This window comes from Argentina silus (genome assembly GCF_951799395.1).
Source record: "Argentina silus genome assembly, chromosome: Y".
NCBI lineage: Eukaryota > Metazoa > Chordata > Actinopteri > Argentiniformes > Argentinidae > Argentina > Argentina silus.
The window spans coordinates 52,460,344-52,604,522 of NC_139654.1; the positions used below are offsets into that span (position 1 = coordinate 52,460,344).

Consider the following 144,179-nt stretch of genomic DNA (forward strand, 5'->3'; position numbering starts at 1 on the left):
CACTGTAAAATGCACTCAGTCCATGTAACACAGGATCCTTTTCCTCATTGTTCACTGTTACGTGGTAATGTTTGGGGTACAGTCACATGCCTTTGTGACAGTATAAGGTTATAGTAAGCTTTAAATATGTTTTGCTGTCTGTAAACATTTCCCTGTGTGATATCAAGCTCACGACCACAAAGATTACCCTAATTATCCGTAGATCGTGTAAAGATTTTCCTGGACCTGTTCTATCAGTCACTGTGTAACAAAGAAGAAATATAGTCTGTAAATATTACCTTATTAAAATACCCAAGTACTTTATCAGGTCATTGAACAGCCCACATCACTTCTGTGTCAAATAATTATGTCTGTGTAGCCATAGGGTTTATGTGTGTCTGTTTAACAATGTCTGGTCATGTCACAATTAGAATAGGGATAGAACTTTAGCCCATCATATACAAATAAATTAGGCCTAAAATAGGCCTATGTCCAACATACATATACCTACATCAGTGTTTCCTCAGCTTTTGGTCTTAAGCAGGGGCACAGAAGCCCCCAAATCAGCATCCAGTTTGCATGTGAGCTTGACTTAACTACATAATGAACCTAGCTAATACGTCAGCGGCATTGTCATTGGAGGACGTATATTATGCCATTGACATTGTATGGATTATTTACATGACTGACGCAGAGGAGCATCAAAGTTTGGACGGAACAGTCGTAAGCTCGGCCACATAGCTAGCCATTCTTAAAACACCACACCTCCTATGTGCTAGGCTGGAGGGGCTCCTCCTCCAGAGCTTGGAGCCTGGCCCGATACAAATGATCTCCAGTTATACACTAGTACCATGGATAGCAAGCAAATGTTCTGGTTTATCAGGCATAAATTAACCTTATGGCATACATCTGTTATACTAACAAGAGCACCCCTTTCAATGTCATTATGATTATCTGCTTAGCTTTCACATAACGTAGCTAGCTATAGCTAGTCCTAGACGTCTCGACTAAAGCTACTGTGCATGGTGCTAGCTGTGATAACATTGTCACACCCAAACCACATAATGTTTACTAAACATTTTCGTTTATTGATTTGATCTCAGCGAATATCGTAGCTAAGCTCTGATCCAGCCACCCATTCACATCTTACTACGTGTGGTCCACACCTGTCTGTCAAGTCTCCCATCCTCCTAAATTATTCACCAGACCAGATAAGTCACCAGCCTCCAGTGGTGTGTGTGTGTGTGTGTGTGTGTGTGTGTTCTGTATACCATATGTGTGTGTATTCGAGAGAGTGTTATTTTGTACACAAGTGGGTTTAAAAGAGCCTGTTAAGGTATGTTTGTCTGACAGCCTCCTCTCTCCTCTCACACCTTCCACCCCTTTCTTTCTGAAAATACTGATCCTCGTGTCTCGATCATAGTCATCTCTGTGAAAGGAAGGACCCTCTCTCTCTTAAAAACCTCTTCCTCCAATATAATAATAATAACTTTATTTGTATAGTGCTTTTCTAAACAAGATTAGAAAGTGATAACATAAACACAGTCTCTCTTTCATACCTCCTCTAAATTGCCTTTCATATGAATTACAATAACAAATCGAAATGCGTATCGCTTCGTATGTGAGGGTTTTTCATAAAGCACCTCTGCTTAGCATATAAATGTTGTCACACAAAAGAGGGGACTATTTGTCAATATGTCTCTGACAGACGGATTACCATATTACCGGTGGATATGGTTTATTGTGGTCTCTCTCTGTAGTGTCCCCACTGTCCTCTTATTGTAACCCTGCACCCAAGGGCATTTCAATCACTGAGCACACCATTCCCAAGTTGACGTTGCACCAAGTTGTGACGCTCACGGAGATCCCAGGTGTTGCCTGAAGGACCCAACAGACCTCTCCCTCTCGAATCCTTAATTAGTCAGGTTAATCGCTAATTGTTTTAGCTCATGATAAACAAGTGGCTCCATGTCCTTTAGAGTGATAGTACTCCCTTGAGGGTCGGTGTGAAGCTTAGCATAAACAGACGCAAATTGCCTCAGATTTGACAACACAAAGTATAGCCTTAGGATCTAGGATCAAGGTTGCTTTCATCTTAAAACGTAGGGTGTGCTTGGGCAATGTTTTGGTTGAAGGGGAAAAACCTACAGTTTTATCTTTCTGACTGTCTCAGTCTGATTATACGATTGAATACAAAGAAAAAGGAAAGGCGATGCAACGGAGCATTGATTCATCTTTAGTATAAGTGAGGCTGCCCCGTCTCTCTGTTTGCTGTAGATTAGTCTCACGTAGCCATATAGTAGGCCAGAGTTTAGTTGAACATATTTCACATGATTGATTCATGAAAGCTCTCATTTCAATCAAAAATGTTACATGCCATGTGCAATGATGAGAATAAACCAAATTATAATTTCACTGTATGACTGCTCGTATCCAAGGAGTCATGGTACACTTTTATTTAATATGCCACAAATATGAGATCATGTTGCCAGTTATGATATAAATATATACTTTTAATTCTGTAGTTGTATTTACATGTGTGGACTGGGGTGGTCCAGTGGTCTAGCACTGTGGCCTACAATGCATACACAGGCCCATGTCAGTATGGGTTCGAAACTGGCCCATGCTCTGACATGCCCTCTCCTCCTTACTTTCCTGTCTCTCTCCACTGTCTCTATCCAATACAAATATAAGAGTGGGACTGCCCCCCTCAAAAAAATAATCTTTAAAAAAAAAAAAAAGTATTTACATATGTCGATGATTAAGTGGGACAGGAGTAGTAACAGGAGTTTCTATGGACCATTATCAGAACAGGTCATTGTAGTGGGGGAAGGTGAGTGAATTGTAGCGTATTTGGGAGGAATGAGAATGATGGTAAGAGAGTAAATACAGATATTTGAAAAAAACGAGTTGTTGGTCCTTGCTTGGTCCTCGTTAAAATAACCTGATATTTAAACCATTTCCACTCTTCATCTCTATAATTCACTATAATAAACTCAATTTTGCCAGAAATTTGTTTTGCTTGGATCTCTGATGTAATGACACAGGTCTGTTTGTTACAGTTGTCATAGTAGGTTGAAATGTAGATTTTTCGCTTTTTTTTTTCTTTCTTTTTTTTTTAGGGTTATTCTGTTTATTATTGTTACATTGTGTAAATGAGAAGGCTGCCCTTGCTGAAAATGTGGACGTTCGCACCCTATTTTGATGGTTTTAATGAAAGAAAGTGTAGGCTACTTTTCTATCCTATCACCCTGTAACACACACACACACACACACATTTATATTGTACATGCCCCATACCCATTTCACAGCCTCATTGCCTCTTAGTCTTGCACAGCCTACATAATTTATTGTTTTATTGTTCTATTTTGTACTTTTTTTTTGCTATTTTGTTAATGTTTTGCTTATATATATATATATATATATATATATATATATATATATATATATATATATATATATAAAACAACAGTATATATATATATATATATATATATATATACTGTTGTTTTTTATGTCCCATGCACCAACCTCACCAAGTCAATTTCCTGTATGTGCAAATATACTTTGCCAAATAAAAGAATTCTGATTCTGATTTGAAATGCACTGCAGGGCACAATTTTTTTTACAAAGCAACACCATTGTTACGTAAATGCATGGGTGTTGGCAAGTTCAGCTTGTAAAACTTGGTGCTATAGTATTTCCAAATGTATTCATCTAACATTACATCAGCTCGCTTGTATTGCGGTGAAAGTTATTTGAGGTATGTCCTTAAAAACATGCCAGTTTAAGGCAGTGCAATTGTGGATTCAAGAAATGATTATGCTGTTTGTTTGAAGTACTTCCTAAAGCCTACTTTATTCAGTTTTTCTCAATCGATTATACCATAATTATGAAACTACAGTTTGTATGCCCACCAGAATAAGATACGCTCACCGGCCACTTTATTAGGTACACCTGTTCAACTGCTTGTTAACACAAATATCTAATCAGCCAATCACCTGGCAGCAACTCATTGCATTTAGGCATGTAGACATGGTCAAGACGACCTGCTGAAGTTCAAACCAAGCATCAGAATGGGGAAGAAAGGTGATTTAAGTGACTTTGAACGTGGCATGGTTGTTGGTGCCAGGCGGGCTGGTCTGAGTATTTCAGAAACTGCTGATCTATTGGGATTTTCCGAAAAAGAGAAAATATCCAGTGAGCGGCAGTTCTCTGGGCAAAAATGCCTTGTTGATTCCAGAGGTCAGAGGAGAATGGCCAGACTGGTTCGAGATGATAGAAAGGAACAGTAACTCAAATAACCACTCGTTACAACCAAGGTATGCAGAAGACCATCTCTGAACGCACAACACTTGAAGCAGATGGGCTAGAGCAGCAGAAGACCACACCGGGTGCCACTCCTGTCAAGAACAGGAAACTGAGGCTACAATTCACACGGGCTCACCAAAATTGGACAATAGAAGAATGGAAAAACGTCGCCTGGTCTGATGAGTCTCGATTTCTGCTGCAACATTCAGATGGTAGGTTCAGAATTTGGCGTAAACAACATGAAAGCATGGATCCATCCTGCCTTGTATCAACAGTTCAGGCTGGTGGTGGTGGTGTAATGGTGTGGGGCTATTTTTTTGGCACACTTTGCCCCCTAGTACCAATTGAGCATTGTTTAAACGCCACAGCCTACCTGAGTATTGTTGCTGACTATGTCCATCCCTTTATGACCACAGTGTACCCATCTTCTGATGGCACGTTATCCTGCTGGAAGTACCCATGTCACAAAGCTCAAATCATCTCAAATTGGTTTCTTTCATTGGAGTACATCACTGTACTCCAATGGCCTCCACAGTCACCAGATCTCAATCCAATAGAGCACCTTTGGGATGTGGTGGCACGGGAGATTCGCATCATGGATGTGCAGCCGACAAATCTGCAGCAACTGCATGATGCTATCATGTCAATATGGACCAAAATCTCAGTTCTGAAGGCAAAAGGGGGTCCAACCCGGTACTAGCAAGGTATACCTAATAAAGTGGCCGGTGAGTGTACATGAGCACAACAGTAACATTTTCAGCAAAACAATTAGTAATTTCTCAGTGCTTTCACACAAAATGCAAATGTTAAACACCTTTTTGCTAAATAGATAACATCAATTGAGTAAGTGTTGACAAACAAAACTGAGGTATTTATGGCAATAAAGTGAATATACTGTTCTCCATACATGTAAACTCTATTTGCTGAACTGACAATCAGTCTGTAATCACAAATGAAATAGGTCATCAGTAACATTGTTGGTGTTGGTGTTGTGGCCTGGCAGACAGGATAGAATAGGAAGTGCGTAAATTCTGAATTGGTTGGGTGGATGTAAAGCCCCTGCCGGAAATGAGTGCCTAGATCCCACCTTGGTTCTTAATATTTGAGATTAATTGTATTTATAGTAACCATTCATGTCTCTGTAACAGGAGCAGTACTAGAATAACATATATACTGTTTAGTAGGTTATAAAGCTTTTCTGCAGAGTGACATTTTTATTTAGATTTTTTCACCATTGTTTTCAATTAAAAGTTGCCCAACCTGCACAATGCATATTAATGGTTATAGTTACTATTTCATGTGTCATCATGAAATTAATGGTGGAATACATTTTTCATTACATGACATATTATACTGTGTTGATGCACTTGCATTGTGACATGTATTCTAGGTTTTGAGAGTTGTAATGCATTTAGGAAAAGATATGTGGTGCTTTGGCAAACTTGTTAACTGTTTTGAAAAGCATAATAATCTTTCAAGAAATGTGCTTGAAGCAGTCGAGAAAACTGTATTTAAATGCTCTACCACAACATAGTGCTTAGATCAACAATTGCGTTTGGGTTGTTAAAATAGAGCCTGTGTGCTGTGATGTCCCCCATTTATTGTCACCCATTGTCTTTCTCTCTCTCTATGAAAAAGACTGATTTCACTGAATAAACTGTTATTTAGTTTGGAAAGGCTTACAGAAACATGAACATGGAAATGAGCCAGCCAGAGGAGACACTGACATTCAAACCTGAAGTTTCAAACAAATCCCCTCATTCCCTAAACAAAAATCAGACAAGGCTATAATGTCAAACAGGACGTTTATGTTCAGGAAAAATCATCAGAATCAGCTAATGTTACAAAGATATTTGCACACAAAGGCTTCCGTTGCTTAGTCAGCTTCCAGCACTGAAAAATGCTTGCAGCTCCTAGGCAGTACAGTAGGTAGCCAATGAGCCACACACACCCACAAGTTGGAAAAGCTAATTCAGGCAAAAGGGCAGGGTTGTGACAGGTGCACCCACTGTCAGACTGCCAATGCATCATAAGTAATGATTCACCATGGTAATTTAGTGACATTTTCAAGGGAAAAAACTACCTTTAACTCCCCTTTGATCTACACTCACTTAACACTTTATTAGGAACACCTGTACACCTTCTCATTCAAGAGGTGGTGTAATGGTGTGGGGAATGTTTTCTTGGCACACTTTGGGCCCGTTAACACCAATCAATTATCGCTTGAATGCCACAGCCTATTTGAGTATTGTTGCTGACCATGTGCATCCCTTCATGGCCACAATTTACCCATCTTGTAATGGCTACTTCCAGCATGATAATGCACCATGTCACAAAGCAAAACTCGTCTCAAACTGGTTTCATGAACATGAAAATGAGTTCAGTGTTCTTCAGTGGCCTTCCCAGTCACCGGATCTGAACACCTTTGGGACGTGGTAGAACAAGAGATTCACAGCTTGAAAGCGCACCTGAAAAATCTGCAGGAATTGCGTGATGTAATCATGTCATCATGGACCAGAATCTCAAAGGAATGTTGTGGAATCTTGTGGAATCAATGCTAAGAAGAACTGAGGCTGTTTTGAGAAGAAAGGGAGGCCCTACCCAGTATTAGCATAGTGTTCCTAATAAAGTGTTCGGTGAGTGTATATGTCATGAATTTGGAGACACTTGAGAGGGAGAGAAAGAAGAGGGAGGGAGGGAGGGAAAGAGAGAGACAAACACACACCCCTCTCCTCTCCCCCTCAACCAGGTTCACCCCAGGTTGTGTCTCATTATCCATCCCCTCAATTAACAATGTAATGAAAGTCTCAGATTGCCCCCCTCTGTTAACCCTCTGTTAATTGTCGAATTCCTCTATGTGCCTTCACCCCAGACGTCATGGCCCAGCTGCGTTTGCATGCAGAAACTTGCTGTTGACCTCTGACCCCTGGCCATCCTCCCCAGACACCAGAACGTCTCACCACCCCCCCACCCCCAAGATCAGGGTCAAGTAATGTCATCATCGAGGAGAGGTGAAGGCTATCAGCGACCACTTTTAATTTAAAAGGCAAATTTGTCCTTTCACGAGTTGAAAGGGAGAGATGGTGATATTAGGCTTTGTGATGATATGATGAAAGAAAGAACAAAAGAAATGCAGGGTGAAAGACAGAAAGAGAGAAAGGAAGGAAGGGAGAAAGATGGAAAGAAAATGTGGGATTCAGTCATTGGAGGTGGAAAATTCTTCAAATTCACGGTATCATTGGAAATCCTAAAACGACCACTGTCTCCTCATGTCTGCGAATTAAGGAAAGACTTTTTTTTCTTTGGAATCAATCAATATCATCTTTTATTTGCTTTTCAATCATTCTCTTTGTCTCATTTTAGTGTGTCTGTGTCAATTTCCCTCTGAGATTGAAAGAGAGGGGTCCGTTTGAGAAAATAAATTGCAACAACCTCTCTCTCTCTCCCTTTCTCCCTCCCTCTCTCTCACCTTCACTTTCGCCCACTCATGACTCCCTCCCTCTCCCACTCTCATATATGCGATCGAAGCGCAACATTAAATAGATGGAGACTGAAGTGGAAGTGATGAAATCTCTAGTTTAGAAAAGGTGAAATGGAGAGTAAGAAAGCTTTTTTTTCTCTTTCTGAGAGCTGACCTTTCTAAGCTCTCAGCGGTGCCATGTCGAGTAGGTCTCCAGATGATCTTTGGGGAAATTGAAATAGAGGATGGCGTCCCCCCAACCCCATCTGGTTCACCCTGTTGAGTGGTGTGTGTGTGTGTGTGTGTGTGTGTTTGTGTGTTTGTGTGTGTGTGTGTGTTGTGATGTGTTACGTTTTCTGTCAATAAAAGGTTCTCCAGTGAAACCCTTTGTTGACATGATTGACTTTGATTGACATGTCCTCTGACAGGTTTCAATTTCCACTCGTCAGCTGTGCGTACATGACCCTCCATGCTGATCTGGTGTCATGGGGGCAAAACACAAATAAACAATTGTATTTCTGTTGACCAGGGCCCATAACAGGGTGCAGAACAGGGCCCATCTTCACATACATTCCCCCAATATGTGACACAGTACACATACACAAACTCTCACTTACACACAGACCCATGCACATACACTGTAGAAACAATCATACCATCATACTTTCACAGACAGACACACACACACACACACACACACACTAAATAGCAACAGGTGGTCAGCCTGCTGTGTTCCCTTCATCAACTCGTTCCAGGGACTTTTAGTTGTACTGTTAACCACCAACTACTGTGTTAGCTGTTGTTAGCATCTGTGTCTAAAACACTCTGGCCCAGCCTCACTAACCACGTTTCTACCAGTGTGGTTGTTTTGCGTTTGGCCGTCTGTTTGTTCTGTTCCACATGTGCATGCAATAGTATTTATTATGTTTTATTTGATGTGACCTTTATTTATCCAAGTCAGTCTCATAAATAAAGGTTTAATTAAATAATTGAAATACTATTTATCATCTTACTCTTGTAATTGTGCTAATATACAGTAATGCACAGATTGGAAAATGCTGGGGGACAACAACAAGTAGACATAAGCCTCCTGTCATGTTAACTAATTAATGAGTGAGTTTCCTGAAAGCTTTGGCCCATTGTAGTCTCTGGATCAAAAGACCATATTAGTGCTCTGAAGTTCTCTGGAAACTCCTCACTCTAACTCGTGATGACTTACCTGTCTAAGTAAAGGTTAGAGGGATAAAATACTTACTCTTTACTTCGCTTTCTCCATCACTATCCACCTCTCTCCCTCTGCCTTTCTCTCTACCTCACTCTTTCACTCTCCATCTCTGCCTCAATCTTTCGTTCCCTGTATGTTTCTTCTCCCCCCCCCCCCCCCCCCCTCCACACACACACATATGTAGGATGTATGATGTGGGCGGTCAGAGGACCGAGAGGAGGAAGTGGATTGGCTGTTTTGAGGACGTCAGGGCAGTGCTGTTTGTGGTGTCGCTCAGTGGCTACGACATGACTCTGGTCGAGGACCCCTCCATGGTGAGATCAACCAATCACATCATCAGTTGGTAGAATGCACCAATCAGAGCAAACTAAACCTCTCCACAGCTTGGACCTCCACCAATCAGAGTATTCTGTATCTGTTAGGAACTTTGCCAAACAATAATATAGTATTGTAGCAGCAAGTTCACCATACAGTACCACACCATGCAAAAGCTGTAACTACTGAAAGTGAAATGTTTTCGAAATATGCTATGAAGCTCTCTTTTGACCCTCTAAGTGATTTTCTTAAAGCTACAGATTAATGTTTATATCTGATGTCACAGACATTACATTCAACTGCTATTTTCTCTTTCCCCTTCTCAGAACCGCCTTCAGGAGAGCCTAAAGCTATTCTCCTCCATCTGCAATAACATCTTCTTCAGGAGTACCTCAATGGTAAGACATGAGTAATCTAACCAGGAGTACTTCAATAGTGCAGCCGGTCTAACAAGGGTTGAATTACAGAGGTCTCCTCAATTCATTGCATCCTCTCTCCTCGTCTCCTTCTCTAGATGTATTGGAGGAGAATGTGAGGAGAGGGTAAGCAAGTAATCAAGAAAAGATTTGGTGAGACATCAATAATCTAATCAGTCGTAGGCTTACCTCAGTGGTCAGCAGCAGCACCTCAAAATAGCTCCACAATCACAGTCAAGGATATGATGTCATGAAGACTCAAAACCAGACAGACACAAGTTAAATAAAGGGAGACGGATGGTGAATCAATGAATAGATAATGTGAATATTTCATGAATCTTTCATGAGGTTCATCGTGGAGTCTTAGAAATCGGATGTGAAAAGACTTCTTGAGTTTGTGTGTGTATGTCTGTGAATCTTTCTCTCTGTCTTTATCTATGTCACCTCTGGTTGACCAAACCGGGGGGTTGAAGGGGTGGGTACTGTGTTCGTAGTTTTTGTTTTGTGGAATTCCCCTGTAAGGATGGATTTTTTCAATAATTGAAATATAAAGGAAAACAAGTGTACAGTAAACCTGTTTCCACCATGAGTGATGTAGCACCCCTCTATAAAAGGAGAGTGATGGAGAAACCTGTGAATTAAGCAAGTATTCATTGACTTTTAGTATTCACTATGACACTCTGGTTGTCTCTGTTTTACAGTGCTGTGTCCCCATTGTGCACAGGGAGGGCTTTTTTCTTGGAGCGATCACGTTCTGTGACCAAAGAGGAAAATAATGTGTGTGCCATTAGGCTACTATCATACTAACTCTGTATTGATATAAGATGCCTTTACTTCAAACAGAAATATTACAAATAGGCGAAGACAAAATATTTGCACAGCCAACATTTCCATCAGCCTTGCTTCTTACAGCTTTGCATGATTTCTCAAAATATAAACCAAGGTTACACAACTCAGGTTTCCATATTGATATTGGCTTGTTTGGGTATTAAGTTATGCTGCAAAACAGATTTCACTCACAAAATATTATTCCCAAATTAGTTAGGCTATAGGCCTACAGCTGCATTATTAGTGAGACTGAAAAGTTACCTGTAGTGCTTATTTGATTCATTGCATCAGTCTTGCTTCTTACATAAGTCTTGCTTCTTCTTGCATTGTGTAGATTTCTCAAAATATTATTCGTAAATTAGTTAGGCTATATGCCTACTACATTAGGCTACAGTCCTAGCTCTCCACTTTGCACCCTATTATGACATGTTTAATTATGTCACCTCGAAACAATCTCTATGGCAAGACGCATCTTTTACTGTAGTTTCGTCAAAATTGTCCCAGTGGTGTCGGAGAAAAAGCTTGTGACATACAAACAGACAGAGACCGAATCATAGTCCCCTCTCCGTTTTCATAGGTGGGCGGCAACAATTCAACAACAAAAAAACATTGAAAGAGAAGATCCCACTGTATTACTCTTTGAAAGAGTAGACCTTTATCAAGGTTAGCCAGTTTTAGTTCTTAAGACTTTACGTAGTAAAGTTTATCCAGAGTTTAGACATAGTAAGGCTGTCGTTCAGCTGTCCTTTTGAAAATGGACTAGAGGGAGAAGCCAGTATGTCAGTATGGCCCATTTAGAGGTCCATAGGGACACACAGATGGACAGAGTGGCTATGGATGAGTGAAGCAGATATGGATAAAGGCCATTTTCTGTCATCCTTCCCTTCTCTCTCTCTTTCTTTTCTCTCTGTTGTTCTCTCTTTCTCTTTCTATGTTTTTCTCTCATAATTTTATGCAAATTGTTTACCCCCCCCCCCCACGGACACACACATGCACACACACAGTCTTTGTTCTAATTTCCTCTGTCACTCGTAATTAAACAGTCAGCAGCAATTTGGGCAAAGCAACATTTAGCCCTGTGTCGTTGCTCACCTCCACCCTCACACACAGCCACATTAAAGAACTGTATAACAAGCTTGTTTAATTGGTTTCATTTAACTCAGTTTATATAGCCCACTTAGTCATTGTCTGTCTCAGTGCGTGCGTGCGTGCGTGGTAATCAGCTGAGGGATGGATCTGGAGAAATGTACTGTAACCACTCTCAAATTCATAGATGGAGCTATGGATGCAATGACTGACCATCCATGAGATCCAAATGATGGCTCAATTGCAACCAAAATGATGACAAGATAACCATGAGAGACTTATTAGTTAGTATACACTTTATATATGGCTTGAAATATCCTCTGGTGTTGATTGGCCAACACAGAGGATCTGTGAACATCATCTCATCTTGCACAATTTGCAAGAAAGCAGGAAACTAGACTATGCACACCATTCTCTCCAGCCAACAAGCTGCAATGGCCATTTCATAAATGCACAATTTGACATTTATATAGATTATATATTTTAAACATAAATAAATCTGTCCCTGATCCAGTCCGGTGTCATGTCAGTATGTGTTCCCTTGTCAGATAGTGGCTAACGATGGTGGCTAACTTACATGTCACCATTGCATTCCAAGTGTTTTCATGCATTTTGAAGAAGAATATGTTAACATTAATTGATCAATTTATTAATTTAAAACCAAGATGAATCCTAATTTTTGACTTATATAAGATTACATTTTATTATCTGAGATAATAGCGTTCATCAACTTCATTCATCTAGGCAGGTGTACTGTTTGTGGTTTCTGATAGGTTGATAATTCTGATCGGCAGGTTACAGAACTTCAGACAGGGCATGTTCCGCTGTCTGCTATCAAAGCAAACTTACGTGCAAATATCTACCAGACCAGTTGATCCCCAGCAACATTTTAACTATGTTTTGAAACTACACAGTGTTGGTTTAAAAAAATGGAGTAAAACAAGCTTATATTTTGGGTTCTGATGGGTCAAGACAGTTGAACTAAGCTCATGAGACATTTACAAGTTACTGCATATTCTTCAGGAATCAATGGCTATATATCATTAATTTAAAAGTAAAACAAAATGTATGGAACAATCCCAGATTGCCCCTTTAAGTCTTTGTACGTGCGTGCGTGATGACTGTCAGGAATATTAAACAAAGCAGTGTTTAATGAAGCTATTAGAGTATGTCTTTTGGACTTGCCTACAGACCTCCACCTCCTTACCAGCGCTGGTCTGTGTTAATTACACACAGGAGAAGGCCTTGTTGTTTATCCTCCTCACTGATATTAGTTGTACCTCATTATATACAGATTTGTTGTCTTTTGACCAAATAGAGTTGGGAAGATTTTAATTGGTCATCTACAATGACACACAAAGAGTGTGGTTTCCTGTATTTCAACGACTCTGGTTTCCTTTCGTGTGTGTGTGTGTGTGTGTGTGTGTGTGTGTGTGTGTGTGTGTGTGTCCGCGCACACACGACAGAGAGCGAAAGAAAGAGATTGATTTCACTGTGACATGGGTAAAGTTAATTGATCCAATTTCACCAGTTGATGTTCTCTCAAACAGAGAATTGATTCCCAATGTATCTAATGACAGAATCATTATTAGGACATCAAATCATAATACTCTTACAGTAGGTCAGAGTTTAAAAGATTGATACTGGTGCGACTATGTCGCTGGGATGCCGCGGCGGCAGTTGGGAATCAGCTCGACTATTTGCCCAGCCTTTGAATTGTATCTCTAAAAGACTTGCGTGGCGGTTAGGCAGTATTAGCCATTAACTTCAAGTGGTTAAGGTTAGGGTAAGTTGTCAGGGGATGGCATTAGTAAATATTAGCATAAGCAACTACAATTAGATCGTATTTTTTGGTCTCCAGAAACAATCCCCCCGAACGTAATAATTTGGAGACTGGGTTAGTTTAGACATGCCTGTATTGATTCAGTGGTATTGTCTAGTAGTTGTTTTGTCATTTGTAATGACATCATTGTTTTTGTTGTTGCAGATCTTATTCATGAACAAGATTGATCTTTTTCAAGAGAAGATATTACACTCTGGTCGACATCTAAGAATTTATGTACCACGGTTTAAAGGTAAGCCACAATAGGAAAAAATTGGGTAGTATGTAATGACATTTTGTATGATATTCATCTATAACTGAAAAAGGGTGAGAAAATATTGTGTGAAATGTTGTTTCACACAATAATGAATATCAAATTCAACCAACTCTGAAGTTGTGGTTTTATAACAGAATACACTCAATAATTGAAGATGATTGGATTGAAGATCAATCAATCAGTCTGACGCTCTATAAAGTAATTGATTAATCTGGCTGTAAAAGCCTTTCTCTGTATCTCACTTCACAAATCCCTCCAACATGCACACACACACACACACACACACACACACACACACACACACACACACACACACACACACACACACACACACAGGGCATTTCTCTTTAATGCTTTGATACATCAAGAGTTTTGTCATCTTCTAAATTTGGCAACACACCCCATCTCTCCCATCGGCCACTACTGGCTCTCAGTTTGGACCTCTCTCATCCTAATTCCAATATAAATGCCATCACTTCAGACAGACTCAGTCAGAGATAGATGTGTCCATGTTGGACCCCCTGTCCCTCATGATACCCAGATAGGTGGATCATCACAAATACAATCATTAGCCAGTGTGAATTAAGTACATTAAGTGTTATTTTATTTTCATGTCCTCCATTTTAGGGGAGGGTTGGGGAAGAAAAAAAAACTGAAAACAAAAGTAACTAGAAATGATGCAATAGAATTTTAATTATATTTACAAATGTTCAAATCTGATCTACCCCTAAAGGAAAAAAACACAATAATTAACTTTCTCCATTTCCTTTTTGTTCTATATATTGTGTTTTCTATCCATGTGTTCCTTTTCATACAGATGATTTTTTTTTAATTTATTTATGATGGTGTAAAGATGTCTTAGTAGAAAATTAATTGAATAAATTCAAATCATTCAAAGGGGCAATCTGGGATTAAAACAATAACAAAGCATTCTCCCCAGAGGGATGGGTTGGATAATAGTAACCACTCTCAAATACATAGACTGAGCTATGGACGAAAGGACTGATCATCCATGAGAATAAAACAAGTTTATATTTTTTTCTGATGGGGTAAAACAGTTGAACTAAGATTCTGAGCATTTGTAAATTATATTTTCAAAGAATGAATCAATATATATATCAATAGTCCAAAATGTACCAATCCCAGATTGCCCCTTTAATCAATCATCTCTGCTTGGAGGATATGGGGTGCAGGTGGAGAGGGAACTGTATGAGTTGAGCTTTGGTATTAATTCAGTCTGCAGTAGTTTGTTGTTTTCCCCCCCATCCTCACCAAATCTTACTAAATCTTTTGTCTTTTTCCCTCTCTTACCCTTTCTCTCCATCCCCCTCTCTCTCTCTCTCTCTCTCCATCTCTCAGGGGCAGACTGCGATGTGGATGCGGCAGCGCGGTTCATCGCTAGCATGTTTGTGGCCCTTAACACAATGCAAAACAAACTGATCTACCATCACTTCACTACAGCAACGGACACCTCCAACGTGCAGATAGTCTTCCAGGTCGTCATGGACACCATTATCAAAGAGAACCTGGAGGCGGTCTCTCTTCTTTGAATAGTGGTCGGGGAACAAGAACCAGAGCACGGTGGGACTTGCCATTCCACTGGCTCCATTTGGATCCCAAAACCTTATTGACATGACTTTGAAACAAGGAGCCTCATTGGAGAACGTTCCACTTGCCACCTTTGTTGTTTTTATTCTCACAATCATTGATTTTTGATGCACATTTATTTGTGTATACCGCTACCCAATCAGAATATGAATAAACCAACATTTCAATCATGTTAGCGGTTGGTTCACTCCAGTCCTGGAAAGCTACAATGAGTGCAACTTTTTGTTCCAGCACAGCTTCAGCACACTAATCATGGTTTTCATGGTTACCATTTGATGACTTGATTCATGTGTGATTTAGTGCTGTGCTGTATGAAGAAAAGCTTTTACAGGAGTCACTCACCTCTGATTTACAAAGTCTTTGTTATTCACACAGTGCTGCCTCTTTAGCCCGATGATGACTAGATAACTCTCATCTCTGTTGGCCCAGTTCCAGACTTATTGCTGTAACGGTCAGTTAGTTTAGGGTTCTCATCCACACAAGGACAGCCGGGACTGGCAGCATGGACCGTGACCTTGTGTGAGAGTGTTTCAGAATTGGGTGTGAGTGTTAGGGTTAGTATGTATGAGAGTATGAAATTAGTATGTATGAGAGTATGAAAGTATGTGTGGATTTTTAAGGATTGAATGAGAATAAGTGCCAAATTTAGAAGATAACAAAGCTCTTGACGTATCAACACATTCAAGAGAAATGCCCTGTGTGGGGGGGTGTGTTTGTGTGTGTTTGTGTGTGTGTGTGTGTGTGTGTGTGTGTGTGTGTGTGTGTGTGTGTGTGTGTGTGTGTGTGTGTGTGTGTGTGTGTGTGTGTGTGTGGGTGGGTGGGTGGGTGTGGGTGGGTGTGGGTGGGTGGGTGGGTGGGTGTGGGCAGTGCATGATGGTGATTTACCGTTCATCCGTTGGGTTGGCGGCGTGGGGTTCACCCATGCATACAGCAGTGTATTTTCCCCCTATCCATCACTGCCCAGCCTTGCCAAGGAGCTTTCCCTGTGCGTCACACACTCTTAATGGGACTGTGATCGCAGAGAAAACACCCCGCTGTGTTTACCAACTGTAATTATAATCACCTAACCAACCTCTCCTCCATCTCACCATTTTTCTGTTCCCACACTCTGTGATCCTTACCCTCTCCCCTGTCTCTCTCTGTCTCTCTCTCACACACACACACACAACAATTTCCAGCTCCCCTACCTGCTTTCTAATAATCTTGGCGCACACACAAACTTATTATGAACCTTTTTTTATTAAGGAGAAACAGCGTCTGTCTTTGTCATTGGTATTGTTTCAAATGTTTGTGTCAAAGACATTGACTTAAATGCTGATTAGGAGAGACTTCCCAATCCTGTAAATTCTAATCACTTTCAGCTATCTTTCTGTGAGGCTCTGTTATTGAAGGTTTTGTTATGTAAGGTTTTCAGTAGGTTAGTCCTGTGACCTGAATGTGTTATGTGAGATTGTTTGTGAAGATAAGATGTTGGGCGTAGCCTTGAAAAAAGAAAAAACCTCCTAAGTGCCTTTTCCCATTTTAAGAAATGTAACATAATTTTGTTTTAATTCATGTTTTATTTGAATGTGGTTTATGTACACAATTTATGTAAAATTTACATTTCGTTTAACTGGAGTTTTGTCATTTAAGTCCCTGTGAATTGGATTACATTTCAGTCGTTCAACCTGTTGAGGTAAATGTAAAGGCTATGCACTATTATAGTACTATATTACTATAGTATTATAGTCCTTGTGTGATATGTTTTGTGACACAATAGGCTGTCACTGTAGGCTAATGTGATTGAATGTATTTGCAAGAGCTGCAAGTGTCGGCAAGGGGTGAGGTCTCAAGCTGGTTTGAATAATTAAAGCCTATGAGGGGCATAGGTTTCATTAAGCATGTCCCACTTTTTGAAAACAGCATTTTTGTAATTGTCTTCGTCGTCATCCCCCACCACTTTGTATCCAAGAGATTACATTTAAAAGCCAAATTATAGGGTATAGCCTATAGACCTTGCTTATAAAAGGACCAGCATCATATATTAGAAGAAACACTTTACTGAATATGTTCAAATTATAATTACACCTTACTGATATTTGACTTATCTCTGCTTTAGGGCTATCTTTTATCAATGTTATTGTATATAACTCTGACCTTTCATGTCTGATAAAAATTACTGACCAATTCTTTTTTTTACCATATATCTTGTTAAATAGTGTAGCAATGCAGGAAATGAGCTTTAAATTGCTAAATAATTTCGGGGGGAGGACTGCCACACCCCCGCGAGAAGTGTCCCCCCCACATTAAAAACCAAACCTACTCCCATGTAGCCTATAATAATATCATCCATATTGCGCTTGATCAAAATTTACCACAAACACAAATATACAGTGACAGTATTTGTTCATTTTTAATAGATAAAATAAATAAAAGTACTTTGAGAAGTTCTGTTCAGCATTCAACAATTGATGCACATTTAATAGCCTGTATTTTGCAACGCGGGTACAAGGGAGTTGTCGGGTGGGAGTGATAGGGGTGGGGTTGTCAAACTAAACATGGAACAACTCTCACACACCGCACTTTGGATTTTTTTTGTTTTGTTGTTTTCTCTTTTTTGTTTTACGCAGCTAACAAACATCTTCACATTGTTTTAGAAATGGGAAAACATTCAACGTCATCAACGGTCCATCGCCGCTCGCGCTGCCTGCATGCCTCTAACCGTAACTGTTCCTGTTGGCGGGAGTCGGTGCACCGGGGCTCACCGGTGCTCACGCGGCCAGGCAGGCCAGAGAGTCGAGCGTCAGGAAGACGTCCGCCTGGCACCGGAACGTCCCCGCGCCGTCCCGGAGCAGCTCGCAGCTCTTCAGGTCCGGGGAGATGTCCTTCACGCAGATAGCCTGCGTGGAAAAACAAACAGACCATGCGTTAAATAATTTGTAGGCCTTCAATAATAATACAGTCATTTACTGGATGCCTAGGCTAATACGACATTGTCACCGTGAATTTCTGAGATGCCCCCAAACAGGTTGCTTGCCTGTTTGTGGTGGCAAATGTGTTTAGTTTATCTCTACTGTATGTTGTATTATTTCACTTTTTCATAGGATATTGTTCATTATAGCCTACTCTATAGGCGTACGTCTATCTGACTCTTTTATTTACTTTGTGAAAATAATGTGAGCCTGTTTTGTGCGCTGTTCATGGCGCGCGTCTCGCGGAGTTGCTGAAAGGGCAGCGCCTTTTACGCACGAATATCAGACGCCGACTTCCTCCTTGATCTCCTCATATGTCCTTACTTTAAGACAGCTGTTTAAATGCTTTACATACATACAACTACAGCGCTTTTGATTGTTAGAATTGAATACTGTTACTGTCAAAAAGGGTTAGGTTAAGTGAGCCTACTTTACTTGCAGTAACTAGTGTTCTCTTGGTCACTCTACACACTCTAAGACCTTAATTTCCGACTTCATTATTTCTAATAACTCTTACCATGTTTTTGAGAACGGGAGTCTGTCGGCTACCATCGGGCACCACGTTGTTCCCGGCTGTCTCTCCGCTGTCAATCACCGCTTCCTCGGACTCGGACCTCCGGACGTATGGTGACCTCCGAATACCGGACAGCAGCCCCGAGGCTCTCCCCACGGAGTAGTAGCTCGGACCGGTAGACTGCTTGTACCATGCTTCGATGGGATGGCACGAGATGAGCATGGAGATGCTGACGCACACCACGGCGAATCTGACGGACCTCTCCATCGCGGAACTTCTGTTTGGCGCTTTTATGCAGCAGAGTGGAATAGGTTGTTTTTGTTGTGCGTTGTTTTATTTCTTCCCCTCTCTACTCGCGAATGGATCGACGTCTTGGTGACTTCTGTTGTGTTGGGTGTTCCCGAATGTTTCCACGGTTTATAGGCGCGCCGCGCCGCGCCATCGTGACCCACGTCCGTCAATCAGATGGAAGGATGATTCACCGACACGCAGAGGAAAATTCCAATCCGGATTGATCCGTTTTCTGTGTCTCGTATGTTTGACGGGGTGGTGGGGGGGAAGAGACGAGGGGATGTGAGACTGACGCTCATCTGATGCTTGTGGAAAAAAGTGAAGTGATAGACCATTAATTGACTGGGACAAACCTCATGCAGCACAACTCAACATTGCCTAAAATGAACAAAAGTTGGAGATTTTACATGCAAAGAGAGGATCATTGCATGGAGTAGGGCACTTTAAATCGACTTGTTTGACTGACTGATACAAGCAAATTTATTGAAAACATTTGTTTCAAAAACGAAATAACTTGACACATTTCACATGCAGCTCTGAAATGTTAAAATAAACACACGAATAAATCGTGCTAGAATAAACGAATGATATAATGCGGAAGATACAATCCGGGCAACACAATTTATGAACTAAACATACTTAAATTCACAGTATTTCCACATTACAGGCAACAGCATGTATGTGCCTACAGTCGGCCTAGGTCTGCAGAGCACTTTAAAATGAGAGGTCGATGAGCGAATTACAAGGCGCTATGATTTATCGACTCGTTTTAAATGAGTTGTTGAAAACAAAGAGCCCGTGATTAGATGACGATTTGGTATCGACTTTTAATACTGCTTTTGAATGGCACTATAAACTCTGACACCAGGCCCAATTCCTTTAATTTAGGACCCGTTCTGACTGGAATTTTGTATCCTCAAAAACGGATGGAGCTAATTATTTTCCTATGGGTCTCACAGTGATGGGAGTAGTTCCACTACATGTAGTTCAACTATTAGAGTAACTACACTTTGCAGTAGTGTGGTGATAGTTAGACAGCATTCAAATCCTATGAGTGTTTTCAGTTGTATTGTAAAATACCATTTGGCCATGTAGCAGTGAGCTGCTGTCACTAATCTTCAAAAAAAGACATAGGAATTTAACTATTATTCTGACGCTTGAACTTAAAATTTCCCTACTATTTCTTCTCTCACTGCTTCACGTTTTTTCTCTCAGTGATCTAAGTATGTTTCAGTTGCGCCCTTTCTGTCATGGACTGGTCACCTGTCAGTGTCACCTGACTGTTGTATAAGTAGTTTCAAAGTACAGTGCCCTACGTAATGGAACAGTGAAGCATTTTTCTTCTTTTAGCTCTATACTACAATGCGTTAAAGTATAGATTCTAAAAGTATAGATTCGTTTTTGTTTGAGGTTATTTCTGTACATATTGGTTTCACCATTCAGAAATTACAAACGTTTTTATACATAATCCCCCAATTTCAGGGTGCCCAAAAGTGATGGGACAGGTGTATAAAATGTCTAAATTAAGCACTCATGTTAAGTATGTGGTTGACAATAATATTTTTCATTTTTGTATGTAATAATGAATGTATGAAGTATGAAGTCTGCTACCCATTGACCCCACCAGAAGCTCTGGTTATCTTCTCTGGTGATGCTCTGCCAGGTCTGTACATACTACAGCCATCTTCAGTTGTGATTTGTTTTGAGGGCATTTTGCCTCAAGGCAATAGGATTTAAATCTGGAGATTGACTTGGCCAGTCAACAACTTTCCACTTTTTGCCCTGAAAAACTCCCTAGTTGCTATGGCAGTATGTTTTGGATCATTGTCCTGCTGTATGATGAAGTGCCGTCCAATGAGTTTTGAGGTGTTTGCTTGTACTTGGGCTGACAAGGTCTTTCTGTACACTTCAAAATGGATCCTGCTGCTGCCATCAGCAGTTACATCATTAATGACGAAAAGTGAGCCAGTTCCAGTAGAAGCCATAACACCCCCTCCACCATATTTCACAGATGAGGTGGTATGCTGTGGCTATCGGGCAGTTCCTTTTTTTTCTCCAAACTTTACTCTTGCCATCACTCTGGTACAAGTTCATCTCTGTCCACAAGACCTTTTTTTCAGACTGTAACGGAGGGGCTCTGAGGTAGAGCACTGTTGTGAACCTATTGTATGATTGCCACAATCAGTAGTCTACAACATGAAATTATAAGAATAGACACAAATAAATAGATTACGACGAACTCAGTCGTGATACTACATTTAAATCACAAATTGACATCTACTCGGTCACAGCTTTTCACTGTCCTGGCGCCCCGCTGGTGGAATGAGCTTCTCACAACGGTCAGGACTGCAGAGTCACTTCCGATCTTCCGCCGTAGATTGAAAACCCATCTCTTCAAGCTACATCTTAATAGTCCCACCTAAAGACTGCTTCACCCTCACTACCCCCGCTATACTAACCCTAACCCCGAGACCTCTTCTCCCCTGCTACACCCCTGTACAATTTTTCTCAAGAGAGAGTGTGTGGTCTTAACTCTACTTACAGTAGTGTCCATCCAGTGACTAGGCCTACTACCACCTGCACTGACAACACTGAGCAAGCATCTCTTTGTATTATGTATTTCACTCCTATCCCAGTCCCTCTGTTTAAAACAGTATTTAATCATTTCTCTGCAGTTGGGTGTTTATATTTTCCCTCTGTCTCTTTTTGTCAGTTTGGGTTTTCTTTTGTCCAATAATATTTATCCCATGATTCTCAGATTTTTCTGATTATTACTCTGTATTCCAACATGCTACATGTGTCTGACTTAAGGAAATGTGTTGTTGTTACCAATACAATGAGAATTTAAATAACATTCTCCTTTTCTTGTCTCTTCCCAAAGATTAGGATACCTCCTGGGGCTTGTTTTTCATATTTATTTATCTTTTGACAGCAGAAGAACAGGGCAGTATCAGGGCAGTTTAGATTGGATCTCATACAGAGTGATTAACAAAGCACATTGATATAACATTTAACAAGTTGTCACAAATGTAATGGTCTACAACATGTCAAACGGAACCATTGTTTGGGGTAATAGTTTCAAGCAATATCTTAAACAGAAAAATCATTCAGATTGTTATCTCTCTGTCTGATATCTGCAGTGTTTATGACCTCTATGTCTTCTTGGTAAGTCTGGTACCAAAACCAGCAGTGCAATAGGGCCACACCCCTAAACGCATTCATCTGTGATTCATCTACAGTTAAGATGAGCAGCCTCTCTAATGTCAGTATGTTCTAGAAGATATAGAAACAACGTTTATAATCAACAATTATTCAATCATCTTCATCTGTGACAAGGTGGAGTGGTGTGGATGCAAGTGCAGCAGTAACGCAGGAGTCAAGGTTTGCAATAATCCAAAACGTAGGTACTTTACTAGGAAACTGAGGTAATACAGATACATACGACAGTGAAGGCTCAGGACTGAACACAGAGTGACAATTGAGCCAGGTTTATATGCTGGCACAGAACAAGGCACAGGTGTAGCCAATTAACTAAATAAGGTGAACACAGGAAAACAATGAGGAGTCTCTGGCGGCCACTAGTGGCCAGTGGAGGAAGCAGCAGGACTGAGGAGGATTCCTCATTATTATCAAAGTGATGAACATTCATCAGACGAAAACACTTATCTCCCTTGCATGGGTCTAATGTAATGTATTTTGTTTAGAAACTCAAGCCACGTAAAACCAGACAATGATGCAATCTTTTTGTTGTATGAGTATTTATTCATAATTTGTCTCCATTCTAGCGACGGTTTACATGGTAGAACATGTTTGAACGGATACTGTCAATGAAGTGTGACGGTTGACAAAATACAACAACTCTTAATTCAGAATACAGAATATCAATACATTTCAGCCTTCACACTTCCATTGTGTGAAAACGTGTTCGTTTATTTGAAGGAGAAGACAAACTACTTCTTACTTTTAGCTATTTATTTATATGTCAGAATTCCAAGCTTATACAAGGACCATTTTTGGCGAAGAAAATCACAATCAGCAAGCTGTTAATCTGTAACCAACCTTCCAAAAATGGATACATTCAAAAAGTCACACAAAGCATTTACAGTAAACAAAGTGATTGTGATTGGCTATTTGGTTGGGGAGGGGCCGTGGTTTAGACTTGGCTCTCCCTCGTTGGTTCACAGGCTGGTCACACCCCCTTGACACACGATCCGTTCCAGGTGGAGATATCGCCCTGCTACTCTGATTGGGCTGGTCCCAGCTCCTTGACACCCGATCCGTTCCACCTAGAGATATCCCCTGCTGGAGAAAACACACCTACTCTGATTTGTCCTTCCTTATTCTAGTATTTTTCCACTCAACTTTTTGTGTATGCGTGTGTTGCATCATCCTTCTTGATGACCTGACTTAACCTCTCCATGTATTAATCCAACGTACCACGGGACTAATGCTTGATCCATCTCTCATTTATCAACAGGCCATCATATTAGTAAATTTAGCACACTGCAGTAATGTATTTTTCTTATAGCAATAATAAACTGTTTTTAGAAAAATAATTTCTCAACAAACCCTCCTTTCACACCTTTTAAGGTGTGAACCAAAAATAAACAGTTTTTTATAAAAAAAGATTCTCAACAATTGACAAAAATACATTTATTCCAGAGGAAGAGGCGTGAGAACAACACGATTTGGAGGTATAGCTACGTGAGACTACTCAGGGCCATATGGTTTACTTGTACCTACCGGCAAACTCCAAACTCATGTCCTGACGTTAATGCTAGCTGTATTATTAGTTATCCTAAAGTAACATTAACAATCAGTATTATTATGTCTATGAGGCTGTCCATATCAGGGGCTAGCTCACTAACGTGAATTGCTAGGTAAGCAATGTTACGTTAGCTAACTCGCTTATAATTGAATGCTAACTAGCTAACAACATGGTCCAAATCTTTCCGAAGTTTGCCGATGTGGTGCTAGTAGAAGGCCCAGTGGAGCTAACTTTATCAGGCTTCTTTCAATTTACGTATGTGCGTGCGTGTCTATGCACCTTCACAGTACTGTGTCAGAGAACAGGTGTCTACAAGAGATATTGAGTTGGCGTTACTCCTCAAAAATGTCAGCCCGCGGTAAAAAAAAAAAAAAAAAAAAAGATTGTTCCAGAATGTAGAGTTTTTAACAAGGCATGGACTTCTAAGTATTTATTTACTGAAGTCAAAGGTAAAGACGTGTGCTTAGTTTGTGGAGTACAGGTCACTGTGTTTAAGGATTACAATTTCAATCGCCACTACGTGACCCAACACACAGAGAAATACAATAAATTGACTGATGCAGAGCGGGCACGGGCATCTGATGCTTTGCTAGCTAAGACCAGTTATGTGATATCCCACAAAATCGCAAAAAGCGGTAAGCCATTTTCTAATGGGGAGTTTATCAAAGAGTGTTTGGTGGACTCTGCAGCGCTAATATGCCCCGAGAAAAAATAGGCATTTGAGAATGTGCCCCTCTCCAGACAAACCGTAACAAGAAGGATCGAGGACACCACAAGAAATCTGGAGCTTCAGCTGCAATACAAAGCGGACAATTTTGACTTTTTCTCCTTAGCTTTGGATGAGAGCCGCGATGTCCGCGACACAGCCCAGTTACTCGTCTTTGTACGTGGGACTTTAAGATTACGGAGGAGCTGGTAGCAATGCGGTCAATAAAAGGGACGACAACAGGGAGTGATTTGTTCACTGAGGTAAATGCATGCTTGGACAAGCTGGGACTGAAATGGGACAAACTGGCAGGTGTTACAACGGATGGTTGTCGAAATCTGACGGGGAAAAATGTCGGACTTTTGAAATGGATGCACGCAGTTCCCCAGATCACTGTTACAGCACCATAAGCAGAGCTTATCACGCAGTTCCCCGCGCCATCTGGGACTATCTGACCACGCTCTTATTCATCTGATCCCGGCATACAGGCAGAAACTAAAACTTTCTAAACCTGCTGTGCGGACATCTAAGAATTGGAGGAGCAGAGAAGCAGTGGAGGAGCTGTGTGACTGCCTAGACACCACAGACTGGGACATTTTTAAGACTGCTTCCAACAGCCTGGATGAATACACAGTCTGTGACATCATACATCAGCTTCTGTGATGACAGATGTATTCCAACACGCACCAGGGTGAGTTACAACAATGACAAGCCATGGTTCACAGCAAGACTCAAACAGCTTCGTTTGGAGAAGGAGAAGGCTTTCAGGAGTGGAGACAAGGAAAGGTTTAGACTGGCTAAGTACACGTTTGGCAAGGAGATTAAGGAGGCCAGACGACAGTACTCAAAGAAGCTGGAACAATTTGCAGCCAACGACTCCTCGTCAGTCTCGAAAGGCCTTTGAGTGATCACTGACTGCAAAACCAAATCCCCCCACTCTATGGATGACTTCAGACAGACCTGAATGAGTTCTACTGTAGATTTGACAGACAATGGAGCAGTCTTAACTCTGACCCACACAACCAACCCTCCTCCATAGCTATCACACCTCTTCTTCCCAGCCTAGACAGAGACACTACCCCCCCCCCCCACACACACACACACACACAATGGACCCAGACAGCCCCCCCCCACCCCCCCATCGCACCTCTCTCCAGGAGACATCAACAAACTGTTCAAGAAACATAACCCCCGTAAGGCAGCTTGACCAGACGCTGTCTCCCCCTCCACACTGAAGCACTGTGCAGACCAGCTGTCCCCAGTGTTTACAGACATCTTTAACACTTCACTGGTTGAATGCATGGTACCTGCCTGCTTCAAAACATCCACCATCATCCCAGTTCCCAAAAAGCAGAGGATCACAGGCCTTAATGACTACAGACCAGTCGCCCTGACCTCTGTGGTAATGAAGACCTTTGAGCGCCTCGTGCTCACCCACCTCAAGGCCATCACCAACCCCCTCCTTGACCCATTGCAGTTTGCCTACCGAGCCAACAGATCTGTCGACGATGCAGTCAACATGGGACTTCACTTCATCCTCCAGCACCTAGACTCCCCCCGCACCTACGCCAGGATCTTGTTTGTGGACTTCAGCTCTGCATTCAACACAATTGTCCCAGCTCTCCTCCAGGACAAGCTATCCCAGCTGAGCGTGCCTGAGTCCACCTGCAGATGGATCACTGACTTCCTGACAGACATGAAGCAGCAGGTACGGCTGGGCTCGCAGCCCCGGATGACACAACCCTCATTGGATTAATCTCCAATGCCGATGAGGCCGCCTACAGAGAGGAAGTTGACAGCCTGGCTTCCTGGTGCAGCCTGAACTACTTGGAGCTGAACGCCCTAAAAACTGTTGCGATGGTAGTAGACTTCAGGAGAAGCCCAGCCCCAACCGCCCCCCTCAACATGTGTGACTCCCCAGTCATTCAGATTCCTGGGGACAATAATTTCAAAGGACCTCAGGTGGGCGGAGAACATCACCTCCACCATCAACAAGGCCCAGCAGAGGATGTTCTTCCTGCGACAGTTGAAGAAATTCAACATGCCGCAGAAAGTGATGGTCGAGTTCTACACAAGTTCTACATTTCCTGTATGTGCAAATATACTTGGCCAAATAAAATAATTCTGATTCTGATTCTGATTTTACATTGTATTTATACATCAGGAGGTGTTGTGTAAGTCAGTGCTAAAAATTAACCATGTTATTGATGAATAGTTAATTTCATCAGGGCAAGAGTATTGAATCACAGACAGTTTGTTGTACATTTCGAGGAGCATGAGACTGAACATCGTGACATAGGCTACCACACAGCTGTCAGACAGATAAGCCTGGGCAAAGTGCTAAGTATGGGACCTAAGAGCAGAGATTCAAGAGTTCTGTGAGAAGAAAGGGAATGACATCCCAGAGCTCTCAGGTACAGACTGGAGAACAGATTTTGGATTTGCTGTTGATGTGACTACACTAATGAATGAACTTAATACCAAACTGCAATGCAAGGGCCTTTTTGTATATGAAATGTACAGCTTAGTGAAGGCTTTCATGAGAAAGTTGCAGTTTCTATCAAGCCAAATGGAGGACAACATTCTCACCCACCTTAATTCAGTAGGCCCAATTCAGTAGGTCTATTTTAAGAGAATCTAGTTGTGAGGTTTTTGCATATACACACTTCCAAGCATTCGCACAGAGCTGGATTTTATTTTTCAATGATGGCAGTCAGTTTAGTAGAGAGTATTCTTAATGAAAGGTGCTTTTGCAGTTAAAGAAAAGCAGAAATTTTGCAGGTGAAAACCCAGTTGGAATGAAATCTAAAAACGGGGGCAAATTAACATGTTTTACTCGTTCCTCCCACAAACCAAGATAACTCGTGTGTGTAACATTGTCATAGTAATACTCCAACAGACCGGACACAGGACTCTCCACCATAGAGCATAATTTTGAGAAGGATCTACGGGACATGCAAAATTCTCTCTCCATTCTGTCACCAAATAATAATGTGAGAACCACTTTAACCAATCCTTGCTGCATGTGCATTTGCCTACGTTTTGTGGCATGAAAGGTAGTCTGCATCACTGCTGACCATCATTATAAATGTATAGCATTGCAGTCTGTTTTCAAGCATAATTTGTGAATAAAAATAACTTGTGAATTATTCACAATAGCAAAACCAGTGTGCAGCCTACCACGGGAGCAACATGGTTACATTAACAATAGCCTTGATGAAAAGTAGCCGAAATCTACAGGGGAGATGTAGCTGATTTTACTTCTTCACCCACTAATCGGTGTATGCACCATTTGTTAACAGAAATCATGTAAATCAGATAATGTAAACAGCTTTCATAAAAAATATTGTCTTATTCAGAGTAATGGTAATAGTGAGACTATTGTTTTCTTGTAAATATAGTCAATGTTACACAAATAGACCTACCTCTGTTCATAATAGCTGTTTTGGGTCTTTTCTCACAGGTGACAAGCTGTATGCCTTGTGCCTTGAGAATTCAACTATGTGAATCCTTGTAAAATATTTATAATCACCACAATTCTCACAGCGTCTGTCATGTAGCCTAGTAGTGAAATAATTAAGATTTTAGAGAATCAACAATCACAGACTCTTATCAGCACAACCTATATTAATTGTGTGTAAAAAAAAAATCATAATCAATAACAATGAAAATATCAATAGCAACCATAAATAGCAACGCCTGTTGCCCAATATCTAGTCCTATTAAGTCAGGGTCTATTGTGATCATAGTCATTGTTGTCCACTTGCGTTCAAAGCCCTTGATACGGTCAGAGCCCATTGTGTGGACAGAATCATTGCATTTTCCAAGCAGTCCACTTTGTGGTCATAATCATTATGGTTCTCGTGGTCAAGGAGTGGTCAGAGCCCATTGTAAAGCGGTCTACATTTCGGCTCCATCTTGTCCTCCAGCACTGCATCCGGCCCACACACCCACGGATCCCCGGTCTCCCACTGCCACTTGACCATCGCCTGCCTCAAACTCTCCAGAATCGGGCCGTGATCCGGGTCAGATGCTAGGTTCCTGGTCTCCTTCTGGTCAGACTGTAAATCAAACAGCTCCCATCGCTCCCGATAATAGTACTGCTCTAGGGTCTTGAACCAGCCTGTGGGTCGACTGGACTGGGTCCGGTTCAGCAGATCCTGGAAGGTTGGGGAGACGTAAAGGTCCTGATCCACTGGGAAAGGCATGCGGTAGTGGAGGTTGTGGAGGAGGTGGTACGCCCCCTGGTGGACAGAGCGGATGGGGTAGTACATGGTGACCTCGTGGAGAGACTGGCTGGAGTAGACAGTGTGCCAGGTGGAGGGTTCAGTGGTGAGGGCCGGGAGTAAAGAGCGGCCGGTGAGGTGGACCGTGGTGGTGGGGGCGGTGGGGAGGTGGTAGGATGGATAGGGCACAGAGAGCCAGTCTAGGATGGTGGGGGTGATGTCTAGATGAAAGAGACACAGTGGCCACATTTAAATACTTTGAAATGCATTACTCCTTCCTTCAATCCCTCCCTTCTTCCCTTCCTTGAGATCTGAGTCTGTGTCTCAAGTACGTGCGTGTCCCACCTGGAAGTGTGCACTTGTTCACTCGACCAAATAGTATATAAAAGGATAGGATTGGTGTAAACATGGGCTTGAGGGAGTTTCCACCAGTCTTACACCAGTATATTCCTTCACCTGTAAATCCATTTGGGGGAGTGCACAAGTTGCACACTTCAGGAAAAGGGTGGAGAAAGGGGGTGCAGAAATATTCACTGATCTTACCATACAGACCATCTTACCATGTGGTCCTCTATGGCTCAGTCGGTAGAGCATGGCGCTAACAACGCTTAGGTTGTGGGTTTGATTCCCACTGGGACAATATATACTGAAAAATGTATGCACTCACTACAATGTAAGTCGCTTTGGATAAAAGCGTCAGCTAAATGGCATATATATACAGAGGCAGCTGTACTAGATTAGAAATAGCAGCATTATTGTCTTCATCTAGTGGCACCAAAATACTAGAATACACACTGGTAGCCAGATATGCAACAAAGTGTGAAGCTTCTATACTTCTCTCTCATTGTCTCTCTCTCTCTCTCTCTCTCTCTCACACACTCTTTTTGTCTGTCTGCCAGTGCTCGGTGTGCTGTGATGACACCAGCAAGGGTTCCGCTGTACTCTTCTATCTCGAATCAACCCATCCCATCCTCCTTCATTCCATCCCTCTCATACCCAGGAGGCTGACGTAGGACTGGCTGTTCTCCCCCCAGCGTTGGCGGTGCTCGGGTGATGACACCAGCATGGGTTCTGCCGTGCCGGAGACGTACAGGTTGGTGCGCCCGTTGGGGAAGGGGATCCCGTTGTCCGAGCTGTAAATCACCAGAGTGTCGTTCTCGAAGCCAGCCTCTCTCAACTCCTGCAGAACCAGACCAATACCTGTGGGAGAGAGATACATAGAACGTACACATGAATTGCAAGGTGATAGGTTTCAGAATACAACAGGGACTGGAGTGCCCTCTGGTGTCTGTTTTGCCTCACTCAGCTTGGTCCAGTCTGCTAACTGCAGTGTACTGTGTGTGTGTGTGCGGTGGTGTTAGTTAGAGAGATATGCAAATATAAGTTGTTAAATGTTTTAAATGAAAGTAAAGTAGTGAATATCCACAACATTGGTACTGTTCCCACTGAGATTTATCGATACACAGAAGCAAACCCTTGTCAGAATCCAAACAAAAACCCATCTAGGGTCTCAAACCATTGTCTGTTTCTATGTGTAAATAAATGTTCATGGGACCAGTACCCAGGTGTTCCCTCCTTTACTTTGTGTGTGTCATACACGCACCCTGGTCCAGTCTGCTGACAGTGGTGTACTGGGCAGCCAGGTCAGCACGTGCCATGGGGGTGTCAGGTACGAAGTAGGGGACCTGGGGAAGAAGAGGAACAGGAGAGGAGACAGATAACATTGTTTATTTGCATACCTCTGTGTAATGATAAAATGTATTCTTTCTCTCTCAAATACCAGCTGGAAACTGATTCAGTGACAGATATAACTGATGTACTATAAGGATATATTTAAAATGTTACATAAAAATACATTATATTTTTCCATAACTTGTAACCTATTTTGTCACGACTGATAAGAATCAAGTTGTTGTTCAACTCACCTTGACCTGGTCTGGGGTATAGTACTCTGGCTTCCAATCTGGAATTCTCCCCATCCCGCTCTCCCCATTCCCAAACTTTTCACAGAAGGCTCCGTACTGGGGCTGGGAATGTCCGCAGCGATGGGTATCATGGAATGCCACATACAGGAAGAAAGGTCTATCCTCCCCCCTTGTGTCTTCCTCCTCTCTCTGGGTCTGGAAAAACTTTCGGACCAACAGTTTGATCCGGGTGATATTCCGACCCACCTGGAGTACAGAATTGTTTTCCTCTGTGTAGGCGAAGTCAAAGGGGTAGACAGGACCTGGACCAACGTGCTTCTTCCCGATTATCCCTGTGTAGAGATAAAAGAGAGAGAACATTATCCCTGTGTAGAGGTAAAAGAGAGAACATTATCCCTGTGTGGGGGTAAAAGAGAGAACATTATCCCTGTGTGGGGGTAAAAGAGAGAATATTATCCCTGTGTGGGGGTAAAAGAGAGAACAGTGAATAATCACTATGAGTCTGAGGTGTCAGAGACCCATTTACACCTTGCATTAAAAAAATCATCCAACTATGTTGAAGAAGAGAGTTGGTTTCTACCTGTGCGTATGTTAGCCTGGCCCAAGAGAAGAGGCAGGCTCCGGACTCCCTCAAACGAGTTGAAGTGATGGACTCCTTGATGCAGGCCATACATGCCATTTTGATGCTAATAACAAAAGACACATATATAAGAATTTCAATTTCATTGATACTTTGTGTCATCAAGGAAAAATGAGAAGTCTGGATGACACGTGTGTGTGTGGTGGGGCGGCAACACTGTAAGGCTTGATACTACTGCATGTTCTGATGTCTTCTACTCTGTAGGCTATAGGTCGATGACTGGGAAGGAGGGCTATACTGTAGGTAGATGACTGGTAGGGGGGGCCATGGCTGGTAGGGGCTGAGGCACTTACCTGAGGCAGGCCGGTGAGGATGGTAGAGCGGCTGGGGGAACAGCTACTGACGGAGGTGAAGGCGTTCTGGAACACCAGGCTACGCCTGGCCAGGGCACGGAGGTGCGGAGTACGGACTACCGAGTTATTGTACACCTCTGTCTCGAAACCTGCATCGTCGGCTGAGAGAGACAAGTGACTTATGTAAACGAGTTGAGATGGTAAACTCACTCCTCAAGGTCAAATACCCCCATCCGCGCTGTTGAATTGCTAGCTTTTCGATAGCATAGCTGGTTTACATTGGGTATTTGAGGAGACGGTCATGTGTGTTGACAAGTCAGAGGTTGCAAGTACGAGGCTCGGTTGGAGCAAGTCGAATTGCGGGGTGACTGTTTGCAACAAATTGTTTTACGTACTCTTGATGGCTATCTGAGCGAACACATTTGATTAGTGCAAATGATAACTAATATTTGTTTTAAATGAGTTTAACTCCTGAAACCGGCACCCATTTTGCCTTGCATGAAAATTAGGCAGACTATAAAACAGACCCAAATAACACATTTCAATTTCAACCTTCCAATCAAAAGTTTAGAAATTTGACATCGTCACATTGGGCATTACTGTGTACAAACACAAAATTAGCTTGAAATGTGATTTACCCAAAGTCAAAACAATCCATAGACAACCATGGTGTCTGTCACACTTATTCTAAACATTATTATTTATATATGTTTTTATTTTATTGGATGGAAGTATCAAATATAATTTTTTTAAAAGATAGAAATGTATCTGAGCCGACACTATTCTGCAAAAGGTGACATATAACGCAATGTGACACTGCAACATCACATGAATTACATTTAAATTACTGACATTTTGTCAATATTTTATATATATTTCGAAAATGTACATGGACACCCTGGAATATCATATCTAAATGTTTTGTGCGCTCTGTATCGCCAACGAAAATTCAAAAAATCACTAAAAGAAGATTCTAGAAATGATCTTTGAGGTGTGTTCTTTGAGATTAGGCCTATGCAGTAAAAACATGATAATGGGAAATTGGACCAAGCATTTGAAGTGAAGTGACCGGGAGCAATACACTTACCGATTATGAGGAGGACATTTCTCCTCTTTGCCTCTCCGATGCAGAATATTACGATTAACAACACAACCAACACGTGATAATGCGCAATGGCCATTCTCATACTTCCTATAAACACAAACTTTTCAGCTCCTGTACCTTTAGGGCAAATAAGACCTAAAACAATAATCCAAATATCAACAACTCCAGCCAAAGCATTTGTTGGCTTTATTTTCTACACTTAGGTGCCCTCTATAAATTGGTTGGTCATTTTTAAAACATTGATAAGAACATTTACAACCTCTTCATACTTCTTCCTGAAACGCAAGACAGCTGCTTTGTAAATCCCGCCTACTTTGGTCACACGATCAGGGTCACATGACGCGTAGTGTTTTCACAGTGGGACTAGACGCAGCAAAATGTTTTTTTTTCTAAAACTCAGTTGATCTGACAGTTTCAGAGGAAGTGGTTTTGGCGAGATGCAGTGATTTTGCCTACGTTTACACATTGTAGGCAACTTGCGGGGAACAAACAGAACAGCTTTTGAGTTTGAGAAGAGAAAGCCAGGAGAATAAGGTTTGTTCTATTCATTCTGTCTGCTGCATGTTGTATTGTCTGTCAGTTAGTATGTAAACATATATACTATATGGCTATTTACACGCAGGGGATATTGCTTGATGATATAGAAGTATATGGACCTTTAACCCCCCAAAATAAAACGACTGAATTTGTCAAGAAATATGAGAGAATAATACACAGCGCTGAGATTTTAAGACTAATATAAACCAGCAGCAGCGACCCAGTAGCGTAGTGGTCATAGACAATAGGGTTTCTGTCTCCCCGAGAGCTCCGAACATCTGAAAGGTTAAATGCAAAAGTTACAACAGCTGGTGCATTATTCAGTAGCAACATTACAACATGAAGCCATGGTAGACAAAATAAGACAGTCGTCAAGAGAGCTATATCCAGCATCTTGTCTTCCTTCACCTCTGCGACTGGTGCAAGTCGTTACAGTATAACTTTTCATTTTACCAGCAAGGAATAATTTGTAATCTTATTAGCTTCCTGACACGAGCTCCAGGTAGTGATGGGCAAATGAAGCTTTTGTGAAGCACTGAACCACTTGTGCCAATTGTTTCGAAAATGGGTTCATTACTCGAAGCTTCAGTTACAGTGACCTCTCCTGGCGAAGTGCAAGGCTGCAGTCAAATTAGGCAGGCTAGTTGGTGGACAGGAGGCTTTTAATTACACGCACGCACGCACGCACGAACACACACACCTCAATGAGCAGTGTTGGAGAAACTACTTTACTTTTGTAGAAAAGATCTTTTGTTCTGAAGCATCTTTGCTTTGATCAACCTTGGATTTAAAGTATTGTAACGACCCTGTGAAAGGCCCGTTAGCAATTCCGCCAAGGGAGTTACCGCTCTTGGTGTTGTGGCTAGCGCGGCCGGTTTGTAAGCGAAAGATTGCGAGTTCGATACCCGCTTAAGGCAAGCTGCTCTACCACGCCGTTCGCTACAGCATCTTTGCTTTGATGAAATTCTTTGATGCACACACACACTAAGACTGAGTATCATGTTCTATTTACAAATAAAGATTGATGAATGTGTGTATTGTGTTATTGAGGAGAGAGTGCTGGGGAAAATATGGCATAGGTTGGGTGTGTTTGTGTAAGTATGGCAGGGGGTGATTATGTGGGATGGGGAACACTCAAAGATTACAAGAAGAACACTCAGAGAATACAAACGCAATACCAACAACTCAACAGCAACAACGCACCTACTACGACAATCCACAAATTGTGCATTGTTTAGAGCGGTTATAAAGTGTTGAGGCACTCAAATTCAAAACTGTCGCAACCTTTCACCTGTCAGAATCGAGACGAGGCAGTGCCAGTGAATCACCTGATTGGACCGCGAACCAGTCAGGTGATTCATTCAGGCAACGAAGCAGTTGCTGCTTCGGACGTCATATGTCACGTGATATATGACGTCCGAAGCAAGCTTCGAAGCAGTGCTTCGATAAAAATTGTTGGTCAGTGTTTGAAGCACGTATCGAAGCTTCAGTATCAAACTGCCATCACTAGCTCCAGGTGATTGATTAATTTCCTTATTACACGCACCTCTCTAGCGAGAAGCCAATGAGAATAAATAAATCAGGGGCGTTCCTTGACGACAGGGAACGCCCCTTGACACTTGCCGCAGAGAGAAGAGGAGACGTACAGCCAGAGATTTTAGAATACAGCGATGTGTGATTATGAAGGGGCAATGTCTAAATTCACATTGAAAGTCACATGATAGTATGGTAAATTTAAAGACAATATAAGGGTTTGTAATACCACACCTAGGGAAGAGATCACAAGAAAACAGATGGTCCTAGAACATTTGGAGAATGCAGTCAAGAGGGGTGAGGTCAGATTGAGGGGTTTGCTATAGGTGAAGAGAACAAAGGATCAAAGCTGGAGAAACCAGGATAGAGTAATTAAAAGTTAGGGTAATTAAGTAATAAACAAAGTTATAAACAGCCAGAACAAGGCGTCGGCAAGGTCTGACCAGACTAAATGGCGCCAGCCAGGTGGGCGGCGCACACCTTGATGACGAAATATAGATCTTGAATGTTATTGGTGCATGTAGACAGGAAACAGAAATACGTTCAATAGAAGGCGTTAACCTGTGCGAAGTCTATAAAGGCAGGTGACTGAAGAGATAACGGGGTCAACTTTGCAAACCTGAACGGCTAAATATTCTCTGTAAATAAAGTCTTTGAATTAATCAACAGCTCTGGTTAACGGTATTTTATTTCAAAGTATTATAACTTAAATTCTACGACAATAGGAGGTAGTTCCTTTACTTTCCTGTGAATGAACAACTGCTGTCAAGAATGTATAGACCCTCCTACTTTAACTTCTATGTCTAAGATGACAATAGTCATGCCCAGATGTGTGGAGGAAACGGGGGGGCATCCAGGCAGGAGAGATCCATTAGCTTTTAGACTGCTCAATCTGTGCAATGTGGTAGTGTTGATCAATTAATGTAACAGCTGAGATGGCAAGGTTTGATTTTAAAGAGTAACTAGTAGCAAAAACATGACTGGGTTGATTGCACCGGCTTTGAACGGGCTGCTAGCGAAAATAGAGTTGTTGCTCCGAGTGTTGTGTTTCCTCACAGTTTTATGTGCACAGGTTAAATCATGTTGAGTCAAGGGGCAACGTGCAGTAAAAGCATGATCTCCCCAAATCCCCTAGTAAGATTTTGTTCTCAATATGTGCCTCCTCAAATCCTAGAGGCAGGAAACGCCACTACATCTGAGTTACAGTTAAAGAACTCATATCAGTATGATAACCCATTTTTCCTTTTCTTTTTATGTGGTAAACAGATATGCCGACATGGAATTGGAATACAGTATGGCTGAATATTGCTTTGGATCTTGATTCAATCTCATAATACTGGTTTTAGGACTCCTCTTGGTTGGTTTTGTCACTTTAGCCTCTCTGGCGAGAGCGTGAAGAAGTGGATGACATGTCTGTCCACGACCAACACAAACAACCTTCCCGGCCTGATTCAAGCTGAGATGAGGGAAAAAGTCCTCTAAAAGAAAAGGGTGTGTGTGTGTGTGTGTGTGTGTGTGTGTGTGTGTGTCCTCTAGACTCTCCCATTATGGAGCCCCTGTTGGACCGGTCCCTGCTCGGGGGAGCCTCGGCGAGGGAGAGATTGGGCTCCTGTTGCTCCTACCGTACCTTACGCTCCTGGCTGCCTATCCTCACCTGGCTCCCCAGGTACAGGCACCTCTGGCTCCAGATGGACCTGATCGCTGGGCTCACTGTGGGGCTGACTACTGTACCACAAGCCCTGGCTTACGCTGAAGTGGCCGGCTTACCTGTACAGGTGAGTTCTTGTGGTTGGTGTCGTTAAGGGTTGGGCAATTTCAAAATGTTCTTATTCATGATATTACTTTAGACAATTGCACAAACAAAATTCACAATATACGATAATATCGTTAACATAGGTATGCTGGAGACATACCAGTGTGAGCAAAAATGATTGTTCTATGGCTGGTGTTATAAAGAGTCTGGTGAAACAAAGAGACATGTTCTAACCCCCAGATGTGCATTGCCTTATAAAAAGCAGGACACTGCACATTTATGTTTTATGCACTTTTATTTTTTTCTGTAAGAGAACAATAACATCGATATGCTCCAATTATCGACCCAACCTTAGCGGAGTTGATGTGTGAGTGAGTGGGCTTGGTGAGGTTAGGTATTTAGTGAATTCATGGGCTTGATGGGGTTTCAGACTATAGGCCGTACCAACCATACTGTGCTGGCACAGATTTTTTGCATTGCATTTTTTTCAGCACAGTTCTGGTTGTTAAATAGGGAGCCAACTCAAGTCATCATGTCTCAGTCAAGGTTATTCGTTGTATTGTTAACAAATCCTGAACGGGGAATCTTTTATAATAAATAGGGTTAGGGTTTAGCGCATATAGCGGCTTCAGTAGCCTATCACAAGTTGCTGGCTAGTTCCACATAGGCTATAGCCTACACAGTGAATCTATGCACGCTTTATTGGAAAGCTGACTACTGATTATCGACAAAGACATTACCGTATCTTATCAGTGACAAATGAGGCTAAATCAGCTGGAAGTTTATGCAATCGATCTGTCGGAAAATTCATACATTCGCAACAAGCCAATCTCTTCTAGTTAAGGGAGCCTGCTCAGCCAACTCACATGTTTCTTTCCATGTCATGTCATGTTGGTAGGTAGGCTACGATAGACAGATAGTTACAGATACTGATAAACTTCATCTCATGTTTAATGCAAACCCTTACTGCTGGTTTAGGCATCTAGCGGTGGTGCATCTCTCAAAAGTCAAAAAGTATAAAAAATGTACTTCAATTGTCAATAGTGGATTTGTCAGTCATCATTGGCTAGTGCACTTTTATTTAATATCCCCCAAATATTACATAATAATATTCTCGCATGAATCCCTATCTTTATTCTGTAATCAATACATTGCACTATCAAAAGCCGACTCACACTTATTCATGCCAGATTGCACAAAAAAGTTTCCCCTGCTTCTTTGCGCTGTGAGGGAATGCGTGATGGCGGTATGATTGTAGATAGGAGTTGGTCCCATTACTTCGTCCTACTTAAAATAACCTGGTATTTAGACCATTTTCACTCTTCATCTCTGTAATTCATGAGCTGCTATAATAAACTTGATTTTGCCAATCTATCTGATAAGGCAAACCATTCTCTTTTCAAACATCCTTTACAGCTCTTGCCACCACAAGGCTTTCGGCAGCACAACTCATGTTCTGTCAGAGCAGTGGCACTGAGGTAGATGCCCAGAAATGTCCCGAACATTTTGGAAAAGCAAATTCAGGCAGAAGGGCACACACTGTCACAGACTGCCAATGCATCATAACTAATGATTCGGCATGGTTATTTAGGGGAACATGCTACATATGGTACCTTTAAAAGTCCAGTATGTAACATTCAGGCTTTCTAAAGGCTTCCAAATAGTTGCAATGACTGTTTAATCAGTATGAGAATGAGATCCCTTGAATGAAATATTTTATTTATGAACACTGTTTTGGTTCCGCAAACGCGCTTTCTAAAATGGACTGTCCTACCCAACATTTGGTTCTCCCTCTCTCTCCTTTTTTCCCTTCTACACCACACCCCTACTCTTTTCCACCTTCACCCCATCTACCCCCTCTCTCCCTCCACACAGTACGGCCTGTACTCTGCCTTCATGGGGGGCTTCATCTACACCCTCCTTGGGACCTCCAAGGATGTGACCCTGGGCCCCACGGCCATCATGTCCCTGCTGTGTGCTTCCTACGTGAGGCACGACCCAGTACGAGCTGTCATCCTCAGCCTGCTCTGCGGAGCCATCCAGACCGCCATGGCCCTACTACGACTGGGTGAGAGGGGGATGGAGGGAAGGTGTGTGTAGGGGAGGGGGTGATATGAGAGAGAGAGAGAGAACAAATTTGATTGTGCAAAAACTAAAAGTAGTCAGAAAGTCTGTGGTGGAGATAGGTTGATGTATTCAGGGTTTGCTGGCTAGTTACTGGCTGCATTTAGCTATTTGAACTCCAAAGGCAAACGCAAAGCCTAGAATCAGTACAATGATGTGATGGAACACACCTGACTAATCAGAAACACACCAAGCCAATTGTCCCATTACTTTTGGGTGCCCTGAAATAGGGGGTCTATGCATAAAAAGTGTTGTAATTTCTGAATTGTGAAACCAATATGTACACAAATACCATCAAATAAAAGCTCATTTAAAGTCCAAACTTTTGGAGTGTAGAGCCAAATAAAGAAAAAATGCTTCACTGTCCCATTACTTGCGCAGGGAACTGTATATGTTCTAAAATTAGAGACAATTGAGTCACCTCAAGTCTTGAGTCACCTAAATTGTTTAAGTTATTGCGCTAGTAATGGTTATCCGTGATAGATTTTTGTGAAGAACTATTTTACCGTGTCAGTTTTAAATTCCACAACTGTACCCAAGCAGTTTGAATACTTTGCATTAACTATGACTAACTAACTATGTATTCCCTTTGCTGAGTCATGTGTTGTGGATAGACTGGCTGAGCTGTTTTCCTCCTGTGGAGTATCAGTATTGTTACTTATGGGGGATCTGAACATGGATTGGTTGACACACTTTTCTGATCAACTTAAAGATGTATACAGTGATCTAAATTTTACACAGTTTATATCTAATCCCAGTGAAATCTACCCTGATTGACATTATATTGACAAACAGACCCCATACGTACATATCCAGTGGTGTTTTTGCAAATGATATCAGTGAACATTGCCCTATTGTCTGTGTCAGAGATACTAGGGAGCATGTTTATTTCGTTAAATGCAGCAGAAAAATAGAAGTTTAATAGCACAAACTGGTGACTGTACCGTCTGTTGGGTATCAGTGTTCATCTAAATGTAAACCCAGATTTATCTCTAAGAGGAATTTTAGAAACCTTAATGACCAAGGTTTTTTTGTGAGTGATATAGAAAAATGTGTCCGACATACCTGACCCTGAATTAGCCATTGCCTATTTTTCTGCTGCATTTAACAAAATAAACATGCTCCCATTAAAAACCTAAGGCTAAAGGATAGACATAATCCATAGTTTACGGATGAACTGTCAGAGGCAGTACTCCATATTCCATACAAGGAATACTGTCTGGGCCAAAGCTAGACATACTGTACTGACTCTGCTGTGGAATGCAGCCAATTGAGGAATATGCATTGTTATGACCAGGAAAGTAAAATCTGCTTATTACCTGGATGCTCTGTATAGTAGTGGTGGAAACCCAGCTAAATTCTGGAAAACGGTTAAATCCCTGAAACATAGTTCCACTACTGCACTGCCCCAACAAATCATGTCAGATTCTGTCCCCATAAATGACAACAGGTAAATTAGTAATGGTTTTAATCAACACTTTGTGTCCTCAGGACACTTGTTTGATAAGCTAGGTTAATCAGGTGTCCCTAAAATTGTGGGGAATGAGGATACAGTTGTCTGCCAGCCTGAGCTTTACAGTGACATTAAACCCATATTCTCCTTTAGATAGCTCTCAGATTTAGAAGTGCTTGATGCTCTATTAAATATAAATGTAAAGAAGTCAACAGGGGCTGACCTACTGGACCCTGGTCTGCTGAAGCTTGCGGCGCCTCTTATAGCTAGGCTCCTAGCTCATATCTCTCGCTTAGCTCTGGGACTATCCACAAGATGTGCAAAGCAGCCCATGTGCAACCACTACATAAGGGTGGGGACTGCAGCGACCTAAATCATTATCCTCTAATCTCCATCTTTCATCTGTAGCTAACTGTAACAAGGTCCGTTTGTACACAGAGGCAGACGCAGCGTTACGGTAAGGGAAAAACTCTCCCGTTTATTCATCAAGTTCAATGTCACACTCTCTGGGCTTTCCAGCCTCGTCAGCATGTCTCTCTCTCACGACTCGCCGTTCCCAGCTCTCCTCGCCTACTGAAATGGCAGAAGCACACACATCTTAAACCTTCGCCAACGAGACTTCATTTGCAGCAGGTGTGCAACAAAGTCTCGCCGACACAACCCCGGCCACGGTCCTGTAGCTCCCTCTACAGGCCGAACGCTGCATGTCCCCCCACATACCCCCACCGCCCGTCACAGGCCGGGGACCCGACGGCCGACGACCTACTCCCCCCCCCCCTGCACGGGAGAGGAAGTCTGCCACGACCATCTGCGCCCCCGGTCTGTGCACGACGGAAAAGTTGAAGGGCTGCAACGCGAGGTACCACCGGGTGATCCTCGCGTTCACATCCTTCATGCGGTGGAGCCACTGGAGGGGGGCATGGTCGGAGTAGAGGGTGAAAGCGCGACCCAGCAGGTAGTAGCGGAGGGTGCCGACCGCCCACTTGATGGCCAGGCACTCCTTCTCCACGGTGCTGTACCGGCCCTCCCTCTCCGACAGCTTGCGGCTCAGGTACAGCACCGGTCGGTCGGCCCCCTCCACGCGCTGGGTCAGCACTGCTCCCAGCCCTCTATCCGACGCGTCCGTCTGTAGGGAGAAAGGGAGGTTAAAATCAGGCGCATACAGGACCGTTTCTCCACAAAGAGCTCCCTTAAGGGCCTCGAACGACCCCTGGCACTGGCCCGACCATTGGACCGGATCCGGGGCACCCTTCCGGGTGAGGTCCGTCAAGGGACTGGCCAGCTCTGAAAACCCTGGTACGAACTGCCGGTAATATCCAGCCAGCCCCAGGAAGGCCCTCACCTCCTTCTTCGTCTTGGGCCGGGGAGAGGCGGCGATGGCCGCAGTCTTTTCAATCTGCGGTCGCACCTCCCCCCGTCCCAAGTGGTACCCCAGATACCGGATCTTCCTCCGCCCGAACTTTTTCGGGTTGGCCGTCAGCCCCGCCTGCCTCAGGGACCGCAGAACAGCAGCCACACTCCGCACATGCTGGCAGAGTGCAGAGGCAGAGTGCGGCCGCAGAATACGGTCCATGAGGCGCTGAAAAGTGGCTGGGGCTCCGAACAACCCGAAAGGGAGCACGGTGAACTGGAATAACCCGAGCGGAGTGGAGAATGCCGTTTTCTCCCGGGACACCGGCGAGAGTGGAATCTGCCAGTATCCCTTCGTGCAATCCAATGTCGTGAAGTACCTGGCCGTACCAAGCCGGTCCAAGAGCTCGTCCACCCGGGGCATCGGATACGCATCGAACTTGGAGACCGCATTAACCCGTCTATAATCCACACAGAACCGTATAGCCCCATCTGGCTTGTTGACAAGCACGATGGGGCTACACCAATCACTGCGGGACTCCTCGACCACCCCCAGCTCCAGCATGGCTTCCAACTCCCTGCACACAACGTCTCGTTTGTGCACCGGCAACCTATAGGGACGCGTGCGCACCGTTAAACCCGGCTGCGTTTCTATATGGTGGTCGATGAGCGTAGTCCGACCGGGCAGGGGAGAGAACACGTCGGCGAACTTGACCTGCAAATCTGCAACGTCCGCGGCTAGCAGAGAGATGGTTATCAATATCGACCGGAGTGCTAACCTTCGATTTTGGGACTTCCGGACCGAACTCCTCTCTCTCTGGAATTACCGTAGCCAGAGCAACAGTGACCACGTCGTTCCATTTTTTTAGGAGATTGACGTGATACACCTGTAAGCTATCCCCCCGGTCCGCGCGTACAACCTCATAATCCACGTCCCCCATGCGACGTGTGAACACAAACGGCCCTTGCCACTTCGCGAGTAATTTCGTGCTGGAGGTGGGTAACAGTACGAGCACCTTGTCTCCCGGTGTAAACTCTCGTAGGGTAGTCCCCCTGTCATACAGGCGTTTCTGACGCTCCTGGGCTTGCAGCAAATGCTCACGTGAGATAGCCACTAGGGCGTGGAGCTTTGTGCGCAAGTCGAGGACGTACTGGATCTCACTTTTACTGTCGCTAGACCCTTCCTTCCAATTTTCTTTAAGCAGGTCTAGGACACCCCGGGGCTTCCGCCCGTAGAGTAATTCAAACGGGGAAAACCCGGTGGAAGCTTGGGGAACTTCCCGCACCGCAAACAACAGGGGATCTAGCCATTTATGCCAATTCCGACTATCCTCGTGTACAAACTTCCGGATCATTGACTTCAAGGTCCGATTGAACCGTTCACAAAGGCCATCAGTGGCCGGGTGGTAAACGCTGGTTCGAATCGCCTTGATGTTCAACAAGCCATACAGTTCCTTGAGGGTGCGTGACATAAAATTAGTGCCCTGATCGGTGAGAATCTCTTTCGGGATTCCCACGCGGGAGATGACTTGAAACAATGCCTGCGCTACACACCTGGCAGAGATATTGCGCAGAGGTATTGCCTCGGGGTATCGGGTGGCGTAATCTATCAAGACCAACACAAATCGATAACCCTGTGTACTCCGGTCAAATGGCCCGATAATATCCATCGCAATGCGGTCGAACGGGTTCTCGACCACTGGTAAGGGCCGCAAGGGGGCCCGTGGAATGGCCGGGGAATTTACCAACTGACATTCCCGGCAGGAAGCGCACCACCTACGCACCTCTGCCCGAATCCCCGGACAATAAAATCGAGTCATTATACGGTTCAGTGTTTTGTCATACCCTAAATGGCCCGCCATGGGGTTGAAATGAGCCGCCTGGAAGACCATTTCGCGGCGGCTGCGGGGAACCAACAACTGGGTTATTTCCTCCTGACTATGTGAGTCACGACTTACTCTATATAACCTGTCGCTGATAATCGCAAAATAGGGGTGGGCGCGCACTGTGTCTGGCCGTATCAAAGTACCATCAATTGCTATCACTTGGTCAAAGGCTGATCTTAGGGTCTCGTCACGAGACTGCTCGAGGGGGAAGTCGCCTAGCAGCGGATAGTTCGGCGGGGAAATCTCAGGGTGAGGCGCCCCCGCCGGCTCCGGCTCCCCGGCAGTGTCGCGAGGCGCCGCCTCGGCACAGAGCACATTACACGCCTCACACCTCCCTAGCTGTCGTGCACGCATCCCGGTAGCCCTCTTTACCGCTTGAGGAAACCCCTCCCAATCCACACCTAGAATCAGGGGATGCGTGAGGCGTGGGCTAACCGCCGCCTGTACACAATGTTTTTTCCCCTCAAAATGGATTTCGATAGCGACCACCGGATATTCGTGAATGTCCCCATGCACACACCTCACCCGCACCCTCGATGCCTTCAACAATGCCCCCGGCCGAACCAGGATCATGGACTGCATGCAGCCCGAATCCAAGAATGCCTGGTGCGTATCATGCTGTATCCTTACCGGAACACGATACGCCGCTCCTGGTCCGGGGGGAGGGCCCGGTATGTCGCCGATGCGGACGACCTGTCCCACCTCCATCGCCTGGCACTCGGCCTGCACGTGGCCCGGCCGTCCGCACCGCCAACACACCCCCCCTGTCGCTCGAGGTGCTACCTGTGGGGCCGGGGTCGGCTCTGGATGGGTGCGCCCCTGCCATCTCGACCTTGGGGCGGGCGCCGGCCTCTCTCCTTCTGGTCCCTCGGGTCCTCCTGGGCGTTGCCCCCCCCCCCCCCCCCCCCCCCCCCCCCCCCCCCCCCCCCCCCCTGCCACAGGGCCGGGGTTGGTCGTTGTGGCCCCCGCGGTGGGAGGGAGAGATGGTCCCCCACCAGCCCCACGGCGGTCTTGAGGTCCTGGGGGCGGTGGTACGGGCCGGGAGCCCCGCGAGGAACTGTTCCATGACCACCCGGTACCCGACCTCCACCGCCGAGTTGATCTCGGGGTCCAGCCACCGCCATGCGCTGTCCTGCAGCTGCTGGGCGTAGGCGAAGGGCCGGCACCCCTCCTCCATTGCCAGGGCCCGAAACCGGCGCCGGTGTTCCTCCGGTGTAAGGCCCAGGCGGTCCCGAATCGCCCGGGCCAGGGACATGTAATCCCGTTGGGCGGCCGCCGGCAAACTGTGGGCCGCGAGCTGCGCCTCCCCTGACAGGAGGAGTAGCAGATGGTAGGCCCACTCTCGGTCCGGCCAGCCCGAGATCCTTGCCGTCCCCTCGAACACTGCGAGGAACGCCTCTGGGTCGTCCAGGTCCCCCATCTTCTGTAGCTGGACCTTGGGGGGACCTGGTGCCGCCCCGGTCCCCGGCGCCGGCCCGATGACCCTGGTGAGGTCCTGGAGGAGGGCACGGTCCGCGGTCCTCGCCGCCGTCAGCTCTCCCAGCGCCGCCTGCTGGGTCTGCTGCAGGATCGTCTGCTGCTCGAGATGAGCGATATCCTCGAGACCGCTGCTGCTAGCGTCTCCATTCTCCGCCTTCACTCTGTGCCCCACGTTGGGCGCCAATGTAACAAAGTCCGTTTATACACAGAGGCAGACGCAGTGTTACGGTAAGGGAAAAACTCTCCCGTTTATTCATCAAGTTCAATGTCACACTCTCTGGGCTTTCCAGCCTCGTCAGCACGTCTCTCTCTCACGACTCGCCGTTCCCAGCTCTCCTCGCCTACTGAAATGGCAGAAGCACACACATCTTAAACCTTCGCCAACGAGACTTCATTTGCAGCAGGTGTGCAACAAAGTCTCGCCGACACAACCCCAGCCACGGTCCTGTAGCTCCCTCTTGGTAAATTCTAGAATTCTTGGTAAACTGCATCTCAAATGGTTCCCAACTTGAGAGAGTCCCCTCATAAAAGGGTCTTGGTATCTGGATTGATCATAACTTCATAACTTGCTTTTATTCATATGCATAAAACTAGGACCAAATGTGTGTCACTCTCTGAATTTTCGAGCACTTATGAGCTGTTTCCTTCTCTTGAGAGGCTTGATAACTACCGGCCCTGGTTCTTACAGTTCTCCCTCCTAGAGTGCAGCTGTTTTGGTTCTCACAGCTCTGGCTCTCAAGATTCAAGTTTCAAGATTCAAAGTGTTTATTATCATATGCACAGTAGAAAACATGTTTCCCTGTACAACGAAATTCTTGCTTTGCTGTCCGCAGAATGCCAACCAATGTAAAATATACAATACTAAAGAATATACAATATATACTAAACAAAATGTATAAGACAGCAAAATTTAAGGCATAAAATAAAATAGCAGCAATAATAATAATAAAACAGTGCAAATGTAGCAGTGCAATTATGCATGTGCAAACTGGAAAATTCATAGGTCTGGTTTTAAAACAACAGTATGGTTCTCAAAGTTCTGTTTCTAGAACACAGATCTGGTTCTTATAGTTTTGTTTCTAGATACTGTACCAGCTGTGGTTCTCATAGTTTTGATTCTAGATCACAGCTCTGGTTCTCATAGTTCTGATTCTAGATCACCTTCTGGTTGTCATAAGTCTGGTGATGATTCTAGAACACAGCTCTGGTTCTCATAAGTTGGTGCTGGTTTTACAGGATTTCTATTGGACTTTATCTCCTTTCCTGTTATCAAGGGCTTCACCTGTGCTGCAGCGGTAACCATAGGTTTTGGCCAGATTAAGGTGAGAGTGACACACCACACACACACACACACACACCACACACACACACACACACACACACACACACACACACACACACAGAGGTATACAGTTACTGCTGTGCTGTTTCTCCCTCACTAGAATATGCTGGGGCTGAAGGGTGTTCCTCAGGGGTTTTTCTTGGAGGTCTACTACACTTTCTACAAGATCCCAGAGGCAAGGTACAGTAAGCTGTTGTGAAACATATCTGTGTCTGGGTGTGGGTGGTGGGGAGGGATTTTATAAAGTGTATTTGTGCGGGGTGTGTTGTGTGTGTGTGTGTGTGGGGAGGGATTTAATAAAGTGTGTGTGTGTGTGTGTGTGTGCGTGCGTGCGTGTCCAGGATAGGAGACGTGGTGCTGGGCCTGCTCTGCCTCGCTCTGCTGGTGATGTTGACGTGGATGAAGAACACCCTGGGCCCCCCCTTAGTGGACTCTCCCACCTATGTCAGGGTTGCTAGGAGACTGGTGTGGGGGGTCGCCACTGGTCAGTACCAGCAAAGACCATTAATAACTGACAAGATGCACGTGCGATCATTCTCAATGGGAATTCGCCAACACGGAAAGTTAGGCTAATGAATATTGATTGTATTCATTAGCAAAAGCCAATCAGTGAGCACCACGCTGAGAGCGATATGAATATTCATGAATGGTTGACACAGTGCGTATGTGCACACAGGCTCAACTCCAAAAAACATTGTTTTTCTCAAAACTAGCGACATGGCATACTTGCTAACTAGTAACTACTAGTACCTGAACAACTTAGGCATCTAAAGTGGAGGTCTCTTAGTTAAGCCCAAAAAACTCCCTAGCTATGGCACTATGTTTTAGGTCATTGTCTTACTGTATAATGAAGCACCTTCCAATGAATTTGGAGGCATTTGCTTGTACTCAAGCAGACAAGATGTTTCTGCACACTTCAGAATACTGCTGTCATCAATTAAGACAAGTTAACCGGTTCTTCTGGCAGCTATACATGCCTAAACCATAGTACCACCCCTACTATGTTTCATTGATGAGGTGGCATGCTGTAAATCTTGGGCAGATCGTTTTTTTTCCAAACTTTCCTCTTGCAATCACTCTGGTACATGATCATATTCGTCTTATCTGTCCACAAAGACTCTTTTCTAGACCTCTGTCGGCTTTTTAGGTACTTTTTAGCAAACTGTAACCTGACCATCCTTTTTGATGATAACTAGTGGTTTGCACTTTGCAGTGAAGCCTCTGTAGTTCAGCTGGTGAGATATTCTGCGGATGGTAGTCTCTGACACATTCCTACCTCCTAGAGAGTGTTCCTGATCTGTGAGACAATTGTTTTGAGGATGTTCTTAATTATGGTGAACCTTCTTCGGTCATCCACTGTAGAAGTCTTCCACCTCTGCTTTCTTTCTTTTTGAATGATGTTACAAACTGTTGATTTTGGTAAGTCTAAGGTTTTGGCTATGCTTCTGATAGATTTTTCTGATATTTCAGCCTCAGAATGGCTTCCTTGACTTTTATTGATGTCTCTTTGGTCCTCATGTTGGCAGACACCAATGGTTGACTCCATAGGCAAATACAAAGCCTAGAATCAATACTAGACATTGACAGCTCTCTTATGCCTGCACAAATGACGTGACGGAACACACCTGACTAACCAGAAACACCTGTCAAGCCAATTTTCCAATACTTTTGGTGCCATGAAATAGAGGGACTGTATAAACTGTATGTATAAAAAGGGTTGTAATTTATAAATGGTGAAACTGAAAATCTGAAAAAATTAAATATTGGATAAATCCTGAGAATCTCTACTTTAACATCATAGTAACTGTTGATTTCAAATCCAAACTGTTGGAGCTAAAAGAAGACAATCCTCTTTCCAATACTTTATAGACAGTACTGGCTATGTCTAGTCTCTAAATTACCTAATTGATTTTCAAGTTTTGACTTGGACCAATAATTGAGAGAGTTACTTGAACCAAAAGCTAGTTAATCCAAAACAAAATCTATAAGAAACTGTACCCATATATGTTACACTAGTTTAATTTACCCATTTGGACTACAAACATATACTTGTTTTTTATTTTCCATTTTCACACAATCATTTATATCTTGACCTTGACAGATATCTCTCCGCACAACTAGATAAGAAAATAATAACTGACAGATATGGGACCCATAATAAATGACATAAATAATAATAATAATAATAATAATAATAATAATAATAATGAAACAAAACACAACAAAGGAATCCAAAAACTGAATATACATACAGTATTGTGGTACTGTGAAAGGGTTATCCACATGTCAGTCATGCCATTAATTTTCTCATTGCCTGGCTCCTTTTAAAAAATGTACTTCTTTGTAATCGTAAAATGTGTTTAATCTCCTCCATTCCATATACACTCACCGGCCACTTTATTAGGTACACCTGTTCAACTGCTCAATAACGCAAATATCTAATCAGCCAATCACATGGCAGCAACTCAATGCATTTAGGCATGTAGACATGGTCAAGACGACCTGCTGAAGTTCAAACCGAGCATCAGAATGTGGAAGAAAGGTGATTTCAGTGACTTTGAACGTGACATGGTTGTTGGTGCCAGACGGGCTCTGAGTATTTCAGAAACTGCTGATCTACTGGGATTTTCATGCACAACCATCTCTAGGGTTTACAGAGAATGGTCCGAAAAAGAGAAAATATCCAGTGAGCGGCAGTTCTCTGGGCGAAAATGCCTTGTTGATGCCAGAGATCAGAGGAAAATGGCCAGACTGGTTCGAGATGATAGAAAGGCAACAGTAACTGAAATAACCACTCGTTACAACCAAGGTATGCAGAAGACCATCTCTGAACACACAACATGTGGAACCTTGAAGCAGATGGGCTACAGCAGCAGAAGACCACACCGGGTGCCACTCCTGTCAGCTAAGAACAGGAAACTGAGGCTACAATTCACACAGGCTCACCAAAATTGGACAATAGAAGATTGGAAAAATATTGCCTGGTCTGATGAGTCTCAATTTCTGCTGCGACATTCAGATGGTAGGGTCAGAATTTGACCCTTGTATCAACGGTTCAGGCTGGTGGTGGTGGTGTAATGGTGTGGGGGATATTTTTTTGGCACACTTTGGGTCCCTTAGTACCAATTGAGCATCGTTTAAACGCCACAGCCTACCTGAGTATTGATGCTGACCATGTCCATCCCTTTATGACCACAGTGTACCCATCTTCTGATGGCTACTTCCAGCAGGATAACGCGCCATGTCACAAAGCTCACATCATCTCAAACTGGTTTCTTGAACATGACAATGAGTGACTCCAATGGCCTCCACAGTCACCAGATCTCAATCCAGTAGAGCACCTTTGGGATGTGGTGGAACGGGAGATTCGCATCATGGATGTGCAGCCGACAAATCTGCAGCAACTGCGTGATGCTATCATGTCAATATGGACCAAAATCTCTGAGGAATGTTTCCAGCACCTTGTTGAATCTATGCCACAAAGAATTAAGGCAGTTCTGAAGGCAAAAGGGGGTCCAACCCGGTACTAGCAAGGTGTACCTAATAAAGTGGCCAGTGAGTGTAGTTCCCCAACTGCAAGAGGTATTTCTGAGTCCTTCCTTGTCTCTCTTGTTTCCCACTAGGATGTCCAGAGGGACCTCTACACCAAACACCTCATGAATGTTGGTTTTAACGCTCCTGGATGTAGTTTTGTGGGAGGGTATGTGGCCCATTTTAGGAAAACATTAATGGGAAAGAGGTTTAAGTGTCTCATGTTCATAAAAACAGATGATAAACATGAATTTAGTGTTTGAACAAAAAGGCGGGTAAATAGAACAGTGCTAGACACCTGAGAAAAAGAGGAAAAATAGGAAAAACAGGAACAGCATTTACATTGGTTTACCATCCACTATGTCCTTGGTGATAGAATTTAGTTCCATCTTGTTCCAATTTAGTTCCATCTTGAGTTTCATGACACCATTCCTCTTTGTGACGTTCCAGTGCGTAATGCTCTGGTGGTGGTGGCAGCGTCTTGTGTGGCATTCTCGTGGGATGAGTTTGGTTCCCACGTCTTTACCATCACTGGAAAGACGTCACAGGGTCTCCCCCCCTTCAGACCCCCACCCCTGTCCGAGACCACGCCCAACGGTACCATCGTGTCCTTTGGAGAAATTGTAGAGGTGAGTGTCTGAGTGCCGGACCAATCATGCATTGAGAATCTACTGAACAAATACACTGGTAAAGCGCTTTAAAACCAAAGAATACCATGACAATGAAAATATTAACAAACTGTCTGGGGACAAACATAGCAAGCTTGTATTGGAATCTCCATAAGAGACTAGTAAAGATAGCTATTTTAGCTAAAACATTTTTATTTGGTATTCAAGACATACAGTCTTGGCCAAAAATATTGGCACCCTTGCACTTCTTTCAGATAATGCACCACTTCTCCCAGAAAATTGTTGCAATTACAAATAATTTGGTATTCACTTGTTTATTTATTTTGCTTGCATTAGACCAACACAAAAAAAACTGAGAAAAGCCAAAAAGCCAAATCTGATGTCATTGCACATGGAACTCCAAAAAATGGACAGGACAAAATGATTGACACCCTCAACTTAATATTTGGTAGCACACGCTTTGGAAAAAATAACTGAAATCAATCGCTTTTTGTAACCATGAATGAGTTTCTTACACCTCTCTACTGGAATTTTGGACCACTCTTCTTTTGCCAACTGCTCCAGGTCTCTCAGTTTTGAAAGGTACCTTCTCCCAACTGTTTTGAGGTCTTGCCACAGGTTTTCTATGGGATTTAGATCTGGACTCATTACTGGCCACTTCAGAACTCTCCAGCGCTTTGTCCTAAATTTCCAAATTGTCCTAATTTCTGGGTGCTTTTTGAAGTATGTTTTGGGTTATTGTCCTGCTGGAAGACCCATGACCTCTGACGGAGACCCAGATTTCTGACACTGGGCCCTACATTGCGCTCCAAAATTCTTTGGTTGTCTTCAGATTACATGATGCCATGCACACAGTCAAGGCATCTGGTACCAGAAACAGCAAAGCAACCCCAAAACATCTGTGAACCTCCACCATGTTTGACCATAGGGACCGTGTTCTTTTCTTTGAAGGCCTCATTTCGTTTTCTGTAAACGGTACAATGATGTGCTTTACCGAAAAGCTCTATTTTCGTCTCATCTGTCCACAGGACCTTCTCCCAGAGGGATTTTGGCTTCCTCAGGTAAGTTTTAGCAAACTCCAGTCTGGCTTTTTTATGTCTCTCTGTCAGCAGTGGGGTCCTCCTCGGTCCCCTGCCATAGTGTCCCATTTCATTCAGATGGTGACGGATAGTGCGAGCTGACACTGTTGAACCCTGTGTCGGCAGATCAGCATGAATTTGTTTGGAAGTTGATCGAGGTTCTTTATCCACCATTTAAACAATCCTTTGTTGCAATCGTTCATACTTTTTTCTCTTCCATCCATGTCCAAGGAGGTTAGCTACAGTACCATGGGCTGTGAACTTCTTGATGATGTTGCGCACAGGCGACACAGGAACATTAAAATCTCTGGAGATGGATTTTTAGCCTTGAGATGGACATGCTGATCCACAATTTTGTTTCTCAAATCTTCTGACGATTCTTTGCTCTTCTTTCTTTTCTCCATGCTCAGTGTGGTACACACAGACACACAACACAAAGGTTGAGTCAAATTTTCTCCATTTAAACTGGTTGCAAGTGTGATTTCTATATTGCCAGCATCTGTTACTTGCCACAAGTGAGTTATTAATTTTTAAAAGGTGTCAATAATTTTGTCCAGTCCATTTGGAGCTCCATGTGGAATGATATCAGATTTGTTTTCTTCTCTGATTTTTTGTGTTGTTCTAATGCAAACAAAATAAATAAACATGTGAATACCAAAGCATTTGTAATTGCAACAATTTCTGGGAGAAGTGGTGCATTATCTGAAAGAAGTGCAGGGGTGCCAATATTTTTGGCCATGACCATTTACTAATATAGCTGAAAACCGATTTAGAATCTTCTAACCTGTGCAATTTCACACTGTCTCAGTTTCTGGGATAATGGGGAAAGTGAAATAATCAACACTAGTATTTTTTTTTTACATTTGGAGCAAGTATGGCAGCGAAATATCAGTGTTATCATGTCAGTGTTACAGCGCTACTTAGCCAATCTGGTATAATTGACTAATTGACAATTAATTGACAATTTCTGTCCAATCATGTCACAGTGATAAGTGAGTGGCAACCAGTTAATCCTGTGTCTCTGTTTGGCAGGATTTTGGAGGAGGGTTGGCTGTCATTCCATTCATGGGTCTCCTGGAGAGCATTGCCATAGCTAAAGCCTTCGGTAAGATCCCTCTATTCTTGGAATCTCTTTTTCAAGTTAGCCATGATCACAAAACATACAATGCCCTGCGTATTTGTATAGTATTTGGACATCTAAGTATTTTGTATCTATACTTGTTTGTGGTCGCATATCTTTTGCATGCAATAACTGCCTGAAGTCTGCAACACCCACCAGAGGCAAAGTGACATCCAGGTGGTAAAACCTCACAAATGTGGGGAGGGGAGGTCCAACTAGCGGTAGCACAGATCTCTGAGATGTAGATGCCCCTAAACAGAGCCCACGTAACAATTCCTCTGGTGGAATGCCCCGACCCTCCAAGGGAGACTGCAATCCCTGCCAACTGTACCGCTCGGCAATTGCCTCCGTCCATCCTTTGTCCTCTGAGTACAGTGGTTCTCAACCTTTTTGCCTCTAAGGCCCCCCTGTGTCCAAGAAAGTATTTCATGGCCCCCTTACTGTACATGCTACATTAACCTAGTCCCGCCACAATAATGACACAAGTGCATATTTTCCTTGTGTATTAAAAATCTGTGTGTTGTCAGTGCCATCAGCCTATATTATTTGATTATTACTTTTTCAACAAAACATAAAATTAATTAGAATTACTTAAAAATAAAGTAAAAATATAAATTAATTTCTCAAATAAATACAGACTTTTGGCACTGTGGACATTTTTTGTAGCTTAACTGCACAAGCTTGTCGGTGTGAAGCCTTCTGCAGGCTTCTGGCAATAATATGGTAAATGCGTGGAGAGATCTTGGACAGGGCAACATGCATGTCATCCTCAAGGGTCAATCTGGCCCTGTATTTAGTTTTCAGGGCTGTCACGGCTAAAAAGCCAGCCTCACACAAGTAGGAGGTGCTGAATGGTCTCAACACATTCATTGCTGCATCATGACATGTTTGGTACTCAGTACTGCACTCTGACCAGAATGTTTCCAGTGGAACAAGCTCTCAAAGGGTGCCATTTGACCTCAGAAAATCATCCACTGCTTAAAAAAACATCTTTTGCCGTTGTAGTCCTTCTTAGCTCTTTACAAAACAAAAAATCCTCCTTTTTCATCATTTTCCCATTCATAGCGAACATATGCAAGTAGATGTGACATTTTTTAGACGTCTGATGGCAAAGTCATGAAGGGGCGCAGCACACTGTACCATTATATCCTCAGGCATAGATGAGATGCAACGTTTGACAGTATAATTTGCTATCGGTATTTTCGCTCATTGCTTGGATTTCTTCTCTCCAAACAAATACCTCATTATCTCAGTTGCACAAGGCATAATTAAGGTTTCCCCAATAGTATGAGGCTTTTTCTGTTGTGCTATTTTCCTGGCCACCGTGTAGGATATTTTAAGCAGTTTGTTATCCACAGCTGTAGTCGTCTTCATCTCCACTTTGTCGCCGAGGGCGAGTTTAATATGGCCTTTCCCCGGCCTGAACATCACTCCCAGAGTTACCCAGGTTATAGCGGGCTAGGCCCAAAGCCTGAGAAGGGTCCTAGCACAACGGGTAAGGCTACAGGTCACGCTGAGTATGTGCTGTGGGTGTGCACTCCGGAGGAAAAGCCGAAGGATGAGGAGGCAGGGAACTCCTTCGTTATTAGAAAGGGGCCACCCGGGATGGAGACGGAGGCACAGGCCGGGCCTAGTGAAAGGAGGGCATCCACCAAGAAGGAGAAATTACCCTTGAACACCCAGGAGATGGAGCCAAAAACTATGAAGGACAAGGCTACGGATACCGCACCGGTAAGCATTAAACGTGAGTTAAGGCCACGACGACACAGTGGGCTGGTCTATACAACTGATTCTGACACCGAGTCGGCCGATATACATCCGAATATAGGCCGGAGGCTAAGCCCAGCAGGCACACCTACTATCGGCCGAGAGCTGTGATAGACAAACGTATGGGTCGCAAAACTCCCGGAAGGACCACTAAACGCCAGGGGGTGCGAGAAAAGAAGGTGGTTACACCACCACCCCCGCCAATATCACCAGCCCCGTCGGGACAGACGGAGGATCCCTCCTCGGATACATCGGAGGATCCCTCCTCGGATACGTCGGAAAGCATTCAGCCAACAGCATCCACTACTACCCAGCAGAAGGTGAGGCAATGGAGTATATAGAACTACCACCCGGCTGGGTGGTGGTGGACGAAGTAACCTCCCTTCCCGGCTCACCTGTCCAAAGCTGTTGGCCCCCCTGTCTCGACTGACTCCCCTGGTTTGCCTCTTGCCCCTCTCCTCTCGCCTGTCTTCCCCTATTCGCCTCCCACAACCACAGATGTTATTCAGGAGCCAGGGACCGATCCGGTCCCGCTTGAACAGATGGAGGAAGAAACGTCTGAAGGTAAAACTGAATATGTGACAGCAGTTGTTGTGCCAGAGGATGACCCAATACAGGACCCCACTTTAGAAGCGGGGACCTTACAGGAGGCTATGCTACAGACCCCCCCTCCAGAAATGTCTTGCGAGATCGATCTCACTGATCTCTACAAGTTTTTCCTGCCACAGCTGGAGATGCCAGTCCTGGCCATGGAAAAGAAGATGGAGCCGTTCATCAGCCCTACCTTCCCGGATCAGTAAAATGATAAGTTGATGCAAAACATATGTAACCACATAATTGCTTATAGATGATAAAATAATTCACAAACTGTGTAACTGCATAATTGCATACAGATAATGAGTAGAAATCAAAGATAATGTGATTGAAGTGATAAGTTGATTCAAACATATGTAACAGCCTACACTGCTTAGACATAACTAGAATGTGAGTGTATGACCCCGTGTCACTATATCTGCTTAGGCCTCGTTGTAATGACGGCCCGCTATCAAAGAAAGTGCTAAAAATGTAAGAATAATCATGTTTGATTGTGTGATCTTGCTCAGAAATAATCACTGAAGTAAGATACTATATTACTGAAAAGTTGTAGTCATGGGTGCAAAGTGTAACCACTGTAGGAAAGGAGATATGGAGTGAGGCCCGCCGGGAGGGGCAGGTCAGGTGGTGGAAAGTCCCCAACAGGAAAGTACCATGGCGTCCAAAATCAAGTGTGAACTTGTGTGCCACTCAGTTCTTTGGTAAAAAACCCAAAAAAACTCTGGGCCTGTCCTTGTATTTGTCATGTTTTGTCTGTAAATGTGTAATCAACTTGGAGGGTCTCATACACTCGTTAGACAGCACTTGAGAGCAAACTACGCATTGTGGGTGAGGCAAGCCTCTGCTCCCCGGGAACACTACGATGCCATAGTTAACGTAGCTATCTTCATCTTTTCGAAATATTTTAGTTATAGCATTAGCTGAGTATTTATGCCTTTTGCTCGCTGTGGCCTCACTGTCTGTTGGGTCTGGGTTTACTCTCATCAGAAATCGAATCGGTTATTGTTGGTTGATTGCTCTGTGAAATGAATTGGTCGGGTGACAGTTGCGAAGCATGTAGCTAATATTTCTACTTTTTGGCACAGAGCAAGACATTTCATCTAATTTTTATTTAATATTTATTCTTTATTTATCCAGGGAATAGTAGATGGAGTTATCTGTAATATTATTTGATTTTGCAATTATTTTATTGATATGAAGTGCTATGTGGATTATACCTATCGTATAATGTATAAGTCATCTCACGGCATCCTGGCAGCTCTCCTTGTTGAGAAACACTGTCTTTGTAGATAGGAGATGCCTAGGATATTTTACCATGAGTTTCTTGGTAGCATGCCTGATTGCCTTGATGAAGGTAAGATCAGACATTGACCCCCTGTCCATCCTCCTCAGTCTGGCTGGAAAGCCAGGGCTGAGGAGAGATGAGAGACTCCTCTTCAGGGGAATAATCCATCTCCTGGTCAGAGATGGCACTGCCCGAAGCACATTGAGACATGCAGTTGAAGTGAGGTTGTGTATCTTGGATTTAGGGAGTGGAAAATAGTTAGTGAAACAACAAGTTTTACCTTCTCCATCAAGGAGAATAAACGTTCCCTCCTTGTAAGCTAAATAATCACATGAATTCCATTTGATAGTCTATCACAAAAATCATTTGGTTGTGTTGATTTTGGCATTTTCCTATTGGACGAAGTCATATATAATCGTAAAAATACATAGCATAAAATAATCAACTGTTCCGCTTATGATCATATGAGATTCTATGAGTCCTTCAGCTGCTGATGCATTAAACCAAGAGGCAAAGACCCCTAACACGCATAACTGACATTTTTTTCTAGATATGCTTTGCAGCTCTATGCTGCATTATAGCGGCAGAGAGCCCAAATGATTTTATCTGATTATTTAAATTAAACAATTACCAAATATTTCATTTGTGAGTTATACTTCCTGCAAACCCATTTATATACGCGACAGCCAAACCAAAGTCGTGACCTACTCTTTGAAGGATGGAACCAGAGGACAGGATAAACAAAAACCTTTTCTGTGTTGGAAGCTCTTTTTGCAGCATGCTTTAATTCAGGAGCTAATTATATGCAAAGAATGTCAAGCTTTTTGTCTCCCCAAAAAGTCCCCAAACCCCTGCTCGATCACTCTGCTCTTCCACCTCGGCTGGTCGCCTGGCACCGCCGCCTCTACGTGGATGCAGCAGCCGCACTACTCGGTTACGGCTTTTCACTATCCTGGCACCACGCTGGTGGAACGAACTTCTCACTGCTGTCATGACTGCAATCTTCCGCCGTAGATTTAAAAAAAAAAAAAAAAAAAAATTCCTTATTCTTCCTGTGACTGCCAATGGCCCCTGGCCCCTGGTCCGAGCATAGATGATTCACTTACTTAAACAAATATATTTGTTGTAAGTCGCTCTGGATAAAGGCGTCTGCTAAATGCCATAAATGTAAAATGTAAATGTAAATCTTTCTGCCGCATCCATATCAACAACTGCGCATCTCATAATCTGCTCTCACGCTACCGTCCAAAATCCAAAACAATAAAATCTCACTCTCTCTGAATCCTTTCTCTGTTTTATATATACTCACCCCGCACGTTATTAGGAACACTATACTAATACTGGGTAGGGCTTCCCTTTGCTCTCAAAACAGCTTCAATTCTTTGTGGCATTGATTCCACAAGATGTTGGAAACATTCCTTTGAGATTCTGGTCCATGATGACATGATTGCATCGCACACTTCCTGCAGACATTTACAAGGGAGCCCTACATACACATAATTTACAATCGTACATCATACAAAACTACAACAGTTTAAAACACAATCAGGAAAAACAATCATATTTTTCAACAAAGGTGTCCTCGATCAAAAAAATGAGGTCTCATGCTGGGTAGGCAGTCACAAATCAAAAAGCTCTTTTGACGCACGCAGCAACTACGTGTGTGTGTTATCTGTGGCAAGTGAGCGCACTACACACCTCGTCAAAAGCCACATCAATGTCTCAAAATAGCACGCGCAAACCAATAATATTGAATTTATTACACCACAACAGCCCCCATTTGCCCAGTCATGAAGAATGATAACTACAGTGTGTTATAAGAAAGGAGGAGAGAGAGAACTGCACATCAAATAGCATATAGGCCTAAATCTATTGTCTACCCACTGCAGCAATACACTGTTATTAACTCTTTAGAATAAAAAGGGACACAGTCTCTGCCTACAATCAGCCAGCAATTCAAGGTAATGCACAGACTCCACTCATCAGGCTATAAGTAAAGTCTTGTGTCATATTAGTTTCATGATGAATGCTGACATCGGCCACCAATAACAATCAAACTTAAGTAGCACAACAATGCAAACTTCACTCATAAGGCTGTGAGTAGGCCAACAACACAACATATATGACAAACAGCCAACAAGACAAACAAGACAAAACAGCCAACAACCAATAAAGTGTTTTACTTATTTCATTTGAAGACGACGTCCTGTCTCCCGGGAATTCAGGCTCTGTACAGAAGCCCCCGACCAACCCTCTTGTAACAGGTGTGTATCCTCAGCCTGCAGGGTCTTACCCACCTCAGCTGCTGACCGGTCCCATGTAGGTTGGTGTCGATTGGACTCACTCCGCTGTTAACAGTCTATGTCCCATAGTTCCTCCCAAATCTTCCTCTACCCACCTCAGATGCACTGAAAAGTCACCCCAATAAAACCGTACACCGAAGTGGGTAATCTCTATGGTTAACGACTGCTCCAATCTTATAAGAGTGCCCGATGGTGTGGTTGCGGATAAAATGTTTATCGGTAAGGATAACTTACCCAAAGGAAGTAATAAGGGGCCAGATATAACCCTTCAGATCCTAAGATGTAATATGCACAGTAGTCTATAATGTTTTATGTCACCAGGAAGAGGTAAAATTGCTTATGATGGATGGAATGACTAAAAAAAAATATATATTTAAGAATTAAAATTGAGAAAACCGTTCCTTTAAATGCAGGTTAAATTCTTTAATGATGGCTTAAAGCATTGCAGCGTTACAGGCAGAGTGATTAAATGGTAAAATGCTAGTATTCAAAAAACGATAAAAATTTGAAAAAAGTCTGTCCCTACTCTGCCTGTGAAATTTAGACAAGTCCCAGTTTCACTCCGTCGAGCGTAGCCGGTTCCTCTATCCGCCATGGCCGTTGTTGTACAAAGAAAGGTCCGCCAAGGTCCTCCGTTGTGTTTGAGTGGCGAGGCCGTCAGTCAGAATTCAATCAGAGTGTGAGCTCCGGTCACGGAGAATCTGCTCGGGTGCTAGAGTATGGAAGCTCCCGTTTCCACTCCGGGGTAGTCTTCAACACACTCAGTCCTGCTCCGGTCCTTCAGGTGTTACGCTCCGCAGCGGGGAATGACCGTTGTACTGCTCCGGGGAGCTCTTTTTATATTCTCAATAATACCTTCAATGGGGCTTCTCTTTACCCCCACCCTCTCTTATGGGGCTTCCTGTTCGTCTAACACCAGAGTGCAGGTGCTTTGTGTGTTTGTCCCTAAATATTTGTTACACACAGTGTGTTTTTTATTCATGCTTGTATTTCTGTGTTAGACATAGTGTCTGTGTTTGTCAGGTCATATTAAGTGTTTTTAGGGAAGTTCTTTTTAGGAAGTGTCTCTGTCCCTCAACTCTCAGGGTCACAAGACATATAATCATACACTTTAACTTTTATACTCACTTAGTCAGGCATAGAATTCGATCTAGCAACTCAGTCAGGCATAGAATTCGATCTAGCAACTCAGTCAGGCATAGAATTCGATCTAGCAACTCAGTTAGGCATAGAATTCGATCTAGTTCATTCAGTCAGGCATAGAATTCGATCTAGCAACTAGTACATCACCCTGAGTTCGCACCCATGCTTAATCATGGGCATAAGGGCACCTGTTGTTATGTCTACTAGACATAATTATCACACTCATGCTTAACCATGGACTCAAGGACATTTTTTGCTACGTCTGCTAAACCCTTCTTTTCACACTCCTGCTTGATCATAGATACAAGGGCACTTTTTGTTGTGGACTTCTGCAACCTGACCCACTACATCCCGCAGATCCTACACTATTAACCCTTCTTGTGCCATACTAATCTAGGCATTTCTCAAAGTTAACATTTAGTACATATGGTATACAATCAAACATTAGCACACATGATTAGCCTACTTCAGTAATCATCCCTGAGTAAGATTACACAATCAAACAGTTCTATATTTCTATATTCTTAGTACCTTTCGTGTTAGTAAGCTGTCATCCCAATGAGGCCCAAGCAGATATGTTGACCCAGGGTCATACACTTCTAATTCCTCTTATTTAGTTATTCAGTTACACATATTCGAACCAACTTATCATTTATAAGCAGTAATGTAGTTTACACCTATTTTAATCAACTTATCATTCATAAGCAGTTATGCAGTTGCACCTATTTGAAGGATAGATCAAAGATAAAATGTGTTTCAGGAACATCCGCAGCCGCGGTGTCCCTCGTCAGGTTGGGCCCCCAGCTGCTAAGCTTTTTCTCTTTCTTGCAGTGTCGTGGTGATTCACCAAGGTTGCTCTCAAACCTCGGGCCAATCCTGCTGTGCTTAACTGAGTAACGTTGGGAATGGTGTTTAGGCCGGGGGAAGGCCATACTAGACTCGCCCTTGGCGACAGTCTATGTGCATATATTCTTTATGAAGATATCGATGACAGCATTGTAGAACTCCTCTTTCTTGGCCTTCAGTTTCTTGAGTCTCTTTTTCAATTGATATTAAGGCCAAAGATGAAAGTCTTCCTTGCTCCATCCTGTTGCAACAGTACATCTTGATGTGTTTTAAGGCAGAAAAAGACGTCTCCATCAACGCTGTGGTGGCTGGAATGGTCAACACTAATTTCAGCCGTGTTGTTGCCTCTGGAACAGTATGTTTGAGGTCATTTTCAGTGAGGACAGTGGGAAGCTGAACGGGCGATTTGACCTGGACCAAAACCGGAGGCCATGGCCAGTGTCTCCCCATCCCAGTCACCGGGATCTCCTGCATAAGCCGGAAAACCTTCCTTGCGAAGCCCTGACTGGTAGAGGGTGATGGTCTGTACAAGCCTAGAGTTCGAGTTCCATCTTGTGGGTGCTGCCCTCGGTGTGTGCCGTTTCACCACTCCATCCAGTAGATGGGTGTTTTTGTTCGATTTGTTAAAAAATTATGCACTATCCACTGTCTTCAAGAAAATCTTACACTCAAGAATTGATTTTCGCTGACTGAGAGAGCACCAGGTTCAATTTGTGGCCATAGCAGTGAGTAAAAAGAGCTTCGGGGACTGTTTCTTTTATTTTCACCTGTACTCCATTGAGGTGTGATGCCATCACAGATGCGCTTTAACTTTTCATTATGCACAGTGATGTTCAGCTACTCATTCAATACGAGGTTGATTCTCGTATTCCCAAAGGTTTTCTGAGATATCTGGTTCTGAATATGGACAGCTGATTTCTCATGCTTGGCGATTGCTTTTGCTAAATTGTTGAGCTCACAGTAGCCAGCATTGGTCCACACATTGTCGCTGGCACTGAACAGCAAGCAGGGGAAGCAGAAAAGCCTGCTCCGATCAGCACAGCCACATAGCCAGTCCTTTCTTGCTGCTGAAGATGTGCAAGTTCGGGTGTTGGTTTCCCATCACATATTACTGTACGCCTTTCCTTAAAGGAAAGCCTTGCAAATTGTTTTAGACGCAGTACCATAGACATCTTCTTGTTACACTAATGTGGTTAAGCACGGCAAGTTTTGAATAGTGACATAAAGTGAAGGGGGAGGTGTGAGGGTGTGAGTGCGATTCACAAAGCACATTACTTAACAAATGATATGTGCTCTCCATCATAATGTGCATTTACGCTCAAAAGCAGTGCAGGTACCTGCTTTCAGATGTAGATATTAAATGATACACATACGGACTGTGCGTACGCAAATTTGTTAGAATGCTTGCATTGGTTTTCATGGCAAGTGAGAGCAATGCTGCACTGTATTGTTGTATTGTTTTTATGTGTTGTTTTGTAATTGTATTGACGTTGTGGACAGGGCACCTGCAAAAGAGGCCTTGGTCTCCCTGTATAAATAAAGGTTAAATACAATTTTAAAAAACTGTCGGTAAGAGCTGTAATGAAAAATCTCTGACCAGTTTGTGGAGAAAAAAAAAACTGTTAAAAGTCGGTGTAGGAATAAAACGGTTATATCACACCAACATAACAAGGTCAGTTATTCAGTGCCAATGTTTTAGCCTACTCCACGAGCATCAGTAGGATTATGCATGTGTCTCCCACAACCATTGTGCGCATCGCCAATTTTCGCAGTAAGCCTGTCCAAATTTCCTTGGTCCAAGTGTACAAATGACTGCATCAATAGCCTACATCCAGCCAGAACCAGTCCCTCATTTGGCATGCAGTAGTAGACTATACAATAGTGCTGTCATCATGTTTGCTTTTGTGTTAGCCATTTGAAATGTTATTCTTTTCAAATATTGCATTGCATTCGGAAACAAGATTAGCTATGGCTTCTAATTCTTGGCTTATGATATTCTGTTAATTTGTCATTGCAGCTCTCCAAGTGAAATTGATTTGGGATAGTGGCTCCCTAATACAAATGTGTGGCTAAACTGATGGTTAAATTGCCAATACCTCTGTAGCCAACAGAAATAGTGTCTATACGCTATCAAGTTCACTGTAGGGTTGAATGTGTCCAAGTGTATTTTTAACACATTTATTAAACCTATAGTCAACTTTATAATGACATTACAACATTTGATAGTGTACACAGACTTCCTGTAGCCAACAGAAACACTATCCGACAGGCAGTTGTTTTTTTAATGTCAGCTTGTGTTTTGCATTGCAAACACACCTTTGATAAATGTGCAAAACTTTGACAAATGTACCAACTCTACAGTGAACAGTTTAATGACATTACACCACTTGATGGTGTATAGACACTTCTGTAGCCAACAGAAATAGTATCTAATAGGCGATGTAACCATCAGTTCAGCATTTGGCATATTTGATTTGGGTTTTGCATTGGATTTTGCTCTAATTGTGTCTTACAACCATGCCGTTCACTTGTGTATGAGAACCTTTAGTGGTATAAATTGGTACTGCTTCATTCGAAGTTACAGTGTATATACAGCTCTGGAGAAAATTAAGAGGCCACTCAATTTTTTTCTTAAATCAGCATCTCTACATGTATGGCAGCCATTCCATTCCAGTGTCTGTTGAATTCCAATACAGGCACACCTCATTCTACTTAATGAGGTACTGATTAAGTGATCACCTGAACAAAATCTTATTTAATGAGGAAAAGTATAAAAAACACTGCTGTGGTCATCACTATCCTCTTGCAATAGGACCAGCTAGATGGCAAAAACAGTGCTAGTAGTACCTCAAAAGTAATTGGAATAAAAAAAATAACTATTGACCATGCCAAAAGAGTTGAAAAGAAAGGTTTTGAGTGAGGAAAAGAAGGGTTCAATTCTGGCTTTACTGGCAGAGGGATACAGTGAGCTTCCATCCTTAAAATTTCAAAGACGGCAGTTCATAAGAACAAGGTCAAGCAGCAGACATTAGGGACAACAAAGCTACAGACCGGCAGAGGGCGAAAACGACTCTCCACTTACCGGGATGACCGCCAACTCATTTGAATTTCACTCAACAACCGTAGGATGCCATCAAGTGACCTACAAAAAGAATGGCAAACGGCTGCTGGGGTGAAGTGCACGATGAGGACGGTTGAAAACAGGCTCTTAGCAGCAGGGCTGAAGTCGTGCAAAGCTGGAAAAAAGCCCTTCGTCAACGAGAAGCAAAGAAGAGCCAGGCTGAGGTTTGCAAAAGATCATAAGGATTGGATCGTAGAGGACTGGAGTAAGGTCATCTTCTCTGATGAGTTCAATTTTCAGATTTGCCCAACACCTGGTCGTCTAATGGTTAGACGGAGACCTGGAGAGGCCTACAAGCCACAGTGTCTCGCACCTACTGTGAAATTTGGTGGAGGATCGGTGATGATTTGGGGGTGCTTCAGCAAGGCTGGAATCGGGCAAATTTGTCTTTGTGAAGGACGCATGAATCAAGCCACGTATAAAGTTGTCCTGGAAGAAAACTTGCTTCCTTCTGCTCTGACAATGTTCCCCAACTCTGAAGATTGGTTTTTCCAGCAGGACAGTGCTTCATGCCACACAGCCAGGTCAATCAAGGTGTGGATGGAGGACCACCAGATCAAGACCCTGTCATGGCCAGCCCAATCTCCGGACCTGAACCCCATTGAAAACCTCTGGAATGTGATCAAGAGGAAGATGGATGGTCACAAGCCATCAAACAAAGCTGAGCTGCTTGAATTTTTGCGCCAGGAGTGGCATAAAGACACCCAACAGCAATGTGAAAGACTGGTGGAGAGCATGCCAAGACGCATGAAAGCTGTGATTGTAAATCAGGGTTATTCCACCAAATATTGATTTCTGAACTCTTCCTAAGTTAAAACATTAGTATTGTGTTGTTTAAAAATGAATATGAACTTCTTTTCTTTGCATTATTCGAGATCTGAAAACACTGCATCCTTTTTGTTATTTTGGCCAGTTGTCATTTTCTGCAAATAAATGCTGATAATATGACAATATTTTTATTTGGAATTTGGGAGAAATGTTCTCAGTAGTTTATCGAATACAACAAAAATGTTCATTTTACTCAAACACATACCGATAAATAGTAAAACCAAAGAAACTGATAATTTTGCAGTGGTCTCTTATTTTTTTCCAGAGCTGTATAGCTGATAAGTCTATGATTTATAGTTCTGTTTAGTTATTTGACAATACACTCACCGGCCACTTTATTAGGTACACTTGCTAGTACCGGGTTGGACCCCCTTTTGCCTTCAGAACTGCTTTAATTCTTTGTGGCATAGATTCAACAAGGTGCTGGAAACATTCCTCAGATATTTTGGTACATACTGACATGATAGCATCACGCAGTTGCTGCAGATGTGCCGGCTGCACATCCATGATGCGAATCTCCAATCACTCAAAGGTGCTCTATTGGATTGAGATCTGGTGACTGTGGAGGCCATTGGAGTTACTCATTGTCATGTTCAAGAAACCAGTATGAGATGATCTGAGCTTTGTGACATGGCGTGTTATCCTGCTGGAAGTAGCCATCAGAAGATGGGTACACTGTGGTCATAAAGGGATGGACATGGTCAGCAACAATACTCAGGTAGGCTGTGGCGTTTAAACAATGCTCAATTGGTACTAAGGGGCCCAAAGTGTGCCAAGAAAATATCCCCCACACCATTACACCACCACCACCAGCCTGAACCGTTGATGCAAGGCAGGAGGGATCCATGCTTTCATGTTTCATTTCCATCTGAATGTCGCAGCAGAAATCGAGACTCATCAGACCAGGCAACGTTTTTCCAATCTTCTGTTGTCCAATTTTGGTGAGCCTGTGCGAATTGTAGCCTCAGTTTCCTGTTCTTAGCTGACAGGAGTGGCACCCGGTGTGGCCTTCTGTTGCTGTAGCCCATCTGCTTCAAGGTTCGACGTGTTGTGCATTCAGAGATGGTCTTCTGCATACCTTGGTTGTAACGAGTGGTTATTTGAGTTACTGTTGCCTTTCTATCATCTCGAACCAGTCTGGCCATTCTCCTCTGACCTCAGGCATCAACAAGGCATTTTCGCCCAGAGAACTGCCGCTCACTGGATATTTTCTCTTTTTCGGACCATTCTCTGTAAACCCTAGAGATGGTTGTGCATGAAAATCCCAGTAGATCAGCAGTTTCTGAAATACTCAGACCATACTCAGACCATGCCACGTTCAAAGTCACTTAAATCACCTTTCTTCCCCATTCTGATGCTCAGTTTTGAACTTCAGCAGGTCGTCTTGACCATGTCTACATGCCTAAATTCATTGAGTTGCTGCCATGTGATTGGCTGATTAGATATTTGCGTTAACAAGAAGTTGAACAGGTGTACCTAATAAAGTGGCCGGTGAGTGTAGATCATAAAACACTCAAGGGGGAATGCAAGGTTTAAAGAATCTGTACTGTGTAATTATAAATGGTGAACTGGAAGATCATAAAGGAATAATAAGATAATAAAACACATATAAACAATACTGTATTGATACAAACTAATTTGTCATTATAAATAATTTGACAGTTTATCAATAACAATCCAAGAAAATCAATGTGATGGTCACTAAGAAGACACATTTTAATCAAGCTATGTTCACTAATAATGCCAGTTACATTTGCATTACATTTTAGACATTTAGCAGACGCCTTTATCCAAAGCGACTTACATTTGTCTAAGTAAGTGAATCATCTATACATCAGTCATCATAAGAAAAACAAATCTATGCTAGGACCAGGGGCCATTGGCAGTCACAATGCTAGAAGAAGGAACAATTACTTTTTTAATATTTTCATTTTTTTATTCGAATGTATTCAGTAGAGAAACTGTACAGGGGGATAGTGGGGATGAAGAGGTCTTTAGGAGAGACAGTCAAGATGTAGCCTGAAGAGACGGGTCTCTTTGCCGCCCGGTAGGCGATCACCAGGGTCTTGAATCTGATGCGAGCTGCTACCGGGAGCCAGTGAAGGGTGCGAAGGAGGGGGGTGTCATGGGAGAATTTGGGGACATTGAATACCAGACGGGCACAGCATTCTGGATGAGCTGCAGAGGTCTGATGGCGGAGGCGGGGAGCCCGGCCAAGAGTGCGTTGCAGTAGTCAAGGCGGGAGATCACAAGTGTCTGGACCAGGAATGTGCTGCTTCTCTCTTGAGGAATGGATGTATCCTTCTGATGTTGTAGAGGAAGAATGTACAGGAGCATGCTGTCGCTGTGATGTTCACCACACAGGATAAGTGGTTGTCAAGGATCACTCCAAGATAACAGTAAGACAGGGGTAACAGTAAGGTTGGAGGTATGGGAGGATCTGGTGAAGACAAGGTTGAGCTGATTGCCTGCCTTATGAGTTGGAGGAGAGTGGGACAGGGTAAGGTCGAAGGAGGAGAGAAGGTCAAGTACTCCAGATGAGTGAAGCTTCTCTGACTGGATGTTGAACTCACCCATTAGTGAGAGCTGTATGCCATCCTCAGGGAAGAAGCTGAGAAGGACATCCATCTCTTCTAAGATGTCACCAAGCTGACCTGGGGGACAATAGATAACAACAATGTGACGTTTGACAGCATGGAATTCAAAGGTGTGACAGGGGAAGGACATTATGTGACCACTTAGGTGAGATTAAGAGTCCTGTGCCTCCCCCTCGACCAGAGAGTCTCTGGAATGAGAAAAGGAGTAGGCATCAGAGAGGGCTGCCAGAGTAGCTGTTTTCCGGTGTAATCCATGTCTCTATGAGAGCAAGGAAGGGATATGAAGCAGGCGTAAGCTGAGATAGCCTCGGCTTTCCGGATCCCTGACTGGCAATTCCAAAGTCCTCCCGCGACAGTGAGGTCGTGGTCAGTTGAGCATGGTGGGTAGACTAGATTAGATGGGTTGTGAGGAGTGTTTGTTTCCTCCTGAGGGATGAAATAACAGGAATGGGGTGAAAGCACATTGTGATATTTGCCGGTATAGAGAGAGGGGTTGTGGGCAATACAAGATGTAGGTAGCGCTCAATACAGTCAGAGTAGTGAAAAAAATAATCAAATAGAATAAAAATACTTAGTAGTATGTGACACAACAAAGTCATTGATACAACATAACGTGTAGGGTAATTTAATAAAAATTGTTTCTCAATAAGAAAGGAAATACAAAGAGGACAATGTTCTTCAATGTATGTTTAATCTAAGCAATCTTCCTTACTTTGGGAATTGGGGATAAGGCAAAAGTACCCAATTGCCTAAAACATGTATCGTAAATAACAAAGAAAGTTTAAAAAGTTTGATTGCCAGAGCGACCCATTTCATGAGCACTGACATCATGAACGAGTTGGACATTGCAACAAGTGGATAGAGACTCTACATCGCCCCCTAGGGGAACCTTCCTTGACAAGGTAACACTAACTGACACGACACCGGCCCTGAAAGCTAAAAGCGCTATATAAATCAGCCAATGAAATTAGTAGGCCAGAGTTTAAAAGTTAGCCACCAGCGTGACATTGCCACTTGATGAATTATGTGAAGAGAAGCTTATGAGTTCTTAATTTGGAAAAGGACAAATTATTGTCTGAAAAATGGTCGAACCAGTCATAGAAATTCTGAATGATAAACCTTAATTTAGAACAAATCATGTCTTCAAGGACACTTCATAATGTCAGACATGGAATATGTGTGTCCACGAAATTGCATATTATTAACTCATAGCAATATAATGTTTCTCAGTCGATTCTGTGGATATCAGCAGTAGGCTATATGGACACAGGACACTTACAAAGCAAAGAGCACAGTTCGTGTCAAAAATGTTCCGGTCTGGCACCGCGAGTTCACGTTGAACGTATTTCACATGCTTGAAATTAAGCTTTCATGAATCAATTAGAAATGCTTACATACCATGCGCAATGACGAGAATAAAACGAATGATATTTTCACTGTTTGACTGCCCGTATCCACGGTGTCATTTGTAGTTACCTATTGTCTGTATCTCGCTGTTCTTTTTTGCCCCTGTCCGTCATATCATGTATCATAGTTGGCTACAAACGAAGTACTTTCATATAGGTGTCATATAATTGCTGTCACCTTGGACAGTTGATTTTACTGTAGTCAAAATGTTGCATATTTTAGAGAACTGTTATCAATTCCATTTTACAGTACAAAAATAATAAAATGGTTGTGTTCTGCAGGGATGTATATTTTGTGAGGGGGTGAGAGTATGTGTGATGATGGTATGAGAGTAAGTAGGAGTTGGTCCCATTGCATGGTCCTCGTTAAAATAACCTGATATTAACACCATTTCCACTCTTCTTCTCTGTAATTCACTATAATAAATTACATTTTGCCAGAGATTTTTTTTTTTCCCGCTCGGATCTGTAATGACAGTTTCAATTGAATTGTATTTTTTTGTGCTCAAAAAACATAATGCCATTGCTGGGTGGGGAGATGAGGGGGGAATTAAATGTCTGTGTGTGCTTACATGAGCCCCGTTTAAAACAAGGTCATTGTATCCCATTAACAAACAAAAGCGTGACAATTTATCTAACCACTATACAGTCTTTTATTATTATTTATAATTATAATTATTATTATTATTATTATTATTATTATTACATTGTGTGAATGAGAGAAGGTTGCCCTTGTTGAAAATGTGGACATTTGAACCCTATTATGATGGTTTTAATGATCTCTATCCCAATCAATTCAGTCTCAATCTCACTGAAACCCAAAATCCTTACTCCTGTCTCGCATGAAAATTCCTAACTTCATTCTGTAATCAATACGTAGCATTATTAAAGCTGACTCATGCCGCTTATTCATGTCAGATTGCATTAAAGCATTTATCCCATTTCTCTGTGCTGTGAGAGAATGCGTGATGATGGTATGAGAGTTGATAGGAGGGTCCCATTGGTCCCATTGCTTGGTCCTCGTTAAAATAACCTGATAATTAAACCATTTCCATTCTTCATCTCTGTAATTCATGAGGTTCTATAATAAACATGATTTTGCTAATCTATCTTTTCATACATCCTTCACAGCTCTTGTCACCACATTGTGGTGGCTTTCAGCAGCACTTCACACCTTGTGTTGGCGTTGACCACCGCTGCAATGTCGGTGTGAATGAGTGAATGAATGGGTACCCTGAAAATGAGGGACTATGCAAAAGAAGTGTTGTAATTTCTGAATGGTGAAACCAATATGTACACAAATACCCTCAAATAAAAGCTAGAGAATCTCTATTTTAATCACATAGTAATTGTTTGATTTAAACTTCAAACTTTTCGAGTGTAGAGCCAAAAGAAGAAAAATGCTTCACTGTCCCATACGCAGGGCACTGTATTAAACAGTGACCTACTGTACTAGCGAATGTTTGTTTTATTTTCAACTAGAAGCCCTGCTTAAAATTGATGTAAAAAAATCCATTGGGGCTGATCTGCTTGATCCAGGCCTATTGCAGATTTCTGCCCCCCTGATTGCATTGACATAGACTTTTTTTTTTTTTTTTCGGATAGAGACAGGAAAGTAAGGAGGAGTAGGGCATGTCAGCAGGGCATGGGCCGGATTCGAACCCATGCCAACATGGACATGTGTGTAGGCTGCTGTAGGCTCAAGTGCTATCCCCAAGGTTTGGAAGGTCTCTATAAAGGCATGGCTACCCAAACGTACAACACAAGGGAGCGAGAAGCTAGGTGCATCTACATACATGGACATCTACTCCAGTAGGTGCAAGAGGAAGGCCCGGAAGATCATCAGGGACCGCAGTCACAATGTGACATTGCACATTTGCACTCTCTCACACACACAAACACACACACATGCACTCACACACATACATGCATACTATTTCATACTGCTATTGCGACTATATTTATCTTCCCACTCCACTAATGTTGTTGTGTTTCTGTTGCATACTACTGTACTATTGCTACCTTGTGTTATTGTTTTTATTATTACTTCATTGTTTTACTGTTGAGGAGCTAGCTTGCCCAAAGCATTTCATTGCACAATTTAATTGTGTATATGACAAATAAACTTTGATTTGATTTGAAATACAAATGTGTTGTGTAAAACAGGTATGAGTGCGTCTTTCATGTAACGAGGGAGTCACATTTCTATCTGCAACATTTTGAACATTTAACCTCACTGTATACACCCCTTGTCTACTCTAGACACTAATAATGACAGATCAGGAATGATCTGTTGATCTGATTAAATGTTCCTGGTTTTCTGTCTCCTCAGCTAGTCAGAATGACTACAGGATCGATGCCAACCAGGAACTGTTTGCCATTGGTCTCACTAACATCATGGGCTCCTTCGTCTCAGCTTACCCCGTCACTGGGAGCTTTGGACGGTGTGTGTGCATGTGCATGCGCATGCGTGCATCCTTGTGTGTGTGTGTGTGTGTGTGCGTGCGTCCGTGTGTGTATGTGTGGTGTACGTTTATATCCTAAAGTTTATGTGTTTGTGTGTGTGTGCGTGTTTGTCTCTAGTTAACATGTATTTTCTATGTACAGGACTGCAGTGAACTCACAGACGGGAGTGTGTACCCCAGCAGGCGGAATAGTCACCAGTAAGTCACAACATTCATAACTCTGAACCAATCAATAACACAGCCCGACATGAACTAGAATTAGTTTGTTCAGTTATCACTGAAATTTACAGCAGAACAATTACACGAGAGGTTAAAAAAAGCAAGCTCAATAAATGCTTGAATAAAATTTAAAAATACGTTTTTTCTCAGTCAATAATCCATATTACAACAACTCAAAATATGTTTTCAATTCCTTCTTCCCAAACAATTTTCCTAATCCCCAAATCCACTATATCCATTTTTCTGTAAAGTTTCTTTTTGTAAATTACATTTACAAAAGTCCTGTACAAGTCTGTAGGCCTTTCCTATCTTCTGTAGGAAATGTATTCCATTTGCCAAAAAGAGTCAACTCTTTTTTTTTAAATAAAAAAACACTTTTCAGCAATGCATTACGTTTAGTAAGTAACAGCCCGGGATAATCTCACCCACTTTCCCTCCTCCCTGCTTCACCTGCACGACCTCTTTAGTCCCATTTAATTCCCTTTTGTCACACAGAATAATCTCGCAGAGCCAGACACTGCCTGGAGAAATTATGTAGAGCCATGAATATGGCGCTTTGCCTCTGCCATATTCATTTGTCAATCATATTACATCAGCCCAAAACAGAACCAAGCAAAATAATAAAATATGAGTATAATTTTAGATTAAAAATAAATCATTATACAATGCCCTACGTAAATTATGGGACAGTGACACATTTTTTCTTGTTTGGCTCTACACTCCAAAAGATTTGGAGTACCCAAAAGTGAAGGGACACCGTACCCAAAAATGAAGGGACACTTGTCTTGACAGGTGTTACTGGTTTGTTAGACGTGTTCCGTTCATTTGTGCAGTCATAAGAGAGCTGTCAATGTGCAGTATTGATTCTAGGTTTTATGTTTGCCTTTGGAGTCTGCTTTTGTTGCCTGCGAACATGAGGACCAAAGAGACATCAATGAAAGACATCAAATCTAGCAGAAATATAGCCAAAACCTTAAACCTACCAAAATCAACAGTTTAGATCATCATTAAAAGGAAAGAAAATACTTGTGATCTCAGAAAACAGACTGATAGGCCAAGGAAGACTTCTACAGTGGATGACCAAAAAATGCTCACCATGATAAAGGAAAACCGCAAAACAACTGTCCCACAGATCAGGAACACTCTCCAGGAGGTAAGCGTGAATGTGTCAGAGACTACCATCTGCAGAAGACTTCACCAGCAGAACTACAGAGGCTACACTGCAAGGTGCAAACCACTAGTTAGCCACAAAAACAGGATGGCCAGGTTACGGTTTTCTAAGAAGTGCCTAAAAGAGCCTGCAGAGTTCTGGAAAAAGGTCTTGTGGACAGAGGAGACAAAGATGAACATGTACCAGAGTGATTGCAAGAGTAAAGTGTGGACAAAAAAGCAACTGCCCAATATCCACAGCATACTATCTCATATGTGAAATATGGTGGAGCGGCTTGGGCATGTATGGCTTGGGCATGTATGGCTTCCGCTGGAACTGGCTCACTTGTCTTCATTGATGAGTTATTGCATGCAAAGGATTGTCGACCAAATAGTCAATCAAGACCAAAACCTTGCACCACCTGAGGGCTCACAAACAAGCTCCCTGCGTCTCACTCACCCCCCACCCTGTCACACACACACACACACACACACACACACACACACACACACACAATGCAATGACAGTGTAATTTATAATTATTTAAAATTATTCTAATTTATAGTGTACATGCCCCATACCCATTTCACAGCCTCTAGCTTCATTGCCACTTAGCCTCGCACAGCCTACTATGTATTGTTTTGCTGTTCTTTTTTGTAAATTTGTAAATTTGTTATAGCTATTTTGTTAATATTTTGCTTAAATTTTTTAAAACATTTCTTGTCAATATTTGGTATTCTTTTTTATGTCCCATGCACCCAACCTCACCTGATTCTGATTCTGATTCTGAACTGCTGACAGCAGCAGCAGGATGTACAGAAACATGATCACATCAGCCCAAGTACAGTACAAGCAAATCCCTCCAAACTCATTGGATAGCGCTTCATCATACAGCAGGACAATGACCCAAAACATACTGCCATAGCAGCTAGGGAGGTTTTTAAGTCAATCTCCAGATTTAAATCCTATTGAACATGCGTTTCATTTGCTGAAGAGGAGACTTGAGGCAAATCGTCCTCAAAACAAACAACAACTGAAGATGGCTGCAGTACAGGCCTGGCAGAGCATCACTAGAGAAGATACCCAGCATCTGGTGGGGTCAATGGGTTGCAGACTTCAGGCAGATATTGCATGCAAAGGATTGTCGACCAAATATTAAACCATGAGTGCTTAATTTGGACATTTGAAATAGGAGGACTGTATAAAAAGTGTTCTGAATGGTGAAACCAATATGTACACAAATACCATCAAATAAAAGCTGGCAATCTCTACTTTAACCTCATTGCAATTGTTTAATTTAAAATCCAAACCTTTTAGAATATAGAGCCAAAAGGAGAAAATATTCTTCACTGTCCCATTACTTGCACAGGGCACTGTATATCCAGGTCAGGTTTATCTCTCATTCTGAGGCTATGAATACATTTTTCTTCTAGTATTATTTTCCACACTCACCTACCCCATCAATTAATTAATTATTTCATCCCATAGTAATGATTTAGATATTGAGTAAAACTGTTAAAGGTAATGCTGTGTACAGTTTGTGTTCTGTGTTGTGCTTAATTCATGGTAAGAGTTTGGTTAACTATGGTAAATATTTGGTCTGTGTGCAAGAATGTATTGGCAGTAAGTGGTCAAGGTGTGGTCTTCACGGCCTCTCTTTCCCACTGGTGGTTAGACGTCCTTTATGCCAGCATTTTTTCATTCATATGGATCCCCATTAGCTGTTTCATCATCAGCAACAGCTACTATTCCTCGGGTCCAAACAGAAACATATCACATATCACAAACAATCACACAAAATATAGACAAACTAAAAAAACAACATTATTAACAGAAACAACAATACAAACCCATGATGAGACAATATCCACAACCACAACAACAGCAACAACAACAAAATCAAGTAAATAAAATCAACAAGCATTCTACTGTTTTTGATAGTTAGTAGTCACTGTGTGCAGGTTGTTGGTGGTCTCCATGGTAGTCTGGTGTGGTCCTGCTCCTGTTCTTAGTGTTCCTCATGTCCAGTTCTACCATGCATGGTAGTTTGTGGTCAATGTGTGGTTTTTCAAGGTCTGTCTTTCTCCCCTTGTTGGTCAGATGTAGTTGTGCTGTCTTTAGCGTTCCTCATGCTTGAATTGTACCATGTATGGACGTTTGTGGTCAGTCTGTGGTCAGTTAGTGGTCCTTCATGGTCTCTCTCCCCCTGGTGGTCAGGTGTGGTTATCCTCCTGTCCTTGGCTTTCCTCATGCCTGCTTTCTACTACATCCCTAAAGCCTCACTGGCTGCGGTCATCATCTGTGCAGTCGCTCCCATGGTCGATTACCGTGTGGTCGCTGAACTCTGGAGGATACGCAGTGAGTGATTCAGTCTTCATCCATTTTAAATTGCAACCTTGATCTAATGCTGCCTTCATGTGCTCTCGGAAACCCTGACTCATGTAACATTTTTGCATAGGGCTTTCTATTGATTGACTCCACACGTGGGAAGCTTGCGTTTCATCATAGTAGAAGTTTTCAGGTCGGATATTTATGAATTTCCAATTTTCTGAGGGCTTGTGAAAGCAGCACTACTTCTCTGTTTTTGAGGTTTGGATACCTTGATTGTGAGAGTCTTCTAACTAGGAGTGTGTGTGTGTGTGTGTGTGTGCATGTGTGTGTCCATCCATCTAGAGCTGGACCTGCTGCCCTTCCTTGCCACATTCCTGCTGAGTTTCTGGGAGGTGCAGTATGGCATTGTTGGAGGCGTGGTCGTGTCTTGGGCCATGTTGCTCTACAACGTTTCCAGGCCTAAGCTCAAGGTTGTGTGTGTGTGCATGTGCCTGCATGCATGTATAGTGTGTTCAATACTGCTGTGTACTTAATTATGTGTGTGTGTGTGTGTGTGTGTGTGTGTGTGTGTGTGTGTGTGTGTGTGTTTACAATGCCCTGCATAAATTATGGGACAGTGAAACAATTTTTCTTCTTTTGGCTCGATACTCCAAATGTTTGGATTTTAAATCAAACAGAGGTTGAGGTTGAAGTAGAGATTCTCAGCTTTTATTTGAGGGTATTTGTGGACATAGTGGTTTTACCAACACTGGTTTGGGCATGTGTAGCTGCCAACTATATGTGTAGCTGTCTTAATTGATGATGTAACTGCTGACAGCAGCAGCAGAATGTATTTGAAGTGGACAGAAACATCTTGTCTGCTTGAGTACAAGCAAATGCCTCCAAATTCATTGGATGGCACTTTTCATACAGTAAGACAATGACCCCAAACATATTGCCATAGCAACTAGAGAGTTTTTCAGGGCCAAAAAGTCCTTGACTGGCCAAGTCAATTTTGAGATTTAAATCCAATTGAACATGCATTTCATTTGTTGATGATACATTTTTGGCAAAAAGACCTAAAAACAAACAACAACTGAAGACAGCTTAGCAGAGCATCACCAGAGAATATACCCAGCGTCTACTGCCGTCAATGGGTCGCAGACTTCAGGCAGTTATTGCATGCGGTTAAGGATTGTCAACTAAATACTAAACATGAGTACTTAATTTTGACATTATATGAAACTGTCCCATTATTTTTGGTGCCCTGAGATATGGCGACTATGCATAAAAGGTGAAACCAATATCAACAAAAATGCCATCGAATAAAAGCTGAGTATATCCTTTAACTTCATAGCAATTGTTTGATTTACTGTTTTGAACTTTTGGAGTATAGAGCCAAAAGAAGTAAAAATGCTTCACTGTGCCATTACATGTTTAATGTGTTTAATGCTGCTGTGTACTTTATTCTGTACAGGTTTGTGTTTGTGTTTGCTTGAGTGTTTGCACACATGCATGTGTGTCTAACACTTTAGAGTGTACTACTCTCTCTGTGTACAGGTCACTGATCATGATGTGTTGGTGATGGAGCTGGGTAGTGGGCTCAGTTTTCCTGCTACTGAGTACCTAAGCCGGGTCATATACACTCAGGCCCTTCAGGGTAAGACAGTGTGGACGTACACAAACTTTTACTTCACTTTAGTTTTTATAGCAGCAAAATATATTACTATATACAGTGCCCTGCGTAATGCCCTGGATTTTAAATCAAACAATTACGATGAGGTGAAAGTAGAGATTCTCAGCTTTTATTTGATTTGGTATTTGTCTATATATTGTATTGCCATTCAGAAATTACAACACTTTTGATGCATCGTCCCCCTATTTTAGGGTACCCAAAAGTAATGGGACAATTGACTTGACAGGTGTTTCTGGTAATTCCAGGTCTTCCGTCACATTATTTGTGCAGGCATAAGAGAGCTGTCAATGTCTAGTATTGATTATAGCCTTTGGAGTTTGCTATTGGTGTCTGTCAACATGAAGACCAAAGACGTGTCAATGAAAGTAAAGGATGCCTTTATTAGGCTGAAAAATAACTATCAGAAACATAGTCAAAACCTTACAAAAATCAGCATTTTGGAACATCATTAAAAAGAAACTAAACACTGGTGAGCTCAGCAATCGCAAACGGCCTAGTAGGCCAAGGAAGACTTCCACAGTGGATGACCAAAGAATGCTCACCATGATTAAGAAACCCCAAAACAACTGTCCCACAGATCAGGAACACTCTCCAGGAGGTAGGCTGAATGTGTCAGAGACTACCATCCACAGAATATGTCACCAGCCGAACTACAGATGCCTCACTGCAAGGTGCAAACTACTAGTTGTCCTCAAAATGAATGGTCAGGTTACAGTTTTCCTAAAAGTACCTAAAAAGCCTGCAGAGGTATGGAAACAGGTCTTGGGGTCAGATAATATGAATATTATCATGTACCAGAGCGATTGCAAGAGGAAAGTTTGAAGAAAAAAGGAACTGCCCAATATCCACAGCATACTACCTTATCTGTGAAATATGGTGGAGCGGCTTGGGCATGTATGGCTTGGGCATGTATGGCTTCCGCTGGAACTGGCTCACTTGTCTTCATTGATGAGTTATTGCATGCAAAGGATTGTCGACCAAATAGTGAACATTTGTGCTTAATTTGGAGATTTGATATAGATTGAATCTGTCCCATCACTTTTGGGTAGCCTGTAATAGGGGGATTATGCATAAAAGGTGTTCTGAATGGTGAAACAATATGTACACAAATACCATCAAATAAAAGCTGAGAATCTGTACTTTAACCTCATAGTAGTCAAATCAAAACTTTTGGAGTGTAGAGCCAAAACAAGAGAAAACGCTTGACTGTCCCATTACATACGCAGGCCACTGTGTGTGTGTGTGTGTGTGTGTGTGTGTGTGTGTGTGTGTGTGTGTGTGTATATATACAGTATATATATATATATATATATATATATATATATATTACATGGACATGGACAACAACAAAATGCATAATACACCTATTTAAAACACATGGATAAAAAGGTAGTACACCATTGGCGGTACAAATGGCCATTGTCCATTAATGTGTGTGCAGAGGAATGGTGTGGGATATTTTCTGTGCGTGCAAGGGGTACTGTGACTGAGTTTGTGACTGTGTCTTGTGTGCCTTTTGGTGGATTCTATTGTGTTGCGCCCTGTCACTCCTATCCCCTTTCTATCCTCCCCTGTCCCACCTCTATTCTACTCCCCCACCCCTGTCCACCCTTTCCCCCTTTTAATCCTTCCATGTCCCCCCTCTATTCAACTCCCCTATCCCCCCTCTATACTACTCCCCCAATTTCTTGTTCACCTAATCCTTGTTTTATCCTCCCCTGTCCCCCATCTCCTCTCTATCCTTCACTTTCCTCCCTATCCCCTCCTGTCTCCAACCTCCCTCTCCCCTCCTGTCCCCCTCCTCCCTTCCTCTCCTAACCCCTGTCCTCCCTCTCCCCTCCTGTCCCCTATCCCCTTCCTCTCCTAACTACTGTCTTCCCTCTCCCCCTCTGTCCTCTAGCCTCTCCTCCCAGGTCAGTAGTTCTAGACTGTCACCACGTCAGCACAACAGACTCCACAGTGGTGAAAGAGCTCAGAGACCTGCTACGACAGTTCAAGCTGCATGGCGTCTGTGTGGTCTTCTCTGGACTACAGCATTCTGTTCTGGATGTTCTGTTGGCAGCAGACCTGCCGGGTCTGAGGCACACAGACAGTGTGGAGGCAGCACTACAGATCCTATCGGGTAACCCAGTCAGTGACTGCTTGGCCAATCAACAAGGTGGTGATTTTTGATGGTATGCCGAACAAAACCATGAATAGACCAGTTGTCCTCCAATCAATGGACCAATCACTGATACTTAGACTTTGAAATTGGTGACTGGCATTAGTCTGGACATATCAGGGTACAGGGAGGTCAGAAGTGTCCCTCCTCCTTAGCTGTTGATTGTTTTACACAGGGGAGCAGTCTTTTTTAAACACTATAGTACTACTAACCCTCATATACTACTACTAACCCTGAGTGAGATGAATGTATAGGGCTAGGAGTTTGTACCAACCAGGACTGAATGGAAATGGACCAAACGTTCATACTTTTGTCACTTACTGAAAACTGGTCCTATACAGTAATATTCTTAATGGCTAAGAGGTGCACCAATACTATCGGTGGTACTTATCAGGTGGGCCGATATGGCTCTCAAATAATTGTATCATATTCAATATATTCTCTGATACCAAACCGATTCACCATGATGAAAACGTTTCTATTCCTAACTACAGTCAACAGCATGTACGGTATATATGTACAGTTGAAGTCAGAAGTTTACATACACTTGTCATTAAAACTCATTTTTTAACCACTCCACAGATTTCATGTTAACAAACTATAGTTTTGGCAAGTTGGTTAGGACATCTATTTTGTGCATGACACAAGTAATTTTTCCAACAATTGTTTACAGACAGATTATTTCACTTACAATTCACTATATCACAATTCCAGTGGGTCAGAAGTTTACATACACTAAGTTGACTGTGCCTTTAAACAGCTTGGACAATTCCAGAAAATGATACCATGGCTTTAGAAGCTTCTGATAGGCTAATTGACTGAATCATTTGAGTCAATTGGAGGTGTACCTGTGGATGTATTTTAAGGCCTACTTTCAAACTCAGTGCCTCTTTGCTTGACATCATGGGAAAATCAAAAGAAATCAGCCAAACGCAAAATGTCCAAACGCCTGAAGGTACCAGGTTCATTGGTACAAACAATACTACACAAGTATAAACACCATGGGACCACGCTCATACCGCCCAGGAAGGAGACGCGTTCAGTCTCTTAGAGATGAACATAATTTGGCACGAAAAGTGGAAATCAATCCCAGAACAACAGCAAAGGACCTTGTTAAGATGCTGGAGGAAACAGGTACAAAAGTATCTATATCCACAGTAAAACGAGTCCTATATCGACATAACCTGAAAGGCCACTCAGCAAGGAAGAAGCCACTGCTCCAAAACCGCCATAAAAAAGCCAGACTACAGTTTGCTACTGCACATGGGGTCAAAGATCTTACTCTTTGGAGAAATGTCCTCTGGTCTGATATAACAAAAATGTAACTGTTTGGCCATAATGACCATTGTCATGTTTGGAGGAAAAAGGGGGAGGCTTGCAAGCCGAAGAACACCATCCCAACCGTGAAGCATGGGGGTGGCAGCATCATGTTGTGGGGGTGCTTTGCTGCAGGAGGGACTGGTGCACTTCACAAAATAGATGGCATCATGAGGAAGGAAAATGATGTGGATATATTGAAGTAACATCTCAAGACATCAGCCAGGAAGTTAAAGCTTGGTCGCAAATGGGTCTTCCAAATGGACAATAACCCCAAGCATCCGACTTCAACTGTATGTAGAGTGCCCTGCGTAAGTAATGCGTAAAAACTACTTAATTTTTCTTATGATGACTGATGGATAGATGATTCACTTTGTAAGTCACTTTGGATAAAGGCGTCTGCTTAATGCCAAAAATGTAATGTAAATGTAATGGGACAGTGAATATCCCATTGGAGATTCTCAGCTTTTATTTGATGGTATTTGTGTACATATTGGTTTCACCATTCAGAAATTACAACAGTTTTTAGACATAGTCCCCCTTTTTTGAATGTCCAAATTAACCACTCATGTTTAGTATTTGGTCACCCCCTAGTTGCTATATGTTTTGGGTCATGCTCTATGATGAAGCGCCATCCAGTGAGTTTGGAGGCATTTACTTGTACTCTACTTCGGCAACATATCTGTACAATTCAGAATTCATCCTGCTGCTGCCGTCAGCAGTTACATCATTAATGAAGACAAGTGAGCCAGTTTCAGTGGAAGTCGTACATGTCCAAGCCATAACACCCCTTCCACCATATTTCACAGATGAAGTGGTATGCTGTGGATATTGGGCAGTTGCTTTTTTTCTCCACACTTTACTTTTGCCATCACTCTGGTACAAGTTCATCTTTGTCTCATCTGTCCACAAGACCTTTTTCCAGAACTCTGCAGGCTTTTTAGGTACTTTTTAGCAAACTGTAACCTGTTTTTGTTGTGCAAACTTAGTGGTTTGCACCTTATAGTGTAGCCTCTGTAGTTCTGCTAGTGAAGTCTGCTACGGATGGTAGTGTCTGATACATTCACTCCTACCTCCTGGAAAGTGTTCCTGATCTGTGGGACAGTTGTTTTGGGGCTTTTTTAATCATGGTGAGCATTCTTCGGTCATTCACTAGAAGTCTTCCTTGGCCGATTTCTGAGTGCTCTTTCCTTTTAATGATGTCCCAAACTGTTGGATTTGGTAGGTTTAAGGTTTTAGCTATGTTTCTGATATTCCAGCCTCATAATGGCTTCCCTGACTTTCATTGACGTCTCTTTGGTCCTCATGTTGACAGACACCAATAGCAGACTCCAAAGGCAAACGCAAAGCCTAGAATCAATACTAGACATTGGGAGCTCTCTTATGCACAAATGATCCCGAGACACCTGTCAAGCCAGTTGTCGCATCACTTTTGGGTACCCTGAAATAGGGGGACTATACATAAAAAGTGATGTAATTTCTGAATGTTGAAACCAGTATGTACACAAATACTATCAAATAAAAGCTAAGAATCTCTATATATGTAAAATGTATAGTATACATAATTATTGTTTCGTAATTCATTGTTTTGTTTGTTTTGGAAAGTCACGTTGTTCAAACTGGGTACAGATTACATGACTGGCAAATGTATGGACAGTATTTGTATTAGCACTCAGTATCAGATGATTCTTAATAGACTACTTGTTATTCTGATCAGTTTTCCAAAAATGATATCCACCTATAGAGGTGCACCTCTACTATGTTGTTTTGGATGTTGTATGAATATATCTCTTCATATATCTCTTTACATTAATGTAAGGTCAGGTTTGTGCTGATCTTCGATCAGGTTTTCCTCCCTAATGGTTAAGGTAAGCTGGTCCTAGATCACTGCCTGGTCTTACAACAGCAACAAAATGTCCCTAGTTTGTTTTGAACCCCTTCAGAACCAAAGTACATCAAGGATCTGGAACAGAGCAAAAGCCAATCACTTTATCACACAAACTGACCTGCAACCACATATCCTTTGCACCAAGTTATCTCAAGGCTAGGACTCTAAACTGGAGAAATACTTACTAAAATAATACATTATTTTAACCTTTTTGTCATTTTTTATACATATGACACTGACAGTGCAGATTTACAACGACACACAGAAAATTGAAAATAACATGTCCAATTCCCTGTACATTCTTTTGTCCAAATCAACAACGCACAGGAATTAATTCACCAAATCTACTTGATTGCCTATGCACTGTCTGTGTGATTACACTGTAAGGACTTCATCCACCAAAGTGTGTTTTTATCAATACATAATTAAACACAGGTCTTCAGCAGATATACTGTGCCAGTGTAACACTTATAAGGGAACACTTAAATGTGGTGTCCAGAGGTGTATTCAGTGCGGCTAAATGTTCACATCGATATAAGTATAGAAATGCAATGTACAGAGCAGACATAACTTCCTATTCATGCATACCTGTTGGGCGCATTACTGAACGTTCTGTAATGTTCAACCTGCCTGAACAAGCAAGGTCTATGGTCTTTAGATCTATGGTCTTGGACAAGACATTGTCTGTGTCCAGTCAACCATAACCATAAGTCTATTGTATGGTTAAGTATAGTTTGATTGATTGACTGATTGATGTTTTCACTGACTTTATAATGAATGGCCTGTAGAAACACATCAGTAGCATTCTCGGTTGGCTTCACAGTCACACAGCAGATTGATATGCGATATTATGGTAAATTTAAAGACAATATAAGGGTTTGTAATCCCACACCTAGGGAAGAGGTCACAAGAAAACAGATGGTCCTAGAACATTTGGAGAATGCAGTCAAGAGGGGTGAGGTCAGATTGAGGGGTTTGATATAGGTGAAGAAAACAAAGGATCAAAGCTGGAGAAACCAGGATAGAGTAAGTAAAGTTAGGGTAATTTAAGTAATAAACAAAGTTGTAAACAGCTAAAGGCTAACAGCCTGGGCGTCAGCAAGGCCTGATCGGATAAACGGGCGCCAGCCCGGTGGGCGGCGCACACCTTGATGACGAAATGTAGATCTTGAATGTTATTGGTGTATGTAGACAGGAATCAGAAATACGTTGAATAGAAGGCGTTAACCTGTGTGAAGTCTATAAAGACAGGTGACTGAGGAGATAACGGGGTCAACTTTGCAAACCTGAACGGCTGCATATTCTGCATGAATAAAGTCTTTGAATGAATCAACAGCTCTGGTTAATGGTATTTTAAGTATTATAGCTTAAATTCTATGACAATATTGGTGGGGTTCCTTACATCTCTAGACATTGTAAGATCTAGTGCAGAGTGACTGCAATGTAGACAAGCCGTAACTCAACCTGATAGAAACAACATCTTTCAACCCAGTTTTTATCCTGAACTTCATTTAACAATCCTAATGTATTTTTATACGCTTCAAGCCTTCAACTAACTTTGAAATGTATTTTCTTAGAATGATGACTTTTATACAATGTCACTAAATCAAATGTATGCAAAATCTGTTGGGAACCAGGCAAATCACTTTTGTGTTTTCTAATAATGTAATAATGTATACATAAATGACACATGGTGACACATGACACATCTGGAACCTACTGAATTAAAATTATTTACCACATATCTTGGTGGTCTCCATGGCAATGTATAAACCAATATGTGGAGAGGATTAAGCTTCCCATACACAGTGACATTGTGTTGTGTGAATGGCTTCTTTTATTCTTAATTCATAGATAACGTGTCATCTCCCCAAGTTGCAGTAGGCAAGTTTTAGTCATTCAAATATTGCTAAATTACCCTGGTATATCTGTAGCGATACGGCAGTGAAATTGGTGAGCAGAAGATGAGACCATCTCTATCCAATCTAAATGCCATTCAGAAAAGCATGACTTTTGGCCTCTTTCCTGTGCAATAACGCAGTGAAAAGTAGTCGTGCAGTTCGCAAACAATTTGTCCTTTTTGAACTACTCTTTCATTTGACGTGCTGGTCGCAATGAATCCTACAGCAGGATTAATACACAATGAATCTTACAGCAGGATTAATACACACTCCTCCGACTCAGCGGCTCTGAGACATGCTCCAACCACACTCTCTTAATTTTATATGCACGCAAGAAAATAGATAGAAAATAGGTCTCAGTCACAAATGACCGATCTAAAGTAATAAACCTGGCATGCCCCTATGGTGAATGAGATGTGAACGAGAGGCTTGTAGAGTCATAACATGAGCTTTCAGTTCATAGTTCACCGGTAGGGGATCCTGCGTGCTTTGGGCATGTCGCCGAGGGCGAGATTAGTATGGCCTTTTCCCAGGCTAAACACCATTCCCAACGTTACCCAGTTAAGCACAGCAGGATTGGCCCGAGGTTTGAGAGCAATCTTGGTGAATCACCATGACACTGCTTGAAAGAGAAAAAGCTTAGCAGCTGGGGGCCCAACCTGACGAGGGACAGCGCGGCTGCGGATGTTCCTGAAACATATTTTATCTTTGATCTATCCTTCAAATAGGTGCAACTGCATAACTGCTTATGAATGATAAGTTGATTAAAATAGGTGTAAACTGCATTACTGCTTATAAATGATAAGTTGATTCAAATGTGTGTAACTGATTAATGATAAGTTGATTCAAAAGTGTGTAACTGAAATGATAAGTTGATTCAAATGTGTGAAACTGATTAATGATAAGTTGATTCAAAGGAGTGTAATTGATTAATGATAAGTTGAGTCAAATATATATAATTGGTTAATGATAAATGAGTTCAAATATGTGCAAAAGGCAAAACTGAATAAGAGAAATTATAAGGGTAGTATATGACTCCGGGTCAACATATCTGGTTGGACCTCGTAGTGATAACGGTTTAACTGATACCGAAGTAGGCAACCAAATGCATTAATGTTTGACTGTATAATTCTTACTCAGAAATGATTACTGAAGTAGGCTGATCATGTGTGCTAATGTTGATTGTATACCATATGTACTAAATGTTAACTTTGAGAAATGCCTAGATTAGTATGGCACAAAAAGGATTAATAGTGTAGGTTGCAGAAGTCCACAATAAAAAGTGTCCTTGAGTCCATGTTTGAGCATGAGAGTGATAAGTATGTCTAGTAGACATAACAACAGGTGCCCTTATGCCCATGACTAAGCATGGGTGCGAACTCAGGGTGATGTAATGAACTAGATCGAATTCTATGCTCGACTGAGAACTAGATCGAATTCTATGCCTGACTAAATGAACTAGATAAGAAAGGGTGGGGGTAACAAAAAGCCCCATTGCAAGATTATAAAAAGAGCTCCCTGGAGCAGTACAACGGACTTTCCCCGCTGCGGAGCGTCACACCTGAAGGCTGGAGCAGGACTGAGTGTGTTGAAAACCACCCCGAAGTGGAAACTGGAGCCTCCATACTCTAGCAGATTCTCCTTGTCCGGAGCTCACACTCTGATTGAATTCTGACTGTCGGCCTCGCCACACTAGCACAACGGAGGACCTTGGCGGACCTTTGTTTGTATAACAACAGCTCTGGTGGATAGAGGAACCGGCTATGCTCGTAGGGGTGAAACTGGGACTTCTCTAAATTTAGGGAGTAGGGACAGACTGATAGGTTTTATTCTTTTATCATTTTTATCATTTTTGAATACTAGCATTTTACCATTTAATCACTCTGCCTGTAATGCTGCAATGTTTTAAGCCATCATTAAAGAATTTAACCTGCATTTAAAGGAATAGTTTTCTCAATTTTAATTGAGATTTCTAATTATTTTTTTAATTATTATTATTATTATTTTTTTTTTATATATTTTTAGTCATTCCATCCCTGATAAGCCTTTTTACCTCCTCCTGGTAACATAAACTATTATAGACTACTGTGCATAATACATCTTGGGATCTGAAGGGTTATATCTGGCCCCTTATTACCTCCTTTGGGTAAATTATTACCGATAAACCCTTTATCCGCAACCACACCAACTGGCACTCATATCAGATTAGAGCGGTCGTTAACCATAGAGACTACCCACTTCTGTGTACAGTTTTTAGGTTTGGGGTGATTTTTCAGTGCAGCTGAGGTGGGTAGAGGAAGATATGGGAGGAACTATGGGATGTAGACCGTTAACAGCGGAGTGAATCTAATCGACACCAACCTACATAGGACCAGTCAGCATCTGACAGGGTAAGACCCCTCAGGCTGAGGATCCATAACCTGTTATCTGAGGGTTGGTCGGGGGGTTGGTCGGAGGTTCCTAAATTCCCGGGAGACAGGCATTACTGACTCAAATAAACGAAATAAGTCGAAAGATTCTTCCTTTTGACTGAATGACTTGAAAAGATTCAGAGTCAGTAAAAAGACAAGAAGGTGGAACAGGAGGAAAGGATGGGACTGTTTAATCCAGTGGGCAACAGTAAGAACAGCCTACTGTCCTTCCTGTCCTTTTCAAGGATGTTTAAGGAGATCGGAGACCTCTTTCAACATCAGTCCACGAGGCCACCCTATCTTAAGGTGGAATGGGAGGAGGACAAACGTGTTGGCTTTGGGGCCCGGCACCAAAGCACCTGGAGGGAGGTTTGGGAAACCAGGGCTGATGGTTATGCTGGCTTCATCCTCTTGAAGAAGTGTGTGCCAGGCACTAAAATGCACCAACTTAAGCAGTACCTGTTGAAGCAGGAAAGCCCAGGTAACAGCTACCTCTGCTCCACCCCAAACATTACCTGACATGGCAGCTCCAACCCCAACAGCAACCTCTACTGCTGCCTCTGATCTTCCAGGTCAGTTAATAACAAACATATTCATAATTATTGGTTTACTTGAATAGAACATGCTATTTGTAATGACATCTTTGTTTCATTTCACAGTAATGGAGGAAGACGAGGATTTGAAAAGGACGGTGCTGGGTATGTCCCCATCTACGTACCAGACCCAGCTGAGTGAGTGTACTAATACATCTTTGAACTCATGCCGAACATGTCCAGATCAGTGATTTATTAAACTGTACTTCATTCAATGATAAAATACACATTTACTGTGCTTCTAGGTACATCAGCAGTAGCCATTGGAGACCCATATTTGTCCATAGCTAGAGGTTTTTTCTCAATACATTTGGGAGGATAAATCTGTGACCCACATTATTATTCTGCCTTAATATCCTTGTTTATTATTTTGGCCATGTTCTGGCCTGTTCTGATGCTTGTGTTCTTTTGTTCGACAAACCACAATTCTAAGGATTTACAATTCATCAGGTGAGACATATTCACATCAGAGTAGACATACTGAGTCTTATTAATGTTCAAATCAGCTTGACAGACTGTTACGGATGGGGGTCGCACTCCCCAGTGCGGTCGCTAGATGTCTCCCTCTGGCCACCCACTGTGCCGCCTCACTCATGGACTAATCACCCTGCACCTGTGTTTAATTGTCACTGTTGCTTTATGTACCCTCGCTTCCCTTCACTCCCCGTTGAGTTTTCACAGTGTGTGCACTGAACACTATATTAGGAACGCCTGTACACCTTCTCACGGTGGAGGTGGTGTAATGTTGTGGGGAATGTTTTCTTGACACACTTTAGGCCTGTTAATACCAATCAATCATCGCTTGAATGCCACAGCCGATTTGAGTATTGTTGCTGACCATGTGCATAACTTCATGGCTACAATTTACACATCTTCTAATGGCTACCCCAGCATGATAATGCACCATGTCACAAATCAAGTCGTCTTGTGGGGGGACATGCAGCGTTCGGCCTGTAGAGGGAGCTACAGGACTGTGGCCAGGGTTCTGTCGTCGAGGCTCCGTTGCACACCTGTTGCAAATGAAGCCTCGTTGACTAGATGCTTAAGATGTGTGTGCCTCTGCTTTTTCAGTAGGTGGGCTGGGAACGACGGGGCAGGTTTAGAGACAGAAAAGAACCTTGCTACATTGGCGCCCAACGTGGGGCGCCATCCCACTTCTAACACCAATGTAGCAAGGTTCTTTTCACACAGAGGCAGACGCAGTATCTTAGTGAGGGATTTGGTCCCGTTTATTAGTCATTCAATATCGTGGCTTATTAGCCCGTCTCAAAGTTTTGGCGACTTTCCAGTCGTCTGTCTCTAAACCTGCTCCGTCGTTCCCAGCTTAAGCATCTAGTCAACGAGGCTTCATTTGCAACAGGTGTGCAACGGAGCCTCGCCGACATAACCCTGGCCACGGTCCTGTAGCTCCCTCTACAGGCCGAACGCTGCATGTCCCCCCACACGTCTCAAATTGGTTTCATGAACATGACAATGAGTTCAGTGTTCTTCAGTGGCCTTCCCAGCCACCGGATCTGAATCCAATAGAACACCTTTGGGATGTGGTAGAACGGGAGATTCACAGCTTGAAAGTGCACCTGAAAAATCTACAGGAATTGCGTGATGCAATCATGTCATCATGGACCAGATTCTCAAAGGAATGTTTCAAAAGTCTTGTGGAATCAATGCCATGAAGAATTGAGGCTGTTTTGAGAGCAAAGGGAGGCCCTACCCAGTATAAGTATGGTGTTCCTAATAACGTGCTCAGTGAGTGTGTATATACAGTGCGGGAATTAAGTATTCACCACATCAACACATTTTTAATTCACCATATTTCCATTGTAGCCATTCACATGAAATTTAGACCAGACATTGGTATAAACTCAATAAAACTACACAGCTAAAGAAATTGTAACACTCCAATCTATAAAAAAAGGTTATGTGCAATTCTCCAGGAGAAGGAGAAGTACTGGGGAGGAGGGGGAGCCCAACTGGCCCGCCGAGCCAGAGAAGAGCCACTCCAACAGCAGCACGCTGTCCGACTGGCGGGACAACATCATTTTCGTCAACGAGGTCTTCCACCAGGTACAGCTGACCCTGTATCCCCTGCTGCAGTGTTGACAGGAGGCTGCTGCTGAGGTTCCTCCACTGCTGCACTGCCTCACACATCCAGCAGGGGGCAGCAGCAGAGCAGCTCAGGGCTCTGCAGCACAGGCTGGATGTCTCCTGCTCCTCCTTTGTGGACCTGTCAGCATAGGAGCAGAGGGAGACAGCACAGAGCTCATCCTACAAGACTGTGAGGTGGAGGAAGCCAGACTAGACCAGCTATTCCACTTAGACACAGTCCGTCTGGGATAAGGACAGACACACTGATCTCTGATGAGGAGGAGGGAGGAGGATTTCTCATTGTACAATGTATGCTCCCTCCTCTGTCTCCCCTCAGCTCCAGCAAAGCTCCTGTACCTGGTCCCTGTGGGAGGTGAGAGGGGGGCGGTGAGGCGTGCTGTGTCCCTCTGCAGTGCCCTGGGTGGAGAGCTGGACCTCAGTGAGACCACAAACCAAAGTTATACATAGTATATAGCTGGTATATGATTCCAATTCTCAGAATGAACCATGAATCAGGAAATTTGGTGTTTCACATAATTAGCAATGTTTTTTTTAAATTGTTTTTTATGACTGCCATGGGAGTGGCTGTGGACAAAATCTGTGATGGCCCTATATCCAATTACATTTTTGAAGTCCCTCTCTATCAGAAGAGGTTTTATGCTCTCATCTTTAAACCCAGATGAACATGTATTTTAACCTGAACTGTCCTAGACTATTAAATATAACTTGAAATGGTGACTGACTACTGCTTGAGTTTGTTTTGTGTGAATCTGTAATGACACCATTATTGACCAATAAGACACTTTACTAAATTTCTATTTCTATCTCCCCACTGGACGAAAATCATTCCTATGGGATTTCCCATAGAGTGAAATAGGGCAGATTTCTTGACAGACATCATTTCATGTTAACAGACATCAATAGCAGACTCCAAAGTCACTAGGTCTCAACTACCCAGCTTAAGCATATTGAACAACACTTATTAGATTTGTGTTCTAATAGCCTACTCTATGTTACCTAGTGATAGGTGTTGGGTTTTAATAACGGAGACTGAAGCCAGAGCTAACTTCGGAGCGTGCTCTCCATTTTATTAACCAAAATGCCACTAATTGAAAACAGGTACGGTCACGTGAATCGCACGTTGCCGTAAAACACATTGCACTGACGCAGCAGTGCCAGATGTAACAATAGGTTTGGGAATTGTTATCTGGGTTTCGTTCTTCCTGGTACATCATCTAGGACTACCTCCTGACTATGTGCAACACTCACACACACACATGCTAGATATTCTGCCCGATGGGAGTGCAGGACAGTGATGTCAGGTTTGTGTGGTCATTTGATTGTTGTTGTTGTAATGGCTTAATTACACCTTATTTGGCTCTGTTCTAACCTACCACTGTAGTCTTACACACACGTTGCTAGGGAATTGGCACAAGAAAGACGTAATCCTAGCAACGACAATTGTCAGTAGCACTAATTATTCTGCTCTGCATTTATTGCGTTGTTTTTAGCAATCAATGTTATATTTATTTTGTGTTTGCGTGTCTGTCAAATTTTTTGGCTGTCTAATTTATTTTCTGTTTGTCTATCTAATTTTGGTTAGATACACCTTAAGGAGGACAGTAGACGTTTACTTAAGACTAACTGTCTCACACTACAGGTATTCAACATTTTCTTCTCTCTGTTGTAGCTCCTGTAGGTGTTTACTATGCCCTGACTGATATCAGGACTTTGGCAGAGGAGATGGATAAATTGTCTTATCACAAGAAATGTTGGGAAATGAGACTAATATATAATAATATATGCAATTTAGCTACCGCTTTTATCCAAAGCGACTCCAAAGCGAGTGAGTGCATACTTTTTTCAGTATATATGGTCCCAGCAGAAATCTAACCCACAACCTAAGCGTTGTTAGCGCCATGCTCTACCAACTGAGCTACAGAGGACCAGGAATAAAGTCCCAGAGACCCAAATTGGAACATTCTAGAGTACCAAGGGCGACTTCATTTTGTAGCCAATCCAAGTATTATTGGTAGGTGAATACCACATAAAACACTTGGCACTCCAGGTGATGAGTGTACCGGAATCTGTGTACTGGAATCTTTGGCACTGAGTGAGTTAAATGCAGATGACGGTTCAAGATACAGCATCAGTAGACAAAAATGATTTGCAGCGCTCACTCAGTCCTGTACATCATGCATGCTCATGGTGTCAACTCAACGTAGCTACCGTTGCCAGTATTGTATGTGTGAAATAGGACAAGCAGATCTCACTCACTAGTAAGATGAGGAAAGTGGTACTTCAAAATCGTATGGGCCTAGATATGCTTTATGCTCAACAAGGAGGTTTGTGTGCAGCCCTTTTACTTGTTGTTACTATATTGCCGACCATTCTCAAGGCTTGGCAGTGCAAATAGAAGATGTGTCTGCCCTGCATATTCCACTGACCTCTGAGTGAGACCCCTGTTCTTGGGTCTCTCCTTTGCTAAAGGGCCGACTGAAATTGTTCGCACTCATTTCGGTTGGTCTGTTGGTAATCTATGTCATATTCATGTTCCTGAAATGTGTGGTGCTCAAAATGTCTGCCTCAATGATTCGGCACAGTAAACTGTGAGTCATCAAAACTGACATGACACATGCTTGGTATGCCTTAAGTGTGAGAACCCTGGTATTTGTTAGAAGTATCAGTGATTAATTTTGATATGACATTGCTTGCTGTTTTTATATTTTTTATTATTCATTTCTGTATTTTCTTATTTTTTCTTATTATACCTTGTTTCCAACTGAAGAATAATCAACTGTCATAACTAGCTGAAGTAGCCTCTACTCCTCCCTGGGTTTAATGGTATTAAGTCCAGAATCTAACGGCGATTCTGTATGAGGATGTTGTCCTAGAGATAAAAAGGGGGTGTCAAGTAAATGAAAGAATGTAATCACTTCTTATTCTTGCTGTTTTTATATTTCCTGTTGTTACTTTGATATTTTTTCATGTTTTTATCATTCATTTTGGTAATTCTTGATTATTATACTTTGTTTAAAATAATCAAAGAGGGGACTGTTGGCCAGGGAAACGAAACAAACAACCCTATGAATCTCTTTATTAATAGCCTATAAAATTACGTGTTTTCTCCTGCGGGACGGGAGAAGACACAAAATCAATGCATCTCTATTATTGTGCGGGCAGAAATTCTCAGAGTTTTGCGGACACGGGCGGGAGTGGACATACACACTGCGGGAGCGGGCGGGAGTGTAACACGCATCCTGCGGTCGCGGGCGGTAATGATCAGAAATTCAGTGAGAGCGGGCGGGAGCGGGATGAAGAAAACAGTCCCGCGCAGGGCTCTAGTACCATGCCATAACCAGTATACAATGCAGAGACATGAAATCAGATGCTAGGGAAAGGGGGGCCTAGGACCTGTAGCCCTCCAAGGCCAAATTCCATTGCAAGTCTATATATTCTAGTAGTAGTATTTCTAAACTGGTACACAGTACACAGTGTATCTTTATTCTTGATGTAAAGTTGGAGGATATTACATATGAATTAGTTTAGTTGTGTTTACTTAATGTGGGGATGAAATATGTTCCTCTGACGCTAGACACCAAAATCACTACTATAGAAAGTGAAATGTTTGATTCTGTCTTTGAGATTCTTATAGCCCAATTTTGTGCAATAATATCTATTTACTAAAATATGATCTTAAAGAAAGATATTTTTCTCCCTCTTTACGCAGTCTTGGATATTGCTCTGTGAAAGAGAAACAATGTTTCTTCTGGAACTTTTTCAAGTTTAATTGTGAATATGCTGAAATATTTAAGGATTTCTGAGTAGTTTCTTGACTATTAAAGTGATTCTACAAGATAATTTCTATAATCTCAGCAAGAGGAATCTACAGTTCTCAACGTAGCGCTAATGAGCTGGAAACGGGTCCCTGTTACATGCCCTCAGTGTGGTGCGTATGTGTGTGGATTCCACGTAGACCAGTGACATCGACACACTTAACAGTAATGCTGCTTCTAAAGTTGGCGATGATAAACTAGGGAGTCTGTGGCTGAATGAGATAAAACAGTGATTCAATTGATTATATTTGTACAAACTATGCATTGATAATTCAGACACAAAATAAGAGGTTAAATAATACAGAAATAGTTATTGCCATATCCCGTAGCTTCTCTTTAATGATCTAACAAAAGACAAAAACGTTTACAACAAAATAGCAATGATATTAAAAAGAAGGACCCAATACAGGCACAGGTAATCAATGTGAGACTATTGAAGTGAATGAACTAACCTGATGTTCTGCCAGCTGTCTACTGTAAAATGTAATTAAATGTCACATACCCTCTTCAAAGTCGCTGTCGCTTTCCTCTTCACGATCGCGAACCTTGCAAAAAAGAAAACACGAACAACCCGTCATAGAGACGGCAGACCGCAGTCCAGCACTCGCGCAGCCAATCCTGAAAAACACCGAGGCATTTTTCAGTCCGTTTTGCTCAGAAAATCAGCAGGTTTGAACTGAAGTCTGTTGTTATCTGGAGCGGACTGAACATTCCATAGAATGTTGCTAATGTTCTATATTGAAAGGTTGCATAGCAACACACCGTTTTGAAAATAATGAGTAATAATGATGCATGACATGTATCATGAACACTTTTCAAAAATGCGTTACCATGTGACCTCTAGAAATAGAACATGAGCAGCCTTCTATGTTTGATCCAGCGCTACGCAGCAACACACCTCTGATGATGTTGACATTGACTAGATCCAGCTGGTCTTCTGAGCGCCAGCATTACTACGCCATTAGCATTAGCAACGAAAGGTACTGAGAAACGCAGGTTTGGCTGCGGGAGTGCATGGATAGCGGACTGCCATTTCTACGACAGGTTGTTGTTCCTGTTTTCTTTTTGAGAGTACAGCGACTTCGAAGCAGGTATGTCACGTTTAATTACATTTTACAGTAGACACGTGGTAAACAAATGCATCTGTGTAATGGCATGACTGTTAGTCCGTCAGTGGCAACGGTGGTAGCATTGTTAGCTTTAGCTTGAACTGGCTCGCTTGCTCGTCACCAACATGCATGTTCGACTTGTGCCGTGTTGTTTTAGCAACACGTATCGAGTGGTTGTCTAACTATCGTTCAGATATGGTCCAACTATCGTCACATACCCTCTCCGAAGTCGCTGCCGTCGCTTCCCTCTTCACGATCGCGGACCCAGCAAAAAAGAAAACACGGAAGTAAAAACGGCAGGCCGCAGTCAAAACCTGAAAAACACTGAGGCATTTTTCAGCCCGTTTTGCTCCGAAAATCAGCTGGTTTGTGTCGATGTAAACATCAACTCAAGTTTGTTGTTATCTGGAGCGGATTGAACATTCCATAGAATGTTGCTAATGTTCTATATTGAAAGGTTGCATAGCAACACACCATTTTGAAAATAATTCATAATAATCATAGATGACATGCATCATAAAGCCTTTTCAAAAATGCGTTACCATGTGACCTCTAGAAATAGAACATGAGCAGCATTCTATGGAATGGTTGATCCAGCGCTACGCAGGAACACAATTCTGTTGATGTTTACATTGAGGAGAACCCGCTGGTTTTCTGAGAGCTAGCATAACTAAGCCATGAGCATTAGCAACGAAAGGTACTGAAAAATGCCTCGGTGTTTTTCACGATTGGCTGCGGGAGTGCATGCGGCAGCGACTGCGATGTTGACATTGACTAGGCCCAGCTGGTCTTCTGAGCGCTAGCATTACTACGCCATTAGCATTAGCAACGAAAGGTACTGAGAAATGCCTCGGTGTTTTTCAGGTTTGGCTGCGGGAGTGCGTGGATAGCGGACTGCCATTTCTACGACAGGTTGTTGTTCCTGTTTTCTTTTTGAGAGTACAGCGACTTCGAAGCAGGTATGTCACGTTTAATTGTCACGGTGGTAGCATTGTTAGCTTTAGCTTGAACTAGCTCGCTTGCTCGTCACCAACATGCATGTTCGACTTGTGCTGTGTTGTTTTAGCAACACGTATCGAGTGGTTGTCTAACTATCGTTCAGATATGGTCTTCTGAGCGCTAGCATTACTACGCCATTTGCATTAGCAACGAAAGGTACTGAGAAATGCCTCGGTGGTAGGTATGTCACGTTTAATTACATTTTACAGTAGACACATAGTAAACAAATGCATCTGTGTAATGGCATGACCGTTAGTCCGTCAGTAGCAACGGTGGTAGCATTGTTAGCTTTAGCTTTAACTAAGACTGTGAGGTGGAGGAGGCCAGACTAGACCAGCTATTCCACTTAGACACAGTCCGTCTGGCGTAAGGACAGACACACTGATCTCTGATGAGGAGGATTTCTCATTGTACAATGTATGCTCCCTCCTCTGTCTCCCCTCAGCTCCAGCAAAGCCCTCCTCCTGCAGCTCCTGTACCTGGTCGCGGTGAGGCGTGCTGTGTCCCTCTGCAGTGCCCTGGGTGGAGAGCTGGACCTCAGTGAGACCACAAACCAAAGTTATACATAGTTAGTATATAGCTGGTATATGATTCCGATTCTCAGAATGAGCCATGAATCAGGAAATTTGGTGTTTCACATATAAGCATTAGCAATGTTTTTTTGAATTGTTTTTTATGACTGCCATGGGAGTGGCTGTGGACAAAATCTGCGATGGCCCTATATCCAATTACATTTCTGAAGTCCCTCTCTATCAGAAGAGGTTTTATGCTCTCACCTTTAAACCCAGATGAACATGTATTTTAATCTGAACTGAACTAAATATAACTTGAAATGGTGACTGACTACTGCTTGAGTTTGTTTTGTGTGAATCTGTAATGACACCAACTCTCATTACAGACCATTATTGACCAATAAGACACTTTACTAAATTTCTATTTCTATCTCTCCACTGGACGAAAATCATTCCTATGGGATTTCTCATAGAGTGAAATAGGGCAGATTTCTTGACAGATTTCATGTTGACAGACATCAATAGCAGACTCCAAAGTCACTAGGTCTCAACTACCCAGCTTAAGCATATTGAACAACACTTATTGGATTTGTGTTCTAATGGCCTACTCTATGTTACCTAGTGATAGGTTTGGGAATTGTTATCTGGGTTTCGTTCTTCCTGGTACATCATCTAGGACTACCTTCTGACTATGTACAACACTCACACACACATGCTAGATATTCTGCCTGATGGGAGGGCAGGACAGTGATGTCAGGTTTGTGTGGTCATTTGATTGTTGTTGTTGTAATGGCTTAATTACACCTTATTTGGCTCTGTTCTAACCTACCACTCTAGTCTTACACACACGTTGCTGGGGAAATGGCACAAGAAAGACGCAATCCTAGCAACGACAATTGCATGACATGTATTTTCAACACTTTTCAAAAATACGTCACTGTAATGTATTGGCATTATTACAACTTTGTGTTTCCAATGTATTAATAAGGGCTTTCCCTATTGGCTGTGTGAGAGTCCTTAGCTGTTGTGCACATGCGCTGTACTCTGTCTTAAAATTGATCAGTAAACGAGCATCCACGTAATGTTCGGTCTCCGTTATTGAAACCGTGAATATATATAACTCTAAATATATTACAATTTGGCGACGAGGATGGGATATCTAATGAAAGATGATCCCAGTGACGAGAGACAACTTTGCAGCAAGTAGAACGCAATAAACGAACTTTGTAGCTCGAAAGAAAGAGGCTAGCAAACGGAAGCTAAGTAGCTAAAGGCTACTAGTTTCCAAATCGGTGCGTTAGCTGAATACAAAGAAGGACAGGAAGATTTCGAATCTTACTTGGAAAGACTGGAACAGTGGATGATCGCAAACGAGGTGGACACTGACAAAAAGGTCAGCGTGTTTCTGTCGGTAATCGGAGCGGATGCCTACAGACTTAGCAAAGAATTTAGTCAGTCCTGAAAAACCTAGCACACAAACCTGCGAGGAGCTAAGCGAGTCGCTCAGTGAGCATTACAAGTCGAAACCGCTTGTCATCGCGGAACGTTTCCGTTTTCCAAAAAAAAAATCAACAAGACGGTGAGTCTATGTCTGATTACATAGTAGCTTTGAAGCAACTTTCAACTCATTGTGAGTTTGGTGCACATCTTAATGATGCACTCCGTGACCGTTTTGTTAGTGGGTTAAAAGCTGAGGCTGTGCAGAGGAAACTTTTATCGCAACCAAGACTAACATTCAAGACTGACTATTAAGTAATAAACAAAGTCAAACAGTCAGAACAAAAGGCCTGATGAGACAAAACTTGATGACGAAATGTAGTTCTTGAATGTTATTGGTGTATGTAGACAGGAATCAGAAATACGTTGAATAGAAGGCGTTAACCTGTGTGAAATCTATAAAGACAGGTGACTGAGGAGATAACGGGGTCAGCTACATGTTCTGCGGGAATAAAGTTTTTGAATGAATCAACAGCTCAGCTTATTTCAAAGTATTATAACTTAAATTCTACGACACTAGCATTAGCAAGGAAGGCCTGAAAAATGCCTTCGTGTTTTTCAGGATTGGCTGTGCGTGGACTGTGGGGCAGCCGTTTCTACGACAGGTTGTTGTTGTTTTCTTTTTTGCAGGGCTCCCGTTGGGAGGACAGCGAGAGGGACTTCGAAGCGGGTATGTGACGTTTAATTACATTTTACAGTAGTAGACACAGTCAACAAATGTATCTGGGTATGTGCCTGGTATGTGTGTGGGTTAGGTACAACTCGTAGTTTTTTAAGTGGTGATGGACTACACATGAGGCAATCTCCTTCTGTTACTGACTGGGCTGGAAACTCTACCCATTTATACCAATAATTTTGCTTTGCCTGTTCCCATAATGTATTTACCTTATATTCTCTGTCCCTATCTCTTTTGGTTTCAACCTGTGTTTGCTTCACTTCCTGACTCAATTCTCTAGGCAGGGCCTGTTCTATTTGGGACAGCATATAGATTAGTATTATTACTTTATATATCACTAGTCACTTCCCCAGGATCCCCCAGGCTCTACTGTCCTTCCCGTTCGGCTGGGGGCTGGATTTCCGGCCCCTGTTCAGCCTCTGTACCTGTTCCTTCATTTCCTCTGTGCTCCTGTACGATCTTACCCGTTCCTTCGTCTTCTTCTCTGGTTTGCTTTTTCTTCTTGCCTCGGGACCCTGGTGCAGTGGTTCAAGTGGTACCAGGTTAGACTCCCTCGGACTTGTATTGCAGTGGGGGTGGCTCGCACTACCTCGTACGGTCCCTCCCTCCTTGGCTCGTTCCACTTCCTCCGGAAGACTTTGATGTACACCTGGTCTCCTGGAGTTATCGGATTGGGCAGGGGTTGCTCCGGCTCCGGCTGCTTGTCTTTTTCCTGTGAATATATAACTTTATGTATCTCAGTTGGTTGTTTCATGTACTGCTTTAGTTCCATCTGGAGTTGTTCCAGTGGTGGTCCTTTGTAAGGTATATATTATAAGGCACATATCTTATTCAGCTTTGTTTTGAGGGTACCATTTATTCTTTCTACCATTCCTTGTGATTGTGGATGGTAGACACAACTCAATCTTTGCTTTATCCTTAAGTGCTGTATGGCTTGTTTCACAGTTTTCTGAATAAATGCTGCACCATTATCTGAGCTAATCTCATTAGGTATTCCAAATCTGGGTATTACTTCTCTTGTTAGAAATTTAACCACTGTTCCTGCCCCTAATTCTGCCGATGGCGTTGCTTCTACCCATCTGCTAAATCTATCTATGACAACAAGCATATATCTTTTCCATTGACCTTTTTTATCCTGTCTACATAGTCCATTACCAAATGTTTAAATGGTCCGTCTGGAACCGGTATGTGTCCTAAGGGTGTTTTGATTCCCTTTCTCACATTGTTTTGTGCGCATACTGTGCATTCTGCCAATGCATTTTCTACCATTGCCTGTAAATAGGGTGACCAATACCCTTGGAGTTTTATCTTTCTCACAACTTCCCCCCTTGCCCAATGGTCAAAACCATGCGCATCAGCGATCAAAATCCCCAGTAGCACCGTAGGTGCCACTATAGTACCCTCATGCGATCTCCACAATCCTGTAGAGCAGACCTGGGCAAACTACGGCCCGCGGGCCACATCCGGCCCTTTGTACGTCCTGTCCGGGCCGCGTGAGGCCAATCATAAATTATAGGGATGCACCGAAAATTCGGCCACCGAAATACCTAAATCACTGAAACAACACGGCCGAAACACAATTGTAATGACGCAATTAAAAAGCGCAGCCAGCACACGGTTATCTGGATAAGAGCCAACATGTCTGCGGTGTGGACTTATTTCAATATCTCGGAGAAAGACCCACGGATAGCGATTTGCAAAACATGCAATGCTGAAATTTCAAGAGGGGGTGTATCTGCAAAGAGTTTCTCCACGTCGGGTTTAATTTATCACCTGAAATCCAAACATCCCGATTGCCATTCTAAATATGAGAAGAATGCGGCGCAGAAAAGAAAAGTCAATCCGAGCACGCCCACTCCGTCTGTAGCAGACGTTTTTGAAAAAGCAAGAAAGTTTTCCAGTGATGGTGCCAAGGCAAAAGGCATAACACAAAAAATTATGGAATTCATTGCCTTAGATCAGTGGTCGCCTACCCGTCAATCGCGATCGACGGGTTGATCTTTGAAACATTCCCTGTAGATGCCGAAAATAAAAATAATTATAATATAATATTATTTATTACACGGCTCTCCTTAATGCTGTAGATTAGAACGTTCCATTCACTTGAATGGGCCTTCCAAACGTTCGGCGGTCAATTATTTTCGTATAACAGACCGTTGCTAATAATGATTGACCGCTGTCTGTCTGTCAATACTATGAATGGTAACAAATAAATAATAATATTTTAAATTTTAATTATTATTTATAATAAATAACCCTAACCCTAACCCTTTTGCCCTCCTTTTGGAGCCACATGGATTGCTCATACGGCCCTGCAATCTGTTGCATGCGTATTATATCCTCTAGCTGCGTTATTGGTTCTATTAAAACCATTGGGGCCAACACGGCCACCTCACACTTCGAGGCTCGCTTTGCCGCTTCATCAGCAGCATTATTGCCCTGAATAATGTAATCATTGCCTTTCTGGTGCGCCTGACATTTGATGATCGCTAACCGTTTTGGTTTCATCATAGTCGACATCAGTTCCTTAATTTGCTCACAATGCTGTATGGGTGACCCATCACTTTTCAAAAAGCCTCTCTGTTTCCATACTGCCCCAAACAGATGACAGACTCCATGCGCATACGCTGAGTCATTAAAAATTTTCACTGATTTGCCTTCCCCCATTTTACAGGCTTCTGTCAGTGCCCTTAGTTCTGCCAACTGGGCAGAACACGGTTGTGGACAGCTGAATGTCTGCCCTATTTGTTTGACTATGCCGTACCCTGCATGATTTCCTAAATGATCTCTATAACATGAACCATCTACAAAATATGTCTCTTCTGCATATAGTAAGGGTGTTGATTCTAAATCTGGTCTTAACCTGGTGAATGTTAGCGAGTGTGCTATACAATCATGTTCTTCCCCTTCATCTGCCAGTGGTATTAACTCAGCTGGATTTACTGTGCTACATCTCTTGATAGTGATGTCTGGGTATGTTAATAACGACAAATATGACAGGTTCCTAGCTTGTGTTAGAACAAACCTTCCCTGTTCTAACAGTTCCACTGTCTTGTGATGTGTGTGTATATTGTTATTGGGTAGCCCGTTGTGATTGACGAGGCCTTCTCATAGGCATAGTGCATAGCTGCTGAAAACAGGGCAGGTACCCCTGGGCAACACTGTCTAGTTTGGTGCTATAGTAGGCTAACGCTTGCTTTTTCCTACCACTACACGTTTCCTGTACTAACACTGCTGAAGCATACCCACTCCTTCTGTTTGCCACATACAATAGGAATGGTTTGTTATAATCGGGCACAGCCAATGCTGGTGCCCGTTGCATTTCTTTTTTCAACATTTCAAATGCCATTGTAGCTTCTGTTGTCCATATTAAAGGGGCTCTTAAGTTCTGCTGACCCGCTGTTTTCATCAGCACCCTCAGAGCTGCTGTTTTTATCGCATAGTCCTCTATCCAATCTCCGCTGAATCCTGTCATTCCCAAGAATGTCATCATTTGGCCCACATTTACTGGTTTTGGTGTTTTACTTATGCCTTCTAATTGTCCTGGTGACATTGCTTTTGACCCATGCGCTATAGTTCTTCCCAGATAGTCAACCTGAGGTAAGCAATACTGCAATTTAGTTTTTGACACTTTGTGTCCCCCCTTTGCCAATTTTTGGAGAACTCTTATGGAGTCCTCATGACATTGTTCCAATCAAATCTTCCACGTATTGGATTACTGTGCTGTTTATCTCCAGGTCTTCTAGATCTGCTTTTAGCACCTGGTTGAACACATGAGGCGAATGTTTGAACCCTTGAGGTATTCTAGTGTATGTGTATTGTTGTCCTCTGTAGGTAAATGCAAACAAGTACCGACTTTCTTCTGCTAACGGTACACTGAAAAAAGCTGAGCATAAATCTATCACTGTATAGTATTTGGCTGTCGGAGGAACATTTGTTAACAGTGTATGAGGATTTGGTACTTCTGCTGGCCAATCCTGCACCACCTCATTTACTGCTCTTAAGTCATGCACCAATCTCCATTTTTTACTTATCTGCTTTTAGAATTGGAAGAAGGGGGGTATTGCACGGGCTGTTTATTCTTTCTAAAACTCCAGCTGCTATCAAACCCTCTATTGTTTTGCTTATTCCTTCCTCAGCTTCAGGTTTCATAGGATATTGGGCTTTTCTTGGTAATACACTGCCCTGTTTTGTTCTTATAATTATAGGGCTTGCTGATTTTACTAAGCCCACGTCAGTGTCATGTTTTGACCAGAGACTTTCTGGAATCTGTTTTTCCATGTCATCTCTCAATTGATTATCTGATTTTTCTTTCATCTGAACTTGTTGTTTAACCAATATGGCTACTTCCTGTGGTATACCATTCATAGGCGTGGCACATATTATTTTTATGAATTCCTTGTCTGCAGAATGTTTTACCAATGGGTTACTTGTTTTTTTCCAATCACTTTTGAATGCGGTTCTCATCATTGGTCCCAAGTCTCTTGCTCTATACCCTTTATTTACCATTAATGACACATGAGGAGCAGCATTAGGTATATTATACCATTTTTGTACAAATTCTGACTCATCTATTTGCATAGCTGCTCCCTGTTTTCCCACTATGATGTATTGTGACATTAATGGGACAACCACATTTTTAGTTTGCTCCTGCCAAATTTGTTCTTGGTAGGAGTCGCAATTTGAGTCAAACTGCATAGTGCAGTGGTAGTCAAATCGTGGTTTTCGTGCATCTGGCAATTGGGCTTCACTAACTTTTAAAAAGATATTTAAACACCTGATTATTTGTTTGGTGTGCTCTATGGCCTCGGCTACAGACAATGATTCTCGTAGAAAAATAAAATGAGTCCCAACGTGTGCAACAGACCAGTTCGAAATCTCTTTACATTTGCATCGTTGTGACGGTCGCAGCTACACTCCGCCCGGGTCTGTGTTTGTTGTTGTGTGTGTTCTGTGTTTGTTTCCTGAATGTTGTGCAGCAGGCTCCATATGGTCCATGGTCCGAAGGCTCCGCCCACTTCCTGGTTGATCAATCCATTCCACCAATCAGCCCAAGCCACATGAACTATAAAAAGCCTACTGAGTCACTGTTCTGGAGCTGTGCTAGCTCACCACTTTGCGTGTATTTGTTCGATTTGCATCTTGTGTAGTGTACTTAGTGATTATCCATTTAGGGATATTGGTTGCTGTGTGTGTGTGTGATTCTGAGGAGGTTTAGATTGAGGAACAGGTAACAGTATTTCACTTTATTATTATTAGTCACTGATTCACATAACTTCACCTTGTAACGTAGTTTGTTAATGTTAGAAACACTAGGGCGACTGTGGGTTTATGTACTTTTGTTTGAGATTGTTGTTTAGTTAGTGAGGTTTTGGTTTATTGGTATTTACTTTTATTTTAGCTCATATAGGAGCAGGGACTCACTCTTTTTGGAGTCCAGTTTTCTTTTGTGATTATTGTTTATTTGTTTCTTTGATTTCCCCTGCGCCCATAGGGAATTTGCCTCCTTTTTGTTGTAGTTTGGGGATCTAAAGACATTTCAATTTCCTTGTTAATAAATAACAATCGTCATGAACATGAGTTATATCAGGCTAGCTAATTTTTTCTTTGTTCATTTTAAGTGTAGAAACAATATTTCGTTTGTGACCATTTTTTTCTGCCGTTTTGACAACAGTCTCATGGCTAAAGAACACAAGGCTGTCTGCTGAAGGACGCTTGACTGTAGATTTTTGCTTCGTGTCAAAAGCACTCCCTGACGCACACTTTTTCAAAGCAGGTGAATTCATCAGATCTGTTTGAAACATTGCATTTTATCCAGTCAATACGACTGCTTAGATACTCGCAGCACAGTTGCCCCATATGAATTGCCCATGAGCGCGGAGCTTGTCTTTGTCAATGTAACAACCGTAACAGCCGCCGCTTCGACGCCCCTGTAAGCACATGTTTCTCCAATTCCTTTGTTTCAGGCAAGCCACTGTGACGTCAGACGCCTTTACGCATACAGCTTTGCGATGCTTAGACAGTAATGACATAATTCATGTTTACATTTCTTTAATTTTCGACGCATTGTCGTTATTCATGACGCATCAATGACCAATTGATTATACGGCAATGCAATGAAAAAAGCGTGTGGAAACAGTCGTTAATGATAGATTCGAGAAGCACATTTCTTCAATGGTGGCCGCATGGCATTCCTGTGCAGGTGACAATGGTCATTTTTCAAAACGACAAGGATATTTAAACACCTGATTATTTGTTTGGTGTGCTCTATGGCCTCGGCTATAGACCTCATCGAAATTACACTTAGATCTTAGGGTGCCAATATCACGTCTTCCTAAATGGTCTAGCGGATAGGAATCTGCCTGTCCGTCCAGACGAATATTTCGTTTTTCCATAGTCTTGCCTCCAGGTAAACCTCAACCTGTCATGCAGCAATGGGAATGAGAAAAGGAGGCAGCTTTCCTCAGTGGAACATGAGGAGACCGAAATCAAACAGAGGGCCTTTAACCTCTTTTCTATTCACCTGCACACACACAAAAGCATCACACACGCATCATCCATTAAAAACAAGTTGATGACTAGGACATCATTTGAGTCTATATTTCAAGCCAGTCAATATGTATAGCAGATGCTGAGGACTTCGGGTTAGAGGTCATCAGAGTTGGAACTCCAACTATCATCAAATTGTGTTCCACCATGTTCCAGGCGCGTGGTCGACTTTTCTCTTCTTGGACATTTTGGGATTATTTGTAGATCTTTTTCATATCCATCACCGGTTTAGTCAAACGCCGATATGCGATCTAGCGGCAGGATCCCGTCATTTCGCGCGTCACAAATTTCACATGCATTGTGGGAGATGTAGTTTATGGTCACTGTATGCTGTAAAGCTGCGTAGACTTTTATTTTAAGACAATTATGTAATTTTTAAGCTCTCGCGGGCCACATAAAATGACGTGGCGGGCCGGATTCGAGCTATTTGTTTTTGTTAAATGCCACACATGTCCCACATGTTTTAGCAGCTCACAATTATTTGTTCTACCATAGTTCTGCCCTTCTCAACTGTGGCAAAAAAAGTTTTAAAAAAAGTTGATTTGTAATAACTTGTTTAATCATATTTGTCTTTGTTATTCACTTGAAAAGTTTGATCTTTGATTGATGGAGTAATGTGGGTTTCTTAACCTGATAAATTAAAGGGATTTATGTTATAATAGTGCAATGTGCTTACATATATTTTTACATTTATGTAAATGTATGTACTATATTTGTATACTTGAATAAACAATAATCAAATGCTGACAGTTATTTGTTACAATATGTTAAGGAGAAGTAACATGTATACAGTTGTAGCGCCCCTTTGCTGGTCTGGGCAATTAATAGGGGTGGCTAACCTGAATTCTTTAAATAAAATGTTATCTCTAACTATTATTGTATTTTTACTTTGTCTGTTCACTACAGGTATAATTAATAACTAGGTTGCACTACTTTTATAACTTACAGTCCATAAGTCATCTACCTGTTCACATTAACACAGTCCCACCAATTCCATGTCTTTTGTTATTTTATTCAAATCAGTCTTCTTTCACTGATATTAAATCCCCAAAATAGATTGCATGAAATGAAATACAATAACACTTAACGTGCACATACAAATATCCAAATGTAAATGGTAAACACTGTAAACCTCAATGAAAAGAAATAAAACCTATTCTAAAGCTGGCAATGATAACAATACCAAAGTCCAGTGCGTTGCAGGCCTGGCGCGTGTAGCTTGCGTGCGTTGTAGCTCACCTAAAATGGCGGCTCCTTCACTCTCACGAGCGAGAAGACAAAACCGGAAACTCCCAGTTCCTTGAGCAGGCAGCCGCGCGAAGCTCCTCTCTCGGCAACTGGTGCAGTTTTCTCGAACGGCAGGAATCTTTTGTGCCACTGTCTCTCCCGGTTGCTATAGACGTCTTGAACTCCCGTGTTGGTCGATCACAGTCCATACGCACTCCGAAGAAAGCTAGCTATCTCACTGTTGAGCTAGGCTAGGCTAAGCAAGGTGGCTGACCGTCTGAACGGTTACTCCTCTGCAGAGAAATTGTTCCAAAACAGGTCATACGCCGAACGTAATAACTTATAAAGTTCACGGGTTGTGCACTCGCATTATTACCTTGTTCTAAACACAGAAATAAGTGGGCTACCTATTTCCACAATATTACTCAGCACAGCAGCATATTCCATGAGTTCTCTTCGTTCGCCATCCCGAATCTAACTTCTCCTTCTCATCCACCTGACACCTGACCTTCAACTCACATTTTCATTGGCTCATGAAAATAAACAAAATGCACAAACTTTACATTTGAATCTTTTCTCACAGAAATCAAAAGTAAATTCCTTTACAATATTGCCAGCATTGTGAACATAGTATTTAAGAAAACAAAATACATTTTACATCATGTAAATAATTCAATACATGGACTTAACCCATGAAACTCTATTCAATATCAAACATAGTAATAGATTTACCCTTTTTAAGTCCTATGTATTCTATTAATGAACTTATTCTATTTATACTATTTATTAATTCCTATTTATTAATCAATGAACTTTTAATAGTTAGGCCTAATTTTCCATAGGGCTACACAGACTTACAGTTACAACCAGCCCTTTGAGGGCAACCATGATGCTGATGTGGCCTGGGGTGAAAATGAGTTTGACACCCCTGCTACAACATCAGAAGGATACGTCCATTCCTCACCAGAGAAGCAGCACAGCTTTTGGTCCAAACACTTTCTCTCGCCTTGACTACTACAACACACTCTTGACCAGACTCCCCGCCTCCGCCATCAGGCTTCTGCTGCTCATCTGGTGTTCAATCTCCCCAAATTCTCCCATGTCACGCCCCTCCTCTGCACCCTCCACTGGCTCCCGGTAGCAGCTCGCATCAGATTCAAGACCCTGGTGCTCGCCTACCTAACAGCCCCTCCCTACTTGCAAGCAATGGTTAGCCCCCAAACCCCTGCACGATCACTCCGCTCTTCCACCTCGGCTGCCCGCCTGGCACCGCTGGGTCTATGTGGATGCAGCGGCCGCGCCACTTGGTCACAGCTTTTCACTGTCCTGGCGCCCCGCTGGTGGAATGAGCTTCCCACTACTGTCAGGACTGCAGAGTCACTACCGATCTTCCGCTGTAGATTGAAAACCCATCTCTTCAGGCTACATCTTAACAGTCCCTCCTAAAGACCTCTTCACCCCCACTACCCCCCCTGTACTAACCCTAGCCCCAACCCTAGAGACCTCTTCACCCCCACTACCCCCCTGTACAAGTTCTCTCCTCTTAATAAAAAAAAAAAAAGGCTTCTGGCATTACGACTGCCAATGGCCCCTGGCGTGAGCATTGATTACTTTGTCTTATGATGACTGTTGGATAGATGATTCACTTACTTAAACAAGTGTATTTGTTGTAAGTCGCTTTGGATAAAGGCGTCTGCTAAATGCCATAAATGTAAACAAATGTAAATGGCTTGTGTCATCCGCAAACTTCAGGAGTTTGACAGAAGGGTGGAAAGGTGCAGCTGTTGGTGTAGAGGGAGAAGAGTAGAGGAGAGAGCACACAGCCTTGTGGGGCTCCAGTGCTGATGGTCTTGCCCAGCCACACGTGTTGCTTCCTGTGTGTCAGGAAGTCAGCGATCCACCTGCAGGTGGGCTCAGGCACACTCAGCTGGGATAGCTTGTCCTGCGGAGCTGAAGTCCACAAACAGGATCCTGGTGTAGGTGCCGGGGGAATCTAGGTGCTGGAGAATGAAGTGCAGCAGGTGCAACATCCCATGTTGACTGCGTCGTCACCTGTTGGCTCTGTAGACAAACTGCAGTGGGTCAAGGAAGGGGGTTGGGGATGGCCTTGAGGTGGGTGAGAACGAGGCGCTCAAAGGTCTTCATTACCCCAGAGATCAGGACGACTAGTCAGTAGTCATTAAGGCCTGTGATCCTCTGCTTTTTGGGAACTGGGATGATGGTGGATGTTTTGAAGCAGGCAAGTACCATGCATTTGACCAGTGAGGTGTTAAAGATGTCTGTAAACACCACACAGTGCTTTAGTGTGGAGGGGGAGACAGCGTCTGGTCCAGCTGCCTTGCAGGGGTTCAGATTCTTTAACAGTTTGTTGATATCTCTCTCCTGGATGGAGAGAAGTGTGATGGGGGGGGGGGGGGGAGGGAGCTGTCTGGGTCCATCGTGTAGGGGGGGTAGTAGCTGTGGAGGGGGGTTGGTTGTGTGGGTCAGAGTCAGGACTGTTCCATTGTCTGTCAATCTACAGTAGAAGTCATTCAGGTCGTTTGCAAGTCTGAGGTCATCCATAGAGTGGGGGGATTTGGTTTTGCAGTCTGTGATCTCTCGAAGGCCTTTCCAGACTGATGAGGAGTCGTTGGCTGCAAATTGTTGTTCCAGCTTCTTTGAGTACTGTTGTCTGGCCTCCTTAATCTCCTTGCCAAACGTGTACTTAGCCAGTCTAAATCTTTCCTTGTCTCCTCTCCTGAAAGCCCTCTCCTTCTCCAAACGAAGCTGTTTGAGTCTTGCTGTGAACCAGGGCTTGTCATTGATGTAACTCACCCTGGTGCGTGTTGGAATACATCTGTCCTCACAGAAGCTGATGTATGACGTCACAGACTCTATTCGTCCAGGCTGTTGGAAGCAGTCTTAAAAATGTCCCAGTCTGTGGTATCTAGGCAGTCACGCAGCTCCTCCACTACTTCTCTGCTGCTCCAATTCTTAGGTCTCCGCACAGCAGGTTTAGAAAGTTTTAGTTTCTGCCTGTATGCCGGGATCAGATTAATAAGAGCGTGGTCAGATAGTCCCAGAGCCGAGCGGGGAACTGCGTGATAAGCTCTGCTGATGGTGCTGTAACAATGATACAAAATCTTCTCCTCCCTGGTCGGGCATTTGATTAACTGCTTATATTTAGGGAGTTTGTGAGTTAAGTTGCCCTTGTTAAAGTCCCCAATGACAATAACTGGGGAATACATGTTCTCTCTCCTTCTCTCCACTCCTAATATTTGGTCGGCGAGTTGACATTGAGCCACTTTCACATCAGCTTGCGGAGGGATGTAGATGCCAGCCAATATAAAATAAGTGAATTCACGTGGAGAATAAAACGGTCTGCAGGTGATGAAAAATGATTCCAGGTCAGGAGAACAAGTTATGGGTTATGAAGGGTTATGACCAACGAAGATGCAGATGGTTAACACAGTTCGAGGCAAATGCTATGATTTTTTGTTTGACAGGGAAGTGAAAATCCAGAACCAACATTATTGGTTCTTTATTACTTTTTGTATTGGCTTTTACTGTCTCTTACTCCATTTTATTCAGAGGGTATGGTTTGTCTTGCTGCCCCTGTTCCATATTACACAGGGTCTCCTGAATAGGGAAGGTGAGAGTTCTCTCTGACATAGAAGAGAGGTCCGGATCCTTGGTGTCCAGCTGGGAACAGATTCAAAAACATTACAGTACTTTTATTCAGTCATTTCATTAAAGTCCTGTGTGTAGTATTGTCAGTGGTTTGTAGCTTGGTGGAATGAGCCTGATTGGTATATTCACTCTGTTTCACTTCCCATAATCATTCTGACCTTCCCCCTTGAGTCTGGTGGTATGACGCAAAACTAATTTGAAGTGATTGTTTGAAAGACGATCCAATCAGAAACAATTGGTTGAGCAACCACAGACTTTTGGGAGTAATTTTGGGAAACCTCTGCCTGTATTCACTGTGCTACAGTTCAAAGTAAAAGTAAAAGCAACAAAATATGGGCATACCTGTTGTTTAAATGTAACGCAATGACATCTTCTCAAATTATGTTATTTGATCTCTTACAGCAGGAATCATGTTGAATAAACCCCACAGTTTCTCTTTTATCATATTTCTTAAACCTTCCATTATTGATCATATTCTTGTGTTCAACTAAGTGTCTATGATGTTGGATTTCTTGTCTTTTATAGAAACATCTCTGCGTTCGAGGAGGAAGGAGGGCGACTGGAAAGTCGCCGAGTGTTTGGGTTTTACGAACTTTATGAAAACATTACGAACATTTTATAAAATAAACGTAATGTTTTCATAAAGTTCGTAAAACCCAAACACTCGGCGACTTTCCAGTCGCCCTCCTTCCTCCTCGAACGCAGAGGCACACACATCTTAAACCATCTAGTCAACGAGGCTTCATTTGCAACAGGTGTGCAACGGAGCCTCGCCGACGTCACCCTGGCCACGGTCCTGTAGCTCCCTCTACAGGCCGAAAGCTGCATGTCCCCCCACACATGTATTATTGCAAATCATATGTTTTTGCATAATCCTGGAAACCCGCTATCATGATTGAATTAGGGCCGTATTCAACAAAATGCTACGTTGGTATTGCTATTGTCATTAATTTGTTGTCACGACATGTTTCACTGATCTGAGTTCTAGGTGTCGAGACATGGCAGTTCAATTTTGTTTTGCCAGTTATCCTCCTTCTGTTGGTGTTATGAAAAATATCTTAAGCTTTTACATGGTAACTTTGCACGTACGTATAGAAGACCATGTAAATTGGCCACATGGTGGCGCTATACCAAGCTAATGAAAAAGCATGAACAATTTGACTGGTATAAGGTGCTACGTCTTCATAGTAGTGTTGAATCCTGTCTGAGGTTAGACAAAATTCACTTTTGCAACTTTTGCTATGTTGATTTTGAAAGAACACTCGCTGAAAATGAACTCTGCCAAAATAAAAAAATTTCAACACAGCTTTACTCTGCACATTTAGTTTGTGTTACAGAGTAGAGACAAATTAATCTAAATGTGTGTATATCTAATCACAGTGTCCCAAGATGTGATGTGCTTGATTTGAAATTAAAATCAAATTTACAGGTGTAATATACGGTACATTCTAATAAGGTTGCATAGCTTTGCATATTCTGTTTTCTTGCTAAGGGACAGAGAGTCCAACTCCATCCTAAATGGCCTCTCTCACTGTATGTAATGTATGTGCATAGCATGACCATGTGTAGTATTGTTAATGTCCACACCAGACCTTCTGAGGGACTGTGGCCAATCACAGACCTGCTTGTTGTTACCTCTGCTCAGTAATAGTTCCATACACATTTGATTTGTTTTTCTGTAATTCAATACAGGCAAAACAATCTTATCTTGTGTGTATTTATTAATTGAAGTTTGTCCCAAGATGTAATGTACTTCATTTTAAATAAAAATGTAATATACATTCTAAAAAGGTGAATTTGCTTTACATTTTTCAGTTCTCTTGACATTCTTTGTCCTGGCACTACTTTCACAGATTGTTTTCCAAAGCAGTTCATCCACTGCCAAGATATGAAAGATATTCCATAATGCACTGAGACTATTTTTACCTATTGTGCCATTTATTACATTGTTTAACAAACATTTCACACAAAAACATACTCAGCATTAAACTGCAACAAATGGCATGAAGAAAAGGTGTAAAACAAATTGTAAACAAAGTTCAACTTTTGGGAAAATAAGTTAAAGGTAACATTTAGAGCCCATGTCCCGCTGTCCTCTGACCTTCTCCGTTATCTGAATTAATGCATACAATAACCTGCTAGCCATCACTTTAAGATCGAATGCAATTAGTTTCATAGTTGGGCTATCTTGGAGTTATCCTTTGTTACCCATGGTGGCTGGTGGAGGACCCACTCCCAGGACGTGTCTTTGGCTTCCTTCCCTTTTTCCCGCCCTTGCTTCTTCTTGTTCGAATCCTCTGCTGTAATCAAGAGAAAAAAAAAAGATGGTGTAAAAATTCATTGTATTTGACAATTTGCCCTGTGTCAGGAACTTTTGAAGTACTTGGTATGTACTTATTTAATCTTATTGAATTTATCATAAAGTTTGCACTTGTTGGACTTTTCCATGGTTCCGTTGTAACAGAGAAACTATATCAAGTAAATATATAAATATATAAAACATTTACAGTCAGTGTAAGATCAGCCAATCCTATTGGTGTAAGGTCAGTTCTATTCACACTATTCCATTTTCTGACCAATTTAGAGTGACTTAGAGAAAGGATGTCCAATGCTCTCAGTACCTGCAAAGCCTCATCTGGTCTCCAGGGTTCACAATCCAGAGTCCATGTGAGGATGTTGCTGACCTCCTGGATTGGATGAGTGACCTTTACCTTGCACAAGGATAGTTCCTAAAGAGAGAGGTGTCTGCAGTTAGCCAAGAATGACAAAGGTGTATTATCTCACTAATACATTCTGTTCCTCATGCACCAAGCGAAGCCCTTGGTCTATGTCTTTCGATAGAAGTGTGTGCGATGACCAGCCAGGATGCATACTGTGAGCACAGTTGGAAAATAGTATTTTGCTGTAGTTTTGTGTTTGACAGACAAGTGAACAAATAAAATAACAATTGCCGTTGGCAATGGTTTTTGTATCAACCTATCAAAACTTTGACTTGCTCTTACCCCATTTGTCTTGGGAGGGCATGGTTTGTCTTGCTGCCCCTGTTCCATATCACACAGGGTTTCCTGGACAGGGAAGGTCAGGCTTCTCACAGACATAGTAGAGAGGTCCACATCCTTCGGGTACATCTAGGATCAGAGACAACAAACAGCAAAAGCTTAGTCATTTCAATAAATATAGTTAATTCAATGTGTTGTAGAAGTTTGTATCACTGTTCCGAATATCATGTGATATAATTAATATAAATAGAAACAATTCATTTTGTTAAATGTGGAACATGCTTAATTATAATTAAGAAATGATCCTTTCCTTCCATGAGCCCTATGTGTATCCTTACTGAGAGGGCAACGTTCAGCCTCCTGTCATACTCACAGCATGGACTTGGACTTGGTCCAGAAGTGGTTGGAAAGTCCTGTCATCCCCATGTCTCTTAGCAAACAGACCTGTGATGAAGTCTCCATAGTTCTCAGCCGGTGTCTGAGCCTTGACCAGCAGGGAAGCCACCGTGAGTAAGAGGAACAAATTCACCGGAGCCTTCATCTTCCAAGTGTGCGTGTCGAACACTGAGTCTCTGATGTTTTATAGTCTGTTTCCTCAGGAAAAGCCGGAGTTAAGCAATCCAGGATTTTTGGGCCTAATTTTGAAAAGAGACTATTACAACATGAATCATGTAAACTCCACAACTCCATCCTGAATGGCCTCTCTCACTGTATGTGATATAACGGCTCTTCACTCACACCTCAACCCAAACCCTTCAACCCAAAAAGAGTTTCCCCAAAAGATTTAAGCACATTTTGTACTCAGGTAATTGTAAAATCATGTGTAGAATCATTTAGATAATGTATATCCATAACATGTCCTAATCTAAAAATTCTGTTAAAGGAAATAACAGGTTTGTACTATCCCATGGGTCACAATTGTATAACAGTATATCTACAAATAAAATGTCATTCTATTTCATAGATGTATTTGTTGAAAGAGTTAAATTAAGAGACCTGATGACAAATCCCTCCTTAAAAGAGACAATGCATTTTATTATTGTGACCACTTTGAGAAAAGATATGAAAGTTATCCAAATGATCCTAGACACATTGATTATACATAGTACATGACAAATGTGTTGATAATCTCTAAAGAGCCTAAAAAGAACAATAGTTTTTGTCTGTCACTCTAAATGGGTATATTGTCATCCACTTGGTATGGAGCCACCATTTGATTAATTAGCATGATAAACAGTAGGCTACTGTAAGTGACCCTTTGCTAAAACCACAGCCGGGAAACAATCTTATGAATGCTGACCGTTGACCCACTTTTAAACTATTTACTCTAGCACAATAAACATGAATTACCTCCAGGCAGAGGTTTCCCAAAAATCCTTGATTGCTCAACTTTTCCTGAGGGAACAGATTATAAAACACCAGAGACTCAGTCAAACGAGATGTCAAACGAGATGTCAAACCTCTTGACTGTTGAAGTACATATTTTTCACGAGCCTCATCCACAATATTAGAATGCAATTCCCTCTATATACTTGATGCTTATACAAGACCAACATGCCAAAATAAATACAGTACATATACTGTATGTGCTTCTAAAATTAAGATGTGAAGATGTGAAGTTTTGCATACAATGGTTTCCAAGGAACTAATGCTAATTCTAAGGCACTGCTTAAAGTAAAACACAAACAAAAAGAGATGAGAGGCAGTGAGATTTAAATATGGAACCTGGCAAAACATGATCGAGCTGCGATGTCTCCACAACTACATCAGTGAAACATGGGCTACAACCAATGGATAACAACCATGAATAATGTACTTTTTATGCGTTGTCATTGAAAGTCAAGGAAGCCGTTTTGTGGCTGAAAATTTTGAAAGAACTACCAGTAACATATCGAAAACCTTAGGCTTGCAAAAATCAACAGTTTCTAACATAATTATTAAGAAGAAAAAAAAGCACTGGTGAGCTCAGCAAACGCAAACATGCTGGTAGGCCAAGGATGACTTCCACAGAACACTCTCTAGGAGGTACGCGTTAATGTGTCAGAGACTACCATCCACAAAATACAACATAAAATCCAGCCAAACTACAGACATTTCCCTGCAAGATGCAAACCACTAGTTATCCTCAAAAAGGATGGTCAGGTTTCAGTTTGCTAAAAGGTACCTAAAAAGCCTGAAGAGGTCTGGAAAACAGTCTTGACAGATAAGACAAATATTATCATGGACTAGTGATTGCAAGAGGAAAGTTTAGAGAAAAAGGTGATATATATAGCATACCACCTCATCTGTGAAACATGGTGTAGGGGGTGCTATGGTTTGGGCACGTATAGCGGCCACAAAAACTGGCTAACTTGTCTTAATTGATGATGTTCCTGCTGACTGCAGCAGTAGAATGTATTCTGAACTGTACAGAAACACCTTGTCTGTTTGAGTACAAGCAAATGCCTCCAAATTCTTTGGATGGCTCTTCTATGACCCCATACTTAGACATTATATGATTTTTTTCCAATTCGTTCGGAGCCCTGAAATAGGGGGAGTATGTTTAAAAAAGGATATACTTTCTAAATGATGAACCTAATCTGAAAATAAAACCCATTGAATTAAAGCTGAGAATCTCTACTTTGACCCCATAGTAATTGTTTGATGTCAAATCCAAACTGTTGGAGCATAGAGCTAAAAGAAAGTCAAAATGCTTCCTCTTTCCAAGACATAAGGAGGGCATAGTATATACAGTACCTGTTTTTATTCGGCCTTATGTCCAGGGATACACCCGGTTTGTATTAGTTATTGAGCGTATGAGTATTCCTGGATCATACAGATATAATGGTATGCACTGCCAGAATAGTGCCCCAGTAATATTTCATATTAGTTTTGAGCCAACTTTACAATACACAGTGTATTTGTTTGAGGAAAATACATTTTATTTTGTGTGTTTTAATCATTGAAGTGTGTCCTAAGATGTATTTTTTCTTGATATTGTTCACAGTGGCACTTATTTCACAGATTGTTTTACAAACGGAGTACACTGCCATGAGAATGCCATTAATTGAAGACAGTTCAAAAGTTATCTTGCCACTCTAAACAATAGGTACATCAACCCAGTTTTCAATAAAACAAATTGCAAACACACAGATCTTTCTTTGGTGAAAAAGTGTATGACAAAAAAAGCAAACAGCAACATAGTAGAATAGGTTGGAGAGATTATATCAACACGCTCCTCCACTGATTCTCTGACAGAAGGTGCTCTGTTCTTTCTAATGCCACTGTTTCCAGAATAATTATAATAATAGCTTTATTTGTATAGCACCTTTCATACAGACTATGCAGCTCAAAGTGCTTTGACAGTTCAGCACGACCATATCACAATCATAATAATGAATAGTTCAGCAAAACCACATCACAGTAATGAATAGACCAACATTAATAAAAAGAAAAAAACAATAAAATATTTCTTTTAAAAATAAGAAGAGTAGGAAAAAAGTATTAATATTTATGTATGCCAGGTTAAAAAGATATGTTTTCAGCTGTCGTTTAAAAATGTCTACTGAGTCCACCTTTCTAATACCTTTTTCATATACAATGAAAAAAATGATAGGCGTCAAGAGAGCCAAGCCCAGGAGAAGAGGCACAGAGGGAGCCAAGACTCCCAGTAAGAGTGGCAAACCCAGTAGAAGAGCCCTTGCTTTCCCCACTGGAACATTTCTTCCCCCTTCTGGAGCCTCTGCCATTGCTTCTTCTTGTCTGTACGGGCTGTATTCTTGACTGTATTCACAAAGAAATTAACATATTTTTGTTGGAAAAACAACTGTACTGAGATTATAACATAATGTAACCAATGTAGTGAGATGTTGCACAAGGATTTCCAATGCACTCAGTACCTGCAAAGCCTCTTTTGGCTTCATAGTTTCACAAACCAAGTTTCAGCTGAGAAGGTCCCTTTGACCCTGGATTGGATGAGTGACATCCAAATTGCACAACTTAAGTTCCTATAAAGAGAGATTGACAGTTAGCCAAGAATTAAGAGTGCTTCACTACTGCACTAATAAGTTGTGGTCATCACTCATCAAGCAAAGCCCTTGGTCAATCTCTTTATAGAATCAGAATCAGAATCAGAATCAGATTCAGAATTCTTTTATTTGACCAAGTATATTTGCACATACAGGAAATTAACTTGGTGAGGTTGGTGCATGGGAACAATAGCAAAAACAATAGCAAATATTGACAAAAGATTTACAAAATAGCAAAATATTAACAAAATAGCAATAACAAATTTACAAAATAGAACAATAAAACATTACATTTTGTAGGCTGTGCAAAGTTAAATGGCAATGAGGCTAAATGAGGAGGGGCGGTTGGGGCTGGGCTTCTCCTGAAGTCTACTACCATCTGTACAGTTTTTGGGGCGTTCAGCTCCAAGTTGTTCTGGCTTCACCAGAAAGCCAGGCTGTCATCTTCCTCTCTGTAGGCGGACTCATCCTCATTGGAGATTAATCGAATACATTTGGGATTGAGTGAGTGGTGAAGCCTGTTCTCCAGTCTGAGTAAGTTAGTTTAATCTTGTTTCTAGTCAGAGTGCTCTTAGTACTAGTTTGTTTTGCTGTGGCTATCCTGCCTTAAGCCTGTTCTTGAGTCTGAGTAAGTTAGTTTAATCTTGTTTCTAGTCAAAATGCTGTTAGGAGTTGTTTGTTTTGCTGTGGCTATCCTGCCTTACGCTCTGATAGTAGTTTCTGTTGGAAGCTATCTGTTTGAAGTCAATTGCTGTGACGTGCTGTCAATCTCCAGTGGGAGGGCCTAAACACTATTCTGCCAGGTAGTTAACTCCTCCTCACCCTGGACCAGGACTAATACATTTGGGATTGAGTGAGTGATAAAACCTGTCTGGTCGTTAACTGATCGTAAATAAAGGGGAGGGGTTGCTACCCTGCTAGTCATCAGCAATCACAGAATCTACATTTATATTGTGATGATTGCAGAGCGACAGCCTCTGCGACAGCCTCCTGACACAAAGACGAAGGAGTCTATCTGTGGAGTCCACTGGGGAAGGCCTGAGAGGAAGGCCATACAACTAAGTATTTTTTATTCTATTTTGATAATTTGTTCATTACCTTGAGTGTATTGAGCATACCTATATCCTACATTTCCCACTAACCCTCTCCCTCTATACCGGCAAAAAATCACAATGTGCTTTCTCCCCATTCCTGTTATTTCATCCATCAGGAGGACACATCGAAGCTACACCTCCACCTGCAACCCTTCCAATCTAATCTACCCACCATGCTCAACTGACCACGACCTCACTGTCATGGGAGGACTTTGGAACTGCCAATCAGCGGTCCAGAAAGCAGAAGCTATCAGAAGCCTGCTTCATGTCTCTCCACTTCCTTGCTCTCACAGAGACATGGATTACACCGGATAACACAGCTACTCCGGCAGCCCTCTCTGATGCCTACTCCTTTTCTCATTCCCCTAGATTCTCTGGTTGAGGAGGAGGAACAGGACTCCTCATCTCACCGAAAGTGGTCACTGTAACGAGTCCCTTGTACAGAGAGGCGGACGCAGTGTGGTGATGAGAGAATGGTCCCGTTTATTTAAGATAATAATTGTAATTCCCACGTTGACTTTCCAGTCCTGGCTTTCCAGCCTTCCCTCCCGAAAGCAGAGGCACACACATCTTAAACCTTTTCGTCAACGAGGCTTCATTCGCAACAGGTGCACAACGAAGCCTCGCTTCCGTAACCCTGGCCACGGTCCTGTAGCTCCCTTTACAGGCCAAACGCTGCATGTCCCCCCACAGTCACATAATGTCCTTCCCCTGTCATATATCCACCTTTGATTTCCATGCTGTTTCTATCACCTCCCCAAACTCAAACTTCACATTGTTGTTATCTATCGTCCACCAGGTCAGCTTGGCCACTTCTTAGATGAGATGGATGTCCTTCTCAGCTTCTTCCCTGAGGACTGCACACCGCTCACAATACTGGGTGACTTCAACATCCAATCGGAGAAGCTTCACTCGTCTGGAGCACTTGACCTTCTCTCCTCCTTCGGCCTTACCCTGTCCCACTCTCCTCCCACTCATAAGGCGGGCAATCAGCTCGACCTTTCTTCACAAGATCCTCCCATACCTCAAACCTCACTGTTACCCCTCTTCCGGTTTCTGATCATCATTTCATATCCTTCTCCCTCCCTCTCAAATGCTCAACCCCCCCAAGCAGTCTCTACCCACACTGTATCCTCTCGTTGCAACCTGCGCACCCTCTCACTCACCGCTCTCTCTTCCTCTGTCTTATCCACCCTACCCTCTGTTGAATCCTTCTGTCTTCTATCCACTGATGCAGCTTCCTCCACCCTCCTGTCCTCTCTTTCCTCATCCTTCGACTCTCTCTGCCCACAGATCTCAAGGCCAGCACTATCCACTCCACGCGCTCCCTGGCTGTCTGAAACCCTGCAAGTTTGTAGAATTGGGCTCTGAGCAGCTGAGAGGAAATGGAGAAAATCTGGCCTTCCTGATGATCTAGACCCTTATCTCTCTCTCCTCCCCAACTACACCTCATCTGCATCAGCTGCTAAAGCTTTATACTACCATTCCAACATTCAATCCTCTGTCTCTGACCCAAGGAAACTGTTCTCCACGTTTTCCTCACTCCTCAACCCTCCTCCTCCCCCCTCTCTGTCTGCCGATGACTTTGTCACCTACTTTGAAAAGAAGGTTGATGACATTAACCCCCCTCCCTCTACCTCTCACCAACAATGCTACCTTTCCTCCCTAACCCACTGTGCAACACCCAGTTGGTTTATCAGATTTCTCCCCCCTCTCCCCTGATGATGTTGTACAACCGGTCACATCCAAGCGGGCAACCACCTGCCCACTCGATCCTATCCCCTCCCCTTTTCTCCAATCCATCTCCAAAGACCTCCTTCCGTTCCTTACCACCTTAATCAATTCCTCTCTATCCACAGGATCTGTCCCAGCTGCCTTCAAGACAGCCAGAGTCAAGCCTCTTCTCAAGAAACCAACTCTTGACCCGTCTGCTATCCATAACTTCAGACCGGTATCTCTTCTCCTTCTTATCTAAAACCCTTGAACGTGCTGTCTCTAAGCAACTGTCTAACTACCTCCTTCAGAACAACTTCCTTGACCCTCATCAATCCGGCTTTAAAGCTGGGCACTCTACTGAAACTGCTCTCCTCGCTGTCATGGAGGCCCTCCACTCTGCTCGAACTTCCTCCCTCTCCTCTGTTCTCATTCTTCTGGACCAGTCCGCTGCATTCAACACAGTAAACCACCCTATCCTTCTCTCCACCCAGAGATGCCCTCAGAATTGGGCATCTCTGGCTCTGCACTGTCCTGGTTTGCATCCTACCTGGCCGGTTGGTCCTACCAGGTGACATGGAGAGGATCGCTGGCCTTTCCACGAGCCCTCACCACTGGGGTCCCCCAGGGCTCTGTCCTGGGGCCTTTACTGTTCTCTCTCTATATCAAATCTCTCGGCTCTGTAATTTCTTCACATGGTTTCTCCTACCACACCTACGCAGATGACAGTCAACATTTTCTCTCTTTCCCCCCTTCTGACTCACAGGTGGCAACACGTGTCTCGGCATGTCTTGCAGACATTTCTGCTTGGATGTCAGCCCACCACCTCAAGCTCAACCTTGACAAGACTGAGCTGCTCTTCCTCCCAGGGAAAGCCTGCCCTCTCCAAGATTTCTCCATCACAGTAGAGAACTCTTCTGTGACCTCCTCCCATACAGCCAAGAAGCATGGGGTGATCCTTGACAACCACTGTGTGGCGAAAATCACAGCGACAGCACGCTCCTGTAGATTCTTCCAAAACTTTAACGTGTTCCAAGGAGTCTGTCATTTCAAAACGGGTTTCCACCCCATTGTAGCTACTTTCTGCAAAGGATTTCTCGTCTCAACAAGGTTATTGGCCACCCAATGAAACAACAAATCTAGGTTGTCCAGCACGTCCTCCAGCTTGAGCACGTCCACGTACGAGCGCAGCGTCACATCTCTGTGTTTCATGTCTTCTTCACAAAATTCCACAATTCCTACAACTGTACATTCAAGAAGAGAAGCAAGCTTGTACATGCTGAAATAGTCAACCAAAACATCAAAAACCTAGTTGATGCACACAATGTTACACAATTTGTAGGCAGGTGAAAGTACAGGGAGAGAAGGAGAGAGAGAGAGCAAGACAGCGAGAGAGATAGAGAGAGGGAGAGAAAGAGAGAGGGAGAGAGACACACAATAAAGAAATCTGTGGAATTGACAATTATTCATCACGAACTCGCAATCGCCTCAGTTGAAATATGGCTCAAAACTACAGAGGTCATATCCTCAAGTCCTTAATGGTAGTGACGACCCTGATTACCAGCGCACATGCTCTACCAACTGAGCCACAGAGCACCATGTGTAGCCTTGTACCATGGTTTGTGTCTCTCCGTCATACTAAATACTGAGGCTCAGAATCTCGAGGAAGGCCCACCTGGACGTGTCAGGTGACCTGCCATGGTTCTCGGAGGTCACAGCTCCCATTGGGAGTGACCCCACCTGGAGGGTCCGCCCCGTCACTCAGAGGCTCCAGAGGAGGCATGTGGACGTAGGGGACCTGGCCCCCTGTGACACCCAACGCCTCGCCCAGGCTCTCAGCTCCCCTGCACAAGGCCTACAGGTACAGAGAGGGGGGGTGTGCCTACCCTCCAGATGGGGGTCTATAGAGAATGTGAGGGGGCGACCAGGGTGACCTGGTTTCGTGGGTAATCCTTCAGGTACAGGAGCAAACATGTACTACCATACTACCAGACAGCCAAGAACAGGGTAAGTTGTTTATAGAATTGAGGAAAAGAGGAAGCATAGTGGCTATATCAGTTGATCCAAAAGTCAGATCAGATGATTGTTTGAAGGCCTACATTATTAATGTGTGTCCTGTGGTTGCACCCCTCCGAAAGATGTCCCACCCATATCCATGGCCCTTGTGCTGATGCTCCGCCCACGCGCCTAGAACATGGTGGAACACAACTTGATGATAGTTGGAGTTCCAACTCTGATGACCTCTAACCCAAAGTCCTCAGCATCTGCTATACATATTGACTGGCTTGAAATATAGACTCAAATGATGTCCTAGTCATCAACTTGTTTTTAATGGATGATGCGTGTGTGATGCTTTTGTGTGTGTGCAGGTGAATAGAAAAGAGGTTAAAGGCCCTCTGTTTGATTTCGGTCTCCTCATGTTCCACTGAGGAAAGCTGCCTCCTTTTCTCATTCCCATTGCTGCATGACAGGTTGAGGTTTACCTGGAGGCAAGACTATGGAAAAACTAAATATTCGTCTGGACGGACAGGCAGATTCCTATCCGCTAGACCATTTAGGAAGACGTGATATTGGCACCCTAAGATCTAAGTGTAATTTCGATGAGGTCTATAGCCGAGGCCATAGAGCACACCAAACAAATAATCAGGTGTTTAAATATCCTTGTCGTTTTGAAAAATGACCATTGTCACCTGCACAGGAATACCATGCGGCCACCATTGAAGAAATGTGCTTCTCGAATCTATCATTAACGACTGTTTCCACACGCTTTTTTCATTGCATTGCCGTATAATCAATTGGTCATTGATGCGTCACGAATAACGACAATGCGTCGAAAATTAAAGAAATGTAAACATGAATTATGTCATTACTGTCTAAGCATCGCAAAGCTGTATGCGTAAAGGCGTCTTACGTCACAGTGGCTTGCCTGAAACAAAGGAATTGGAGAAACATGTGCTTACAGGGGCGTCGAAGCGGCAGCTGTTACGGTTGTTACATTGACAAAGACAAGCTCCGCTCCGCGCTCATGGGCAATTCATATGGGGCAACTGTGCTGCGAGTATCTAAGCAGTCGTATTGACTGGATAAAATGCAATGTTTCAAACAGATCTGATGAATTCACCTGCTTTGAAAAAGTGTGCGTCAGGGAGTGCTTTTGACACGAAGCAAAAATCTACAGTCAAGCGTCCTTCAGCAGACAGCCTTGTGTTCTTTAGCCATGAGACTGTTGTCAAAACGGCAGAAAAAAATGGTCACAAACGAAATATTGTTTCTACACTTAAAATGAACAAAGAAAAAATGAGCTAGCCTGATATAACTCATGTTCATGACGATTGTTATTTATTAACAGGGAAATTGAAATGTCTTTAGATCCCCAAACTACAACAAAAAGGAGGCAAATTCCCTATGGGCGCAGGGGAAATCAAAGAAACAAATAAACAATAATCACAAAAGAAAACTGGACTCCAAAAAGAGTGAGTCCCTGCTCCTATATGAGCTAAAATAAAAGTAAATACCAATAAACCAAAACCTCACTAACTAAACAACAATCTCAAACAAAAGTACATAAACCCACAGTCGCCCCTAGCCCTAGTGTTTCTAACATTAACAAACTATGTGACAAGGTGAAGTTATGTGAATCAGTGACTAATAATAATAAAGTGAAATACTGTTACCTGTTCCTCAATCTAAACCTCCTCAGAATCACACACACACAGCAACCAATATCCCTAAATGGATAATCACTAAGTACACTACACAAGATGCAAATCGAACAAATACACGCAAAGTGGTGAGCTAGCACAGCTCCAGAACAGTGACTCAGTAGGCTTTTTATAGTTCATGTGGCTTGGGCTGATTGGTGGAATGGATTGATCAACCAGGAAGTGGGCGGAGCCTTCGGACCATGGACCATATGGAGCCTGCTGCACAACATTCAGGAAACAAACACAGAACACACACAACAACAAACACAGACCCGGGCGGAGTGTAGCTGCGACCGTCACAACGATGCAAATGTAAAGAGATTTCGAACTGGTCTGTTGCACACGTTGGGACTCATTTTATTTTTCTACGAGAATCATTGTCTGTAGCCGAGGCCATAGAGCACACCAAACAAATAATCAGGTGTTTAAATATCTTTTTAAAAGTTAGTGAAGCCCAATTGCCAGATGCACGAAAACCACGATTTGACTACCACTGCACTATGCAGTTTGACTCAAATTGCGACTCCTACCAAGAACAAATTTGGCAGGAGCAAACTAAAAATGTGGTTGTCCCATTAATGTCACAATACATCATAGTGGGAAAACAGGGAGCAACTATGCAAATAGATGAGTCAGAATTTGTACAAAAATGGTATAATATACCTAATGCTGCTCCTCATGTGTCATTAATGGTAAATAAAGGGTATAGAGCAAGAGACTTGGGACCAATGATGAGAACCGCATTAAAAAGTGATTGGAAAAAAACAAGTAACCCATTGGTAAAACATTCTGCAGACAAGGAATTCATAAAGATAATATGTGCCACGCCTATGAATGGTATACCACAGGAAGTAGCCATATTGGTTAAACAACAAGTTCAGATGAAAGAAAAATCAGATAATCAATTGAGAGATGACATGGAAAAACAGATTCCAGAAAGTCTCTGGTCAAAACATGACACTGACGTGGGCTTAGTAAAATCAGCAAGCCCTATAATTATAAGAACAAAACAGGGCAGTGTATTACCAAGAAAAGCCCAATATCCTATGAAACCTGAAGCTGAGGAAGGAATAAGCAAAACAATAGAGGGTTTGATAGCAGCGGGAGTTTTAGAAAGAATAAACAGCCCGTGCAATACCCCCCTTCTTCCAATTCTAAAAGCAGATAAGTCAAAATGGAGATTGGTGCATGACTTAAGAGCAGTAAATGAGGTGGTACAGGATTGGCCAGCAGAAGTACCAAATCCTCATACACTGTTAACAAATGTTCCTCCGACAGCCAAATACTAGACAGTGATAGATTTATGCTCAGCTTTTTTCAGTGTACCGTTAGCAGAAGAAAGTTGGTACTTGTTTGCATTTACCTACATATGACAACAATACACATACACTAGAATACCTCAAGGGTTCAAACATTCGCCTCATGTGTTCAACCAGGTGCTAAAAGCAGATCTAGAAGACCTGGAGATAAACAGCACAGATGATTTGCTCATTTGTTCAACCACATTGGAACAATGTCATGAGGACTCCATAAGAGTTCTCCAAAAATTGGCAAAGGGGGGACACAAAGTGTCAAAAACTAAATTGCAGTATTGCTTACCTCAGGTTGACTATCTGGGAAGAACTATAGCGCATGGGTCAAAAGCAATGTCACCAGGACAATTAGAAGGCATAAGTAAAACACCAAAACCAGTAAATGTGGGCCAAATGATGACATTCTTGGGAATGACAGGATTCAGCGGAGATTGGATAGAGGACTATGCGATAAAAACAGCAGCTCTGAGGGTGCTGATGAAAACAGCGGGTCAGCAGAACTTAAGAGCCCCTTTAATATGGACAACAGAAGCTACAATGGCATTTGAAATGTTGAAAAAAGAAATGCAACGGGCACCAGCATTGGCTGTGCCCGATTATAACAAACCATTCCTATTGTATGTGGCAAACAGAAGGAGTGGGTATGCTTCAGCAGTGTTAGTACAGGAAACGTGTAGTGGTAGGAAAAAGCAAGCGTTAGCCTACTATAGCACCAAACTAGACAGTGTTGCCCAGGGGTACCTGCCCTGTTTTCAGCAGCTATGCACTATGCCTATGAGAAGGCCTCGTCAATCACAACGGGCTACCCAATAACAATATACACACACATCACAAGACAGTGGAACTGTTAGAACAGGGAAGGTTTGTTCTAACACAAGCTAGGAACCTGTCATATTTGTCGTTATTAACATACCCAGACATCACTATCGAGATGTAGCACAGTAAATCCAGCTGAGTTAATACCACTGGCAGATGAAGGGGAAGAACATGATTGTATAGCACAATCGCTAACATTCACCAGGTTAAGACCAGATTTAGAATCAACACCCTTACTATATGCAGAAGAGACATATTTTGTAGATGGTTCATGTTATAAAGATCATTTAGGAAATCATGCAGGGTACGGCATAGTCAAACAAATAGGGCAGACATTCAGCTGTCCACAACCGTGTTCTGCCCAGTTGGCAGAACTAAGGGCACTGACAGAAGCCTGTAAAATGGGGGAAGGCAAATCAGTGAACATTTTTAATGACTCAGCGTATGCGCATGGAGTCTGTCATCTGTTTGGGGCAGTATGGAAACAGAGAGGCTTTTTGAAAAGTGATGGGTCACCCATACAGCATTGTGAGCAAATTAAGGAACTGATGTCGACTATGATGAAACCAAAACGGTTAGCGATCATCAAATGTCAGGCGCACCAGAAAGGCAATGATTACATTATTCAGGGCAATAATGCTGCTGATGAAGCGGCAAAGCGAGCCTCGAAGTGTGAGGTGGCCGTGTTGGCCCCAATGGTTTTAATAGAACCAATAACGCAGCTAGAGGATATAATACGCATGCAACAGATTGCAGGGCCGTATGAGCAATCCATGTGGCTCCAAAAGGAGGGCAAAAGGAGACTCTACAGCAGGGGTGGGCAATTAATTTTTACAAGGGGCCACATGAGAAACCTGAATTGTGTCAGAGGGCCACACCAACGATAACTTGAACTTAATTCTGCTCAACTTTCTTCCATTGTAAAATGCACTAAATTATATATTTTGAATAGCTTTACCTTTAATTTCTGTAAAGAAATACTTGGCAGTCCATGTCTTGTTGAAAACACGGCATTCGTTATCAACTTTTCTTTTCTTAGCGTGAGCCGACATCTTGAGGGTAACCTGGCTAGCGTCACTTGTCGCTGTTCACCTTCACTCACAGCTCACGCACGCACATACGTCCATACGTAAATAATACAAACGTAACGCTTTTCAAAATAAAATTTCTAATTTCAAAATAAAATATTTGACACATATTTGTTTAATTTATGCACCGAAATGAAAATTCTTATTTTTATTTTCGGCATCTACAGGGAATGTTTCAAAGATCAACCCATCGATCGCGATTGACGGGTAGGCGACCACTGATCTAAGGCAATGAATTCCATAATTTTTTGTGTTATGCCTTTTGCCTTGGCACCATCACTGGAAAACTTTCTTGCTTTTTCAAAAACGTCTGCTACAGACGGAGTGGGCGTGCTCGGATTGACTTTTCTTTTCTGCGCTGCATTCTTCTCATATTTAGAATGGCAATCGGGATGTTTGGATTTCAGGTGATAAATTAAACCCGACGTGGAGAAACTCTTTGCAGATACACCCCCTCTTGAAATTTCAGCATTGCATGTTTTGCAAATCGCTATCCGTGGGTCTTTCTCCGAGATATTGAAATAAGTCCACACCGCAGACATGTTGGCTCTTATCCAGATAACCGTGTGCTGGCTGCGCTTTTTAATTGCGTCATTACAATTGTGTTTCGGCCGTGTTGTTTCAGTGATTTAGGTATTTCGGTGGCCGAATTTTCGGTGCATCCCTATAATTTATGATTGGCCTCACGCGGCCCGGACAGGACGTACAAAGGGCCGGATGTGGCCCGCGGGCCGTAGTTTGCCCAGGTCTGCTCTACAGGATTGTGGAGATCGCATGAGGGTACTATAGTGGCACCTACGGTGCTACTGGGGATTTTGATCGCTGATGCGCATGGTTTTGACCATTGGGCAAGGGGGGAAGTTGTGAGAAAGATAAAACTCCAAGGGTATTGGTCACCCTATTTACAGGCAATGGTAGAAAATGCATTGGCAGAATGCACAGTATGCGCACAAAACAATGTGAGAAAGGGAATCAAAACACCCTTAGGACACATACCGGTTCCAGACGGACCATTTAAACATTTGGTAATGGACTATGTAGACAGGATAAAAAAGGTCAATGGAAAAGATATATGCTTGTTGTCATAGATAGATTTAGCAGATGGGTAGAAGCAACGCCATCGGCAGAATTAGGGGCAGGAACAGTGGTTAAATTTCTAACAAGAGAAGTAATACCCAGATTTGGAATACCTAATGAGATTAGCTCAGATAATGGTGCAGCATTTATTCAGAAAACTGTGAAACAAGCCATACAGCACTTAAGGATAAAGCAAAGATTGAGTTGTGTCTACCATCCACAATCACAAGGAATGGTAGAAAGAATAAATGGTACCCTCAAAACAAAGCTGAATAAGATATGTGCCTTATAATATATACCTTACAAAGGACCACCACTGGAACAACTCCAGATGGAACTAAAGCAGTACATGAAACAACCAACTGAGATACATAAAGTTATATATTCACAGGAAAAAGACAAGCAGCCGGAGCCGGAGCAACCCCTGCCCAATCCGATAACTCCAGGAGACCAGGTGTACATCAAAGTCTTCCGGAGGAAGTGGAACGAGCCAAGGAGGGAGGGACCGTACGAGGTAGTGCGAGCCACCCCCACTGCAATACAAGTCCGAGGGAGTCTAACCTGGTACCACTTGAACCACTGCACCAGGGTCCCGAGGCAAGAAGAAAAAGCAAACCAGAGAAGAAGACGAAGGAACGGGTAAGATCGTACAGGAGCACAGAGGAAATGAAGGAACAGGTACAGAGGCTGAACAGGGGCCGGAAATCCAGCCCCCAGCCGAACGGGAAGGACAGTAGAGCCTGGGGGATCCTGGGGAAGTGACTAGTGATATATAAAGTAATAATACTAATCTATATGCTGTCCCAAATAGAACAGGCCCTGCCTAGAGAATTGAGTCAGGAAGTGAAGCAAACACAGGTTGAAACCAAAAGAGATAGGGACAGAGAATATAAGGTAAATACATTATGGGAACAGGCAAAGCAAAATTATTGGTATAAATGGGTAGAGTTTCCAGCCCAGTCAGTAACAGAAGGAGATTGCCTCATGTGTAGTCCATCACCACTTAAAAAACTACGAGTTGTACCTAACCCACACACATACCAGGCACATACCCAGATACATTTGTTGACTGTGTCTACTACTGTAAAATGTAATTAAACGTCACATACCCGCTTCGAAGTCCCTCTCGCTGTCCTCCCAACGGGAGCCCTGCAAAAAAGAAAACAACAACAACCTGTCGTAGAAACGGCTGCCCCACAGTCCACGCACAGCCAATCCTGAAAAACACGAAGGCATTTTTCAGGCCTTCCTTGCTAATGCTAGTGTCGTAGAATTTAAGTTATAATACTTTGAAATAAGCTGAGCTGTTGATTCATTCAAAAACTTTATTCCCGCAGAACATGTAGCTGACCCCGTTATCTCCTCAGTCACCTGTCTTTATAGATTTCACACAGGTTAACGCCTTCTATTCAACGTATTTCTGATTCCTGTCTACATACACCAATAACATTCAAGAACTACATTTCGTCATCAAGTTTTGTCTCATCAGGCCTTTTGTTCTGACTGTTTGACTTTGTTTATTACTTAATAGTCAGTCTTGAATGTTAGTCTTGGTTGCGATAAAAGTTTCCTCTGCACAGCCTCAGCTTTTAACCCACTAACAAAACGGTCACGGAGTGCATCATTAAGATGTGCACCAAACTCACAATGAGTTGAAAGTTGCTTCAAAGCTACTATGTAATCAGACATAGACTCACCGTCTTGTTGATTTTTTTTTTGGAAAACGGAAACGTTCCGCGATGACAAGCGGTTTCGACTTGTAATGCTAACTGAGCGACTCGCTTAGCTCCTCGCAGGTTTGTGTGCTAGGTTTTTCAGGACTGACTAAATTCTTTGCTAAGTCTGTAGGCATCCGCTCCGATTACCGACAGAAACACGCTGACCTTTTTGTCAGTGTCCACCTCGTTTGCGATCATCCACTGTTCCAGTCTTTCCAAGTAAGATTCGAAATCTTCCTGTCCTTCTTTGTATTCAGCTAACGCACCGATTTGGAAACTAGTAGCCTTTAGCTACTTAGCTTCCGTTTGCTAGCCTCTTTCTTTCGAGCTACAAAGTTCGTTTATTGCGTTCTACTTGCTGCAAAGTTGTCTCTCGTCACTGGGATCATCTTTCATTAGATATCCCATCCTCGTCGCCAAATTGTAATATATTTAGAGTTATATATATTCACGGTTTCAATAACGGAGACCGAACATTACGTGGATGCTCGTTTACTGATCAATTTTAAGACAGAGTACAGCGCATGTGCACAACAGCTAAGGACTCTCACACAGCCAATAGGGAAAGCCCTTATTAATACATTGGAAACACAAAGTTGTAATAATGCCAATACATTACAGTGACGTATTTTTGAAAAGTGTTGAAAATACATGTCATGCAATTGTCGTTGCTAGGATTGCGTCTTTCTTGTGCCATTTCCCCAGCAACGTGTGTGTAAGACTAGAGTGGTAGGTTAGAACAGAGCCAAATAAGGTGTAATTAAGCCATTACAACAACAACAATCAAATGACCACACAAACCTGACATCACTGTCCTGCCCTCCCATCAGGCAGAATATCTAGCATGTGTGTGTGAGTGTTGTACATAGTCAGAAGGTAGTCCTAGATGATGTACCAGGAAGAACGAAACCCAGATAACAATTCCCAAACCTATCACTAGGTAACATAGAGTAGGCCATTAGAACACAAATCCAATAAGTGTTGTTCAATATGCTTAAGCTGGGTAGTTGAGACCTAGTGACTTTGGAGTCTGCTATTGATGTCTGTCAACATGAAATCTGTCAAGAAATCTGCCCTATTTCACTCTATGAGAAATCCCATAGGAATGATTTTCGTCCAGTGGAGAGATAGAAATAGAAATTTAGTAAAGTGTCTTATTGGTCAATAATGGTCTGTAATGAGAGTTGGTGTCATTACAGATTCACACAAAACAAACTCAAGCAGTAGTCAGTCACCATTTCAAGTTATATTTAGTTCAGTTCAGATTAAAATACATGTTCATCTGGGTTTAAAGGTGAGAGCATAAAACCTCTTCTGATAGAGAGGGACTTCAGAAATGTAATTGGATATAGGGCCATCGCAGATTTTGTCCACAGCCACTCCCATGGCAGTCATAAAAAACAATTCAAAAAAACATTGCTAATGCTTATATGTGAAACACCAAATTTCCTGATTCATGGCTCATTCTGAGAATCGGAATCATATACCAGCTATATACTAACTATGTATAACTTTGGTTTGTGGTCTCACTGAGGTCCAGCTCTCCACCCAGGGCACTGCAGAGGGACACAGCACGCCTCACCGCGACCAGGTACAGGAGCTGCAGGAGGAGGGCTTTGCTGGAGCTGAGGGGAGACAGAGGAGGGAGCATACATTGTACAATGAGAAATCCTCCTCATCAGAGATCAGTGTGTCTGTCCTTACGCCAGACGGACTGTGTCTAAGTGGAATAGCTGGTCTAGTCTGGCCTCCTCCACCTCACAGTCTTAGTTAAAGCTAAAGCTAACAATGCTACCACCGTTGCTACTGACGGACTAACGGTCATGCCATTACACAGATGCATTTGTTTACTATGTGTCTACTGTAAAATGTAATTAAACGTGACATACCTACCACCGAGGCATTTCTCAGTACCTTTCGTTGCTAATGCAAATGGCGTAGTAATGCTAGCGCTCAGAAGACCATATCTGAACGATAGTTAGACAACCACTCGATACGTGTTGCTAAAACAACACAGCACAAGTCGAACATGCATGTTGGTGACGAGCAAGCGAGCTAGTTCAAGCTAAAGCTAACAATGCTACCACCGTGACAATTAAACGTGACATACCTGCTTCGAAGTCGCTGTACTCTCAAAAAGAAAACAGGAACAACAACCTGTCGTAGAAATGGCAGTCCGCTATCCACGCACTCCCGCAGCCAAACCTGAAAAACACCGAGGCATTTCTCAGTACCTTTCGTTGCTAATGCTAATGGCGTAGTAATGCTAGCGCTCAGAAGACCAGCTGGGCCTAGTCAATGTCAACATCGCAGTCGCTGCCGCATGCACTCCCGCAGCCAATCGTGAAAAACACCGAGGCATTTTTCAGTACCTTTCGTTGCTAATGCTCATGGCTTAGTTATGCTAGCTCTCAGAAAACCAGCGGGTTCTCCTCAATGTAAACATCAACAGAATTGTGTTCCTGCGTAGCGCTGGATCAACCATTCCATAGAATGCTGCTCATGTTCTATTTCTAGAGGTCACATGGTAACGCATTTTTGAAAAGGCTTTATGATGCATGTCATCTATGATTATTATGAATTATTTTCAAAATGGTGTGTTGCTATGCAACCTTTCAATATAGAACATTAGCAACATTCTATGGAATGTTCAATCCGCTCCAGATAACAACAAACTTGAGTTGATGTTTACATCGACACAAACCAGCTGATTTTCGGAGCAAAACGGGCTGAAAAATGCCTCAGTGTTTTTCAGGTTTTGACTGCGGCCTGCCGTTTTTACTTCCGTGTTTTCTTTTTTGCTGGGTCCGCGATCGTGAAGAGGGAAGCGACGGCAGCGACTTCGGAGAGGGTATGTGACGATAGTTGGACCATATCTGAACGATAGTTAGACAACCACTCGATACGTGTTGCTAAAACAACACGGCACAAGTCGAACATGCATGTTGGTGACGAGCAAGCGAGCCAGTTCAAGCTAAAGCTAACAATGCTACCACCGTTGCCACTGACGGACTAACAGTCATGCCATTACACAGATGCATTTGTTTACCACGTGTCTACTGTAAAATGTAATTAAACGTGACATACCTGCTTCGAAGTCGCTGTACTCTCAAAAAGAAAACAGGAACAACAACCTGTCGTAGAAATGGCAGTCCGCTATCCATGCACTCCCGCAGCCAAACCTGCGTTTCTCAGTACCTTTCGTTGCTAATGCTAATGGCGTAGTAATGCTGGCGCTCAGAAGACCAGCTGGATCTAGTCAATGTCAACATCATCAGAGGTGTGTTGCTGCGTAGCGCTGGATCAAACATAGAAGGCTGCTCATGTTCTATTTCTAGAGGTCACATGGTAACGCATTTTTGAAAAGTGTTCATGATACATGTCATGCATCATTATTACTCATTATTTTCAAAACGGTGTGTTGCTATGCAACCTTTCAATATAGAACATTAGCAACATTCTATGGAATGTTCAGTCCGCTCCAGATAACAACAGACTTCAGTTCAAACCTGCTGATTTTCTGAGCAAAACGGACTGAAAAATGCCTCGGTGTTTTTCAGGATTGGCTGCGCGAGTGCTGGACTGCGGTCTGCCGTCTCTATGACGGGTTGTTCGTGTTTTCTTTTTTGCAAGGTTCGCGATCGTGAAGAGGAAAGCGACAGCGACTTTGAAGAGGGTATGTGACATTTAATTACATTTTACAGTAGACAGCTGGCAGAACATCAGGTTAGTTCATTCACTTCAATAGTCTCACATTGATTACCTGTGCCTGTATTGGGTCCTTCTTTTTAATATCATTGCTATTTTGTTGTAAACGTTTTTGTCTTTTGTTAGATTAGCCATGTCAACCTCATAGGCATCCTCTATGAGCTGGTTCTGTTTGGGGTGATGGTGGGGAGGCCCCTGGTGGTGGTGAGTACTGTTCTTATACTGAAGACTGTTACAGGGTGACTTTGTTGACAAGTTCATATGACTCTCTGCTCTCTCCTCCTATGTTTGCTGTTAGCAACCTGGTGGTTTTGTGGAGTGTCTGTACTCTCTCCTACACTCCTGCCTGCCTGCCAGCAACATGGAACCAGAGGCTGAGAGATGCCTGCTGCACCTGAAGGTACAGACAAGTTCTGATGTTGTTACTGTTCCTTCTCTCTAGTATTTAGCATCCAATCTATTGTTCAGTTTAAATGAGTACTGTGAACTAGCAGTAACTCAGAGCCTTACCTCAGGGCGGGCTGATGATGCCTGGACGACATGTTTGGTCAGGAGGTTCCCTGGTACTTCAAGACAGAGTCTCTGGTCGTTGGAGTCTCGAGCCTCCTGGAGCACCACCTTCAGCTCCTCATGGCGTCCTTCTGAGGGGGCACACACACCACACACACACACACACACACTTGCTATTAAGTAATCGGAATAAGTCATTTTAAATGATTGGAAGTAATTTTATTCTAATGTTGCACTCTAGTTAAAGTTTAAATAATAACCTCACATGCCTTCTTGTTATGTCCCCGCTCTCTCCCTTTCCGCTCTCTCTCTCTGATATGCAGGTACACAGGAGTCTCATTGTCTTTACTTACAGACACTTTTTACATATATTTGCAAATAAATGAGTGATAGAGTAGCTCAAATTGATTTAATGTCTCTGTGTTTTCTTTTCTTTTGATGACACTTAACACTAAGGTTTCCTTTTATAATGGGTTTATAATTTGGTTTGCACATTATAAGCATGTGTTGCATTTATAGCATTCATAACATTGCAGCCACATATTTTCTAATTATTTGAATTGTCACTATCTATAAATGAATCATTAAAGAGAAGCTACGGGATATGGCAATAACTATTTCTGTATTATTTAACCTCTTATTTTGTGTCTGAATTATCAATGCATAGTTTGTACAAATATAATCAATTGAATCACTGTTTTATCTCATTCAGCCACAGACTCCCTAGTTTATCATCGCCAACTTTAGAAGCAGCATTACTGTTAAGTGTGTCGATGTCACTGGTCTACGTGGAATCCACACACATACGCACCACACTGAGGGCATGTAACAGGGACCCGTTTCCAGCTCATTAGCGCTACGTTGAGAACTGTAGATTCCTCTTGCTGAGATTATAGAAATTATCTTGTAGAATCACTTTAATAGTCAAGAAACTACTCAGAAATCCTTAAATATTTCAGCATATTCACAATTAAACTTGAAAAAGTTCCAGAAGAAACATTGTTTCTCTTTCACAGAGCAATATCCAAGACTGCGTAAAGAGGGAGAAAAATATCTTTCTTTAAGATCATATTTTAGTAAATAGATATTATTGCACAAAATTGGGCTATAAGAATCTCAAAGACAGAATCAAACATTTCACTTTCTATAGTAGTGATTTTGGTGTCTAGCGTCAGAGGAACATATTTCATCCCCACATTAAGTAAACACAACTAAACTAATTCATATGTAATATCCTCCAACTTTACATCAAGAATAAAGATACACTGTGTACTGTGTACCAGTTTAGAAATACTACTACTAGAATATATAGACTTGCAATGGAATTTGGCCTTGGAGGGCTACAGGTCCTAGGCCCCCCTTTCCCTAGCATCTGATTTCATGTCTCTGCATTGTATACTGGTTATGGCATGGTACTAGAGCCCTGCGCGGGACTGTTTTCTTCATCCCGCTCCCGCCCGCTCTCACTGAATTTCTGATCATTACCGCCCGCGACCGCAGGATGCGTGTTACACTCCCGCCCGCTCCCGCAGTGTGTATGTCCACTCCCGCCCGTGTCCGCAAAACTCTGAGAATTTCTGCCCGCACAATAATAGAGATGCATTGATTTTGTGTCTTCTCCCGTCCCGCAGGAGAAAACACGTAATTTTATAGGCTATTAATAAAGAGATTCATAGGGTTGTTTGTTTCGTTTCCCTGGCCAACAGTCCCCTCTTTGATTATTTTAAACAAAGTATAATAATCAAGAATTACCAAAATGAATGATAAAAACATGAAAAAATATCAAAGTAACAACAGGAAATATAAAAACAGCAAGAATAAGAAGTGATTACATTCTTTCATTTACTTGACACCCCCTTTTTATCTCTAGGACAACATCCTCATACAGAATCGCCGTTAGATTCTGGACTTAATACCATTAAACCCAGGGAGGAGTAGAGGCTACTTCAGCTAGTTATGACAGTTGATTATTCTTCAGTTGGAAACAAGGTATAATAAGAAAAAATAAGAAAATACAGAAATGAATAATAAAAAATATAAAAACAGCAAGCAATGTCATATCAAAATTAATCACTGATACTTCTAACAAATACCAGGGTTCTCACACTTAAGGCATACCAAGCATGTGTCATGTCAGTTTTGATGACTCACAGTTTACTGTGCCGAATCATTGAGGCAGACATTTTGAGCACCACACATTTCAGGAACATGAATATGACATAGATTACCAACAGACCAACCGAAATGAGTGCGAACAATTTCAGTCGGCCCTTTAGCAAAGGAGAGACCCAAGAACAGGGGTCTCACTCAGAGGTCAGTGGAATATGCAGGGCAGACACATCTTCTATTTGCACTGCCAAGCCTTGAGAATGGTCGGCAATATAGTAACAACAAGTAAAAGGGCTGCACACAAACCTCCTTGTTGAGCATAAAGCATATCTAGGCCCATACGATTTTGAAGTACCACTTTCCTCATCTTACTAGTGAGTGAGATCTGCTTGTCCTATTTCACACATACAATACTGGCAACGGTAGCTACGTTGAGTTGACACCATGAGCATGCATGATGTACAGGACTGAGTGAGCGCTGCAAATCATTTTTGTCTACTGATGCTGTATCTTGAACCGTCATCTGCATTTAACTCACTCAGTGCCAAAGATTCCAGTACACAGATTCCGGTACACTCATCACCTGGAGTGCCAAGTGTTTTATGTGGTATTCACCTACCAATAATACTTGGATTGGCTACAAAATGAAGTCGCCCTTGGTACTCTAGAATGTTCCAATTTGGGTCTCTGGGACTTTATTCCTGGTCCTCTGTGGCTCAGTTGGTAGAGCATGGCGCTAACAACGCTTAGGTTGTGGGTTAGATTTCTGCTGGGACCATATATACTGAAAAAAGTATGCACTCACTGCAATGTAAGTCGCTTTGGATAAAAGCGGTAGCTAAATTGCATATATTATTATATATTAGTCTCATTTCCCAACATTTCTTGTGATAAGACAATTTATCCATCTCCTCTGCCAAAGTCCTGATATCAGTCAGGGCATAGTAAACACCTACAGGAGCTACAACAGAGAGAAGAAAATGTTGAATACCTGTAGTGTGAGACAGTTAGTCTTAAGTAAACGTCTACTGTCCTCCTTAAGGTGTATCTAACCAAAATTAGATAGCCACAAACAGAAAATAAATTAGACAGCCAAAAATTTGACAGACACGCAAACACAAAATAAATATAACATTGATTGCTAAAAACAACGCATTAAATGCAGAGCAGAATAATTAGTGCTACTGACAATTGTCGTTGCTAAGATTACGTCTTTCTTGTGCCATTTCCTTAGCAACGTGTGTGTAAGACTACAGTGGTAGGTTAGAACAGAGCCAAATAAGGTGTAATTAAGCCATTACAACAACAACAATCAAATGACCACACAAACCTGACATCAATGTCCTGCCCTCCCATCGGGCAGAATATCTAGCATGTGTGTGTGTGAGTGTTGCACATAGTCAGAAGGTAGTCCTAGATGATGTACCAGGAAGAACGAAACCCAGATAACAATTCCCAAACCTATTGTTACATCTGGCACTGCTGCGTCAGTGCAATGTGTTTTACGGCAACGTGCGATTCACGTGACCGTACCTGTTTTCAATTAGTGGCATTTTGGTTAATAAAATGGAGAGCACGCTCCGAAGTTAGCTCTGGCTTCAGTCTCCGTTATTAAAACCCAACACCTATCACTAGGTAACATAGAGTAGGCTATTAGAACACAAATCTAATAAGTGTTGTTCAATATGCTTAAGCTGGGTAGTTGAGACCTAGTGACTTTGGAGTCTGCTATTGATGTCTGTCAACATGAAATGATGTCTGTCAAGAAATCTGCCCTATTTCACTCTATGGGAAATCCCATAGGAATGATTTTCGTCCAGTGGGGAGATAGAAATAGAAATTTAGTAAAGTGTCTTATTGGTCAATAATGGTGTCATTACAGATTCACACAAAACAAACTCAAGCAGTAGTCAGTCACCATTTCAAGTTATATTTAATAGTCTAGGACAGTTCAGGTTAAAATACATGTTCATCTGGGTTTAAAGATGAGAGCATAAAACCTCTTCTGATAGAGAGGGACTTCAAAAATGTAATTGGATATAGGGCCATCACAGATTTTGTCCACAGCCACTCCCATGGCAGTCATAAAAAACAATTTAAAAAAAACATTGCTAATTATGTGAAACACCAAATTTCCTGATTCATGGTTCATTCTGAGAATTGGAATCATATACCAGCTATATACTATGTATAACTTTGGTTTGTGGTCTCACTGAGGTCCAGCTCTCCACCCAGGGCACTGCAGAGGGACACAGCACGCCTCACCGCCCCCCTCTCACCTCCCACAGGGACCAGGTACAGGAGCTTTGCTGGAGCTGAGGGGAGACAGAGGAGGGAGCATACATTGTACAATGAGAAATCCTCCTCCCTCCTCCTCATCAGAGATCAGTGTGTCTGTCCTTATCCCAGACGGACTGTGTCTAAGTGGAATAGCTGGTCTAGTCTGGCTTCCTCCACCTCACAGTCTTGTAGGATGAGCTCTGTGCTGTCTCCCTCTGCTCCTATGCTGACAGGTCCACAAAGGAGGAGCAGGAGACATCCAGCCTGTGCTGCAGAGCCCTGAGCTGCTCTGCTGCTGCCCCCTGCTGGATGTGTGAGGCAGTGCAGCAGTGGAGGAACCTCAGCAGCAGCCTCCTGTCAACACTGCAGCAGGGGATACAGGGTCAGCTGTACCTGGTGGAAGACCTCGTTGATGAAGATGATGTTGTCCCGCCAGCCGGACAGCGTGCTGCTGTTGGAGTGGCTCTTCTCTGGCTCGGCAGGCCCGTTGGGCTCCCCCTCCTCTCCAGTCCTTCTCCTTCCCCTGGAGAATTGCACAACTTTTTTTTATAGATTGGTGTTACAAATTCTTTAGCTGAGTAGTTTTACTGAGTTAATACCTATGTCTGATCTAAATTTCATGTGAATGGCTGCAATGGAAATATGTTGAATTAAACATTTGTTGATGTGTTGAATACTTATTTTCCCCCACTGTATATACACACTCACTGAGCACGTTATTAGGAACACTATACTATACTCGGTAGGGCCTCCCTTTGCTCTGAAAACAGCCTCAATTCTTTGTGGCATTGATTCCACAAGATGTTTATAACATTTCTTTGACTTTCTGGTCCATGATGACATGATTGCATCACGCGATTGCTGTAGATTTTTCAGGTGCACTTCCAAGCTGTGAATCTCCCGTTCTACCACATCCCAAAGGTGTTCTATTTGATTCAGATCTGGTGGCTGGGAAGGCCACTGAAGAACACAGAACTCATTGTTATGTTTCTGAAACCAGTTTGAGACGACTTTTGCTTTGCGACATGGTGCATTATCATGCTGGAAGTAGCCATTAGAAGATGGGTAAATTGTGGGCATGAAGGCATGCACATGGTCAGCAACAATACTCAAATAACCTATACTAATCTTTACTTTGCTACAGCCATCGCTGTATTGGGTCTATCTATGGGTATCGTAGTGCAGCAGTAGTCAAAATGTACCTGCATTTTATCGGTTGAAGTGCCATCTCATCTGTCATAAGATTTGACTTGTAAAACTGAAAAGTAGGATACAACTAATAGCCTAAATGTATAAACACAGACCACAACCAAAAAACAACATGGGAAAATCGTTTACGCATCCTCTGCAGCAGGAACAGTGCAGAGAAAAAGTATGTAGAGTAAACCCCATAACTGAATACACTTCATACGCTTCAGCGCGACACAGAACGCCTATACTGCAACAAAGTAAAAAGATGAGACAGACACGTGTCTTCAATAACTTGCATGTTTAATCAAAATACAAGCATTCGGCACATCGTTAACTTGTAGGAAAGTTTAATCAGGTTTTATCAATTGTATTATTTTAAATGTGAAATAAATATCATCAGTGCAGAGGCTATAACACACTACAAAAGTCACATTAAATCACGGAAAGTAGGCTAGGCTAATTAACGGAACTATATGAATATACAGCCCGAGCCCAGTCCAGGGTTCTGAAAGCGACAAGTAACAAGTATACCCATCAACTGTCTAGATATTAGGCCTATACGTAACATTTAGTCCTCCACTTTATATCACAGGTAGTATAACGTTTAAAATGACTACAAAACAAAAGCAATATAGTCTACAGTGAACGGCGCATTGTCCATTTGTCATACATGTCCAAACAGACCTGCTCACTTGAATAGGAAAGTAGCGCGGCGGTTCGTTGCTTCAGCAAACCTCTCGATGACTTTACTGTTGAAATCCATCTGTCCCTGGATCAATGCATTTTCAATGGAAATCATGTCAAGGCCGTTCAGTCGCTGGTGTCTGTTCTGTTCTGACAGATGTATAATGTCTTTGAATCCAGCCGATGCCCAAATAGTCTCCACCAAAAATCATACATGGGAAACAGAACAGCGCATGTTTCGAGGTGGTAGCGGTTAGCCATCTCTTTTTGTCAAACCATTCCTGTTGGCCCTAAACGTTTTATCTCCAACTTCTCTTCCAAAGGCAATGTACTAAACCGCATGGTCAACAAATAATCTACACGATTCATTGTGAAAACTTTAGCTAGCTAGCATTAGCGATAGACGTACAGTAGATGAACTGAATTGCTTTATGATTATTTCCTGTCATGTCAGACCACGTTAACGACATTAGCGTTTAATAGTTTTTCGCCACCTGTTGCTAGGCAGAATTCATACCCAATATAATTTGCGTGAGGTTTTTCCTGCTTACGCCAAACACGCTCACGTTGTTCCCCTCGCAACGATGGGGCAAGAGTGCTCCGCTGCCCCACAGCAGAAAGACGGGACAGGGAGCGCAGTCCGCACACACTAGTAATTACTAGTAATTAGTAATTACTCCAAAAACAGCACTATACGGATTATGAGTCAAGTTTATTATATTTATACACACCAATTTCACCATTTAATCTATTTTGTATTAAATATAAAATACTTATTATTATTACTAATAAAAAATATGACTAATAATTGTTTCGTATTTGTAATGTACTTTATGAGACTTTATGTTTGTAATGTACTTTATAAAGAAAAAAAACCTGTATATCCCCAAATTTGATTCTATGCAATATGTTTTTTCAAATGTTGTATTTGTCTTGTAGGCTACTTTTGTGTAAGCCGTATATTGTGGGTAAAATGCACTATAAATTCAAATGAACTTAAACTTAAATGTGTATTGCAGTGGAATCCGATCCGCGTGTAAATCGAATCAATTTCCCATTGACATGAATGCAAGATTTACGCGCGCGGATTTGGAGTTAGGATTCCACCCAAAATGCGTTGCTATTGGTATCATTATGACGTTGATATGTACACAGAATTGAGAATGTTCTGCAATAATACACAAAGTTCTTGAACTTTTAGTTCAGTGGCATAACGAGCTAAGACGCAACCTGAACCTGTGCAATCAGTATTACCAGAGTGAGATATAAAGAGATTATAACCGGAAGATTCGGCGCTTATACACAGCCTACTGACTGAGGTAGGCTAATGTAGGCCAGAGATGTAGTATAGTTGACATATAGTATAGTTTTATAACACTTGTATTTGTAAATACTTGAGACGGCATAGGCCGACTACCTTTACAGCATTTGGACAAGGGACGCGTAAAAATGTCACTGAGAGATATCTGTCACTAGGAGATGATATTCCCATTAAATCGAATTCAGCGTTGGATATTTCTATATGCCTAAAAACTCACATCTTTAGAAAGGCCTTCCTTTAGGTCCTGTCCTCTTGTTGTTGTTAGTGTTTTGTTTGTGTTTTTGTTCGTGTGTCTATTGCACTCAACTGCACAGGCTTTGAAATTGTCAGCTACAAATGAAAAACACATTCCAAATAAAATATATTTTTTATTATTATTATGAGAGACCTAACCCATGAATTGAATTAGGGCTATTTTAATTTTGCCGAGGTCTTCTGCTTATTAGCCTATAGGCTCCTACCTGTACCAGGCCGATTCCAGTTAATAAAATGTGCCCATTATATGGCCACTGATATTTGACCTGTTGGCCACAATTGTAGGCTATATTTCAAGGCGTGTCAACAAACATAGCCAGCCAACCCACACTGGAAGCTTTTGCTGACTCTAACATAGGCCTCTGACAGGACCAAGTCACTTCGAACCATTGCATCGAACGCTGATAAGAGTTGTTAGGCAGTGAATTACCATGATAGTCATTCCAAACCCATTATGACGCCAGCCGAACGCACATTATAGATAATAACATTTCTTTGCTGCCAATCGGTGTATTGGTATTTGTTGACTGATTCAGGAGGGCAAACTCAAAGATTGTTATCCCATTCTCATTTGGGGAATCTTTCTGACATTCCTGTTGCATTATAGTATGGGTGTGTGGAGATTATTTCAATAATTTTTGTTTGTGTTCTATCTACTGTAGGTGCATAAAAACAATGGAGGTGAAAATATATATGAGTATTGAGGATATCAGGAAGGAGCATGAGAGGATTAAGACAGAGAAGGCAGAGTTTGAGAAAAAGATAGAGGAATATGAGAAACAAAAGAGAAGGGACCAGAAAGTTAGGCAGAGGGAGGAGGAGATCCTGGCCAGAAAGGCAGAAAGACTGCAGGAGGACAGGAATGAGTTCAATAGGGAGAGGGAGGAGATGGACAGTGGGATCAAGATCCTCATGATGGAGATTGAGAAAGAGAAGGAGTCCTCAAAGGAGATACTTAGAAAGGCTGAGAAGGCAGAGGCAGAGTTAAATATGATGAGGAAGGAGAGCGTGAAAATCCAAAGAGACGGGCAGAAGGTGGAGCAAGAAATGCTCAGGATGTGGAAGGAGAAGGAGACATTTCTCAAGGCCAAGAAACAGATGGAGAAAGAGATGGAGAAAAATATGGTGGCAGTCAAGAGGAGAGAGGCCCTGGTGATGGAGGCCGAAGAAAGACTTAAACTGAGCAAGGAAAAAGAGAAGGAAGAGCAGGAGAAGGAGACCTCAAAGGAGATGCTTAGAAAGACAGAGAAGGTCGGAGCAGAGTTGCAAATGATAAAGAAGGAGTGGATGAAAATCAAAAGAGACGGGCAGAAGGTGGAGCAAGAAATGCTCGGGATGTGGAAGGAGAAGGAGACATTTCTCAAGGCCAAGAAACAGATGGAAAAAGAAATGGAGGCAGTCAAGAGGAGAGAGGCCCTGGTGATGGAGGCCGAAGAAAGACTTAAACTGAGCCAGGAAAAGGAGACGCTAGAGCAGGAAAAGGAGACCTCAATAGAGATGCTTAGAAAGACAGAGAAGGTCGGAGCAGAGTTGCAAATGATAAAGAAGGAGTGGATGAAAATCAAAAGAGACGGGCAGGATGTGGAGCGAGAAATGCTCAAGATGTGGAAGGAGAAGGAGACATTTAAAAAGGATAAGAAACAGATGGAGAAAGAGATAGAGGCCATCAAGAGGAGAGAGGCCCTGGTGATGGTGGCTGAAGAAAGAGCGAAACAGAGTCTGGAAAAAGAGAAGCTAGAACAGGAGAGGGAGACATTGAAGAAGGTGAGCATGGTGACGATTAGAGAGATGGTAGAGAACCTATAGACTAAGTAGATGAAGGTGATTGTTGCTAGTTTTACTATAGCATTTAGTCCATGACCTTCAACTCTCAGTTGAATTTGTCCAATTCTTGTCTCACCTTGCACTCCCCTCTGATGTTACTTTTTTAATTTCAGATGAACGATGGCTCCAGATATGCCCCAACCCTCATGTTCTCGTTGAGAGCGACTCCTCTGATGGCTCAGCTGGTACACAATCAGGCAAACCAGGGGACGAGCCTTTCTGTCAAAAGCCTTGTTGATGTGGCCCTGGCTGAGAGCGTGTGGGGGTGCAGAGATAAGACAGGGGACTGCACATGCCGACACCGTTAGCCTGGAAACCTCAACACAATTGGCCGCTATTTAGGGATACATAGCAAATCAAGTTATATAGTTGTCTTAAGTTCAATAAATTAAGTTGAACATTAAATTAAATTGACTTCCTTTCTCTACCACTGTGACTGCTTGTGGCATTTATTATTATAGAAAGTCTTACTTGTGATGACCGTGATGTATGTAGCTGAAGATGAATGTAGCTATTTATTTTAAGTCGCTCTGGATAAGAGCTTCTGCTAAATTACTCAAACGTAGGCCTAAAGTACATCCGTAAAATAATGTATCCATTTCCTGTTAACCATCTCTAAACCCTAGATGGCAGTATTTACTCTTACACCAGAAACGTGACCAGTTTCACGTGTGGATGCAGAAGAAATAGCCTCCCAATCTGTTTCTGCAAGGAACTTCTAATTTATGGATTCTGTACATGGATTCTGTCTTGTCAAGTCTGAATATCTTAGAGTTGGGGTTTGTCCTCTACCTCCAAATATAAACGAGGACAATCACTTTGTTTTTCATACAGGTACCACTATTGTATGTATTTCTATAATCTATGTTTCTATTACTTTACCATACTATGAAACTAATTGAATATGTTTTTAAGCGTCCAAAAAGCATTGATACCATTTCCAAGCACTCCAAGAATCATTTTGCATTGCTGCTGCAGCAGCCGCGCAATGTCAACACTTTAGACACGCACTGGTGTAGCATGTAACATTAAAATCCATCAACTTCATATCACACCATTGATGATTGGTGAACTTGTTGGATCAGTTAAGGCCTGTGCCAGAAATCAGTACACACACCAATCACACAATGGGACTATAACAGGCACATACAGTGCATTCTGAAAGTATTCAGACCCCTTCACTTTTTCCGTATTATGTTATGTTACAGCCTTATTCAAAAATAGATGAAATTATTTTTTTTCCTCATTAATCTACACACAATACGCAATAAGGTGCTTCAACAAAAAACGTAAAGGGTCTGAATACGTATGTAAAGGTGATATTTCAGTTTTTTATTTTGAATAAATTAGCAACAATTTCTAAAAACCTGTTTTTGCTTTGTCATTATGGGGTATTGTGTGTAGATTGATGAGGAAAAAGGCTGTAACATCACAAAATGTGGAAAAAGTGAAGGGGTATGAATACTTTCCGAGAGCACTGTATTTACATCTTGATTCACATAATCACACCTCGTACACACTTGCAAGTGATAGCAACGCCTATCACCTGTCCCAATAAAGGGATGCTACAAGCGCGCCATTTCATCCTTTCCACTCTTCACTCTCTGACTGTCTGAAGTGTACTGTAGTTGTGTTGTTGTAGCTGGGTACACCTCAGCCTATGATTCTCATGGGGCGTTAGTTTGAAAAGTGTACTGTAGTTGTGTTGTTGTAGCTGGCTACACCTCAGCCTATGATTCTCACGGGGCGTTAGGTTGAAAAGTGTACTGTAGTTGTGTTGTTGTAGCTGGCTACACCTCAGCCTATGATTCTCACGGGGCGTTAGATTGTCTCTGATAGAATCTTACGGTTCAGCTCAACGACGATTTTCACCTTCTGAGCACCTGTTAACTCTCTGAGCTAGCAGGCTAACCTGTGAGCTCTCAATTCTTTGTTATTGTTGAACCCTAGCTCGACGATAATTCCTCAGGTTATTATTAGAACTTGCAAGGTCACATGTGTAGGCTACAGCTAGCACTTGGGACGGACGGCTAACTAAGTTACTTG

At 42.5% G+C, this 144,179-nt stretch overlaps 4 protein-coding genes across 4 annotated transcripts in view; 2 read left to right on the plus strand and 2 right to left on the minus strand.

Moving 5' to 3' along the window:
* gnav1 (guanine nucleotide binding protein (G protein) alpha v1) overlaps positions 1 to 16,089 on the plus strand; it is a 41,750-nt gene extending 25,661 nt beyond the window's left edge. Inside the window, exons 7-10 of the mRNA XM_083696649.1 lie at positions 9,160 to 9,289; positions 9,617 to 9,688; positions 13,608 to 13,695; positions 15,079 to 16,089. Coding sequence (XP_083552775.1) covers positions 9,160 to 9,289; positions 9,617 to 9,688; positions 13,608 to 13,695; positions 15,079 to 15,269 — 481 coding nt within the window. The 3' untranslated portion in view covers positions 15,270 to 16,089. The remainder of the gene's footprint in view (positions 1 to 9,159; positions 9,290 to 9,616; positions 9,689 to 13,607; positions 13,696 to 15,078) is intronic.
* Positions 16,090 to 17,799: 1,710 nt separating this feature from the next.
* On the minus strand, positions 17,800 to 19,160 carry npb (neuropeptide B). Its single transcript, XM_083696710.1, has 2 exons — positions 18,796 to 19,160; positions 17,800 to 18,206 (listed from the first exon to the last, which is right to left on the minus strand). The coding sequence occupies exons 1-2, from the start codon at positions 19,057 to 19,059 to the stop codon at positions 18,078 to 18,080; spliced, it is 393 nt and encodes a 130-aa protein (XP_083552836.1). The 5' UTR covers positions 19,060 to 19,160; the 3' UTR covers positions 17,800 to 18,077.
* Positions 19,161 to 26,833: 7,673 nt separating this feature from the next.
* On the minus strand, positions 26,834 to 33,016 carry sgsh (N-sulfoglucosamine sulfohydrolase (sulfamidase)). The gene is made up of 7 exons (XM_083696603.1): positions 32,729 to 33,016; positions 31,642 to 31,802; positions 31,289 to 31,394; positions 30,709 to 31,040; positions 30,387 to 30,468; positions 29,780 to 29,983; positions 26,834 to 29,004 (listed from the first exon to the last, which is right to left on the minus strand). The coding sequence occupies exons 1-7, from the start codon at positions 32,826 to 32,828 to the stop codon at positions 28,436 to 28,438; spliced, it is 1,554 nt and encodes a 517-aa protein (XP_083552729.1). The 5' UTR covers positions 32,829 to 33,016; the 3' UTR covers positions 26,834 to 28,435.
* A 114-nt stretch (positions 33,017 to 33,130) lies between these two features.
* slc26a11 (solute carrier family 26 member 11) lies at positions 33,131 to 79,397 on the plus strand. Its single transcript, XM_083696701.1, has 14 exons — positions 33,131 to 33,280; positions 36,353 to 36,591; positions 38,445 to 38,637; positions 46,098 to 46,183; positions 46,304 to 46,383; positions 46,545 to 46,687; positions 50,185 to 50,363; positions 52,475 to 52,547; positions 70,785 to 70,896; positions 71,060 to 71,115; positions 74,504 to 74,644; positions 74,960 to 75,087; positions 76,157 to 76,256; positions 78,193 to 79,397. The coding sequence occupies exons 2-14, from the start codon at positions 36,364 to 36,366 to the stop codon at positions 78,462 to 78,464; spliced, it is 1,791 nt and encodes a 596-aa protein (XP_083552827.1). The 5' UTR covers positions 33,131 to 33,280; positions 36,353 to 36,363; the 3' UTR covers positions 78,465 to 79,397.
* Positions 79,398 to 144,179: the final 64,782 nt, after the last annotated feature.

Coding starts and splice junctions, on each gene's coding strand:
- sgsh (XM_083696603.1), bottom strand. CDS start 32,828: ATGAGAATGGCCATTGCGCATTATCACGTGTTGGTTGTGTTGTTAATC. Junction 31,803..32,728: donor AAATGTCCTCCTCATAATCG/GTAAGTGTATTG, acceptor TGTCTCTCTCAG/CCGACGATGCAGGTTTCGAG. Junction 30,469..30,708: donor ATACCCCAGACCAGGTCAAG/GTGAGTTGAACA, acceptor CTTCTTCCCCAG/GTCCCCTACTTCGTACCTGA.
- npb (XM_083696710.1), bottom strand. CDS start 19,059: ATGGAGAGGTCCGTCAGATTCGCCGTGGTGTGCGTCAGCATCTCCATG. Junction 18,207..18,795: donor CTCCCGTTCTCAAAAACATG/GTAAGAGTTATT, acceptor TTTTCCACGCAG/GCTATCTGCGTGAAGGACAT.
- slc26a11 (XM_083696701.1), top strand. CDS start 36,364: ATGGAGCCCCTGTTGGACCGGTCCCTGCTCGGGGGAGCCTCGGCGAGG. Junction 38,638..46,097: donor CATGGCCCTACTACGACTGG/GTGAGAGGGGGA, acceptor CTGGTTTTACAG/GATTTCTATTGGACTTTATC. Junction 46,184..46,303: donor TAGGTTTTGGCCAGATTAAG/GTGAGAGTGACA, acceptor CTCCCTCACTAG/AATATGCTGGGGCTGAAGGG.